Genomic DNA, 114,439 nt, shown 5'->3' on the forward strand with positions numbered 1-114,439 from the left:
CCTTTGTAGCCATACAAGGTGTCCAACCTCTATGGATCGTTCACACGAAGTTCTTGAACCGATCAACCTTCCACGAGAGTGCTAGCTCATGTAGACAGCTTTTGATGGCAGATCTGATTTGATCTTCATCTTCAATCACCTCAAACTCTTTCAATATCGAAGATAGATTAGAGAAGGTGCTGGATGGTAGATGAAAAATCAGAGAAGAACTCTTTTCTCTCTTATATTTTTTTTCACTCAAAAATTTTAGAACAGTTCTAGGTCTCTCACCCAAAGAGGAGATGGATCTCCTCTAATGCTCATGCCAAGGAGATAGAAGCCCCCCTCAAAACTCATGCCCCATAAGAATGTTTCCCCTCTCCCTCTCAGCTCTCTCATGGTGAAAAATTAGAGAAAATTAGCACACAAAAGATCGCATCTTTTTTATGGTTGCCAAACTAAAGGAATAGGGATGAGATAAGGACTTGTTTGATTCAAATTCAAACTCCCTTTAAATTTCAAATTAAACGCCATTTGATCCCATCCAAATCTAGATGAAAGAGGAGGCTGAACAAGCCTTTGGCATGAGAAAAAATTTTGGAAAACTTCCTTTTGTTGCACATTTTAAGCACCCTTCACAAGGGGCTGGTGCGTGGGAGGATAGGGATCAACATGGGTTTTGAAATTCAAACAACTTTGAATTCAAAACAAAACTAATCTAATCCTATCACTAATGGGTGACAACATGGGGTATTGGCTAATGGTTTTCTCACACATAAATCTAATTTATGCATGAAAATTGGTGTGAGGAGAAGGTGAGGCACAAGGGAGGAAGTCCAATAACATTGGACTCTAGGGTTTAGTCAATCAAGTCCTTAATTAGGTTTCATCCAAACTCAATCCAATTAAATCCAAATAAATCATGATGAACCTAATCCAATTAGGCTTCTATAGTCTCAATTAATCTTGATCAAATCAAAGAATTAACTGAGCCATAGTCCTGATTAAATCAGGATTAATTCTCCCTTAGCGATTAGGTCATCACATAATCTAATCGGGTAAGACCTAATTGAATCCAATTCAATTAGACTTGATCCAGACTTTAATATTCAATCAAATTGAACTAATTAGCAATCTAATTGTTGATCAATCTTTTTGAATTTTACTAACACTTAGCGAATAATGTTATTGCAACTATTGCATAGAGTTAATCATCAATTGTATTGATGATTTTTTTCTCGAACAATTCTCAAATATCGATCTGCCATTTGATCGAAGAGAAACTTCTAATATGTGTGGCCTCATAGGTTCGAACTTAAATTAATAGAACAAAATTAGATTCCTATACCAATCAGAATAACCATCTAGCAATAGTATCCGACATCTGGATTAGCTGAATGTATGCAAAGCAACACTCAGAACCTACCGACATATGGTTACTGTATAATTCATCCCTTTGATCCTTGATGCAAGGATGACTTAGAGTTTAGACTGTCAACTCCTAACAGTATATCCATTATGTATTTTAACCTAATAAATCCTGTAACTCCTCACAATGATTGCCCTGACCAAGGTCTTACTAAATTGAAATACAAAGCATTATCTCCAATCTCTTGGAGTGGTCAATTCCATCTTGATTCACGTACTGACTTCATAAGTACTTGATCCAAAAACCTTCCGATCCTAAATTAAAAATTCAGGTAGTCTGGTACCAAAGCATAGTTAGTTGCTTGCAAGTCACTATAGTGATCTAAAGTCGGAGGGATACTTATACCTATATCCCTTCGAAGTTACTCTTGATAGTAGAGTACTCCGAAGTTTATCACGTTCAGTGAAATGTACTTCTATATTTCACCACATGCCATACCAATATCTCCAAGCTCCTTAGATAAGAGGACAACCAACTTATATAGCACATAACGACCTACACTTAATATATCTATCTGTTAGGATTTGATGCCTCGAGATTCAGCCTACATTGAGCCTACAGCAAGGTTTGGGGTGAAAAATGGAGTCCAACGAGACTAAGATCACCTGAAACGAAACTCGGATGGAGGAGATACGAGCTTTTGAAGTCGGCACGAGATTCGAGGTGGCGGAGGACCGTCGGCGACCGGCGGTGGGCGGCGGCGCGCGGGATGCGCGACCCACGCCAGCGGGCGGCCCAGGCGGGCGCGCGGCCCAGGTGGGCGCACGGCCCAGGCGCGCGCAGGCCTGTGCGCGGGAGCAGACCGGCCCAGGTGGCCTGCTGGCCCTGTTCTCCGGTCCACCGTGGACCGGGTGGTCCACGGCTGGGCTTGTGGACTGCGTGGACGTTTTCCACGTATTTCTCGCGGTCCACGGTACTATTCTATGGACTGGAGCATGATCTAAGGATGTGGGTGGCTCCCGATCTTGATCCGACGGTCCAGGGGTTATCTGGCTTTGTTTAGAACTTCTAATCCTTCTCTAATCAAGTTTTAAGCCCTTTAAATAGGGCTGATCGGTAATAGAGAGGGTAGTGGTTCGGTTTTTCATGCCGTACGAAGCCCGTACGGAACCCAAGAGAAGAGAGAGGCAGAAGCGCTGAGAGAGAAGGAGCAGGAGGCTCCTGGACAGCGGTCGCCAGGCACTTCAGGGGTTCAGGGGGGTCTTCAAGAGAGAGAGAGCTTTTGTGAGGAGAACTTCAGGTGAGAGAGAATTGGGTGTACAAAGATTGAGGGTGAGGTCTCCTCTTGTAAAATTTCTTTTTCATAGTGAAGTTTGCATGCCCCGTGGAGGCGAGCCCTTTTGTGGCTGATCCACGTATTTTGATTATTTTTTCTTTTCTTTTGTTTCTTCTTTCTTCCTGCTGCATCGTGTGGTACTGAAAAGATCTTGGAAGGTGGTGTCCTGGCCAGACATCAACCCAACAAGTGGTATCAGAGCAAGGCGGTACAAGAACGCAGATTGCAGCGATGGTGAGCAAGACTGAAGATGGAGAAGACAGGAACAATCAAGATGGAGATCAACAAGTTTGATGGTAAGAGCAATTTCTCCTTGTGGCAGACAAGGGTGAAGGACGTGCTCATCCATCAGGAGTTGATCGATGCTCTCTTGTGCGATGAGAAGCCGACCACCATGGAGGTACGGGATTGGAAGCAGCTACAGATGCAGGCGGTGAATACCATCCGCATGTACCTGACGGATGAGGTGGTGATCCATGTGCTGATCGAGACTTCCCTGACGGTGCTGTGGTCGAAGCTCGAGGAGTTGTATATGGCGAAGTCTCTCACCAACACTCTTTTTCTCTGGAGGCAGTTTTACCAACTACGGATGACTGAGGGACAAAGCGTGCAGGAGCATTTGAGCCACTTCCAGAAGATCCTCACCGACCTTCTCAGTGTTGGTAGGAATGTCGAGGAGAAGACCAGGGCGCTGGTTTTGCTGGCGTCGCTTCCTCCTTCGTACGAGACCTTGGTGACTGCTCTTCTAGTGGGGAAGAGCACTATCAAGATGGACGAGGTCACCGCGGTGATACTCCAGAATGAGGTTCTCAGGAGGGAGAACCCAACTTCGAGCTCAGGTGGCGGTAGCTCAGCTTTGGTGGCTTCTGGAAAAGCAGGAGGCGGTAGACGGAGTGACAGGAGATCGCAACGAGGGCGGTCTAAGTCCAGGAGGGACTTGAGCAAAATCAGGTATTACTGGTGTGAGGAGTTGGGGCATCTAGCCAGAGATTGCCCTCAACTTAAAAATTGGACGGTGGCTGCTGTAGTGATGGCCGGCAGCGATTTAGATGGAGATGTCCTGGAGATATCTGACGAGGTATCTACTTCTTCCCAGCAGTGGATATTAGATTCTGCATGCCCCTATCATGTGTGTTGCAGAGAGGAGCAGTTTGACTCCCTAGAGAACAGTGAGGGCATTGCATATCTGCCGGATGGATCGAGCTATGCGATCAGAGGCATTGGGATGGTCAGCTGGAGGACAGATAACGATGCAGTGAGGAGATTGGGGGAGGTCCGATACATACCCGATTTCAGACGAAATCTTATCTCACTTAGCAGACTGGATTCGAGAGGCTACAGGACGGTAGCTGGTGGAGGAATCCTAAGGGTATTACGCGGCGATAGGATTGTGCTGGAGGGGAAGAAAGGGAGCAGAGGACATTATTACCTGGTAGGGAGCCCAGTGTGAGGTGGAGTTTCGGGAGCCAGATGGAGTCCAGAGTGAGGTGGAGCTTCAGGAGGTGGATCAGGCACGAGACAGGAGACTCGGGAGGACGAGAGGCGACATCGCAAGGTGAGATTCCTATTGCCGCAGGATGATGCCCCGAGCAGGTCTCAGGTCAGGAGGAGCATAGCATATGACGGAGATGGGATCGAGCAGCCTGGCTCGACTCCCATGTTTGCCCATCCATGATCAGCAGGCGATTACCCCAGGGCATGGGGGCGAGCAGATCCAGAAGCTCTCAGAGTTTGGAAGAAGCCGAATATCGAGTCGAGGTGGAGATTGTTAGGATTTGATACCTCGAGATTCAGCCTATATTGAGCCTACAGCGAGGTTCGCGGGGAAAAATGGAGTCCAACGAGACCTAGATCACCTGAAACGGAGCTCGAATGGAGGAGATACGAGCTTTTAAAGTCGGCACGAGATTCGAGGTGGTGGAGGACCGACGGCGGGCGGCAGCGGTGCGGCCACAGGCGGCGGCGTGCGAGACGTGCGACCCAGGCCCGCGCGGGATGCACGACCCGTGCGGGCGAGCGGCCCAGGCGCGCGCAGGCCTGTGCGCAGGAGCGGGCCGGCCCAAGTGGCCTGCTGGCCCTGTTCTCCGATCCACCGTGGATCGAGCCATCCACGGCTGGGCCTGTGGACCGCGTGGGCATTTTTCATGTATTTCTCGCGGTCCACGATACTATTCCATGGATCGAAGCACGATTTGAGGGCGTGGGTGGCTCCCGGTCTTGATCCGATGGTCCAGAGGTTATCTGGCTTTGTTTAGGACTCCTAATCCTTCTCTAATCAAGTTTTAAGCCCTTTAAATAGGGCTGATCGGTAACAGAGAGGGTAGTGGTTTGGTTTTTCATACCGTACGAAGCCCGTACGGAACCCAAGAGAAGAGAGAGGTGGAAGCGCTGAGAGAGGAGCAGGAGGCTCCTGGACAGCGGTCGCCAGACACTTCAGGGGTTCAGGGGGGTCTTCAAGAGAGAGAGAGCTTTTGTGAGGGGAACTTTAGGTGAGAGAGAATTGGGTGTACAAGGGTTGAGGGTGAGGTCTCCTCTTGTAAATTTTTTTTTTCATAGTGAAGTTTGCTTGCCCCGTGGAGGCGAGCCCTTTTGTGGCTGATCCACATATTTTGATTATTTTTTCTTTTATTTTATTTCTTCTTTCTTCCTGTTGCATCGCGTGGTACTGAAAAGATCTTGAGAGGTGGTGTCCTGGCCAGACATCAACCCAACACTATCGTCTTAGTAATAGCATATTATTTGGTCACAAATTTATTTAAGGACTAATGATAAATTCTCCTTTATTGATTTAAAATAGTCCTAAGGACTTTCATCATAACACAGAAGTTCAATATAGAAGATGTACAAGCTTATGATGAAAATTATTAAATAAATATTTTATTAATAATTAATTCATATACAATTACATCAATTAGCACAACTGTCAACAAACTGATGATTAACTTTGAGATACAATTTTTAACACTTCATTAGTATGTTTTCAAGATAATTTCAGAATAAGCTGAATCAATCAATTACCTTTTTTTTGTGCATCCTATTGTACTGTTGATTTGCCACTGATTTTTGCTTTGTACTGCTACTATGCCTCAGATTCAGTCTGAGATGAGTGATGCAGAAAATCATTTAGGTAGTATACAATATACATATAAATTAAAAACAGACAAAAACATACTTGCATTGTCTCGTGGGAGTTATGGACTCGTACACTGCCCCTTCTATTACTTGCACCTGGTCTTTTCTTTCCATGGGTGTTGAAAGGAGTTGTACTTGGACCTTTGCATGCTCTTTTATTATGGCCAACCATGTGACACTTAGAGTAAGTCACTGTTCCCCTTTTCTTAGATAGCCTACATGGATTCTTAGGTTCATCCAAGTCTCTTCTTCTCTGCTTTTTGGATCTACCCGGGGATCTTCTAAGTGGTGGTGCTTCTGGTGGTTCATACCCAGACTTTGACCATAGTCTTGGTCCATTAACTGGCTCTATGGCATAGTCATATATCTTCTTATAAGTTTTTATTCTAAATCAATGTGCCATATAATCTTCTACAACTTGCCTAGTAAACTATATGACTGTCACTGCATGGAGCTATGGGATTCCTCTAAGCTGCCATGCCCTACAGCTACATATTCTTTTGATTGGATCTCCAGTCTAACTATCAACCCCTTGCCTTACTTCATAACCACTCTTTCTATTGTTGTTAAGGTATAATATCTACTATCCACCTTGGCTTTCTTTACCTTTGCTTGAATGTTAGGACATATGGGTCCACTGAAGTTCTTCAGCTCTTTTCTTTTCTGTCTTAACCTGATCATAATAAGGATCTTGATCTCTTCCAACATTGTGATAATAGGCCTGTCTTGGCTCTTCAAAATATATGAGTTAAAATATTCTATCATGTTATTTTGTACCACATCACTACATACTCTCTCTGTGAAGAAAGCACTAGCCCATGTTTAAGGAGGAGCATCCTTATTATTTATGACATCTTTGTAAGCCTCCTCACTTAGACTCTTCAAGTATTCCAATGCAATCTCATGCTCTTGTGTTGTGTAGGCAAGTGCTACCTCCCATAATGTATTTTTAAGAATCTTTCCTTTGTGCTTTTTCTGAAAATTACTCGGTATGTGCCTCATACAAAATTTGTGCTCAACCCCTCCCAAAACCTGCTGAAAGTATGGTACCAGACCCTACATTGTAAGACAAAAAAAACATGCAAAATAAGTTTGTGTAATTGTAATAAAAAAATATAAAAAAATAAAAAATTATTTGCTTAACATCACCTTCTATTGGTCTGACATGAAAATCTAACTTTTGTCTTGTACAAAGCCAATGTCCATTTGGAGCAAATTTAAAAACCACTCCCATGGCTCTTTTATTTCTGCTTCTACTACTACTCAAGCTATAGAAAATATCCCTTCATTGGCATCTCTCCCAACTGTTGCCGGTAGATGTCCTTAGCAAACTGATTTAAGAAAATAGCCATATAAACAAATTATGGACGTATAACCAGCAAGAAATCATTTCTTGCATGCATCAAAGCATACATAAAACCTTTGAAAAATAAGTTTCACCTCAACTTGTGGCCTCCATACATGGATAACAACTGTGTTGTTAGGCTTTGACCTCTTCAATTCTTAAGTATAGTCATACAGTCTTGTATATTGTACTTTATAAGATCCTTAAATTTTCTCAAGTGCTCTCTTTTTTGCCCTATAGCATTGGTATATTGATATATTAGCAATTAAATTTTTCTGCACGTCATCCTGTAACTCTTTGGTTTTAAAATCAGGATTGATCTTAAACTTATCTAAGTAGTGCCTAGCAAGCCATGAGGATTTTATCTTATAGCTCCTACTGCATTTGCCTTTAGGATAATGGTACTTAACTTGGAATGACTTTTCTGTACTCATCCATGAAGCAGATATCCTCCACGGGCAACCATCAGCACATGCAACTTGAATGTAATGGCTGGCATTTCTTTTGAATCTAATGTTATATCCATTCAATATTCCATATGTCCTCACAGTATCTTTAAACTTCTTATGATTATCAAACTTCATTCCATTTAAAAATTTTGGATCCTTCAAATCTGTTCTAATATTGAACTCTTTAAATTTTCCATCACTTCTCCTAACACCATCACCATCAAAATCAGCATAATCAAATTGAGGCATTTTAATTTTCTTCTACTATGTCTTTCAAGAATTGATTGGATGGACTTTAGTCTTTGGACATGTCCATCTCTGTCTCAAAATTATTTTTAAAGTCAGTACTATTACCACCTTCTATCACATTCACATTTATAAATTCACTATCACAGTCAGCATTGCTATTACCATCACTATCAGAATCATTATTACTATCATTATCAACACTCGTGCAAGCATTACTGGTACTATCTACATTTTGAGCATCATTCTCACTAGCACCCACATTCTCACCCTTTCTAAATTTACTTGCAAATTTTGCATTATCAAGGGCATCAAGTATATCTAAGTGATGTTCAATATAGATATGTACTATACTGCCATGATTCATCTGATTAAATATCTCAAAAACTTATTGGTCATCATATAAAAGTCTAAAGCTATTCTTGAAATCTTTTCCTAATACCCCATAGTGCACTTTTTCTACATTACTACAATCCAACTTATTTAATTTATCAATAATACCAATATATGATACTTTATCTACATCAATATCCTTTACCTCTATCATTGACCCACCAACATAATTAAATGTAGAATGGTTGACAAATGAGCCACCATGATGAATAACAACTGTAATAACTGTATCCATGCCACAAAAGAATAAAAATTTCATGTAAATATAAGACACTAATTTATTTCATGTAAATAATCCAATGTAGATATTAGAGGTCTGCTGAAATATTATATAATGGGGCTTTTGCATGCGAAAACAAACATCAGGATTCATGTAGCAGACCAGAAACATACATGTGGGGTCCTATAGCAGATTGAAAACAGACATTATGGATCCTCTAGCATGTGAAAGCAGACATTATGCTTCCCAAAGTAGAGACTAGGGGACCACAATTACGACTTAGGAAAAAAAATAAAAGATAAACATATCATACGAAAATCTTATAGAACAAATAAAATATAAATCCACAAATGTAAAGATTGAAGAAAAAATTATAAAGCCCCCTAACCATAAACCCTTTTTATAAAAAATTCGTACCTCTCAAATTGCAGTAGAACTTTCGATTTAGCTATCCCGACAACCCTTTTCTTTACAGTGATGGTGGTATTCCAAAGGAGACCAAGAAGATGGCTGATTTAGCCAACCAAGTTGCTGGATGAAGACGCAGTCAGTACTGGAGAAGAATACTTGGGATGGAAGGAAGAAGAATAGCCATCCGAAGTTTTTCTCTGCTGTCCGAAGTTTTCAATTGAAAAAAATTATTAAATTACCACGTATGACTGTTTAGTGGGTCACATGCAGTCACATGATGGTCATGGACAAATAGTGTTGAGTTTCGTCGGTGCGTGTTCTTGATTTTAATCAATTTTATCATGTTATTAATCAAATTATCAATGACAAAACTTAGATCACTCGATTGCTAGTGCCCTTAAACTTCATTATATAAAAATATATTTTTTTCTTTTAAAAATAAATTCATCACTTTAGCGGGCATCTCTCATTAGGAAGTTAATGTGTGACAGAGTACATTTCCCAGACTCAAAAGTCATTCCTTCTAATCCACAGCAGCTTAATCTCAAATATTCCTCCAAGATCAGGAAGGAGGAGTGAAAATTCTGAACTTTTGATCACAAGTGTTGCTTCCTTTCAGCATTACAGTGTCTTTCAATTCATTCGACCATCTACAACCATTTCAATCAATGGTCTCAAAAGAAATCCATTTTGGTTTGAGAATCATACTTGATTCTCCAACGAACCCCATTTTTTCGGTGCTTGTGGATGAATCTCTTGAGAGAGTTGATCTTTCAGAGCTGGCCCCGGCCATGCTTGATGTTGGATATATACATCAAGTTAGGGATGGTCCCAATCTCTAATGTACCAAGGACTACAGTACACCATTAGGACCATTTACATGCACATTGCTGATATGAGTTCTCACAAATACAGACTGGATTGAAGGGTGTCTACAAAATTACCTTAAATTAGTTCCGGAGACCTGCCTCTCCTTATTCTTGATCATATAATTATCGGTCTATTTTGTTACACATATATTGTTGATAAAGTTTGTTTTGGATGGTTCAACCAGATACTCAACATTGACATTGTTTGCATTCAGCTTGTAACGCTTGTGCACGTCTCCGCGGTTCACATGACATTGGCCAAAAAAAGCCTGCCATGCCATTTGCCTCACATGACATGCCATAAGATATCCCACTTTTGAGAAATCTCTCAACTTTCTAAATCAGGTTATATAGGAGGATTCCACTGCTATGCGGGTTGATAGCCTCTCTTGCTTTCTCTTGTTGAAGTTCCCAAGGGACGCAATTGATGAAGAGAAAGGAAAAACGATGAAATAAAAGCTAGAAAGCAGAAAAGGCTTGTAGGCCTCTCAGAGGCACTTGACAGCCATGGAAACCAATACAACTACATGGGAAACTTTTTTTTTCCACTCCTTGGGTGCCCCTAGTAGCCACCTTTGCTTTTCGGCTCCCAAGGGAAGCTTCCCCTTCACTAACACCACTTGCCAAAAACAAATAAATTAAAAATAAAAAAAAAAAAAAAAAGTTACCTTCTACTCTGTCCATCCAAGGAGAAATTATTGCCTGGACCGCCCTCAGGTAGACCAGCGCACATCTCAGAGACGTGTACGGTAGATACCGCGCAATCAAAACATTGTGAAATTTAAGGATGAATGTGGCGTGTTAATAATCATCGGATTTGGATGGTCTACCTGCAAGAAAATTGGATATAGATAGAGGAGAAAATAACAATGTAGAAAACAAGACAGGGATTTTGTACAATGACACTGTACAAGAACTTTAAAAAGGGATGTAGTGCAGCTTGGTAGCGCGTTTGTTTTGGGTACAAAATGTCACGGGTTCAAATCCTGTCATCCCTACCTATTACTTCTCTTATGGGCAGTAACGAGGGATTAATTAAGATCGATTGAAATTGGACATAATCTTTCATTTTTGCTTGCTATACGTATGCAAGATATGTTTGGGGGTAAAAAAACCTTTTCTTTACACTACAGTCGTATCTCCTGTAATAAGAAAGCGCTCTTAGTTCAGTTCGGTAGAACGCGGGTCTCCAAAACCCGATGTCGTAGGTTCAAATCCTGCAGAGCGTGATTCCATTTATCTTATGTCGAATCACAATAAAAAAACTTTTCCAGGCAATAAATTTTCCCATACTTCAATGGATGCAATGATCTTCCCCTTTTTTTTTTTTTTTTCTTTTTTCAAATACTAATGTCCGAGCTTGTCCAAGAAATTTTTTTATTATTTATTTTTAATCTCCTCCTCTAACTTATTTTTAAAACTACCGTCTATGCATAAAATCACCACTTTCAGTGATGATTTCACAGCCAGCTCAGCCCACCTCAAGCCCAGCTGGGCACATAAAGTGGACAAAATTGAAACCGCCATTTGGACATGCGAATTCACTGAAATTGCTATTTAAGCCCGTGATTTCACTGAAATCGATGGCCCAACTGGCAATGTCAGTGAAATCGTAGCTTCGGTCCATGAGTTCATGCCCAGCCCCCATTTCCCTTTTCTCCTTCGTGATTTCACGTGCTGGATGCACATCGAGGGGCTGCGAGGGCAGCACGGATAGCCGACAAGCGGTGTGGGTGGCCAAGGGGCTTTGCGGGGGGCTGTGGAGGGTGGGGTGCGGGGGATCGAGGGGATGGGTGAGGGCAGCGATGCAGGCGGGTGAGCACAGCGATGGAGGCGGCTGCAAAGGATGTAGGGTGCGGGTTCACTGAGGGGCCAAGGGGTGGTACAGAGGGTGGCACAGACGGTCGGGGGGCCGGAGGGTGGTGCCGGAGAGACGACAGGCAGGGTGCTGCAGGGGGTAGGGTGCGCGAAGCAGGGGGTGTGACTTGCGGAGAAAAGAAAAAAATAATAAAAATAATAATATTAAATAATATTAAATATTAAATAATAATAATAATAATAAATTATTAAAAAATATTTAAAAATACAAAATTTTTTGTAATAAAAATAGATTTTTAAAATAATGATAAAATATTATTTTTAAAAAATAATAAAATTTTATTTTTAAAATTATCTAACCAAAAGAGAAATTAAAACACTAATTAAAGATCCATTCTCGGCCAACCCCCCTCCGGTGCCACCCGCAGGAGTGACTTTTTATTTAGGTAAGATATTGAAAGCTGCTAGTTAATTTATATATTTAATTTATATTTTGATATTTTATTATAATCATTAACATATGAATTAAAATAATAAAATTATGTATATTCCATTTTTCATAACAAAGTGATATAAATATAAATTTTCATTCAAAAAAATATAATCATAATAATAAGTATTAAAAAATAATAAAAATAATAATAAATTATTAAAAATATTTAAAAATAAAAAATTTTATGTAATAAAAAATAAATTTTTAAAATAATAATAAAATATTATTTTTATCAGTGGCACGCCGGCGGTCCCTCTCCACCCCCGTTGATAATGGATGTTGTTACCATTGGTGAGAAGTTGATGCCACATAGGAGAGATATAAGTACACCAGACATCTCAATCCATGATGAGTCTTCTTCTGCAGCTACAATATAAATCAGAAAGTTGACTCGAAATCGTAGTTGCCACTGCAAGATATTTTATTATTAATCAAATAATAATATTATACTATTAAGTAAATAATAATATTTTATTATTAATCAAGTAATAATATTTTATTATTATTGATTTATTTTTTTACAATATTTTTCTCTTTTAATTTATATTTATTGATTTTTAGTGAAAAATATATTTTAAAATAATATTATTAATCAAATAATAATAATAATAATTTATTATTAATCATAATAATATTATTATATTAAAATAATTAAAATAATAAAAAATAAAAATAAGCATTAAAAATAATAATAATAAATTATTAAAAAATTTTAAAATAGAAGGATATTTTAATAAAAATATATTTTTAAAATAATGATAAAAATTTAAATAATAATTTTAAAAGATAATTTTAAAAAATATGTGAAAGGAAGGAAAAATGAAGATTTTTAAAAAATAATAAAGTTTTATTTTTAAATTGTCTAACCAAAAGAGTGCAAGAGGAGAAGGAAAAAAAAATTAAGTATTATTTTAAAAATAAATTATTTTAAAAAATAATTGTTAAAAAATTATTTTAAAAATTATTTTTAAGAATAATTTTTTAAAGAATAATTTTTTAAAATTAATAATTTATTATTATTTTAAAAATCTATTTTGAAATAAAAGAGAAGGAAAAAAAGTAGATTTTTAAAATAATAATAAAATATTACTTTTAAAAATAATATTGAAAAATGCTTAAAAAATAAGAAATAATAAAATAATAATAAAATAAAATATTTAAAAATATTTAAAAATAAATTATTTTATGTAATGAAAAAAATTAAGTTTTTAAAATAATGATAAAATAAATTTTAAAAATAATTATTCATTTTTAAAATAAATTAATATTTTATCATCATCATCATCATCATCATCATATCATTATTTTTATTTTTTCTCCTCGTTTCCCCTCCCTTCCTCCCAACAACACCCCCCCCCCCCCCCCCCCCCCAACACACAACAAAAGAAACCGGCGGTGGGTTCTCCATCGGCCCTCCGTTTACCCAAAAAAAAAAAAAAAAAAACACCTTGGTGCCATCGTTTGAAAAATAAGATGGAAAGGGGGGACTTTTAAAAATAAAAAATAAATAAATAATAATAAAAAAAACTGCGTGCAACTGGACTGTTCTACGTAACGCAGGACAAACAAAACCTATAAATTAACCAAGCTTCAAAGTTGGCGACGACATTTCTTACCAAAAAAAATAAAAAGGTTGGTGACGATATGACAGATGGAAAGCTTACATTAATCATCAAATGGCCACGCGCCTCTGGCAGCTAGCGTAACATACATTGCATCAAAAAAAAGAAGTCATAAAATTGTGACAAAAGGACACACGAAGTGCTTTCATTCTAGTTCCGGTGGCTAAACTCCTATTGTACTGCTTATTGTAGGAAGTACAACTACAAGGAGATGATGTGTGTGGGGACGCTGGTCACCACTACGAGCTGCTCCAAAGGAGCCAAGATACATGCATTCATGATACCTATCGAGGATGATTTAATTTTGAAATTATTAACATAAGCATGAATGCTAATAGATCGAGCTATTTGTCTGCTACTAAGCAAACACAACTTCATTAATTACCAGGAAAACGAACATGGCTTCATTTTCTGACAACAGTAACAACAAACAATGGTAAGAAAAAAAAAAAGACAGATTTTAAGTCGATGTGAGGCTAGTTGTCTAAATGAGTCAAATCCTACGTCCACCCCCAACAAAAAAAAAAAAAAAATCCAAATTCATGCAACCTCTAGCTCGCCAAAAAAAAAAAAAAAAAAAAACATCAGAGACTCAATATATTGCTTACTGTTGAGTTTGCTTTGAGATTAATCATCTTTATAGTTTTAATGATATAAAGTTCTATTCAGCTCTACTCACATGGAGTACCGAAAATCATGGGGAAGAAGAGGGATTTTTCCACTTTACCTGGGAGAATATGGAAGGGAGTCCTTACGATGATAAATGATGTGATGCGTGGTTAGATAAATTTATAACTGGCATAATAGAATCGGTTTCAAATTTATAGTGATTCTAGATTTTGATTCATTTTCTGAATGGTTTCGATTAAGATTGCATCCAAATTTTATATTTGATTTGAAAGAGGGTTTGAAATATGGCCAACGAATTGAGTATGGATTTTCGAAATAAGCTAGGTCAAATTTAACCTAGCCAGTTTGGTTCAATTTTGCCAACTCCGTACCATAGCTAGATAGATAATGAATCTTAATTTTTAGACATTAAATTTATAAGGCAATCTTTACATCAGGTTCTGGCTAGTTTGGTTCAACGTGGACGGTAATTTGAGGAATATGACGGAGGAAGAGATACTTCTGAAAATAAAAAAATAATAATAATAATAATAATAATCTGCATGCAACTGGACTGTAACGCAGGACAAACAAAACCTGTAAATTAACCGAGCTTCAAAGTTGGTGGCGACATTTCTTACCAAAAAAAAAAAAAAAGTTGGTCACGATATGACGGATGGAAAGCTTACATTAATCAACAAATGGCCACACGCCTCTGGCAGCTAGTATTACATACATTTCATCAAAAATAAAATCATAAAATTGTGACAAAAAGGACACATGCAGTGCTTTCATTCAAGTTCCGGTGGCTAAACTGCTGCTGGACTGCTTGTTGTAGGAAGTACAAGGAAATGATGTGTGTGGGGACGCTGGTCACCAGTACGAGAGCTGCTCCAAAGGAGCCAAGATGCATGCATTCATGATACCTATCGAGGACTATTTAATTTTGAAATTATTAACGTTAGCATGAATGCTGATAGATCAAGCTATTTGTCTGCGTACTAAGCAAACACAACTTCATTAATTACCAGGAAAACGAGCATGGCTTCATTTTCTAACAACAGTAACAACGAACAACACCGAGGGAAAAAAAAAAAAATTTAGGTTGCATTCGGTTCAATCAGATAATTTTAAAAAATAATATAAATTATTATTATTATATTATTAATAATATTATTACTGTATTTGATATATATAGATAATATTACAATAAAATTATTGAAAATTTTGGTAGACATATTTGATATAACAGTCAATTACTGATAATATGAAATTAAATTCTCAAAATATCTCTAATAATTTCGTCCAACGTACTTCTTATTTCTTGAAGAGAAATAACGAAATTGATATAGGTATAGTAGTAGTGCGAAAAAATAGCAGATCGAGAGATGTGGAGAACCACGGATACTGAGAGGTTGGAGAGGAGACAGGTGCGTGTGGAGCCATGGAGATGTGGGGATGGACGTGCAGGAGCCACGGAGGGATGGTGGAGGACAAAGACGAGAGAGCTGCAGATAAGTAAAGGAAGATGGAGGAGCCACAGGCCAGGAGCGCACGTGCAGGGAGGTGGGGGGGACGAGGATGGAGGGTTGGACAATGAGTTTTGTGTGATTTTTTTGAGAAATAATTTTATTTAAAATTTTTATTATAATATTATCAAAAAAATAATAATCTGAATAACTATCTTTCTCAAGTCAATATAGATTACCATCCAAAAAGTATATCAAATACAGTAATTCAAATTATCATATTAAATTGTTAGCAATCTAAATAGATTGTCAGCTATTAAATGCAACCTTAAGTCGATGTGAGGCTAGTTATCTAAATGAGTCAAATATATCTATGTAAAAAAAAAAAAATCCAAATCCACGCAACCTTTAACCCTCAAAAAAAAAAAAAAAAAAAAAAAAAAAAAAAAAAAAAAAAAAGGTAGAACATCAGGCTCAGTATATTGCTTACTGTTGAGTTTGTTTTGAGCTTGATCATCCTTACAATTTTAAAGACACAAAGCTCTGTTCAGCTCTCCTCACATGGAGTGCCAAAAATGATGGGGAAGGAGGAGGATTTTTTCACTTTACATGAGAGAATATGGAAGGGAGTCCTTACAATTCCTTATTAAATGATGATAAATGGCATGACACATGGTTGGATAAATTTATGACTGGCATAATCGAATTGGTTTCAAATTCATAGTGATTCTAGATTTTGATTCATTTTCTAAATGGCTCTGATTAAGGTTGCACCCAAATTTTATATTTGATTTGCAAGCGGGTTTGAAATATGGCCAACAAATTGAGTATGGACTTTCAAAATGAGCTAGGTCAAATCTAACCTAGCTAATTTGGTTCAATTTTGCCAACTCCATACCTCTAGCTAGATGGACAATGAATCTTAATTCTTGGACATTAAATTTGTAAGACAATCTTTATATCAGGTTCTAGTTTGGATAAGCATACCACATCCACCCACACACTTGCTTTTCATATCTTTTAAATCTAACATCATCTTTGGAATTTTTATATTAAATATAGGGTTAACATCTTGTCCTCTCAAACTTATGTCTCACTTCAAACATTACTTGGATGGTAATTAACTCGGGAAAGGAAGCCAAGAGAACCAAACCATCACGAGGCATGCACTAATAGTCTAAGGATACAAGCACTCATAGTTTATCAAATTGGAGAGCAAGCTTTAGTCAAACAATTCTATCAAGTTTTCCTCTAGAATACGTCATCTTTCCAATAAGCATGAGCAATTCATCACAATCTAATAATATTGATATAGCTTCATAGCTTATGATGGTAAGAAAGGAAATTACTTCGGAGCTCTCATTATACGCACATAAAAAGTTACATCAAATCCAAAATTGCTGATTTGGCAATTATTATCAACAAACTTGTTTAATAACAAATTTGCAAGTTGCATCAATCTTCCATTCCTACATGGCAAGGGAATGATTCGTGCACTCGTAACAAAAGCCTGGTAGAATTACTTGATAAGAAATGCAATGGGAGAATCCAATGCTAAGCTTGCCAATGGTTTTCTTTCAACTGTTCATAACCTTAATAGTGTAAAATTCTGACCATCACATTACATATATAACACAATTATGATTGGTTGCATATCTCTAGATTCACCACTGATCGTTGATTTTAAATGAAAAAGAGAGCTCTGCAAAGATTTTTTTTTTTTTCTTCGGCAATTAAAATTCTTCCATGTAATTAGAAATTCCCATGAATGATAACCCCTGTTTAGTTTGATGATTTTTCTTCTATAATCAAATAAATGATGCTGGGGAACCGGTTTAACTAAAGCGACGAGTAAGGAACAAGTTATCGTCATCCGAGGGGCACGTGCTAGTTTCTCCTTGCCTTTAAAAGCGGTTAGCCTACCGCTACGCCAAACGCACAAGAGTCGGTCTCAGCGGCCACACACACACACAGAGAGAGAGAGAGAGAGAGAGAATGGAAGGGTTGAGAGGTCCCTTCGATTACTCTGAAGAGCCCCCTCGCCACCCATGCCTCAGAATCAATGCCAAGGTGAGTCTTTAATCATGAGCTCTCTCTCTCTTCACTTTTTTAACTTCTGGTGATTTATAAGACTTTTTTGAAGTGTATTTGTTGGATTAAATCTTCTTAAGGGAGGAGCACGCAAGCGATTTATAAGATTTTGAAAGATTCCAATTGTTTTTTAAAACAATGAGGTATTTTAGAAGTGGTAGTTGATTACGATAACAAAATTATCAGCTGAATGAACTATAAGATTGCACTCTTTTATTTACAGATAGATATCTCTCTCCTTTCTCAAATAGTGAGATGAACTTAGACTATTAACAAATGTCACCTTAGGTGGATATGTTTGATTTCCAGGGTGTTATGGATTTTATGGTTCAAGAAGATGGCTTCTATAGGAATATCATTGCAAAGCTAACAAGAAAAATAACCAATGCTAAATTAAACAAACAACCCTCAAGAACACTTGATGTTTTGGTAAAGCTAACAATAGATTATGAGCAGTGCTAAATTAATGAATAGCTTTCACAAACATCATTGAACAGGATTTAGGCCCCACTTTGGATTTCTACCTTTCTATGGATTGTTTGTGAGAGTTAAATTATATATCTTCCTTAAATTATATATGTGCATGTAATGCAAGCTAGATATTTTCTCAAGGTATCTTATAGCATGATACTAATCAGACCATTCGATGATCTGATGATTGTGTTTAGTTTTGGGCCGAGAAGCAGCCAATTTGAGGCTTGTTGCTGGAGGAAAGATAGGACATGGCATTAAGCTGGATGATGACTAAAAAATTTTGTCCATGTAGCTATGGTTGTAAAAAGTGAGCTAAAAGGTGGTTGTAAAGAGCCATAGGGTTCAAAAGATCCAGTTCATGGTGTTGTTGGGATTGACTCGTCTTTGTGGAATGGTTTATGATTACAATGACCAAGCAATCAAGTCCAACTCATTGGCATACCTGTTCTGACATTGATTGTCTTTCTTCATTGCATAACTGAGAGTCAGATCAGTTGTAGCTTGAGTAAATTGACTCAACTGTGAAATCTAAGTTGGCATTTAAAAATCAAGTTGTTTTTTTCTTCTTAAAAAACAACCATAAGCTTTTACATCATGTAAGAAGATAAGACAGTCGAAAAAGAGAGCAAAATGATAAGAAACAAAATGATATTATTGCAGAATTGGATGTTTTGAGAAGCTCATATCAAGTTGTGTTAATTTGGAGTCAAAACTTCTATCTCGATCAAAGCCTATCTTCTACTTGTACCTTCATCTCTAGCTAAAAACAAGTTTCTCAAATAGATCAAACCTAATGCTTGCAAAATCATGATACTGCGAAATGGTTGTCTAAAAAGAAGATCGACCTCTTCGAAATCCATCACTCTTACCTTAAATAACGAGGGATGATAATGCCTGAGCTAAAGTTCGATCATAGATAAAACTTCGTTTTATTCATAAGTCCATTACATATTCTTTGGTTGGTCTTAACTTGAGTTGCATTTCTCAAGTTGTATTAGTAGCCTATTATAAACATGCAAGTTATATACAAGTTGCTGACTTTCTATAAATACTTAATATTAATTCAAGCTATTTTAAATCTAGCTCAAATACAATGTAAATTGGGTATATTTGGCTCAATCCAGTATTAGTCATTAAATTTTTAGTTGGTCCAGATCCACCACTAAGCTAGTGAGCCAATCCAACCACGAGCAGACATATCTAAATTACTCTTTATTCCTTTGGTTTCTTTTTTGTTTATATTTGTGCGTGTTAGTTCGTTGTTGGATCGATCCACTACTAGGTGGTGGATCTGTCTCGCCTCTGGGCGTGCTACAGGGGAACCTTTTGTTACCATGGTTGGGGTCCGCAGCAGCACACTCATCCAACACAACTCAGTGCCAAAGAGAATAACGCCCCTGTCGCCATCCTTCCATCGCCGCCGGCGAATCAACGGCCATCCACCATTACTTCCTCGATCTATCACCAATTCAGGGTTAGGGTTTCGGATGAGGCCAAGAAATGAGGGCCATTTTCTCCTACCTTAATTTATTAGGGTTTTCAATTGTGGATATACCTAGAACCAATCTTTGATCCGATTGATTCCAAAGTTTGGATCTTTTATTGTTGATCTTCTATTCTCCGTTTATAATACAGGAGCCCTTCAATGCCGAGCCACCGCGCGCTACTCTCATCTCCTCATACGTCACCCCTGTCGACTTCTTCCTCAAGAGAAATCATGGGCCGATTCCAGTGGTTGACGACATCAACAGGTCATAATTTCGTCCCATTTCATTCTTAAACTCTAGTCAAAATCGAATTTTTAATCCTAAAAACCTTAGAATTTGGGTCTATTTGTTGGAGCAGTTGCTACAATCAAATTTTTATCATAAAAGGCTAACAACTTTCGTCTATTTGTTGCAGTTACTATGTTTCCATCGGTGGTCTTGTGGAAAAGCCGATGCAGATGTCGCTGGCTGATATCAAGTTAGTAATAGATGAGTTGAGTTTACAGGAAGTTTTGTTGCTTCTTGTTTGAAGAAATAATTAAATTTATTGCATGTAATTTGTAGGAAACTACCGAAGTACGATGTGACTGCCACTTTGCAGGTACCATGTTTTGGTGGCGAGAATTCGGTTTACTTGTATGTAAATTTGGACGGGTTAGTGCTCTAACGGATTTCAATGAGTCCAGTGTGCAGGTAATAGGAGGACAGCAATGAGTAAAACAAGGACTGTGCGGGGCGTTGGTTGGGACGTCTGTGCTCTTGGGAATGGTTTGTATACTTTAATGAGTTCTGTGTTCTGGTTTAAATTATTGAAACATGTCTTTCATGCAAACTAATTGCTACTTAAATACTGATTTACGTGAAAGCATGGACCTTGTTGAGGAATAAAGTGCAGTCTCTTTTAAATCTTATCAACTTTTGCTGGCTCAGCTAGAAATGCATCTAAATTTGATGTAATGAATTCAACTATACTAGAAGCTAGTGTTGTTATTAAGGTTTCTTCTTATTTATGAAATAAAACCAGTCTATTAGAAAAAGTTGACATAGGGCATCATGTTACCAAGATACCTCATCTCTATTTCTTAGAACATTTCCCTTTGGTAAACATGCCTTTTCGCTTTAGTCTCTAGTCATGTACATTTTCTCTAATCTCATTAGTCAGTAATATATCAACGAAAGGTTCTGAATGTTAATAATTTGACCCAAAGTAAGTAGGTTAAATGTAGCATGTAAACCAAGTCCATGATGGGGCATGCAGAGAGTGCTGAAAGTAGGATTTGGTCATGATTTGACTTAAAAAAAAAAAAACAAGGACAAAAATTTGGTCAAAAGATGCATGTGAAGCAAGTCCATGAGTAAAGGAATTCAGGATATTATAATAGCTAAGGTTGTGTACAGATGCCCTGCTACCATGTTTATGTGGTATTCTACATTTCAATTGGAATTGGAACATGAAACATTGCATTTGACTGCAGTGGCAGAAAAGGGAGATATTGGGGGGACTGGAGAGGTCATGAATACAACTCCAACTTAAAAATCTTGTAGTATCTGCTCTAAGGTGCCACTCCAATTGTCTACCCTAATCCTGGTCAATTATAGACCAAAAAACAATATTCAAGTAACTTGAAAATGTTTTTATTTTTTTAACAAAAAAAAACTTTTTTGATATTTCTTGAATACCAGACTCATTCGGCTTGGCTTCTGCTTATCAACTAATTCAAATTGTGGTTTTGTTTAATATTTTTTAACAAAATCTTTATTACCTGTTCAGCAATCTGGGGAGGAGCCAAGTTATCAGATGTCCTTGAGCTCGTGGTGTATTAAAACACACTGCCATCACATCATTGGGAGGAAAGCATGTTGAATTCATTAGTGTTGACAAGTGTCCGGTAAGTTTGCAATTTCTGTTTCCAATAGAGCTGATATTATATGAAGAGTTCAGATTTTGATGCATAGATGTTCTGTTTCTTTCCTTTTCCCTTTTCTTTTTGTTTGTTTGTTTGGTTGTGTGCATATGTGTTTGTCTAGTGTGCATGGAAGTGTTCTTCTCATTAATTCTCTATCTACAATCATCAGGAGGAAAATGGCGGCCCTTATAAGGCATCAATACCCTTGGTTCAGGCAACAAATCCTGCGGCAGATGTCTTACTTGCATATGAAATGAATGGAGAGGTAACCAGAATAAGGCTTGGCACTGGCCTCAAATGAGTTCTGTAAACTGTTGCAACTTGCAATTTTGCACATCAAGATGCAATTTGGTTTGTTTCTGAAGCACATTTCATTTGTTTGTATCCTTTGGATAGGTTTGATTTGGAAATTACATGCCTGTTTTAAAAAAAATAAAAAAAAAAATAAAAAAAATAAAAAACAAAGAAAGAAGGTTACATTGTTTGGTATGCCAAACTGACAGTACTTATTTTTGCTTTGGGCATCTGCAATATAATTACATGCAACTCATAAAGTAGTTCATTATGCTAAACCTGTATAATGGTGGACAATGTAACTTACAAAGCAGATGGTTTTATTTTTAAGAAAAAATTGGAAAATTAATTACAAAAATTAAACATAATTTTCTTAACTCTTGGGTATTGATGCCGTTAAAGAAACTTTTATTTTCACTGTTCAGGATCTTCCTCTATAAGTTGCTTTTCTGATGCTCTCTGACAATTGTTTTTGCAAGTTATTGAACAATTTTAAACCTCAGTGGAACTGTAAGCTCTTTTTCCCCCCCAATATATATAGAATGGTAATTCTAATCAAAGGCAGCTGTGGTGCCTCCATGTTAAGGTACTCGAACGTGACCATGGATATCCTCTACGTGTGATTGTTCCTGGTGTTATTGGTGCACGCTCTGTTAAATGGTTGGATCGCATCAACATAATTGAGGAAGAATGCCAGGTTAGCAAATCTCTGGATTCATTCATAATTTTGTCCACTTCACCCAATGACTAATCATCTATTCCTGAATAAAGGGATTCTTTATGCAAAAGGACTACAAAATGTTTCCACCTACTGTTGATTGGGATAATATTGATTGGTCAACCAGGAAGCCACAAATGGATTTTCCTGTGCAGGTATCTTTACTGTTGTTATGGATGTAAGTTACAGTTTTGATCAATAGTTCCTTTATGGTTTATGTTTATGTAAATTTGTACTATAGCATCTGAAAGATGTGGACTACATAGACATATTACACAATTTATTCTTATTATATACATACATTAGCAAGGTTTTACAACCTAGCAGGACCAGGGGTGTCCCAACCATCCCATTCCATTCTTATGAGAAAACAGGACTAGGACGAGGTTGGGACTCCAAAACTCATCCATATAGGGAGAGAAAAAAAGGAAAGAAAGAAAAGAAGATAAAAGGTCAAAAGTGAAAGAAGAAGAAGAAAATAAAAGAAATGGAGGAAGAAGGAAAGAAAGGAAGGAAAGAAGGAAAAATGAAAGAGAAAGAAGAAAAAGGAAAAAAAGAAAGAAAGGGATAAGAAAAAGAAAAAGGAAAAGAAAGAAAGAAAGGTAGACAAAAGAGAAAGAAAAGAAGGAAGAAAAAAAAGAAAGAAAGAAAGAAAAGAAGGGGAGAAAATAGAGGATATCTACCGAGATGCATGATCGGACCAGCTATTAGATGGGATAGTGGGATGTCCTATTTCCTAGAGATACTGGGATGCCTCCATCTCACGAGATTTAAAACCTTGTATATTAAAAGCATGTACGCATGCATACTAATCCTTTTTTGTTATTTGAGTGTTAGCTGGATTCCGATTTAAGGTCACCCCATTTTGCCTATTGATGTGCTGGAGTTTAGCAAGAAACATCAAATGCCTCATTATGGACACAGATTGAAGCTATGTGCAAAACTTGTTCGATGAGAAGAATATATGTGCCGTGCAATGAACAATCTAAGTAATATCAACGGAATGTTTCTTAACTGATGGTAGTTTCCTTTTATGTTCTCTTTTTGATGAATTTAGGTGCCAAGGGAAACAAGCCTTTTTTTGCAAATCAGTCCTCTTCTCTAACCTCACATGCTTCTTGTTATAAAGGCAACATCAATATGACTTTAAATGCAGGAGCTGATTGCAAGTTCATTCTTTTAGGATTAGAAATGTAGAAAATGAGAAACCACTAGGAAAAACAAGGATCTCTCATTCTTTGAATTCTAATGAAGTAATTCAAGGTGCTAGATCCTTCTATTTTCAGGGATATGCAGCTCATGAATTTCATGGCGCCTATAGAGTCAAGTTTCTTTCTTTCTTTTCTAGAGTCATGTTATTATCATCGAAGATATACTTGTTAGCAAGGTTTGCCGTACCGGTTGGTGCCATGCCATACTGGGCATATCGTACCTTGTAGGTACTGAACTAGTATGTGGTACCATACCATACCAATACTTGGTACGTCAAACCTTACCATACCATACCATACGCGTACTGACATTGTAATAGGATGGTATTAGTGTAGGGTCCAGTACCAAAATTGTGAGCCTTGCTTGTTAGATTATAGTTCATGGTGAGGCATTATATGACCCTCTAATTTAGATGAAGCAAGATTTCTTATCGATGGGATGGTTCAATTTGATGACATTGTAGGTTGTCTTAGTTCTTGAGTCTCAGTTCTTTTTAGAGGAGCAAAGAACTGAGGTAGCTTTAAGCATATAAATGCTTAAGATCTAGAGGGCATCACTCTAAACATCATCAATTGATCCAGAGCATGTGGGTGTGGTTAATGAAGGTTGATCAAAGTAATGAAAGGAGCTGAAAGTTTTCAAGATACCTCCAAGATGGAAGACCGCATAATCCTGATTGCCCTAACATTATCATTTCAGGTGGTGTTTCCAGGAAAATCATATCCCTGGCTTCTTCTTTTTTTTTTTTTTTTGCAGTATCTATTTGGAGTCTTAATGCAAAAGAGAGTGGAGACACACCCCTGAAGTGCTGAAGCAGCAGATTGGTACCAGGAGTATTTGAGTTATATAATTAAATTAATAAAATCATTCTTCTTCAATACTGAATAAGGTTGCCTACAGCAAAGTCATCTGTGCCTTATCAATAGGGTCATGATGAGTTCAATGGCTATCAACAAATTTAAAATATAACTCTTCAGAAAATACCTACCCAAGACTGAAGGGTTGAGCTTTTCTTTTTTCAGAATAAAAAATAATAATAGAAAACTACGGATAAGCTACTATAGATGAGTTAAGTTCGTCGATCAACTTGATACCAAATTGAAAATCTGACAACATATTTTTACTCAAATAATTGCGGAGCTCTAGAATTAGCTATTATTACGTCCTCCCAGTGGATGAAAACATGTGTGTTTTGCTTTATCACATATTGATCATGTAATATTCTTGAGAATTGTTCATTTAATTTCTTTTCTCCAAAAATTTTTGTGCTCTGGCAGTGTGCTATTTGTTCATTGGAAGATGTTGACATAGTTAAGCGAGGAGAGGTTGGTAAAACTTCACCAGCTGTATCTGCTCATGTTTTAGCAAGCAAGATGAGATTAACCTTGATGATTGTTGTTTAATCTGTCTATGTAATCCAGGTCACTCTTGGTGGATATGCTTTGTCTGGAGGGGGGCGTGGCATTGAGAGAGTGGACATATCTGTTGATGGAGGCAAGACCTGGGTGGAAGCTTTTAGATATCAGAAGAGCAATGTTCCATATATATCCACTGATATAAGCAGTGATAAATGGGCTTGGGTTTTCTTCAAGGCTGTTGTTGACATACCAGGAGATGCTGAGATTATTGCTAAAGCGGTATGCAGTTCCTGCCATCTTCTTGGTAGCATGGACTTACTAAATTTGGAGATTATCTTTTCTGGCATGGTCTTGATTATATGTTCTCCTGGTTGTAATGTAGTACAAGTCATATGTCGAAGTCCTTTCGAGGGTTGTTTATTCTGGTAGTACTTTCCGATTTCTGGTGGAAGTTGGTGAAAGACACTGCAGCATGATTTTAGGGCACTGAATCAAAAATTATCATTGGCTAATAATCTTTTTTGAACTCTTTCTGTTACATGACGGTATGCCAAATTAACATGCTAAAAAAACTTTTAATAGTTAAACTACGTGAATTGTGATATACGGACAATTCTCTCTTTTGGATGTGCACATTGAAATTTCTATATGTTTTGACACCTGCTGTCAGCATGGCTGCTTAAATACATCTCATTAACCCATCTAAGGCATCAAACCTATGCCATCTTTTGGTGTGAGACCAGACCAAACACGAGCAGGTGGGATAACATCAAAGGAGCACCGTGAATAGCACATTTCTTGTTACATAGCATTTTCTGTGTGTTTGTGTTGTCCATGGATATATGTACTTCGATACTTTATTCATTAGTTTTGCTGTCCAAGTTATTACACTTTGGATCCAACCAGCATCCACAAAGGGTATATGCTTAGTTTGTTTGGTGGGCTAGTGGTGTAGCATAGAAATGGTATTGGTATGTCACGTCTAATGAAAATACCAACAGGTTATGATTTGTAACATCTGTTCCAGAAGGTGTCTTGTGATGACCATAGCTGATACTGTCTTATGGATTGAATGATAATAACTCTGTCAGAAGGATCTACCCATGCAATTACTGATAAGCAAACATATTTAGCTTAGTTGGTAATTATCAGTTTCAGCCTTTCAGGCCATAGGTTTTTTTTTCTATTGTTGTTTCAGGAAAATCCCTATTAATTGATTTTCTTTTTTTGTATTTGATAAATGTTATTATCAGTAAGCCGAAGTTATGATGCTAGCCCAGTTTCTCCCTCTTATTTCATTTTAAAGCTAACATCATATTATCGGTGTATTGACTAATGTATGTTTTGAGAATTGCATTAATATGTACTGTTGGCTTTATTCTTGTTAAGTTTTGATGCAATTAAGCCCAGTACTTGTATTTCACTGCAAAAATATGTTATTATGTTTACAACAATGTATCCTTTATATCCTCAATGCTTCTGACCACATGAATGTACAGCTCCTGCTGTCATATTAATTGTTTATCGTGCATACTTATGGTTAACCATGTAGAACGGAGAATATGCTAATTTATCCATGATAGTAAATCTCTGCTTCATTATGTAGTACAACACTGATTTTTATGGATGATCCTCTCCTCCATAAAGCTGGTTTATTATATGTTTTAGAACATTAGTATAAATATTTTGGAATTGCTGCTTAGCAGTAACCTCTTTGATGGAAGTTTTTTTTCCAATGACCAAGTCATGCGAACCTCGACTTTTCTTTATCATTGCCCAGTAATACAAACCTTCAGATATCAGGAAAACATTGGCATAAATATCCTTCTGCTCATGCTAGATGATGCTGATATTCTTCATTTATCTCTGGTTAGGTTGATTCATCTGCAAATGTCCACCTGAAAAGGTAGAGCTCATATGGAACCTGAGAGGGATACTCAACACATCATGGCACTGTGTTTGTGTTCAAGCTGTCCCATGATTCACCATCTCCAGTTTATAAAGTCGACAAACCGGAGTGTCGAGGACAATTAACTAAGTGATTTTGTCTCCTATCAATCTTTTGTAATGTGATATAAGAACAAAGATGTCATGCTTGATGTACTTTTTAACTTGTATCAGGTCTTGTTCTGGAGAAGTAACCATATAAAATATGTTTACCACCACCATCTTAGATGTGTGGGTCTGTCTTCTGGGAGTTAAAGCCCTCTTGGCTTCAATTGTTCCTGGTTGACTTTATGAAAACTCTCATGGATCTCTTATTGCTCGACATAACTTCAATATTTTTCAAAATTGCTAATACAGTTTCACCCTAGAATTCTGATATTCTCCATCCTAGAGTACTAATCAGCTGGTTGGTTTTCTTCATTCATGTTAAAGATTATTATTCCCAGATTGGAAACAGATACTAAACGGCCTTAAGGAGGAAAAAACAGAGATTGGCTGCTGAGTGTTTATGGTAGAAAATATTGAAGTGGCCAGTGCTTCAAAGGAACCACGTTGGAAGAAGGCATAGTGAGTAGTTGTGTTAAGTTGAAATGCCTGTGTCAGATGGTAGGCCATTTCATTAACTGTGAAAAGAGTAGAGTGACAGCCGTCCGCCCTAAGGGCTTCTGGTTAGGTCTGTGAAGCATTTTGTTGAACCCTTTTGGCCTTTTCATAGGAACTAATTTCATTAAATATTATCTGATTTTTTTTTTATAAACTTATTTTATATTTATTCTTAAGATAAAAGTAATTTGGAGAAAATATATTATATTTTAACTATAAAAACAAAATATAACTGAAATAATTATTTTAAAGAATATAAACGGATGTGTTAAAAAACCTTCATGTTGAAAAACGTTCATGCCCTCCTTTGGTCCCCTAAACTATCTCTTTGTAAACAACTCCAGTTTGGCTTAGAATTAAATAACTTGGCTTGACATCTATTTGATTGCAAGATAAACTGAGCTTAAAGGAGCTTTGTTCACTAAACGTCGGTTTATTTAAACCCCTATGGTATACTTTAAAAAATGCTAGCTAGTGTCAAAAGGTTATGAAGCCAATATGGCTAGAACTCGCAAGCTATGCTTGCCAACTCAAAGATATTTTTAACAAGATCTAAAACCTGATACTAAATCTAAAAAACTAGCTTTATAAATGGTAAAATAAGATATATTTGCCTGCAAATATTCTCAACTAAAAATATGTTTCTTCATTTTATTGGCATCAAGTAAAAAAAATTCTAATAAACAAAAGAATAAAAATAATGGATAGTTGGATACCAAAATAAACAAAAGGAAAAAGGAATGAAGAATGATTAGTCACTTCAATTTTTTTGTGAAAACAAGGTTATGCACTCAAAGACAGAGCACATGGTCCATATATCCCATATTGTCGCAAATCCATTTGCATGTAATACTTTTGTGCCTCCTTTGGCATTTTACATGGCAAGTTTCTCCCATTATCTCATATTCTACTAGGAAGGTACTTGAACTAAATACTCCTATCTTATTTGGAGTTTTTATAATCTCCTATGATACATATTTTGCATTGTAGAAAGCTGTATAGTTCTAACTATTTATCGTATTATCTATGTTGGAGACATACGTTGCTCATCTCTAACGTACATGATGTTTGACATGGAGCGCGATTAGCTATCCATCTTCAAGATGGATGACATGGTATTCAATGTTGTCAGCCCTTTCGGCGCAAAGCATGTGCAGTAGAGAATCCAAACTAAATTTGTTTGGTAGTTAAAACGTTTTTCTCCTTTTGAGCAGACCATATGAAGGGTCAAAAGGCTTATCTGCTTGCCTTTTGACCATCATGAATGGCCGAGAAGAAAGGAGGCACTATCATTGCTGCTTCCCACACTACTGTTAACATAAAATCTAGTGCACAACATCCTCCGGAGAACAGCCGAAATCCAGCAAGAGCTCTTGTTTTTACGGTGTCTGATCTGATGGGACCCATCATCAAACAAAATGGCTTCTCTCTCTCTCTCTCTCTCTCTCTATATATATATATATATATATATATATATACACACACACACATGAGGTTGACTAAGTTCTGCTCGGCCGAATCTCAACTCCTATCCGATTGTATCCCCCTCCGTTGAATCGACACGTATCTCAATATTTTTTTTTATAAATTAATGAAGGAGTTTGAAGAATATTAGCTGAACTGGCATGTTAAAAAAAAAATAACATTTAATGAAATACGATGTGATGTCATCGTCTCCTCCACTGCCATCTTCTGGTAACCTCCCCCACCTGTCTCCTCTCTTCTTCTCTCTCTCTCCCCCATCGATGTCCGTCGTCTTTCTATATCCCCCCCGCACCTCCTCTCTTCTTCTCTCTCTCCCCCCATCCATGGCCGCCGTCTTCCGATAACCCCCCCCAGCCGTGCCTCCTCTCTTCTTCTCTCTCTCCCATGGTCACCATCTCATCTCCTCCCAAACCGAGTTCCCCATCCCGCGGCTGTCATCTTCTCTCATCCCAAACCCTCTACCGACCATTAGTAAATATTTTGTATGAATTACACTCAAAAATTTATATTCTCATTATTGTTTCTTATTGTTTGTATTTATATTGAGAGGATAAACACAAACTGCAAATAACCTAGGATAGGATAAATACAATCATGGATAAAATAAACACTAAGTACTCCAGAATAATAAACAGAAACTCTGAATAATAAACACAAACTCTATTAGAATAAACACAAACTCTGAGGCGATAAACACAAACTGTTCATGAAACAGAGGACCAACGTCCTCTTCTTTCTCCTCCTTCATTCATGGCTTCTTAATTCACAGAATAGGATTAATAAATCAACAAAATTTAAGCCTAAAATCAGAGAGCTTGACGAAAGAACCTGAAATGAAGCATGAAGGCACCTTCATCGCATGTAGGCACCTACATAGGAATTGTAGGTGCCTACAGTTCCTATGTATGCGCCTACATGTGAATTGTAGGTGCCTACATGAAATTGTAGGCACTTTTGGGAATTGTAGGCACTTACAGATGCCTGAAAGCATCCTCATGCAAGCTTCAATTTTGTTGATTTATTAGTCCTATTTTATGAACGAAGAAGAAAGAAGAAAAGGACGCGAATCCTCTGTTCTATGGAAAAAAAATCTTCAGGAAGATGCTTTCATGTATGATTGTAGACGCCTACATCTTGATTGTAGGCGCCTACAATCAAGATATAGGCACCTACAATCATGCATGAAGGTGCATTCCTGAAGGTTTCTTTTTTCTCTAACCCACGTCCTCTTCTTCCTCCATCAGTCACGGAACAAGAGTTAATAAATCAACAAAATTTAAACCTAAAATAGGAAAGATTATCGAATGCCTACAATCAAGATGTAGGCGCCTAGAATCATGCATGAAGGCACCTTCCTGAAGATTTTTTTCCTCCGACCCGCATCCTCTTCTTCCTCTTTCTTCATTTACGGAACAAGGGTTAATAAATCAATAAAATTTAAATCTAAAATCGGAGAGATTGTCGAAGAAATCTGAAACGAAGGCGCCTGCATGCTCCATGTAGGCGCCTGGAGCATATAGGTGCCTACATGCTCCATATAAATGCCTTCATTTCTGCTTTCTTTTTTTACGAGAATCCAATTTACTTTAGGTCGCCCATGCACAGCTCTGAAAACTGTCCGAAATCCATCATGGTGAATAGATGACAATAAATGATAGCAGTTTGCAGGCAAGAAAGCTCCTTCATAACAGCAGACAGCTCCGAGCCGATAAACATAAACTGCAAATAATAAAGTACCGATAAGTAAAAATTTTCAAGATAAATAATATATTTATACTGGTCTACCATCGTAGACCTCACAAAAAATTTCATTAGAGTCACAATGCGGAAGCTTCGGATCAAATCATAATTCGGACCTTTGTATAGATAAACAAAAACTGTGAATAATAAACGCAGACTCCATGTCGATAAACAGAAATTTCTCAAGATAAACACAAAATCGGAGTTCAAAAGTTGAGTGATCTAATGGTCCACCCAAGATAAAACATAAGAGAGAAGATGATAAAGACTAAGTCCTATTCCAAATAAACATAAACTATCGGAAGATAAACACAAATTTTAAATAATAAATAGAAACTGTGAATAATAAATACAAACTTCGAATAATAAATATAAATTACAAATAATAAACACAAACTGTGAATAATAAATATAAATTTTGAATAATAAACAGAAATTATGAATAATAAACATAAACTCTATGCCGATAAACAAAAATTTCTCAGAATAAATACAAACTCATCGAGTGGTCCTAAGATCCACCATGACAAACAACAAGAGAGGATAAACACTAAGTCCTGTATAAATAAATACAAACTATCGAAAGATAAACACAAACTCCAAATAATAAATACAAACTTCAATCGAAATCTAATCGAAGTTTATGTTTATTATTCGCAGTTTCTGTTTATTATTTGATATTTTTATTTATTTTTTGATAGTTTGTATTTATTTGGATAGAATTTAGTATTTATCATCTCTCTTGTATTTTATCCTAAGTGGACCATTGGATCACTCAACTTTTAAACCTCAAATTTGTATTTATCCTGAGAAGTTTTTATTTATCTATACAGAGTTTGTGTTTATTATTCAGAGTTCCTGTTTATTATTTAGAGTTTGTATTTATTCTCCGATAGTTTATGTTTATTTCTGCGGTATTTAGTGTTTATTCTCCTTTCTTGTTATTTATCGTTTGTTTATCATGAGTGGACCCTAGAATCACTCAATTTTTGAATCTCGAGTTTGTATTTATTTATGGGCACAGAGCTTGCGTTTATTATTCATAGTTTTTATTTATCCGCATAGAATTTGTGTTCATTTATAGTCTATTTATATTTATTATTCGTAGTTTTTATTTATATTTATTTACTAGAAATTGAGAGAAAGGAACGACGGTTGCTAATGATCTGAGCGATCCGTGGCATCCGAATCCGATCTCGTGAAGGCGCCGATGAAGGTGCCTTCATGGTGAATAAAGGCACCTTCGTCAACCATGAAGGTGCCTCTAGCATAAGAGTTCAGTTGCATTATGTCACAGTCGCATCTCTCTTTTTTTTTTTTTTAACATGCCAAGTCAGCTAATAGGCGAGAGAAATACTATTAAGGATTCATACAAAATATTTACTAATGGCCGGTGGGGGATTTGGGAGGAGAGGAGATGACGGCTGCAGGATGGAAAACTCGACTTGGGAGAAAATGAGATGGTGACTGCAGGAGAGAGAAGAAGAGAGGAGGCGTGGGTGGGGGGGTTTACCGAAAGATGGCAGCCGTGAGTGGGGGGAGAGAGAGAAGAAGAGAGGAGGCACGGGTGGGGGAGGGGGTTACTGGAAGACGGCGGTCGTGAGTGGGGGGAGAGAGAGAAGAAGAGAGGAGGTGGATGGGAGGGTTACCGAAAAATGACAGTAGAAGAGATGATGACGGTCGTATGCGCTGGCCTTACATCGCATCGCATACCATTGAATGCTACTTTTTTTTTTAACATACCAGTTCAGCTAACACCCTTCGAACTTCTCCATTAGTTTATAAAAAAAAGCTCTAACATATACACCGATCCAATAAAAAAGAATTTGATCGGTTGGCAGTTGGGATCTGTTCGGGCAGAATCTAGCATATATATATATATATATACTCTTGTTGGGGTAAACCGACCGACCTCCGACTTTGATCACCGTGACTCCGACTGCACATCGACTGAACAAGCGGTTTCGACTTTATCAACCGACTGAGCGAACAGCACCGACTTACTGTCGGCTGACCGACTAATGATTCGACTACTACGATCGACAGCGAACGACCTAAACCGTCGTCATAATAGAATTACTAGCGGACGATCGCTCATAAATTTTACCGACATATAGTCGATTCTACCGACATATGATCTGCTAATCTGCTCAACATATCATAACCGTCACAAATGGTTATCAACTACGTGTCACAGCTATTAAGGAGAATTAATGTCTCACTAATTATATATATATGGTCTGATAATTTAGCACCATAAAAAACAAAATCACATACTCGATGATTATATCAAAATTATTTATAAAAAAATAAATAAATAATACTGATAAATTATTTCGAGATCGAACACTGTTATTTTTTATATTTAAAAATTATTATTTATTAATTTTTTTTTTGACTTAAAGACCGAAAAACTTCTATCAGATATCAATCCATCGACGCTGTCTTGTATATGCTCGTTATCCGCGACAGATGATGAAAAGTTGGCTGCAGCAACTCTTTTATCTCTCTTAGTAACGTGGAGCTGTGGGCCTCCACCTATAAAATATTCAGATTTGGAGTGGTGGCAGAGGGCTTTGACTGAGCCAAAACTTGTCGGTGGAACGTGTCACCTGCTTGGTGCTCTGTGACATTGGCACATGCTCACGTGAGGTTAAATCAGAAGACTTCGGTCATTTTTGGAGAGCTGTAAGGGAGTGCGGTACTCATGTACTCTGGGATTTTGCGTTGAGGTGATGCTGTCTCTCTGGAATGAATCACATGAGCAGCCGTCGGTGTTTTGTTTCTTTTTGGTCCAAACTGAAAAGTAACAGTCGGTGTTTTTTTTTTTTCTTCGGTGTTTGAATGAAAGAACCTCTCTCGGTAGAAATGCTAGTTGGACACCAAAACAAATCACTCCAGTATTAAGGGCAGCAATCTATGATCTAATCTTTCAATTCAATAGAAAAATTAATTTTTGTTGATAGATTTAGATTTGATATAAATAAATTTAGATAAAAGAAAATTAACTTATCTAAATCTATTTATTAAATCGATTGGATTCAAATTTAAATCTTTAATCTATCTAATTTGTTTCGAATCATTTAATAATTGGATCAAATCATAATCTGTTCCATTTAATTTGTTTAAACATGCTAAACTTATTTTTAACCTATTTAATTTGATTCATTTAATCTATTTAATCCATTAAATATATCAATTTTGGATTGATAAATTTTTATTTGATCTATATCTGACTCATCCGTCCAATTGCTAACCTTATCTAGTGTATGTATGTATATATTATATATATATATATATCTATGTATGTATATATATGTGTATATATGTATATGTGTGTATGTGTGTGTATGTATGTATGTGTATTTATATATGTATGTATGTATGTATGAGTGTGTGTATGTATATATGTATATGTGTGTATGTATATATGTATATATGTATATGTACGTATGATGCATGCTATATGATGATTCAGTAATCTTTGAAATTTTTGACAGCCTAACTAACTTGCAAAAAAGTAGTAGATGGTTTGATGTTATCCACAGACCACATTGCCTCTATCTAGCTATGGTTGCAATCAACTTTTAGCTATAATGTCATCATATGACAATTTTCTCCCACCAAACAAACCGAGTCCATATTCACCTGTCCTGTAGGAGAAGTAATATCCAAGTAACAGTGGCAATTAGACCAGGTCATACTGGATATAAATCAGACTGGATATATGATAAATTTAAAATCTCTCAATCTATATCTTATTTATTTATTAAATAGATCAAAAATCTAAATCAAAAGTTAACTATTTTATTAAATCACTAATCTAATCCATTTTATAATGAGTTGAATCCAGTTAAATGTATTAAACGGTTAGCATTGCAATCCCTCCAAGTGGAGAGAAAAATAGTTGCAATACTACATTTAACTACTCATTAGTGCCGTCAAAATTTTGTAAATTACTATGCTTCAAGACCAGCTGGCTTACTATCTTTATAGCCTGACTGGCCCTGCTCAAAGGGCCTTGCTGAAGACTATTGGAAACAGAGATGCTTCTGTGGCCTTGTTTTGTATAAATGAAGTACTTCATCTTTTCAACAAAAAACACAAAAAGGGAATCGCAAAGGGAATCGTATTACGTTGGAAGGAACGCGCCCTCCCCATGGACCCCCCATGTCACTGGTGGGGCCCGATTCCTCATCAGCCGGCTACCAACCGCCTGTATGGTGGGCCCGCCTTCCTCAGCGCTAATCATAGAGCCGTGTTGACCAATTGTCCCTCATGATTACATCCAGCGGAACCATCCCCGCTCTCGTCCCGAGCCGTGAGATCAAGATCAGACTGCTCTCATAAACCACAGATCATGGGACGTCCGATTGCGTCGTGACGTGTAGGGGTATTTTAGTCTTTTGACGATTTTTGAAAAAGGAAAGACGTGCAGGTCTCGTGCCGTGGCCTCGTCGCGGAAAGCCGGGAAGAAAACGACACGACTCGGTTCTTCTCTCGGTTGCTATAAATTTCGCTCCCTACTCGCTCGCTTTATTCTTCTTTCCTTCTTCGGGAGTCTTTTGGCGCGAGAGAGAGAGATGGGGGCGGAGAGGAACAATGGGAATTGTACGGCGATGCGGTCGCTGCCACCGGTCTCGATCTCGAGGTGTTCCCATTACTCCTCTGTGACCTCAGGTTTGTCTTTTTTTGGATTTTTTTTTGATGTTTAACGTTCTTTTTGTTATGGATTGATGGAATGAGTAGATTCTTGTTATCTTCTACTTTAGATCGGTATTTTTTGTGATTAGATTTGGTGGTTGACGAGAAAAACAAGCTTTTTTTTTTTTTTGTGTTTTTCTCACAAGAAGTTATCATTATTGGTCGGTTATTGGGATTTTGTCTGTGGTTTAGGGCATTGGTTTCGATTGGAATCTGAAGTCTCCATTTTTCCCACTATTTTTCATAGCTTCGTTTACTTTTTTTTTTCCTCTAATATTTGCTGTTTTTAAGTTGGAATCGCACAGTGTCCAATCTATTGGTGTTTTTCTCTTGAATACGGAATTTTTTCCTTTAACTTTTTCAGTGGTGGAAAAGATTGCGTATAGAAGCGAGGGTGATGATATTGCAGCTTGAATTTTCGGTAATGTAATTGTTTTTGGGCATGGTTATTGCTTACCTTTTATGGTCCTTTAGAAAATCGGATTCTTTATTTTTTTCCTAATTTAACCTTTTAAGGAAGGGATTAAATTAATCACCGTACTGGTCGATGTCTCACCGAATCCGGCAGGTTTGGTGCGAGATTTAACATTGTATGCTTTGAGGCTTATATAAGGTTTTTAATTAATTGGGAAAGTTAGGTGGGGAAATAAAAGCAAGAATCTCTGGCAGTGTCACAGTGTGTCTAATTATATACTATTTCTTTGAACGTGGGGAGCATGACTAAAAAGGTATTGTATTTTGTGTTTCCTTTTCTCTCATATCGTCCTAATCTGTTTGGAAATTTTCGACTTTGCCCTAGCTCTACAGCTTTTAGTTCAACGTTACAGGGATTTATAGGTCACTGGTGAGTTCTAGTTATTTATTGTACTCATTACAAATGTGTTGTGCTAGTCATTTTGCTATAACCCTTACCAAACTGGCAATTCTACTCTTTGAAAATTAGCAGAACGTGGACTAGTTGCTGGACTGTCAGAAAATCTTGATTGTTATTAATAATATAAGGAAACTAAATAGGTTGATTTTATGCACTTGTGCAACAGTGCATTGCTGCATTATTAGGCCAACAGAGTACTATGTCAACTTGGTGAGTCCGCTGTGTTCTTTTGTAGCATAATTTGTATTCAAGGAGGATGATTTTATGGTATGGAGTGTTGGGGAGATAGTTGAACTCGTGGTTTTGGGGAGATGTTTCAGTTACTTGAGTTTAAAGAACATGCATTCTTGTTGACTTTTGGATTTTTCCCTCCTTGAGTGCCTCAAAAACTGTCAAAGAAACCATCTAGTATGCCTTTGCAGTACTCAAGATGATTTGAAGCTTGAAAGATAGTGTGCTTGAGAGGCTTCCTGATTTAGTCAATGATTGTGAATTGTGATTTTGTTTTGGTGTTATTACCCATGTACAGATGATTCTTCAACATGTGGATCACCAAGATGGATTGGAAGGGGTCTTTCTTGTGTTTGCATGAAGCGAAAGGGAATATATGAGCGCATCTGTGTCAATCTTTCACCTTTACAGGCAAGTTTGATTTATGAATTTTATGTTCCTGGAATTAATTTCAGGTTTTTTCGAGTGTTTTTCATCTCTGAAACAAGTAGAAGGAAACCTGCTCACTAGATTTTTTTTTTTTGGTAAAAACTAGATATCTTTGATACTATCATGTCATCGAGTTTTCTATTGGTTGTATTAATTGAAATCACATATTTCTACTATTAGTCCTTTTACGAGTGTTTAAGTTTTAGATGCCAATGAATGGCTTTGGGGACTTCTAGATGCATAATTTGCTATTGAAGTAATTCATATTAATGATCAATTGAAGGACCAGTATCTGTGGACCCTTTGTTTTTCCTCTTATAGAAAAGATATAGCCATACAATAGCTATTTTCTTTGCACTCCCTTTTGATAAAGATGTATCTATCTTGCCAGTGTAGCCTAAGATGCTGTTCACTGAATCAGAGAGATGCAAGAAAATGGACAGAAATTTGGGAACCTGAGAATGGGAGAGAAGGTGAAAGGATATCATGGGATCCAATAGGAAGAGATGAACTTAAAGTTCAATTAAACTTAGAATTAATTACGCTCTGAACTTCTATTTTTGATATATGTCCTAAATTACTCCTGAACAAATTTTAAGTGCAAATTAATGTAAAACTATTCTAATGTGAATCAGATTTCTTTAGACACAGGTATATTTCTTGAGTCAACTTCTGGGATCTATGATGATGTGCTCAAATGCACGTGCGCACGCACAGAGAGAGAGAGAGAGAGAGAGAGAGAGCTCATTATTTGAATATCGTGTGGCTTGTAGTTTTCTTTTGAATGTTGGATTCTGCAGCTTAAAACTTATTAAGTTATGCTTTCGTCATCTGATCATTGCACACCTATATCATAAACTGATATTTCCTCCTCAAAAGTTGTTTTTGGATGTGAACATTGCTGCTCCGGTTTTTTCTTAGTTGTCCCCAGTTGTTCCTTGAGAAGTTTGAAATTAAAGTCATTGAACAACCTCATTTTTTTTATGCAATATTATTTATGTTACAAATATTTAGATACCTAAAGCGTGTTGTTTCTAACAGCTTTTGACACTACCCACATCCATTAGTTAATTGTTGAGGTTTTGCAGGAAGAAAGACTTCAAAGATTGAAGCATCGCATGAACATTTACTTTGATCCCTCTAGGAGAGATCATCAGGTGACTTTGCTTATCTAGTTTGATATGTATATCTAGAATACATGTATCGTGGATCTAAGAATTAACAATAACAAATGCTTAGCAAATTAGTTAATGCACCTTTCAATGTTCTCATAGAGCTAAAGATGGAAGGGGTATTTTTGCTTGCTGCTAGCTTTAAAGCAGTCACATCTAAGGATAACATTTGGGGTCAAGGTGTTGAAGATTTTTCTTTCTTTAAATTTTTATGACACTAGACACAAGGAAGATTTGTTATCCTAATTGCATGTTTATATTTTTTTTAAAAAGAGTGTGCATAATCTTTTTTATGCACTGTTTTTGTGTTTAGTCCCTAGCCATTTATGGATTGTTTCTCTAGATTATAAGTTTGTAATACTCAAATATTTTTTCAGTCTTGAGGTTAATATTTGATAGTATGGATTATAACATGATATAAATTGTAAAAAATTAATTTTGACTTCATGACCAGATCTTTGTCAGACTTAATTCTTTAGTTCATGCATTGAAATATCGGTAGCTTATCCTTTATGCGTATCTACTCGTGCAGACCATTTGGAGCACTTTTCTTGATTTTGCTCTTGGATCAGCTGATGTTGCTACATGCCACTTGCAGCTGCCCTTCTGTCTAGGTAGTTCATATAGGATTTGAGCAGTGTTTGCTTCCTAGGTTGAGGCCAATCTCATTAATTGGAGAGTAGACTGGGGGACTATATGTTGGGAAATATGTCCCAAAAGCCAATCGTCAAGCTGTTGACGGTTGAGCAATCAAGTATTGTAATTGATTTGTTAATAAATAAAATATATTTTACATTTTCATCATAAGCATTCATCTTCTAATGAACTCCGTTGTTATGATGAAGTCTTTAGGACTATTTAGATTCGATAAAGAGAGGATTTATCGATTAGTCCTTAAAACTGTTCACGACCAAATGATAGGCTGTTAATAAGGACGACAGCTTCTATCGAGCATAGGTCGCTGTAGGCCATATGGGTTGATTGTCCTCTTAACCAAGGAGTGTGGAGATATTGGTATGGCATTCTGCTGTCGAGAATGTCTCTGATGGGATATAGGTATAAGTATCCCTTAGACCTGAGATCACCTCAGTGACTTGCAAGTAACTCACTATGCTTTGGTACTGGATTAACTGAATTTCTAATTCAGTGACGGAAGACTTCTGGACATAGTCAAGTACTTGCGAAGTCAGAGTGTGATCGAGATGGGATTGACCACTCCAAGAGTTGGAAAGAATGAGTCACCGTATTTCAATTTAACAAAATCTTGGCCAGGATAATCCATCAGATGGATTTGATATTTTGAAATACAATGTGGACAACCTGATCAGAGTTGACAGTTGAACTCTGAGGTGTCCTATGATCATTTTGATCAAGGGGATGAATTATATGAAAATTATATCCGCATGGGTTCTAAGGATGTTGTTCTACACATTCGACCTATCCGGTCGTCGGGTACCATTGCTAGATGGTCACTTCGATTAGTACAAAAATTTGTTCCTGTGCTACCACTTAGGTTCGGACCTATGAGGTCACACACATTAGAGTTCACGATCCGATCGGATGATTGATCAATGATTAAGAATCGTTCTAGGGTTAAATGATCAATACGATTGACATTTAACCTAGTGCAAGTGTTGCAGGAGGATCGATTAGCAATTTGATTGCTAATTGGCTTAATTTGATTAAGCCAATGGGCTGAGATTAAGTCTAATTGAATATGATTTAATTAGATTTGGTTTGGGCTTGATTGGATCAAGTCCAATTGGTTTATTGGATAAGTCAAGTGCAAGAAAAAAACTAGTCCTAGTTCAATTAGGACTTGGATCAACCTAATTTCTAATTTGATTAAAAAATTAAATCATATTTAAATCTAATTTAATCTGATTAAATTAGGTTCTTAATTGGGTTAAGATCTATTTTAATTGGGTTGATCTAATTTTGATTTGATTTGGTTTGAGAAATCAAATTAAAATAAATCATAAGATAGAATCCTAGTAAGACTAGGATTCCACCTTGCACCACATAAGCCCCTCCCATGCCCTCTCTCTTATTCCACGCCAATCCCCTCTTATTTTTTGCGACAAAAGCCCTCTCCTAGGTCTTCTCACGTCCAAAAGATTTCCTCTCTTCTTTCATATATGGAAAGTGGTTGTGGATCAAATCAAAGTAGGAATAAGTTTGGATTTCAAATTCTATGAGATAGAGTTTTAGAAATCCAAAATTCTTTCTTTTTTGCACTGAATTTATCCAGATTTTTTTTGAAATTTTCATGGCTCTTAGGGCACACATTGTGCACCCTTTGCTGATGGTCTATGCACGAAAATAAGGAGGAGGCGTCCAAGAGTTGGGTGCCTCTTATCTTGCCATGTTTAGATAAGCCTTGACTAGGTATTTGACCTAGACAAGGACTCTATCATATCTCTCTCTATAAAACGAGTTTCTTCATGAAATTTTCGTAGAACACAGAGATTTGAGACCTTTGGGGCATTCAAAAATCAGAGAGAAAGACTTTTGGGTTGTGGAGATATAATAGACACAAGACAGGATATCTAGGAGAGAGTAAAGAGAAGAAGAAGAGGGTCTTCTTCTAGGGTTGTTAGTTTCATCTCTTCCCTTCCTCCATCTTGAGTTTTCTGAGAGCGTCTCAGATCTAAAACTCCTCCTACTTCTCATCTTTGGAAGAGCCCAAATCAAGAAGAAGGAGGCACATGATCAACCATCGAAGAAGGATCAGCGCAGTACTAGCATACTGTGCTGATTTTCTGAAGCAGGACTTCTGGTCGAGATTCGTGGGCTCGTGTGGACGACTCCTAGAGACCGGACGCGTGTGCGGTTTGCAACATCATCCTCAAGTCCGGATCAGCAAGGTTAGAACATCTAACTTGCAAGGTAATAGATCTGATCTATTGTTTAATACATACATTAGATGTAGTATAGAAACATGTTGATATGATCAACATGTAGTTCATGCTCTATATATTTTAATTTCTGATTTAATGCTATGTAATAATCATGTAATAGAATCTTAGATCTAGGGATTCTCTGATTTTAGAAAATAAATTTTGATTTATTTTAGTCTTCCGCTGTCTGATCTTGAAAAAATTTCAAGATCTAACCCTGAAACCCTAGATCTGGTTCCTTCACTATAGTCCCGATTTGGAGTTTAGGCTGTAATATGGGTACTGTAGGTATTTATAATCGGATGGTATTTTGGAGTCTTTGTATTATATAAAGTAGAAAATTATATGAACAAGACAGATTCTGTGCTGGCTTCCTTTCTTTTTCTCTCTTTAAAAATGAATCCTCGAGAAAAAACATTTGGAAATCAAACAGGCAGTACTTAAATTTTGACATTTTGTAACTTGTTAGATATTGCCTTTATTCCTCAGAACCCTATGAAACTTATCTGTTGCTGACAGGAAGCTCTCAGAGCTCTATGGTATGCCACATACCCAGATCAAGAACTCCATGGTCTGATATCTGACCAGTGGAAGGAAATGGGATGGCAGGGGAGAGACCCATCAACCGACTTCAGGTAGCTTGTGAGATTTTAATTGCACACAACCCTTCTGTTGATGCTGTTTATCTCCTTGTCAATGTTATTTTTCCTGCAATCAATTATGCATTTTGAGCAGGGGGGCTGGATTTATTTCATTGGAGAACCTGCTTTTCTTTGCAAAGACATTTTCTGTAAGATCATGTCATTAATTTCCATTAGTTCTTTGTTATATGGTGAAAATCTTTTTTTAAATATTTTTCACCAATATCTGTTTTTTTGTAGTTAAATAAGATCTTGCCTAAAAGGTTTCATTGGTTACTTTAACTGACCTGTTTTATTCTGCAGACTTCTTTTCAGAGGCTGCTGAATAAGCAAGGTGGGAAGAGAGCTACTTGGGAGTACCCATTTGCAGTAGCCGGTGTGAACATTACATTTATGATAATGCAAATGCTTGATCTGCAGTCTAGTAAGTATTTCACTCCCACAATGCATATATTCTTAGACTATTCCATGGCTGGTTGTGATTTAGTATGTGGCTATATTGCTGGAAGACATGCAAATAAGTTCATTGTCTGAAGCCAAAGTGATGAAAAACCTTAATTATGACAGCAGATGTCATGATGTGCTGCTAGTAACACTTCTCTTGTTCCTGAAACTGTTAAATAATTAATTGTCAGACCCAACACAATTTAGACAGAAGGGTATAGAGGCATGTACATCTCCAAATGTACATGCATGTATGTATCTTTGCCTCTTGTATTTTTCCTTATGTCGACATAAAGTTCACGATATGTAATGAGGAATCCTTGAAGAGGTCTGCAGGAAAATGTATACCTCATTTAAAAATGTTGCAAAAGAGAACCCTCCAGTTCCCCTAGATTCTTTCTTATCATCCTCATCAAGATCATTACATGGCTTTGCATGTTGATACATGTGTTTTTTGATTATTTGAAGAAATAATTCTTACTTTTAACCAGAGATTTTCTATGCAAGACTGGAAATTTTTAAATGTAAAATTAGCAGTATTATGGTCAGATAGTAATCAAAAAACAATTTTAACCGATATGAGCATGAGAAAAGTGGAAGCTTCATTGTTTTTGCATTTTCTATTTGTCCAAGAAAGAGATAAAAACAAAATTATGCGGAGATGGGCCAGAATCCACTCTTCATCTCTCTCTCTCCCTCCCTCTCTCTCTCTCTCACGAGTGCATGCACACACACACACATACATGTACATAGAAGAAAGAATATTCTTTTCTTTCTCTTTCTCAACTGGACTAATTATTTACTGCTCTTTTATTTGTAAAACTTGCATCCACTTTTTTTATCTTTCATGCAACACGTTACACAAACGTGGACAAAAATAAAATGTGAAGAGTGATGAATGTACTTAAGATGTAGTTAGTAAAAGTATCTTCAAATGCCTATATAATGTCAATAACATGGGGCTGAGAAGAGGTCATAGCTTTTGTGTGTAAGCAATGTTCCTTGGTAAGTTGAAGTGTAGGGCAACTAAGCAAGATGCATGGTAAGTTTCTTGATGCATGCTTGCCTATTCTAACAGTATTTGGTTCACTAACAGATTAAGTTAACAGGATTATGATGTAAAACAACAGAGTAGGGATAGTGAAATAAATAGTCACAAAGAAGAGTATGAAACCTGGAAAATTCGCATCAGATGGATAGCAAAATTTGAGCATTAGTGGGCAAAGAGGGTAAGAAGAGTGTCAGACACCATTTGGAGAGTATTAATGGGGGTGATTAAGGTAATGAATGATTTATTTGCTAGACATTAGTCATATGGGAGCTCAATAAGCAGTCTTGAATCAACCGGTCATATATGGTTTGTGTTGTTGATATCAAAGTGAATTATGGTGAGATAGTTACAACCACCCAATTAACTATCACTATAGGTTAAAGATAAAATTTATTGAGTTGTGGAGGACCCTTACAATATATATCTTGATCTGTGTCAACCACCAGAAAACCACAATTATTATCTTGAAGATGACAGAATGAAACTAAAAATAATCAACAAAGAGCTCAAGATGGATTGTTTAAAAAAAAAAAATGACAGATGAAATAACTAGGCCCAGATTGTGTATAAATTGATATCTTAGAAGCTTTAAAACTTAAAATATGTATAAGGGAATCTATAGACGAAGGTGGAATGAATTAATAGGCAGATGCAAGAAAAATATTAGACTACCTTGGGTTCTGTTGAATATTTGGCAGCCATGCAAAAGAGACATGGTACGAAGAGTGGCTTCAACAGGCCATAGGATCTCTAATTATGATGCTCAGGAAATTGGTATTATCCTTCCAGTGTTAGTTTCAGTCATTGGTTGTGTAGAGGGCCATATGGGTAATCCATGACTATCCTCAAGTGGCTTTCAAGGAGAGAGTGCAAAGTTAGTTTTGTTGAATTAGTCTGAACTTTGCAGTCAGCAACTGGTTAATCAGCCTTACAATCTTGCAATTTTTTCATGAAGATGAGTTGTTCGGGGGTCTTGGAATGGTTGAAATTTCATGGTGTTTTCCTCACTTGTCAGGATTAATGGACCTTCTCATGGAATATTGATAAATTTACTGTGACAGGATTCATACTGTATGAGGCAACCATGACATAATAAAGGGCAAATGTGTAGAACCACTCGTAAACCTCATAATATATATTTCTTTTTTGGGTACAAGATAATATATATTCATTGAAGAACGGAAAATTACACTAGTAGACAGTAGAACCAGATTTAGTGCAAGGTAATAAATAACGAGTGAGGCTCTAGGATGTATTCCAATGTTTGTACGATGAAACTAAGCTATTACACTGAACACCTATGATGATAGATTTATCCTGGAAGTATTGATAGTTATACAGAGGGAGAGAAAGTCCGAGAAACATGAATACATCCAATTTAAACTTACCCTTTTTTACATATTTCAAATGTGATAGTTAAGGGTCTATGAGGGCAATCGATTGGGCGCTTGCTAATTTAGAATGATATATCTGCAGCAAAGCCAAGGACTTTTGTTAGAGCTGTTTTCATCCAAATGCTGTCAGGTGAGATACATTCAATGCCACTCCTTTTGTAGTTTTATATGAAAGATTGTACTTAAAAGGAAGGTAGGTATGATTTAAGTTGCTTGCCTTGTCTTCTGGTGTGTTTTCAGAGGACGAGTGGGCGTTTGACTTGCTTTATTGTGTGGCTTTCTTGGTTATGGACAAGCAGTGGCTGGAAAAGAATGCTTCCTACATGGAATTCAACGTACGTAATTGCTCTCCTCGGCAGAAGCCTCTTGATACCAATGTCCATTGGTTGTTACATATGTATGCATACATGCATGCATATGTGCGTGTGTTTGTGGATGTATTTTGTTGAATGGTTGAAATTTATATGTTCATAGGAAGTTTTGAGATCAACTCGTGCACAGCTGGAGAGAGAACTTCTGTTGGATGATGTTATGCGGATAGAAGACATGCCATCATACAGCCTTCTTTGCTAGCAGTGTGGCTAGTGGAAGACTCAATAATCAAATGTATAGTCTCAACTTTTCTCGCTTTTGTTTCCTCTTTCTCATGCTTCCAAAAAAATTTTGATGACCTTTACCTCTTTATACTAACAGCACAGTTTACATTTTGAGCATTCAAGCTTGGCTGCAAGTAATTGGGTTGGTTTCCCTATATTAAGCTACACATTGAAGAGCAGCTAATATTAAGATGAACCTAAGTTCATCTTTAATCTTTAATATGTGCATCCAACATATTTCTTCCATAATATTATGATTTCAGCTGGGGATAGATCTGAGCAGAGATGCTTAGATGGCATGGTAAGTATTTTGTGAATTCAGATTAGAAGTGGTTTTATTTTTTTTTAATTTTTAATTTTTATTTTTATTTTTGATGTAATTGAGTTAGAGAAAATCTAACTCAGATTATTATTATTAATATATTTAGGTACAGATAGAAATGATTACATATAGTTGTAATGTGGAGTTGGGAATATGTTCTCATACAAAGTCTGGACTTTTCAGTTAACAGAGATACAGGCTCTGTAAATTTGCAATTTCATGCACTGTAATGTTGGGGCCCTACAGAGTAACTGGTCTTTTAGACAGTACCCGCTCGGATATTTGCAATTTCTGTTTTTTTTCCTGACATCAATTATCTGGGTTTTGGAGCTGTTTCTGTCTTATCCTTGACCACCTTGTGAACCACTTCATTGTCTCATTCCTTTCTATGTTCGATCCTTGCAAACACTGGCTTAGCATCTGCCATTATCTGACCGTCATTCATCCCACCCCATTTGGTATCACTCCAGGTCTCTGCTTCAAACTGATCATTAGGAAACCTAAGTTGCATGTATATTCTCAAACATAGGCTTGGAGTGATTGGACGTGAAGCAATTGCTATGATCCTCATTGCCTCCAATATAATTACAAGGTCCTGATTTCGTGTCATAGACTATCCTCTGTTAGCATTCTGGGCTGGGGACGGTTTTGCAATATATTTTTGATTGAACTTTTGATTTGCTGAATTTGTGTTGAGTCTTTGTCCTCTAGATTTTCTGTCCAGAAGATGAAGAGCCTACCAATTTGCTGAACCACTGCACTCGACAGATAAGTGTGGAATTCAAACCATCTTTTGTTTCATTTCTTCTAAATACACCAAAAACCAGCTGCAACAGAATATCTAAGCCTTTGTTAAGCGAGTGCATGGGTTCTTCTAATCTCCAGACACTCCATAGCATTATTTGTGATTGTGGAAATACCTTGAGGTGAAGATGATCCAGTATTGTCGACCATATCTTCCTTGAAAAAACACATTGCAGAAATAAATGGTCACTTGTCTCTGGTGTTAAATCACATAAGAGACAGATTGTCATTCCTTGCCAACCTCGTTTGACAAGGTTAGATTTAGTTAAGTATTTTATCTTGATAACTTAGGAATAAGAAATATTTCACCTTCTCCGATATTTGAATTTTTCAGACTATAGTGCTAATGAGTGGCTGTATTCCGCCATCTAGAAGAAACTGGTAACATCGCTTTGTTGAGAATTTTTTCTAAGTAAACCATCTCTATTCTAAAGTGTCGAAAGAGGTGGAGAGCTCAACTGCTGCCAATTTGCGGCTTAAAATCTGATGATCTGAATAGTTGATTAGTACCGTAGGAATAATCCAATTTCCATTGTTCGAGTATTGGCTGTAAACCTCTGCAACTGAGTTCTCTTTATTTGGAGATAAAATGTATAACCAGGGGAATCTATCGTTGATTGGCTGGTCAAGCAGCCATGTATTTTCCCAGAACAAAATTTGAGAACCATTTCCAACTCAAAATTTCACCATAGTCTGGAATAGCCCCTTGGTCTTTGGTACTTGTTTCCAGAAGTGGCTTGTTTACCTCTGCAACACCATTTGAGGATGTGCATGCTTTTGTGGGTATTAGAAGCTAGATTATGACAGTAAGGTGATCTCCCCTCATCTGAATTTGAGCATTCTTTTATTTTACTCTACACCCCTCCTCCCCCCCCTCTCCCTTTTTTTTTTTTTTTTTTTTTTTCGGGTGTTCTTTCTTTTTGTTTTCCAAAGAATGAAAAAATTGGGTTTTTTTTTTTGGGGGGTAAGAGAAATGAGAGTTGGAGGAGTGCAATGTGACGCAACTACGTCCCTGGGCATGACCATAGGGCCTCAACTTATGTTGAAGAATGTTCAATTCGGAGCCAAATTTAAGTGAATAGGCTTATGCTGAAGAATGTTCAATTCAGAGCTAAATTTAAGTGAATAGGCGGCCTCCTCCCCACCATATGGGCCAATCCAACGGATGAGTACGTCATCTCAGCGTCATCTCAGCACCATCGAGAGTCAGAGAATCAATTCGCATCCTAGCTTTAATTGAAGCCCAGCATCCATCGTAACTTAAATCTGGATCGCTTGATTGAAAGTAAGTGGTTCATTCCACTAGGTTGCCACTGCAGTGGCAAGAAAAAGTTGTGTTACAAAGATGAAGTTTGCCCATGATTGAGGCAATAGCAATGCCTTATTGAATTCAAGTTGAATTGCTTCCTTAGCTTGATCCCAATGAAGATGGTCTCTGCTTGATTTCCTACAATTTTTGGGAAGATCACGGCAATTGGTGAGTGAGAACTGATGTTAATGTTTTCTCTCCCTTCAATATTATCTTCCCCTCTCTCAACCTTTCCTGGTGGAGGCTCCATTATGTTGTTAATTGTGATAAGCCTATTTTAATGGAATATAGTTCTGGTTGGTTTTTATTATAGGATCATATTCAGCATGAGTATGGCGGATGCATCTTAGTTTCATTTCATAAGAGGGGGTATTAAAGTTGCTATTCTTGATCTCTAAACCAATTAAGTCTGGGTTGAAGGTGATGTTTTAATTGTTAATTTGCTGCGGTGTGCATTAATAGAAGAGTCTACTAATTTCTCGTTACTAAAAAGATAGTGAATATTTTTTTTTTTTTAACAAAAGGAGAGATTTTTGTTTAAAAAAAAAAAAAAGAAGAGACATTAATTGATCTATTATATAAGGGAATGGATGGTCAGTATATGTTTTGCATGAGTAGAGAGAGTGTGTGTGTATGTATGTGTGTATGTATGTATGGGTAGATTTGGATAAGATCGATCGTATTTGGATTCAGATCTGGTCAGATCAAAATTAAATAATGAGAATCCTACATCGATGATTCAAACCGTTGGATGTGATCTATTATCTTAAAATTACTTGCACACTAAAAATCATATAATTTGAAAACTCCTATCCTATGCATCAAGTGTCAAAAGATACATCTAATTTAATTTTATTTAGGTTGTCCAATTTTTAACTACTTGAGGTATAGGCTAGAGATTTTTAAATCACATGATTTTTTTGTGTAAACAGTTTTGACATATTCAATGATTTGGATTATTGATGTAGGATCCCTATTATAGAATTTTGACCAATTAGATCTGAATTTAAATTTGATCTACCTAATTCTAATATGACTATATATATATATATATATATATATATATATATATATATATATATATATATATATATATATATATATTCTATTTTTGATAACAAATAGTGTATAAACATCACTATAATCTCATAAAAACAACTTTCTGGACATTTACCCTAATCAAAGAGGATATATTCTATTTTTGATAACAAATAGTGTATAAACATCACTATAATCTCATAAAAACAACTTTCGGACATTTACCCGAATCAAAGAGGCATGATCAGTGAAAAACTATGATTCCAAACTGCTTTATGGGCCTTCACAGTTGCATAAGTTGCTAAGAAATCAGCAATTTACTTTTGCTTTCGGCATAATCTGGTGACAAGAGAAACTAGGGACTATAGCACAAAAAGTCATAGTTTGAAGTGCCGGATGCTCAGAAGAATCATGACTGCTTATTCAGGATGCTATAGTCTTCGAGTCTCCTTGCAAGATGATACTGTTACTCAAAATTTATTACAGCAGTTTTCGAGCCATACCAAGTTTGGGATATTAAAGAAAGGAAAGAACATTAAAGAAAGATCAGTTCTTAACTTTTGTACCACGGGAAGAAGGTAGACCTTCCATCAGATTTGGGCCAAATGGTGCTTGGTTGATACACAGGATCTAGTTCACGAATCTTTAGGGTTTTAGCGCAGTCCTATAGGAATATTCAAACAGACCCTAATATTATTGTCTATACTGGGTGAAAGAATTTGCTTCCCAACACTTAGCTTTGATTCATTCCCCTAACACACACACACACACACACACACATACACCCAAAAAAAAAAAAAAAGAAAAAAAGGGGAGGGGGGAGAAGAGGAAGTTTGCAGCCATGAAACTATGCTTCTAGGCTTGCAAGCGGATCATAAAATTATTTGTGGATATGAAACCTTGCTTTAAATCCTCTTTCGATCTGAAACTAATCTAAAAATAGTCCAAGTTAATGCCACTTTGAAAATTATAACCTATTTCAAATTCATTGGATATGGATTCCTCAGTAACTAAATCGAAACCTAAATTAACCCAATTTTAATATGTTATATTTGCAAGACCCTCCTTAAATTTCTTTTATGAGAACCGTCTTGAATTCAAGGAAAGCAATTTGCGTATTATGTTATAATAAAATCTATATTATTGATTACTAATATACTTTGCTGACGGGAATTTACAACAAATTGTCAATCAATTTTATCCATGATAAATGGGGGTGCCACTCAGATGAGTTGGTAAAGTCTTGTCTGTCCTACCATCTTTCTGCGGTGGCAACTGGCAGGCCTTGCACTTGGCCTAGTTTCCTAAAGGGGGAGAAAAAAGTCATTCACTACAGCCTGTCGGTAATATTTACGTATTATTTAATCATTATTTTCTTGCATAACTAAATCTGTTGTATAATTAAATAATTAATGAATTTATGTTTGTTGCAGTTTGTTTGCATTTCTCCATTCAATGCAAAAATCCTGGTGAATCAACAAATGATGCATCCAATTCCACATGGCAGTAGCCAGTAGCTGATTGGTGAAATACACAGTGATGACCTTTGGCATCTTCCTTTTGATTACACCAAACACATATTAAAGGCACAATATCCAACTTGCCTATAGGCACAGATATTATTCTTCAGGTGTTTTTTCCAAAAATGCTATCAAAGATGACTTGTTAGATTATTGGGCTGATATGGAAGTCGGTGATTGGTGCAATACATAAATGTATTGGTGGTATGTCTGTCTATTGCTTAGCCAATCATCAAGGCGACGACCTGCTGAAGATCTCTAGTATTTTTTTATTAAAAAATAAAGAAGAGAAAAACCATCAACTACTTTCTGACTTCTCCATGCTAACGATGGCAACATGTTAGGTAGGCTACTGTCCATATCCATTCCATACTTATCTCAGGTAAGTGGGATAGGTAGAGTCTCCAAATAAGAGAAGTAGAATTAGAAATGTTGGATAGAAGATATAGCAATCTGGACGGAATCTATCTTAGAAGGTCCATTTCAACGACCGTTTATAAAATTATTTTTTTAGTGCAATAATTGTCTTGAAAAAAAAATATTTATAAAGAGATATATATTTAGATTAGATCCGAGATGGATTTTACGATCATCCGCATCCATTCTGAACCTACCATGAGTTGGATACAATTTGGCCCCATTTGGAGCGGACCGGGTCGGAACGAGTTCCTATTCCTGGTTGCCTCCCCAAGTGGCCATGCCAACGAGACCCAACCCCCTCTTCAAATTCTCCCGCCATTCTCTCCACTCAGCGACCATTCCGTCCAAAGCAATGAAACCCCCACCCCTCTCCCTCCTCGCCGACCGCTGCTCCTCCATGAAGCAGCTCCTCCAAGTCCACGCCCAGATGGTCGTCTCCGGCCGGATCCACGACAACTACGCCGCCAGCCGCCTCCTCGCCTTCGCCGCCCTCTCCCCCTCCGGCGACCTCCACCACGCCCTCGCCCTCTTCGCCCACACCCCCGACCCCAACTCCTTCATGTGGAACACCCTCATCCGCGCCCTCGCCGATCCCCCTCCCCCTCCGACGCCATCGATCTCTACATCAGGATGAAAACGCTCGGCTTGCCGCCGGGCAAGCACACCTTTCCTTTTGTCCTCAAAGCCTGCGTCGGCATCCATTCTCTCTCCATCTCCCAGCAGATCCAAGCACATGTCTTGAAGCATGGATTGGATTCGGATTTGTATGTCGTCAATGGACTGGTGCGTTGTTATGCGACATGCGAATTCGTGCATGATGCCCGCCGGTTGTTTGATGAAGTTCCTGAGAGAAACTGGATAATTTGGACAACGATGATCAGCGGGTATGTTCAGAATTTCCGCTCCAATGAAGCTTTGGTCCTCTTCGATCAGATGATTCGGACAGGTGTCGAACCATGTGATGCCACTCTGGCATCGGTGCTGTCGGCCTGTGGGCGATCAGGTGGGCTGGACTTGGGGAAGAGATTCATTTGTATATAAAGGAGAAGGGATTGAGATGGGAGTGATTCTTGGGACGGCATTGGTGGATATGTATGCCAAGAATGGTGCGATCTCGATTGCACTTGAATTGTTTAGGGAAATGCCAGAGAAGAACACTGCAACATGGAATGCGATGATTTGTGGATTGGCTTACCATGGTCATGTCAATGACGCTCTTGAACTGTTCTGGGAGCTGGAAAGGGCAGTGGTCCATCCCAATGATATTACATTTGTGGGTGTCCTGTCAGCTTGCTGTCATGCTGGATTACTTGAAGTGGGTCGACAGATTTTTGATTCGATGAAGAAGGATTATGGGATTGAGCCGAAAGTAGAGCACTATGGGTGTATGGTTGATCTTCTGGGGCGGAGTGGGAAGTTGGTGGAGGCAGAGAAATTGATTAAGGGGATGAAATGGCGAGCAGACATTGTGGTCTTGGGAGCTCTGCTAACAGCCTGTAAGAATTATGGGAATATCGAGATTGCAGAGAGGGTGGTGCAGGAGATAATCAAATTGGAACCTGATAACCATGGGGTGTTCGTTGTTCTATCCAATATGTATGCGGAGGTGGGGAGATGGCAAGATGTAGTGAGGTTGAGAAAAGTGATGAGGGATGGAGGATTGAAGAAGATTCCTGGATGGAGTTGTGTGGATGGTGATCGGTAGGCAAATGATTCGTATGCCAACTTGATTGCCTTTGCCAAAGTTGGAAAAATTGTGCAGACTATTGCTTGCATGGCACAAGAATGCCTGAGGTATAAGCTGGTAATTGTCATAATTTATGCACATCGCGAAGATAAAACAAGGGCTCTACTTCATCATTGAAAGTTAGCCTACAAAATGTGAGGAGTTGTTATTTTGGATTGATCTTTGTGTGGTCTTGTCCTGGAGTATTTGGTTTCAGGAACCTTTGACAAGGCAACTGAGATGGGTGCTATGCAGCCCTCACAGAAAAGATGCAAATAAGTTTCTTTCGTGTGCCGAGGATTTGATTTTTCTTCAATGAATAGAATCAGAAGTAAGAGGAAAGCAAAAATGTGTGAATCAATCAAATCAAGGAAATTTTGAAGCGTATTGAGTTAATCAGTGGTTTTATGTGAATTGGATTACTGAATGCCGCAATTCGTGCATTTGTTCACTGTATTAATGTGAGTAGCTTATACATTTTAGTCAATTTGTGAAACAAAGAAAACTAAGCATGAATAACTGACTTCATTTGTAAGACTGAAGCATTATTGTCTTCTGAACTTCTATGTTGAATCGTATTTATTTGACCAATCCGGTTTATATTCTATCTTGTCAGTTTCTCTTGGCTGGTCTTTCTAAATTTTGAATTTGTATCATTGTTCATGTTACAATTGGTATCAATATGTAGATTTTCTCAGGTCTATAGGTTCTTTTAGGGTAAACAACAATCTAATGACAGAGCAAGGACACAAAGGATTTTCTTCGAGTCTAAATATATGTCATTGGAAGGGCAAGATTGAAGAGAAGTGAAGCAAAAGCTCCAAACATGGGTGAAATAATGCAGCTAGATTTTGGAGTATAATAATAATAATAATAATGATGATAACCGTAATGATAATGATAGTTATAGATAGTAATAGTAGTAATAATATAAAGAGAGATGAAGACAACTTCAGTTTTCGAAATCTGTATACAAATTGTTGCCTGCTTCAGAAAGAGAAAAAGAAACAAACTATCCAGAATGTAGATAGAAATGAATCGATTTAAGGTGACTATGCTTAGACTTGATGAACTGGGATGGGGTAATTTTCGGGAACCAGTTTACATGCCAACATATTGCAATCACGAAAGGTTTCTTCTGTTACAGCAAATTGGAGAACAGAGTATGTTATTTCAGTCTAACTGTGATTCCTGGACCTGGTAAAATACACATGGGGATTCAATCAGAAGAATATCCCCCACCCATGGTTACTGCAACAATTCTAAATTCCAAGTTGTTCTCGTATTTCAGTATTACATCCATAATTCAATAATACTCTGATGAATTTAGATCTTAAGGTTCGGTGTACTGGTTAGGATATTGAACCAGTCCTATGTTTGGAGTTAAGGAACTTTCAACAAAAAGGGCTCCAAGAAAAACAGAAAGAAAAGAAAAAAAGATGTAAGAGCCACTATAGAAATATCTAGTGATCTGAGCGCAGCCATTATATGAAAAAAGAACCTATTACATCTGGGTTAAAACTAGAGGAGTCAATGGGTCGGGTTGGTCTGGTTGAACCGGGTTTGGTGAAACAGTGAAACAACTATGATTAGCAACAGTCTGACAGGAGTTTAATGGGAATATGGCATTTGGAAACTTGAGCAGGCAGGAGATGCTTATGTTGAACTTGAGTAGTATGGTTCCTTTAATACCAGGGTGTGCTTTTTGCCCTTCCTTTAAAGCCCTCAAAAAATTTTAATTTGGTTTAAATTGAATTTTGAGTTGAATTCACAGATGCGGGTGCAGCTACTGTTATTGCATTGTTCTTCAACAAATTGGATTAGTTTATGCTGTTTTGATAGTTATGATAATATGTGCTAGGGGCAGCTTGTTTTGTACCTGAGACAGGGGATCTGGTTCCTGTTATCAGGAAGTGTAACTAGCATTATACATATTAATTTTCATATATGATTTATTTTTGATGGATTGCTTTTGTATCAGTATGGTACTTTTTGAGGGTGAGACTATTAGAAGGAAAAGATTGCTAAAGCATTTTTATTCCTTGATTTTGGGTGTGTGTGATGCAACTCATGAATGGATATAATTTTATTTTCTATATGTAAAAACTCACTTAAAGAATCTTTTTTCTTAGTTGTCAATCAGTTATCAGCCAAAGCGACAAGTTTTAAAACCCAGATACTTAGCTGTAACCATCCTTTTTTGTTCTTAAGTTTGTCCTAGCTGTCCTCCACTTCATGTACCAACAAGGATTCTCCCTTGAAGCCAGGCTGAGCCTAGCATTCTATCTCACAGCGAGAGCATGGGAAGGAACCTAAAGCAAATGCACTCAACCATATTTTGTTAAAAGGGCTCGGAGAAATTTTTCCTGAGTTATTTTAGTGCGCAGGTTTTTGAATCAATCACCATAGAATGTCTGGTTTGTTAGTTAGATCAGCAATAAACTCAATATGACATGCACCAACTTAGTAAATAATTAATAAAGAATCTTCCATGAAGTACTTGCTCACTTCTCATGATTACCCATGTAAAACATATAAATTTTGAATTAACTTTTTATTTGAACTAAATTTTAGTCAATAATTATTGCCTATTCAATTATGATTGAATTTTATTCTAATTTCTAATCTAAGTGAGGCATGTTGTAATAATATTAATTTAAAAAAATTGTGGTGTAATTTTTTTAAATTTAACTGAAATTAAGCATCAAGATCTTCTAGTGGGCATATAATTAATTCAAAGAGAATGAATGCACATGAGGATTTGTGCAAGTATATATTTAATTATATATTAATTGAAAGATCATGGATATTTACATAGATTAATAAATTCAAATAATACTTTCTAACTAATCTTTTTGGATTGGATCTTGAGCTATTTGGAATAGAATCAGAGTGGAGTTAGCCCATGACTTATATGGGCTAAAGGATACTGTAGCATAGATACTTTTAGGGCTAGCCATAAGCTAACCATCGTAATAAGATTGGATTTGATGAAGATTTGAACTTTTAGTCTAACAGTAATGCAAGGTTTAAACAAGAGAAACATGTGAGAACTCATATAAGAACGTATCTAATCCCACAATTATAAAAGATCTTTAGTATTTATACAAGATTAAGTAACCAAACACTTCTGACTTAGCTATTGGGTGAGATCCTAATTGTTGTAGTAGCTCTATAAGTATCCATGAATAAATATATATGGACATCTTTAATAAAAATTTCAATAATCTTCAAAAGACTGATTAAGGCATTATTTTTTACCAATTCTCTTTTACCATTCTACACTATCTGGTTATTACATTAAAATAGAAGGAGAATGTGATAAAGAATGTCATGCTTCACTTATTGTCAATGAAATAAGAAAAGGTTTTCCACCCCGCCACAAATCTTCATCAAATCGAGGAAATGTGGTGAAGATGATGGAAGACCTTAGTCCAAGTGTAAAGAAAAAAATTACAATACTTTTCCCAAAAGGGAAAATAGTCATCTCAAGATAGACTTTGAGAGGAGGTAAGAATGGCTCTGGAAATACGAGGACTTGAACAAAAGCAAGCATAGCTGGCAATTTCAATTAGGATAGCAATTTTCTCACAACCTCCAAAGATGCGGGTACTTCTGATAATGCTTTAATTTTAGATTTGAATGATTTGTATCATCCTTGCTACAAGAGGAATTGGTTTAATCTATTTGTCACAATAGAATGTATAAATTAAGGGTGTGTTTGGTTATACTTTTTGATTTTTGATTTTTTAAAAATATTTTTTATTTTTTTATTTTTGTTATTGAGTAAAAGTAAAAAAGTAAAAAGTTTGTTGGATAACTACGTTGCTATAAAGTAAAAAGCAACGTTTGGAGACGGCAGGTGAATAGTTCGATGAGAAAAAAAAGTTCAAAAAGAAAGGAAAAAAAGGGTGGGGAGATGACGAGCTCGACGAGGGAGAAGGATTCGGACTCTTTATTTTTTATTTTGACGTTTTAGACATGCGGAAGTAAAAAAAGCAAAAAAGTAAGTTTTGGAAAGCAAAAATTTTTTGCTTTGCATATAAAATAATTATTTTGATTTTTTTAATTATTTTAATTTTAATTTTTAATTTTTTATGATGTTATTAAATATTATTTTTTGATTTTTATTTTTTAAAAATTAAAAAATAAAAAAATATTTTTTTAATAGCTAACCAAACGCACCTTAAGATTCTAACAATGGCTGGAATAAAACAAATGTCCATCTTAATTTTGAACTAATTTTTCAAATAATCCAACACACCCTCCGGTGCCTTTTTCTAAAACCTCCAGGCAAATGATTCATCAATATTCAAGAAATCAATTTTGACAGCATGCTTCCTGAATTCAAAGACTAACCTACCAAGTGCGCCAATCATTCCTTATGTTTAGTTGATAATATTATTTTTGTCTATTTTACAGGTACTAATATTTGAAAGTTTTTTTTTGGACAACCATGCCTTCTATAACAATATTTGTTGTGTGCTACCGTTCTTATACGTTGATTTGTTCTTGCTCCACCAGAAGTTCAAATTTAAATATTATATAATATAACTATTATGCATGCAGTCTATTATTCCAAACATTAGTGTTGCTGTTGAAATCGATCGAAGTCGAAAGATGGATATCTGATTCTCATGCAGGGATATTGGTACTAGAATAACCTATAAGATAAGTTCTAAAATCGAAGATTGTGGCTCCGGCGAGGACCTTTCGATGCTCAAATCAGAAAAGCAGAGAACAAAAGAGCAGCAACGAGTTCTCTGAGAAAAATTTGATTTGACTTACCTAGATCTTCGGGACTCTAGTTGTTTATATAGAAGGATGTTGGACAGCTGGATTGTTAGCTGTGAGATCACACGATTCTAAGATTACCGGACCGTTGGACATGCCAAACTACAAGAGATAATTCAGCCCTTAATCGCTCCCGCAAGATCAGGGGTGTTGCCCAGCTATGCAACCCAAGAGGGGGGGGGTGAATTGGGTTTCTAAAAATTTTAAGCTTAACTAATGACTTATGAAAGATGTTTGTCAATAGCTAAATGAATGAGGAGAATGACTTTAGTTCAAGATTAATTGCCTAAAGCAAGAATGCAAGGAAATAATGAAAAGTTAAAGAGAGGCAATTATGCACACCACAAACACAAGGATTTATAGTGGTTCGGTGCCAACCTTGCACCTACATCCACTCCCCAAGCTCCTACTTGGAAATTTCAATCCACTATACTTGTATTCAACCCGAATACAAACGTCGGAAACTCCGACACTAGCTATCCCAAGCTAGTCCACTTGTTTTCCGGGTACAAGCCAACCCAATACACTCCGATTTCAGGTTCGGATCAACCTTCCCTTATTTTGGAACCCCTCCAAAACAAAAACAATCACTCAAAAAGAGTAAAACAATTTATAGCATAAATAAGTACAGGAAAAGCTCCTTTAATGAGCGAATATAACTTTAAATACACTTTACTCAAGAGAAGAAGCCCCCTTTTGGATTTTCTCAAAGTGGATGGAGAATTGATTGAGCGCTTGAGGAGTTGGTGAGCTTGGATTGATGGCTTCTTGAAGGCTTTAAATGAGCTCTTGATTAGGGCTGAAAAATTGGCTTGAGAAACCCTTTCTCTTTTGAATGCTCTTGAATGCTCTCTTGAATGCTCTTCTTTTTCTTTTTAATCTCTTGCTTTCTCTTCTTGATGTTTCCCACCTTTTGAATCCTTTTATAGCTTTAAGAAATAGAGGAAAACATTCTAGACTGAAAAAGAGCCGTTAGACCATATTAAATGAGCATTAAAAGCACTTAAAACGGGTTAAAAACTAGCCGTTGCGGAGAAATCCCATCACAGGGGTCGACTCATGAGTCGACTCATGCCTCAGGGGTCGACTCATGAGTCGACCTCTGTTGAAGCAACCAGAAAATAGGTTTCTGTAACTTTTGGCCTAAAACCGCAAGAGTCGACTCATGAGTCGACTCATGCCTTGAGAGTCGACTCATGAGTCGACTCACAGGCCGTGCCAAGTCAAAAATTTAGCGTGCCAAACTGCTCATTGTGCCATGAGCTGACTCATGGGTCGACTCATGGATTTCAAACATGCATAACTTCAAAAATACAAGTCCAAAAATAATGAAATTTTCGTCAATAGATCACAAATCTTTTGTTCTACCAAATGATACTATTAAATTAGGGTTTTGATAAAATTATGATTTTGCCCCTGAAGAGCACAAAGACTTTTTCAAATAAAAAATATTGGTACCCCTTCAATCTGCTTTGTAATCATCAAAATCAATCTAGGAGCAACAATCTTCCCCTTTTTGATGATGACAAAATACTTGAACAAAAGCATTTATGTGAATCATGAATTTCAAAAGGATGCATTATAGGTGCATATGCTTGAAAAGAATATTGATTCTTTTGGCATGTGATACAAATGGTCATATGCATAAATAGTTTGCCCATTTGCTTAAAGATTTGAAAATTTGCTCATTGGATTATGTGATTTCGGTGTTAGAGCAGAAAATTTATTTTTGTTATCAGAGCAAGCTGTATCTTGAAAATTTGCTCATTCTCATTTGATTATTTAGTTTTAGTATTAGAGCAAAAATAATTAAGTGTGCCAATGCATGTCTAAGAGTTAATTTGTAAAGTATATTAGAGCATGTTAAATTTAAGATGTATCAGAGCAAGTAAGAATATCAAAGCATATTTAAAGAAGTAATTTTAAAGGTTGCTCATTTGCATTGTACTTAGCAATTTACTCATTGTATTTTTAAGTCATGTAATAATTTTACTTTTGATATTGTTCTTTAAATTCTCTCCAATTCATTCATTTTATTTCAAATAATTTATAATTTTGCTTTTGATATATTTCTTTTTCTTTAATTTCTCATAATTTATAATTTTACTTTTGATGGGTTTTTGCTTTTGATGGGTTGCTTTTTCTTTAATTTCTCTCCCTTTTTGACATCATCAAACATTGTTAACTCCCCCTCTTTTTCTGAATATGTTTTCTCTTTAATACTTCTAGTACTAATCATTGATGTTTGCTCCCCCTTAATACAGCAATCATTAACAGCAATCATCAACAAAGAGAAGATATTTCCACAAGGAGAATATATATAACCAAAAAGATGATTGACATCATTACAAAAAGTAGATATATAGGTAAAAGATGATTAAAACCATAATTGTTTCAATACAAATTTCATAACATAAAAGTCAGCTAGCTATTGTCATTACATGGTCCCAAAATACAGATCCTAGAAAGAACAAGAGACTAACACCTAGGATCTAGTAAAGATCATGACTAGAAGGATCGGAGTCATCAGATATAGGGTGAGGAGATGATGGATCTCGACCAGAAGAACGTCCTCTACCCCGTCTGCCTCTGGCACGAGCAGATGAGCAAGATGAACTAGGAGGCTGAGAACGTTGAGAGGCCAAGGACTGGACTGAAAGAGTGAGTCTGATGGAATCAAGAACGTTTAGTGCTCTGGAAACAGACTGAAGTAGAGCAGTGAACTGAGTAGAAGCATGCTCACTCGAGCCTCTGATCTCTCTCCTCAATAACTCATAGCCACCCTCCAATGCACCTCTGAGCCTGCCAGCCTCTGCAGTAAGGTCTGTGACCTCAATAGTGGACTCCTGTGGCTGAGGATGGGCCAAAGCTAGGACTTGCCCCTGCAAGTCAAGAACTCTCCCAGTCAGTCTCCAAACAGTGTCCTCTAGCTGCTGAATCCAAATAGACTGATCTGAGATCAACTGAAACACAGTGGAGATATGGAGAATCAGGGTCTGATCAGATGAATCTAATGAAGTGGACCCTGGTGCAAATGTAGTAGTGCTCCACTGTCGAGATAGTAAGGAAGCCACACCTGAGATATCTGCTCGATCTGATCATCAGCCAATCTGAACTCTGAAGGAGGTGCGCTGCTCTCTGGCTGATGTACTGGTGTGTGCCTCCTGGTGAACTCTGAAGGGCCAGCCTTTGGGTCTGGAATGAACTGGATATCTGGTGATGCTGCCCTGAAGTCATGGATAGGAGATGATGGACCTTTTTCTTCAGCTCTGTCTTCTACTCTGTCCTCAGCTCTCTCCTCAGAACCCTTGATCCAACCACCATCAATTTTTGTAAATCCCATGCGGTGCAGAGTGTGTTGGTTGATGGTGTCTACATGAGAAAGCTTAGCAGATGCCTCCCCCTCAAAGCTGACTCCAAACCTCCTAAAAACTCGAGTAAGGGCCATACCAAAAGGCAGATGTGCCTTGGATCTGTTCAGTGTCTCTCTCATGGCCTCAATCATTAATGCAGGGAGGTTCAGGGGGGTTTGAGTGATCACATGAAACATAATACAAATATCTCTGCTAGAAAGTAGATCATGCCTACCACTCCTAGGGAAGAAGAGCTTTGTCACCAATTGATGTAAGATCCTCATCTCAATAGACAAAATTTTGGCTTCCAATTTATTCAAACTCCCCGTGTAGGTTCCCCCTAGAATTACACTGATCCCCTCTTCCTTTACTGGGAGTTCCATGTAAGAATAACCCTCACAGGGCAAATGAAGTATTTCTCCCAAAATGATAGGATCCAGAAAAATATCAACTCCCTTAACTGTCGAAGTCACTGTTCCATTCCCATAATGCAGATTCTGATAAAATTCTCTAACTAGGTCTACAAAAGTGACTTCCTTAAGAGAGCAGTAGAAACCCCAATCCTGGTTTTTAATCTTTGTTCCAAAGGTGAAACCCTCTTTTTCAAAGAATCTAAAATCTACATTCTTTCCGGTTTCAACCTTCCTATCAGATAGAGGGATCTTACTGGGGCTAAGGGAAGACTGAGAGGGACCTTGAGCTGACACAGAAGCCGGAGTGGGAGCAGTGGAGGACTGAGCAGCTTGCCTTTTTCTGCGGACATTTTCTTTTAGCTCACGGACCGACTTTCTTCTCTGAGGGAGCTTCATCTTCGGAGCCATTCTCACCACAGCAGCAGGCAGAGAGACTTGGAGGATCAAGTGGATGAGTGGAAGAAGGGCTACAAAAGGATGGAGAGGGATTTTGGCGGAGAGAAGAGGTGGTTTTGAGAAGAACGGTGGAGGCTAGGGCACGCTCTAACCGTTTCAATCAAAGGGGAAAGATGCGAAAATCTTCTTTCCCAGGCGGTGATTTGTGATGGAGAGGAGAAGGGAGAACAATCTTGAGCTAGATCCTTGGTTTTGGAGAGAATGAGGATGAGGATGTCGGTTCTTGGAAGGAGGAAGACGAAGAGATGAGTCGGCTCATGAACAGGCTTCCAATTAAAAAGAAAGAGCCCGTGGGAAGTTGGCAGTAATTACAAGTTTGCCAAGGGGTCGACCCTAGGGGGTCGACTCATGAAACTCAGAAATTCAGAAAAAATATGAATAAATTCTGGAAAAATTTAAAATTTTAGGAGAAGAAATTTTGCTCAGTGACAAGTTGTGAGAGTGATAATCTTGAGCATTTAGGACCAAGAGAGATGATGGAAATTGAGCTCAAAGAATTTTTGACATTAAATCTTTGGAATTGGAGAAAAATTTAGGCATATGGATCAAGAATTCCTAGATTTCTTCTAATTTCACAGAATCTGTCCTCACTAAGGGCCTTTGTAAAGATATCAGCTAATTAATTTTCAGTGCAAACATATTCAAGAATTATATTTTTGTTTTGAACATGTTCTCTTATAAAATGATGTCTAATTTCAATATGTTTGGACCTTGAGTGATGAATTAGATTTTTAGATAGATTTATGGCACTTGTGTTGTCACATCTTATTGGTGTTTCATTAAGTTTGATTCCAAAGTCTTCGAGTTGTTGCTTAATCCACAAGATTTGAGCACAACAACTTTCGGCTGCAATGTATTCGGCCTCAGCCGTAGACAGTGCTACCGAATTTTGTTTCTTGCTAAACCAGGAGATTAGGTTAACTCCAAAAAATTGGCAAGTTCCACTTGTGCTTTTTCTATCTAATCTACATCCAGCAAAATCAGCATCTGAATATCCTAATAAATCAATTAGTGAGTCCTTAGAGTACCATAACCCTAGAGTTTGAGTACCATTCAAGTATCTAAGGATTCTTTTAACAGCATTCAAATGAGATTCTTTAGGATTAGATTGATATCTAGCACACAAACAAATACTAAACATGATATCAGGCCTACTTGCAGTTAAATATAATAGAGAGCCAATCATACCTCTATAGTATTTTAAGTCTACACATTTACTTTCATCATCCTTGTCAAGCTTACATGAGGGGCTCATGGGTGTGCCAATTGATTTGGAGTTCTCCATTCCAAATCTTTTGAGTAGTTCCTTGGTGTACTTGCTTTGGGTGATAGAGATTCCCTCTTTTGTTTGTTTGATTTGGAGTCCGAGGAAGAAGGTAAGTTCTCCCATCATGCTCATCTCGAACTCCCCCTGCATGAGCTTAGCAAAGTCTTGACAAAGAGATTCATTAGTAGACCCAAAAATTATGTCATCAACATAAATTTGTATTACTAATATATCATTTTGATTTCTTTTAATAAAGAGGGTTGTATCTACATTACCTCTTGAAAAATCATTATTTAGTAAAAATTTGCTTAGCCTATCATACCAAGCTCTAGGTGCTTGTTTTAATCCATATAAAGCTTTATTTAATTTAAAAACATGATTAGGAAAAGCATGATTTTCAAATCCTGGGGGTTGTTCTACATAGACTTCTTCAGCAATATATCCATTTAAAAATGCACTTTTGACATCCATTTGAAATAATTTGAATTTCATAAAGCAAGCATATGCAAGTAGAAGTCTAATGGCTTTAATCTAGCAACAGGTGCAAAGGTCTCATCAAAATCAATTCCTTCTTCTTGATTATATCCTTTAGCAACCAATCTTGCTTTATTTCTAATTACATTACCATGCTCATCTAATTTGTTTCTAAAGACCCATTTTGTGCCAATTATTGAATAATTTTTAGGTCTTGATACTAAAGTCCAAACATTATTTCTTTCAAATTGATTAAGTTCCTCTTGCATTGCATTAATCCAATTGTGATCATTTTCAGCTTCTTCAAAAGTTTTTGGTTCAAGATGAGATACAAAAGCACAATGATTAAATACATCTCTAAGTGAAGAACGAGTTTTTACCCATGCATAGGATCACCAATAATTAACTCCTTAGGGTGATTGTGAACATACCTCCATTCCTTGGGTAGGTCATTTGTACCTTGAGGTTGTTCTTGAATTTTTTCACCTCTCTCATCATGTTTGTCTTCTTGTTCCTCGTCCTCTTGTGTTGTTGAATCTTTCAGAGTGATCTCCTTCATACCTTCTATTAGAGGATCTGCATCATCAACACCCTCATTCTTCCTTGAAGGAAGATCGTTAGATTCATCAAAAACAACATGTATGGACTCCTCAACTACTAAAGTTCTTTTGTTAAAAACTCTAAAAGCTTTACTAGTGGAGGAGTAACCTAGAAAGATTGCTTCATCTGATTTTGCATCAAATTTACCAAGTCTTTCTTTACCATTATTTAATATAAAATATCGACAACCAAAAATATGAAAATATACAATATTTGGTTTTCTTCCTTTCCAAAGTTCATAGGAGATTTTCTTTAAAATTTGTCTAATCAAAGCACGATTTAAAATGTAACATGCTGTGTTAATTGCTTCCGCCTAAAAATATCTTGAAAGGTTGCTTTCACAAAGCATGGTACGGGCCATTTCTTCTAAGGTTCTGTTTTTCCTTTCAACTACCCCATTTTGTTGGGGTGTCCTAGGAGCAGAGAAGTTATGGCCAATTCTATTTTCATCACAAAAGTTTTCAAAGTCTTGATTTTCAAATTCAGTTCCATGATCACTTCGAATATTTTGAATTGAAAATCCTTTTTCATTAGTGACTTTTCGGTAAAATTTAGTGAAAATATGAAAAGTTTCATCTTTGTGTGCTAAAAAGAAAACCCAAGTAAAATGAGAGTAATCATCTATAATTACAAAACCATATCGTTTTTCTCTTAGACTAGTTGTTCTAGTTGGTCCAAATAAGTCCATATGCAAAAGCTCTAAAGGTCTAGAAGTTGAAACAATATTTTTGAATTTAAATGAAACTCTTGTTTGTTTACCTAATTGGCATGCATCACAAATTCTATCCTTTTCAAAATTCAGTTTTGGCAAACCAAGAACTAATTCTTTCTTAATTAATTTTGAAAAAGAATGCATGCTAATGTGTGCAAGTCTACGATGCCAAAGCCAACTAGTCTCATTAACTTTAGCATTCAAGGATACTAGGCATTGCATGTCTATTTTGGCTAAATCATTTAAATCTACCATATAAACATTGCCATGTCTATGTCCAATAAATTTAATGCCATCGTTAATAGGACTAGTTACAATGCAAACAGATGATTCAAAAATAACTTTATACCCTTTATCACAAAATTGACTAATGCTTAGTAAATTATGCTTTAAACCACTAACTAGCAAAATATTTTCAATGTATTTGGAGGGAGTGATACCAATGTTACCTATCCCGATGATCTTTCCTTTGCCATTATCTCCAAAGGTGACCATCCCTCCATCCTTAGCATCAAGCGTGATGAATTGTGATTCATCACCAGTCATGTGTCTCGAGCATCCACTGTCAAGATACCATTTTCTGTTTCCTCCTTGGGATGCTAGACACACCTGCAAGCAAAAGTCAAATTTTTGTTTTAGGTACCCAAGCTTTCTTGGGTCCTTTTTGGTTAGTCAAAATGGTTCCTTTTGGAACCCATATTTTCTTTATAGTTGAGTTTGCAGATTTGTCAAAGAAGCAAGTGTATGACTTATGTCCTACTCTACCACATTTGAAACAAGTAATATTGGTAGACTTGTTACTTAAAGAATTTACATAAATATTTTTCAGATATTTTTGTTTCTTCAAGGGGTTATAGCCAAGTCCAGCCTTATCATATACGGCTTTTTGATTATCAAGAATCATATTGAGTTTGTTCGAACTTAAGGTGAACTTATCTACTATTGGTTTCAGCTTGGCAATTTCATTCTTTAAGCTTTGATTTTCTTGAAGCAAGGTGGATTTTTCAATTGAAAAGTTTTCAGCTTGTTTCAATAAGGATTGATTTTTCAATTTTAGCTCTTTGTTTTTGATCCCTAGTTTCTTTAATTCATCAACTAAATCATTGAATGCTTCATGCAATTCTTCAAATGTAAAGTCACTAGGGATTTCAGAAATTACCTCATTTTCGTGTGCCATAAGGCACAGGTTGGCTTGTTCGGTTGAGATTTCCTCATCAGAGCTTGAGTCATCACTCGCACTCCATGTGGCCATCATGGCCTTCTTCTTGAACTTCTTGGGACCTTTCTTCAGTTGTGGACATTCGGATTTGAAGTGTCCCGGCTTCTTGCACTCGTAGCAGATAAGGGGTTGGTCTTTCTCTTTTTCTTTGCTTTGTTCTCCTTTTGTGAATGGCCTCTTCCTCATCCCCTGTTTCCTTTTTCTCAAAAATTTCTTGAATCTTCGGGTGATGAGAGCCATCTCTTCATCCTGTTCTTCATCTTCAGTGTCATCAGTTTCTTCATCAGGATGAGCTGTGGATTTGAGGGCAATGGTTCTTTTCTTTTGACTTCTTCCTCTTGATGTTGCTTCATGCTTAGCTCATGAGTCATCAAAGATCCAAGAAGCTCTTCTAGAGGTAGAGTGTTCAAGTCCTTTGCTTCTTGGATGGCAGTCACCTTGGCTTCCCAAGTTCTTGGCAATGACCTGAGAATCTTTCTTACAAGCTCACTGTTAGTATAGGACTTATCAAGACTCTTTAAACCATTAATGATATCAGTAAAATGAGTAAACATTACAGTTATGGACTCATCATGCTCCATTTTAAACAATTCATATTTATACACAAGCATGTTTATTTTAGACTCTTTTACTTGATTGGTTCCCTCATGGGTTACTTCTAACCTATCCCATATTTCTTTAGCAGATGAACAAGTAGAAATGCGATTAAATTCGTTTGCATCAAGAGCACAATAAAGTACATTCATTGCTTTAGCATTTAATTGGGCCATCTTCTTATCAACCTCATCCCATTCTTTCTCGGATTTGGTTGATTCCTCACCATCTATAATTTTAGTGGGTGTGTGAGGACCGTTCACTATGATACTCCACATATCATAGTCGAGTGCTTATATGAATATTTTCATCCGAGCTTTCCAATAGGTGTAATTAGACCCATTGAAAAGTGGAGGTCGGTTGGTGGATTGCCCCTCGGCTAGAGAAGTACCGACGTGGGTTGCCATAGATCTTTGGCTTTTTGATTGTTTAGATCAAAGACGGACTAGAGCACCGGGCTCTGATACCACTTGTTGCCCAGCTATGCAACCCAAGAGGGGGGGGTGAATTGGGTTTCTAAAAATTTTAAGCTTAACTAATGACTTATGAAAGATGTTTGTCAATAGCTAAATGAATGAGGAGAATGACTTTAGTTCAAGATTAATTGCCTAAAGCAAGAATGCAAAGAAATAATGAAAAGTTAAAGAGAGGCAATTATGCACACCATAAACACAAGGATTTATAGTGGTTCGGTGCCAACCTTGCACCTACATCCACTCCCCAAGCTCCTACTTGGGAATTCCAATCCACTATATTTGTATTCAATCCGAATACAAACGTCGGAAACTCCGACACTAGCTATCCCAAGCTAGTCCACTTGTTTCTCGGGTACAAGCCAACTCAATACACTCCGATTTCAGGTTCGGATCAACCTTTCCTTATTTTGGAACCCCTCCAAAATAAAAACAATCACTCAAAAAGAGTAAAATAATTTATAGCACAAATAAGTACAGGAAAAGCTCCTTTAATGAGCGAATATAACTTTAAATACACTTTACTCAAGAGAAGAAGCCCCCTTTTGGATTTTCTCAAAGTGGATGGAGAATTGATTGAGCGCTTGAGGAGTTGGTGAGCTTGGATTGATGGCTTCTTGAAGGCTTTAAATGAGCTCTTGATTAGGGCTGAAAAATTGGTTTGAAAAACCCTTTCTCTTTTGAATGCTCTTGAATGCTCTCTTGAATGCTCTTCTTTTTCTTTTTAATCTCTTGCTTTCTCTTCTTGATGTTTCCCACCTTTTGAATCTTTTTATAGCTTTAAGAAATAGAGAAAAATATTTTAGGCTGAAAAAGAGCCGTTAGACCACATTAAATGAGCATTAAAAACACTTAAAATGGGTTAAAAACTAGCCGTTGCGGAGAAATTCCATCATAGGGGTCGACTCATGAGTCGACCTCTGTTGAAGCAACCAGAAAATAGGTTTCTGTAACTTTTGGCCTAAAATCGCAGGAGTCGACTCATGAGTCGACTCATGCCTTGAGAGTCGACTCATGAGTCGACTCACAGGCCGTGCCAAGCCAAAAATTCAGCGTGCCAAACTGCTCATTGTGCCATGAGCTGACTCATGGGTCGACTTATGGATTTCAAACATGCATAACTTCAAAAATACAAGTTCAAAAATAATAAAATTTTCGTCAATAGATCATAAATCTTTTGTTCTACCAAATGATACTATTAAATTAGGGTTTTGGTAAAATTACGATTTTGCCCCTGAAGAGCACAAAGACTTTTTCAAATAAAAAATATTGGTACCCCTTCAATCTGCTTTGTAATCATCAAAATCAATCTAGGAGCAACAAGGGGAGACGGTTACACCATATCCTATCTATTCGGGATGGATTGCTGTCACGCTCATTAAAGAGATAAATCGACTGAGGTGACGAGGACAGTTCATACACAGGTTAGACCTCACGGACGCTCAGCATGGAGATGAACTCTTCAGCTCATACAGTGGTCAGCAGTCGTATTGATGATCTGAGAATTTGAAATATCTTGTGACATAGCGTTGATCCGAGGCACTCACAGTAACCACCATAACACTATCCTTCTACTTCTGAGTCTGAGAATCAGGCGAAATAAGTACTCCAAAAGTATCTTGGATTTAATGCCATGCACTTCCGCCTTCACACCTGTCTTTTGTATTTAAAGCGCATGACATCATCCTAATATGACTGATACCGACGAGCATAACTGATGGGATCACTTAGACGACGGTCCATTCAAGGTTTTAATTAGTTTGCGGTGGCTTTTCATTTTTTTTTCCTCCTTCAAATTTGCATTTTGAAGGCATAAGTAGCCATAGATCTTCTTTTGTGTTGATTATTCATCACGATTTCTTTGAGCAAGATGGATTCACAGTGCATGAAGAGACAAGCAAATTTTGACTCGTAAGAGATAGGTCGTGGTTTCGATTACTAAAATGAAATCCACGATCGGGGAAGAAGAACATGCCGCTCCTGTCATTGAGCCCACATCCCTACCATTGGAAGTCGTGACACAGGATTCTACAGAAGAAGTTTCGGTTGATGGAGTGCCGATGGAAACAGCACCAAAAATGAGCATCAAGGGATGCTTTGAAAAAGATCCGACTGAGATAGTACGGATGGAGAAGGTGGTCGACAATCCGAAGAAGAATCCAATGATGACGATGGAAACTGGAGAATCTCTAGAGATGGCGACTCCTGCTGGGTGCTTTCTTGCATCCACTTCTCATGCAGGACCCTCAGATCTGACGTCTCATGCTCCATCCACAGGAGAGAACCTCCAATTCGTGGTGGAGTACCTGAGGAACCTCCTACCGTCAGTCGAGAGATTATTCCTCAAAGAATAAAGAAGGAAAAAATGATCTGCCGATGCTTTAAGATCCCTTGTACATGTGGGTCAATGTTTGGTGAGTCTCACCAGTTCCAACCTCGATGTTTCGACGATGGAGAAGGAGGAGATCGACTTGCTGAAGTACCGATTAGAACATCTAGAGATGGATAATACTGAGCTGGCCAAGGAGCTCAGCTTTACAAAGGAGGCTCTTCAGGAGGCCCAGGAGTCGATTCTCTGTCGGGATGAAAAGCTGCGGTAGATCGAAAGATAGATTGAGATCCTTAAACGACAGAAATCTAGGACCGACAGGAAGGTTGAAGATCTCGAAGGGTGGATTAGCACCCTCGAGAGACAAAGATCTGAGGCTGAGAGAGACTGTCGTTGGATCCGTGATGACTTGGAGTATCTGAGGAGGACACTTGAAGTGGGAAGAAGTTCTCCTTATTTTGAAACTCACTCCTGAAGGAGCCCCAGTGGTGGTTCGTCCAAGAGGATCAGAACCTCCGAAGGGACGAACCATGGAGAGAGAGCTCCTCGAAGAGACAGACGCTCCGCTTCCAAGGGAGTTCAGGCCTCCCCAAAGCCACTCTCGAAAATCCAAGAGATCGGATCGAAGGTGGAGCACCTGAAGAAGAGGTTGGAAGAGAGAAAGATAAATCTTAAGCTTCTCTGGGGTAAATTTATAGATTAGGGGATTTTACTCAAATACACTGAAAGCAGGAGAAAGCAACTGAAGAAGGAAGGAGTTAAGATCATAGCCTAAGCTTGCAAGGCGACATTCTTCGCAGGCTTCAAGAAGTGCAAGTCTATTGTCCAGGTGCACCTTCCTCCTAACTTCATCAAGCATCTTCAAATCAATTGTCTGAACGAGGACTTATAGGTGGTGTCATCGGATAACTGATCGAGGTTTATGATGACATCCCACTTTTCGGATGAGGTAGACAAGATCGACGCAGCCGTCCAGACCGAAGGCATCGTCAGTGCTGAGGAATACTATCCCACGGACGACTGCTCCAATAATCCCCCTGAGGAGTGATTTATGCCCTCTTCTTCTTTTATTCTCTGTGATCCGAGACCCTTGAACTTGTAATAGAATCTCCATAGGAACCGATGTATTCTACTTCTTTTGATGAATATGAATCATGCTTTTAAATATGTGAATCAAAGTTTTTAACATATACTCGACCCCTGGCTATAACTACAAAACTTGATTAGAGTAATAGCCCAGGCAAATACTTAGCCTGTGTTGCACTTCAAGCAAGGCACAAGCCGAGTTGAAGTTAAGGCAAAAATTCGAGCTGGCTCTTATTGTGATTAGGATTGCAAGTGTAGTAGAGATTATAATTCTCATTCTGATTCGAGGCAAATTTTCATACCTGTCGTATAAATTTTGAAAAGACTGAAATTCGAATTACATCCGTGTGAGAGGAATTGGCACATGTCTGCATACATTCCTTCGAAAGTAGCATAAAGTGTGATTCACCTATCATTGGCATTAACTATCATATCGGTGGCAGCAATCACGTCCATTCGCAGTCTTCACGTGTCATGCATATGCTAGTCTTCTGTCGATGCACATCTCCTGCAATTAATACACTGATGGGAGGCAGCTTTTAAAGGTCCCATTCAAATCTGAGATTATTTAAAATCTCCAGACAGAACGAGATGCAGACCTTGCAAAGTTCTGGTTATCTTCTTCTTCTACTGCGAGTTCCTGTATTCATCTTTTCACAGCTTTCCTGCATAAGAGAGAGAGATGGCCACCATGGAGCTTGACTTTGTGCTGCTGGGCTTCAAATCAAAGTTTACAGAGTGGGACATAACCGTGCTACATGAGCAATAGCAAATACCTATACCTCTCGCATTCCAACTTGAAGTCCCGAGACCGAGTGATCGAGTCTGCTATCCGCCTTCAGGACGTATGGGCTTCTATAAGGAGTGCTTCCGAGCCGAGCTGAGGCTTCCTCTCCACCTCTTTTTTGTGATGTTCCTCCAATACTTTGAAATATCACCATATACGGTGGTGCCGAATGCATGATGATATATCTGTAGTTTCATCGCGGTATGCATGCTAGCTGGGGTTGTGCCAAATATCACATTCTTTCATTTTCTCTTCAGCCTCAAGTGGCACCCAGACTCGCACGAGTGGTGGTAGTGACTCCGCGAATGAAGGACAGCTTTCACCTAATATTTTCGAGTATGCCTTCCATTGTGCACGGTTGAAAGTCAAGATTTCTCTTCATCTCACAGACGTCAGGTGAAGACTGAAATTTTACCACCTGGGACGAACCTCGAGAGGCTACACTAAAGGAACCTTTGACGAACAAGAGCCTGGAGCAAGAGATGGCAGCTCTATGAGGCTTCAGGATTTCAGAGTTGAAAGAGCTGCTGTCGGCTCAGACACTATTTAATACCGATATCAGTCAAGGTGCTCCTCAAGGTACGCGAGTTAACTATTCTGACCTTAATTTTCTGGCTCTGTTCATCTTACAATTTGATCACCATGATCGCAGAGCTGGATGCTGAGAAGAGCTGGAGCCTGCCAAAGAAGGAGAGAAAAATCTTACGAAAAAGAGGTGCCAAGCCCGCCACCGGACAGAGTCTCTGGGTCAGAGTCGGAGATTCTACACAACCAACTTTGAAGGTCAGAGAGTCTGAACTTTCTCATCCGGAAGACCCTGAGATTATGCTGGTGAAAAGCAGCTTGCCCACCACTCAGCCATCGCAGGCTATTGGGTGGGCCGTGCAGACCAAAGCCTGAAGGAGGTGATTCTGAACCTGCCTGCTCCTCTCAGCTCACCGACCCGACCAGCTTCACCCACTATTGAATCCTCCTAGGATGAGGCATCAGCTGAGGTTGTCGATGCATCTGGAACTGCGTCAGTCGGGCTGGAGCTTGAGGTCTCAGCACTGAGAGATCCCACGCTGGTGAGCGAGCTACTCTCTAGACTGCTCCTCCCTGCCGATGCGAACGAGCTGCTAAACATCCCTCGGAGGGAGATGAGGAGAGGAGCCATAGATTACCTCATCCGGATATGTTGGGGCTTTCCCATTTAGCACTTATTGTATACTCATTTATCACTTATAAATTTTTCTTCACTTACCAGCTCACCCATTACTTGAACGGGTACATTGAAAGCTCCCATGAGCTGGCCAAAGAGGTGAAATAGTCTGGGCTCGAAGTTGAGATGCTTAAATGAGCAAAAGAGAAGGCCAAGAAGGAGGTTGGAGAAGTCTCTATGAAAGTTAAGGCCATCAAGAGGAGAGCCAAAGATGCTGAAGCGGCATTGAGGAAGGCTGTTGAGGAGAATTCTCAGCTGTTGGACAAGGTAGTGGAGTTCGAAGCTCAGGCGAAGAGGAACGTGGCCGTTAGCGAGGAGAACTCTTACCTGTAAAAGGAAATAAGAGAGCTGAAGGCCCGACTGGGGGTTGAGGAGAAGCAAATAGTCGAGACTGCTTCTAAGGCTATGGAGGACTTTCGGACCTCAAAAAAATATGAGAAAGAAAGAGCTGAATATTTCGTCGATGTCTATGATGTCAGAAGATAGTTTATCCGAGCCCGAGTTGCCGCCAAATATCCAGATCTGGACTTGAATTTCTTAGATAAAATCTGGGATCCTACCATGGTGGATGTCTCAGCGGCTGGTGCCTCAGCTTCAGGCACCATCTTGTAATTTTTATTTTTTTTTTCGTGTTTTGGTCCTTTCAGGGTCATTGTAAGAAAATTTTGAAAGGAATAAAATGAGTAGAATCTTTTTTGTTATACTTCTGTTATGTGAATTTACTCATGCCGATCTGAGATAATTTAATTGAACGATAATCTCATTCTGCTCTCTTAAATACGAATGATTATGGGGAATAGCAATCGATGACTCACCCGATAAGGCCACGTCTGAGAGACGGCACAGGGCCTATGAAGATGCATCATGTGGGCACTTTCCACTTTGCGAAGCATCACAGGGATTTATTCCTACTCCAGAGAAAGCACATCATTAACTGCTTGGCCATTAACTCCTGAAAAATATCGATTAACGATTGATGTGGCAGCTAGAGCTTATAAATAGAAAATCAGAGAGCAAAGAGATCTCTACTTCTCCTTCTATGGTAAGAAGTCCCTTTCTTCACCTACTGTCATGTCGTTGCCTTCGAATCTGCCACCCGTAGAGCTAATTAAGCAATGGGTGAGAGAGTGGAATGCCTTTGCAAGGGATGCCCGCCAAAGGTATTTAGCCTATGAAAGGGAGAGAGCTAGGCAGGCTGGTACATCCTCTTCTCATGGGGCCTCCCCTCCTTTGTCTCCTGCGATCAAGTTCCCCCTTCAGCTTGAGTACATCCTGCCTGTAATTCAGGAGCACTGCATTGTAGAGTTCTGGGATTCTACGATGTTTAGGAGAAAAATGCTCGACGTCGTCGCCACCGCCTTCATCCAGGACTTTGATGATTATAAGGCCCGTTTGCTAAAAATAATATCGTATCTAGAACTTCATGGCATACAGGCTGGCAATACCAATGAAGAGGTGGAGATCTCGATGGATGAAGATTGAATAAGCTCACTTAGACAGTGAGGAGACGAAGTCCTCGATAGATGAAGATCGAACCAGCTCACCTGGCCAATCCGATGCTCCGTCAATTGCAGCGGGACGTCCCTCTTCATCTTCTTCTCTTATTTTCTTCTCCCTCTTATCCTATGCTTCTCTTCTTTCTCTTTCCTTATTTTCTTCTCTTGTTCGCAAGATAGTGCCTGGAGCAACCGTCCTCTCTTTGTAAAGTGTTCGAAACACCAACTTTTTCTTTATAAAGTGCTTGGAGCACCGACTTTTTCTTTGTAAAGACTTTAATGAATAAAAAGAAATGCTTTGTTTCGGAAGTCTTTGCTTTGTTTCCAACTTTAAATTTGTATTTGTGAATTTTATGAATTTTGCTCGACTCGTAGAGAACAACACAAGTAGATGCTCAGATCAATGTGAGGAAATGCTCATTGCTCAGATCGACACAAGTAAGGATCCAAATAGCTCAGATCAGCATGAGAAAATACTCAATACTCAGCTCAAGTAAGGTTCTAGATAGCTCAGCTTTAGCATAAATATATTTAGGACAACTTCAATTATAGTGAACAGATTTAGAGTAGTTTAGAATAACTTGAATATAGTTTGACCGTCCATAGATCTGAGGCATCATAATAATCACCTCAACACTACCCTCTTAGTCCTGAGTCTGAGAGAATGCCTCAGATGGAAGGAGTACTATTGAAATAATACCTCTGGCCATATGTTGTCCGTCTTGTTACTATTCTTCTAAAGAGGCAGTGTATGTCGGCGGCGATCTTGTGCCTATGGTATCCAGGGCTCTTCAGTAGCGTTCTGAGGATCTGATTAGTTATCTCTTACGAACGACATTGTGTGCCTGCGGCGATCTTGTGCTTACGGCATCTAGCACATCTCGTCTTCGCACAAGAGGCAGTGTGTGCCAGCGGCGAGCTTGTGCCTATGGCATCTTGCACTTTTGATGGCATTCTGAGGGTTTGATTAGTTATCCCACACGAGCGATGTTGTGTGCCTGCGGCGATCTTGTGCCTACGGTATCTAATATATCTCGTCTTCTTGTGAAAGGCAGTGTGTGCTAGCGGCGAGCTTGTGCCTATGGTATCTTGCATTCTCGGAGGTATTCTGAGGGTCTAATTAGTTATTCCTCACGAGCGGCATTGTGTGCCTGCGACGATCTTGTGCCTATGGCATCTAGTACATCTCGTCTTCACACGAGAGACAGTGTATGCCAGCGGCGAGCTTGTGCCTACGATATCTTGCACTCTCAATAGCGTTCTGAGGATTTGATTAGTTATCCCTCACAAACGGCGTTGTGTACCTACAGTGATCTTATGCCTACGGTATCTAGCACATCTCATCTTCGCACAAGAGACAGTGTGTGCCAGTGACGAGCTTGTGTCTATGGCATCTTGCACTCTCGATGGTATTCTGAGGATCAGATTAGTTATCCCTCCGAAGATTTTCTAAAAGATCTTCCTTCGCTTTTCATGCGACTCAGACTTTTCAGGAGTCTGATAAGTTAGCCCCGCTTCAGAGTCGCCAAGGTCTTCTCGAGAGTCTGATAAGTTAGCTCTCACATTAGTTGACCATAGTTATAGTTCAGGATCTTAAGTAGAAAGAGGAGACAACTCCTGAAAGACTTGGGCATCCATCGTGAATTGATGGCCCTACAAATTTTATTTTTATAGAAAGTATTGTTACATCATTGGTAATATATGTGGAGGTTCATCGAGTTCCATGATCTGAAAATTGGAGTCCCGTCGAACTATTTTAGCCTATAAGTTTCTGAACATACCACTTCATCCACTCAGTAAGGACCTTTTCAGTTGGACGATAGCTTTTCCTGCTCGGTAGGCTGTGAGACTTCAGCTTACTGCAGTACCAGATCACCAGCTTGAAATTTTTTTGGCTTAATCCGGGAGTTGTAATATTTGGCCTCCAGTTGATGGTAGGCAGCCATTCTGACAGCAGTGTGTTTCCTATTTTTCTCGATCAGATCAAGATTGGCACGAAGCCACACCGAATTTGTGTCCTCATTATATTCTTCGACCTTAAGAGAGGGAAGTCCAAACTCCATGAGAATAACTGCCTCGGTCCCAAAAGCCAAGTTGAAGGGTGTTTCACCAGTTGGAAGCCTCTGAGTGGTCCAAGGCAGCTTGGCTCTTGACAAATATGTCATCAACATACATCTCCATATTGCGTCCAAGCTGATCTCTGAAGATTTTGTCCACCAACCGCTGATAGGTGGCCTCTACATTTTTCAGATCAAGGGGCATTACCCTATAACAATAGAGTCCATGGTCAGTAATAAAAGCTGTTTTCTCCTCATCCTCAGGTGCCATACGGATTTAGTTGCAGCCCGTGAAAGCATCCATGAAGCTGAGGAGCTTATGCCCCGAGGTGGCATCCACCAATTGGTTGATCCGAGGTAAAAAATAGCTATCTCTAAGACAGGCTTTATTGAGATCGACAAAATCGATATACATACGCCATTTTCCATTTGCCTTCTTGACCAACATAACATTTGCTAGCCAATTCAGGTACATGACCTCCCAAATGAAACTGATTTTGAGCGGCTTATCGACTTCCTCAGCTATGGCCTTTTAATGCTCTAGGGCAAAACTCCACTTTTTTTTTTGCTTTATCGACTGACAGGTTGGGTCCACCCTTAGGTGATGGGATCTTACCTTAGAATCGATGTTGGGCATGTCTGCAGTAGATCAAGCGAAAAGATCCATATTTTCCTGCAAAAGATTAATTAGCCGGTATTTGGTTACCTCATCTAGATGTGAGCTGATTTTCACCATCCAGCTCGAATTCTCCTTCCTCAGTAGGACGTCTAAAAGGCAGAGGGAGAGGATTCTTCACACCCAGAGACTCCCTTGACCCAGATGACCCCCCAGTAATCATGTGGTTTTCTCTTCGGATGGGTCGCTTTTCTTCCACCACTTGCCCTTTGACCTGCTACCACTCCTGCCGTGCTGGTGCTTGCTGTGGCCGAGGTAGAGGCAGAGGCTGCTGAGGCAAAAGGGATGGTTGCTGAACTCTCGAAGTTCAACATTGAGGGACCACTCTCTGAACAAAATGATTCAGCCGCTCCTACTTGATAAGCCTCTCGATCTCGTCGTGAAGCTGGTGGCAGTCTTCAGTATCGTGATCATGGTCACGATGGTAAAAGCAGTATTTATTCAGATCTCGATGGTGTTCTGGTCTTGTTCTCATCAATTGAGGCTCAGGTAACTCAAGCCCTACTTGTAACAACACCTCTTTTTGAGGAACAGTCAGGGACGTGTAGTTATTATACTTTTCAGAAGCTGATGGTTGCCGAATCCTTCTCGAAGGACTCTGGGATCGATGATTTCGACCTCCATTATTCCACCTCTGGGGCGAGAACCAAAAGCACTGGTGGCTTTTCTCCTCTCACCTTCGATGGCACTCCTTACTGGATCTTGCCACGGCTGAACTAACAGGAGTATCATCAACAAAGGTCTCTTCCATACGAGCATATTTTTTTGTACGGACAAGCATATCTAAAAGATCTCAGGGATAAATCTTACTTAATGACTTTTTTAAGTCGTTCTTCAGCAGACCACTCATCATCACGGCCATTGCGGCCGACTGGTCCAGATTTTAGACCTCCAGGGTTGCCACATTGAATCTATTCATAAAAGAGTGGATCGACTCGCCTTCCTTTTGCTTGATGGTATGGAGGTAGTCGGACCGCTACTGTAATCATTGGTTGCTGATGAAATAGTTAATAAAAGATCGGTATAAGTCTTCAAAGGAATGGATAGACATCGACCTCAAACTCTAGTACCACTGTCGAGCGGCCCCTTTAAGGGTTGGAGGGAATGCTCAATAAAGGATTGCATCTGATGCTCCCTGAAGGAGCATGGCTGCCTTAAAGATCTCTACATGATCGATGGAGTCGGTGGTCTCGTCGTAGACCTCCAACTGAGACAGTTTGAAGTGTAGGGAGAGTGGTTCCTGCACAATCCTCAGGGCGAAGGGTGGCTGGCTGTTATACCCTTCGTAGGGCAGTGCCAAGAAGCCATTATTGTTGAGGATCTTTTTTATTTTCTGGCCCAACTGCTAGTTGAGCTCCTAGAACCATTTTTCAAAATCAACTTCATGGACGGTACCAACCTTGGAGCATAGGGGAGATCGACATCCGGGGGTTGAGTCATGGCCCGACTATGGGCTTGGAGATCGCCACCTGGCCAGTTGCTGGGCCCTAGGGCGACTTTGATGAGTCAACCTCCTCTCCGGACTTCAAAGAGGCACTTGCAGCTCTGATTGAGGTGGTGGCTACGGGGCTGCAGTCAAAGCAGAATTCTATGGGAGCGCCGCTGTAGAAGGCACAGATGGCACCATCAAGGAAACTATATGACGCACTGCTGTAGGAGGTGCAGGGACAACCTGAGGAGGCTGTGACACCGTCTGAAAGGGTGCGAGAAAAGTCTGGACTGCTTGGATTACGGTCGTCAGATGTTGAACTTGTTGGAAGAGCTGACCGAATTGGTCAGCTGTGACTGGCACCGACTGGACTGGTGGAGGGACGATCGGTTGAATCGACGGAGGGATTTTCGACGTCAGCGGTTGAACTTGATTGTCAGCCTGGCTGACCTCCTGTCAGAAAGCGACGGTATTGGAAAGCCGAAAAGATATCCGTTTTTGAGTCATGAATGCAAATGTAGATCCTTCCTCTATCTATTACTGCTGAAATCGATCGAAGTCGAAAGATGGACGCTTGGTCCTCGTGCAGGAATGCTGGCGCTGGAGTGACTTACAAGATAAGTCTCAAAATCGGAAGTTGTGGCTCCGATGAGAACCCTCCATCGCTCCAGTCAGAAAAGCAAAGAGTAAAAGAGCAGCAATGGATTCTCTGAAAGAAATTTGATTGGACTGATCTGGGTCCTCGGGGCTCCGATTGTTTATACAAAAGGATGTCGGACAGTTAGGTTGTTAACTGTGAGATCGTACGATTCCGAGATTGTCGGATCGTTGGACATGCCAAACTGGATGAAATAATTCAGTCCTTAATTGCTCCCACGAAATTAAGGGAGACGTTTACGCCAGATCCTATCTGTTGGTGCAAAAATCCGCTTGCACCGGAGAAGCTGGAGTCGGGGAAGCCGCGGTCGCCGCCGGGACCTGCAAAGGAAGTCTAAACCGGAGGTGGGGTTGCTCTGACAAGACCCTCCGACGCTCAAGTCAGTTCTCTGCCTCAACAAGAATGGAGTGCTCGAATGGAGAATTTAGCAGAGTTTTGAGATAAGAAAATGAGCTTAAAGAATAACGTATCTGGGTCCCCCTTTTATAGGCGGAGGAGGCAACGGATTGATGGCGACGTTTGTAGCCGTCTGGTAGTGGGCCGCCCATGGTCAGGGGAATTGATTGCGAAGGATAGTGGAGTAGACATGTGGCCATCACCGGGCTCGCCACGTGGAATCTGTTACGAGGGGTGGAGCAGCGTCCGTTGTCGTGACTTGCCAGCGGATGGGAGAATCGCCCGGTATCTGTCGCAGGAGGTGGAGCAGGTTCGTGGCCGTTATGGTGGCCTGCCAGGGGGTAGTGGAGCTGTGCGGAATCCGCCGCAGGAAGTGGAGCAGAGCTGCGATGGTTACTGCGGCCTGTCAGGGAATGGTGGAGCTGCGCGGAATCTGCCACAGGAAGTGGAGCTATGCGGAATCCACCGCAGGAAGTGGAGCAGAGCTGCGATGGTTACTGCGGCCTGTCAGGGAATGATGGAGCCGCACGGAATCCGCCACAGGAAGTGGAGCAGGATCGCGGCCGTTATGGTGGCCTGCTAGTGGGCGCGGATCTGTTGATTGAAGCTCGGCAGCGATCGGAGCCCGGCCTCTGCGGAGGTCCGAGAGAGGTCCTCCTGGCGGCTGGGGTCGTGGGTGGAGTCTGACTTCCGTGGGAGTCCGGACGGAACCCTCTCGGAGCCGAAGTTGCGGGCGGAACCCGGCTCTCGTAGGAGTCCGGGCGGAGTCCTCTGCAACCAAAGTTAAAGGCAAAGTCCGACTCTCGTAGGAGTCCGGACGGAGCTTACCAGCAGTTGATACTGAGAGCGGGGCCTGGCTCCCATAGGAGTCCGGGCAGAGCTTACCAGCAGTTAATACAGAGAGCGGAGCCCGGCTCCCGTAGGAGTCCGGGCGGAGCTGTGCTGTAGTTGATGTCGGCGGCGGAGCCCGGCTCCCGTAGGAGTTCGGGCGGAGCTGTGCTGCAGTTGATGTCGGAGGCGGAGCCCGGCTCCCGTAGGAGTCCGGGTGGAGCTGTTCTGATGTCGGCGGCGGAGCCCGGCTCCCGTAGGAGTCCGGGCGGAGTTGTGCTGTTGTCGATGTCGGTGGTGGAGCCCGACTCCCGTAGGAGTCCGGGCGGAGCTGTGCTGTTATCGATGTCGAAGGCGGAGCCCGGCTCCCGTAGGAGTCCGGGCGGAGTCCTCTGCAATCAAAGTTAAAGGTGAAGTCCGACTCTCGTAGGAGTCCTGACGGAGCTTACCCGCAGTTGATACTGAGAGTGGGGCCTGGCTCCCGTAGGAGTCCGGGCGAAGCCGTGCCGCAGTTGATGTTGGAGGCGGAGCCCGACTCCCGTAGGAGTCCGGGTGGAGCTGTTCTGATGTCGGCGGCGGAGCCCGGCTCCCGTAGGAGTCCGGGCGGAGCTGTGCTGTTGTCGATGTCGGTGGTGGAGCCCGGCTCCCGTAGGAGTTCGGGCGGAGCTGTGCTGTTGTCGATGTCGAAGGCGGAGCCCGGCTCCCGTAGGAGTCCGGGCGGAGTCCTCTGCAATCAAAGTTAAAGGTGAAGTCCGGCTCTCGTAGGAGTCCGGACGGAGCTTACCAGCAGTTGATACTGAGAGCGGGGCCTGGCTCCCGTAGGAGTCCGGGCGGAGCCGTGCTGCAGTTGATGTCGGCGGTGGAGCCCGGCTCCTGTAGGAGTCCGGGCAGAGTTGTGCTGTTGTCGATGTCGGTGGTGGAGCCCGGCTCCCGTAGGAGTCCGGGCGGAGCTGTGCTGTTGTCGATGTCGAAGGTGGAGCCCGGCTCCCGTAGGAGTCCGGACGGAGTCCTCTGCAATCAAAGTTAAAGGTGAAGTCCGACTCTCGTAGGAGTCCGGACGGAGCTTACCCGCAGTTGATACTGAGAGCGGGGCCTGGCTCCCGTAGGAGTTCGGGCGAAGCCGTGCTGCAGTTGATGTCGGAGGCGGAGCCCGACTCCCGTAGGAGTCCGGGTGGAGCTGTTCTGATGTCGGCGGCGGAGCCCAGCTCCCGTAGGAGTCCGGGCGGAGCTGTGCTGTTGTCGATGTCGGTGGTGGAGTCCGGCTCCCGTAGGAGTTCGGGCGGAGCTGTGCTGTTGTCGATGTCGAAGGCGGAGCCCGGCTCCCGTAGGAGTCCGGGCGGAGTCCTCTGCAATCAAAGTTAAAGGTGAAGTCCGGCTCTCGTAGGAGTCCAGACGGAGCTTACCAGCAGTTGATACTGAGAGCGGGGCCTGGCTCCCGTAGGAGTCCGAGCGGAGCCGTGCTGCAGTTGATGTCGGCAGTGGAGCCCGGCTCCCGTAGGAGTCCGGGCGGAGCTGTGCTGTTGTCGATGTCGGTGGTGGAGCCCGGCTCCCGTAGGAGTCTGGGCGGAGCTGTGCTGTTGTCGATGTCGAAGGCGGAGCCCGGCTCCCATAGGAGTCCGTGCGGAGTCCTCTGCAATCAAAGTTAAAGGTGAAGTCCGGCTCTCGTAGGAGTCCGGACGGAGCTTACCAGCAGTTGATACTGAGAGCGGGGCCTGGCTCCGTAGGAGTCCGGGCGGAGCCGTGCTGCAGTTGATGTCGGAGGCGGAGCCCGGCTCCCGTAGGAGTCCGGGCGGAGCTGTTCTGATATCGGCGGCAGAGCCCGGCTCCCGTAGGAGTCCGGGCAGAGCTGTGCGATTGTTGATGTCGGTGGTGGAGCCCGGCTCCCGTAGGAGTCCGGGCGGAGCTGTGCCGTTGTCAGCTCGGTGGCCACTCGCCCTGCGAGCCACCGATTTCCTCCTCCTCCCCGCGGCGGGCGCCTCCGTAGGGCGAACCCCCAGAGCGGGAGCCTCAGTCGGTGGGCTCGTCGAGGAAGCCCGGGGGGCCACTGGCTCGGCATCTGAAGGAATGTCGATGGCCGGGGCCGCCTGGACGGGCGCAGCCAAGCTCGTCTCCTCCGCCCTGGCCCTCTTCGTCGATCCGGAGGCCGCCGCGCCCTTTCTCTTCTGGACTCTCATGCCCCTGGCGAGCATCCGCGTTGCTTCGGCGTCCATTGCTAAAAAAAAAAAAAAAAAAGGAGAAGAAAGAAGAAAAAAGGAAAAAGAAGCGACACCAATCAGTCAAGAGTCAAAAAAAAAAAAAAAGAAAGAAAAAAGAAGTAAAGAGAAGAAGAAGATGAAGGCAAGAAAAGAAAAGATAAGACAAGTACTCGCTGGATCCTGGGGGCTCAGGCCGATGTTGAAAAGAAGCTGCTCCCTCAGAAGATTAGGAAGAGAAGGAGCGGGATAAGTTAGAAGCTTCTGGGCGGCTTGGAGGTCGTCCTCCCCTAGACTGGGAGCCCGACGGACGGAATCCCTCAGAGAACCCCAAGGGGGCAGGCCCAGCTCCAAGGTCGGACAGTGGACGAAGAGGTATTTCCCCTTCCAATTGTGAATCGAAGAAGGGGCGCCCTTCAGCAACCCCTTCTTACCAAACTGGAGGGAGAAGTACCACCAGTCCTTCGCCGAAGGATGGCATTTGAAGGTATAAAAATGCCTAAACAAGGAGAGGGACGGCTGAACCTCGGCTATGTGACAGAGGGAGAGAAACCCTATCAAAAACCTAAAGGAATTCGGGGCCACGAAAGCGAGAGAAATGTCCAAGAAGCGGAAGAAGGCAGCGACGAAGTCAGGAAGCGGAAGCCAAAGTCCGGCACGGAACGCTTCCTGATACAAACAGAAGCGATCGGGAGGGGGAGTGCAGGCCCGGTCAGAGGGACCAGGTAGCTCCAGGTCGTACTCCGGAGGAACTCCATACCGAACCCTTATCAGAAGGAGTTCATCCGGAGTCGACGAACATGGAATAGCGCCCGGCACGAAAACCGGGCGAGGCCCAGCCCCGAGCGCGTGTTCGTCCGCAGAGTCAGGAACCTGGGGGTTTGAAGCAGAAGAACTCTCAGAGCTGCCGGGAGTAGAAGAGCCAGAGGACATTTTGAGTTTCGAAGAGGGGATCTAAAGGACCCTAAAAAGACAGACCGAAAGGAGAACGAGACGCCGAAGGCTAACTCGGAGGGAGGCACAAAAGTAATGAAGAGAGGAGAAGCCCCTAGGCGGTGAGAGGAAGGTTAGCACTAACCTATATTGCTCTGAGGGATCTGGGGGACGAGAAACAGGAAGCGCCTACGGCTCGAGAAGACGCTCACTAAAGCAGGACTCTCGAAGAGAGGACAGACACCAGCAAAAACTCAGGAATGGAGTAGAACGCATAAAGGGGGGAGGACGGGTTTAAATAGACCCTGGGATCTGGCGCCATAATGATCGCGAATCCCCCAGGCCAGTCCGCATCCAACACGTGTCCCACTCCCCCTGACAGACGGCTAAAAGCGGCTGACGGTTGGCAGGATCATAATTGCGCCGTACCTAGGCCAGTGTACCTACGGGATTTTCGAAGCGTCCCCTCGTATCGCTCCGATTCGAAAAGACTCCGGCACGCGCTCATTTAATGCCAAAATATCTGGAGGCGGCAGTGCGCAGGATTCGAAGGGACGGTTCCGGCTGTGCCCATCTCTCTCTCTGTACTTCCTTCATTTGAAATTCAAAATCAGAAGTAGGGAGACTGGTGTTGGGTATAAAATACCCACAGTCGAAACCCTCGACGGCATCGACAACGGCACAGCTCCGCCCGGACTCCTACGGGAGCCGGGCTCCACCACCGACATCAACAACCGCACAGCTCCGCCCGGACTCCTACGGGAGCCGAGCTCCGCCGCCGACATCAGAACAGCTCCGCCCGGACTCCTACGGGAGCCGGGCTCCGCCTCCGACATCAACTGCAGCACGGCTCCACCCGGACTCCTACGGGAGCCAGGCCCCGCTCTCAGTATCAACTGCTGGTAAGCTCCGTCCGGACTCCTACGAGAGTCGGACTTCACCTTTAACTTTGATTGCAGAGGACTCCGCCCGGACTCCTACGGGAGTCGGGCTCCGCCTTCGACATCGACAACAGCACAGCTCCGCCCAGACTCCTACGGGAGCCGGGCTCCACCACCGACATCGACAACAGCACAGCTCCGCCCGGACTCCTACGGGAGCCGGGCTCCACCGCCGACATCAACTGCAGCACGGCTCCGCCCGGACTCCTACGGGAGCCAGGCCCCGCTTTCAGTATCAACTGCTGGTAAGCTCCGTCCGGACTCCTACGAGAGCCGGACTTCACCTTTAACTTTGATTGCAGAGGACTCCGCCTGGACTCCTACGGGAGCCGGGCTCCGCCTTCGACATCGACAACAGCACAGCTCCGCCCGAACTCCTACGGGAGCCGGGCTCCACCACCGACATCGACAACAGCACAGCTCCGCCCGAACTCCTACGGGAGCCGGGCTCCGCCGCCGACATCAGAACAGCTCCACCCGGACTCCTACGGGAGCCGGGCTCCGCCTCCGACATAACTGCGGCACGGCTCCGCCCGGACTCCTACGGGAGCCAGGCCCCGCTCTCAGTATCAACTGCGGGTAAGCTCCGTCCGGACTCCTACGAGAGCCGGACTTCACCTTTAACTTTGATTGCAGAGGACTCCGCCCGGACTCCTACGGGAGCCGGGCTCCGCCTTCGACATCGACAACAGCACAGCTCCGCCCGGACTCCTACGGGAGCCGGACTCCACCACCGACATCGACAACAGCACAGCTCCGCCCGGACTCCTACGGGAGCCGGGCTCCGCCGCCGACATCAGAACAGCTCCACCCGGACTCCTACGGGAGCCGGGCTCCGCCTCCGACATCAACTGCAGCACAGCTCCACCCGGACTCCTACGGGAGCCGGGCTCCGCCGCCGACATCAACTACAGCACAGCTCCGCCCGAACTCCTACGGGAGCCGGGCTCCGCTCTCTGTATTAACTGCTGGTAAGCTCCGCCCGGACTCCTACGGGAGCCAGGCCCCGCTCTCAGTATCAACTGCTGGTAAGCTCCGTCCGGACTCTTACGAGAGCCGGACTTCGCCTTTAACTTTGGTTGCAGAGGACTCCGCCCGGACTCCTACGAGAGCCGGGTTCCGCCCGCAACTTCGGCTCTGAGAGGGTTCCGCCCGGACTCCCTCGGAAGTCAGACTCCACCCACGACCCCAGCCGCCAGGAGGACCTCTCCCGGACCTCCGCAGAGGCCGGGCTCCGATCGCTGCCGAGTTTCAATCAACAGATCCGCGCCCCCTAGCAGGCCACCATAACGGCCGCGATCCTGCTCCACTTCCTGTGGCGGATTCCGCGCGGCTCCATCATTCCCTGATAGGCCGCAGTAACCATCGCAGCTCTGCTCCACTTCCTGCGGCGGATTCCGCACAGCTCCACTTCCTGTGGCGGATTCTGCACAGCTCCACCATTCCCTGACAGGCCGCAGTAACCATCGCAGCTCTGCTCCACTTCCTGCGGCGGATTCCGCACAGCTCCACTACCCCCTGGCAGGCCACCATAACGGCCATGAACCTGCTCCACCTCCTGCGACGGATACCGGGCGATTCTCCCATCCGCTGGCAAGTCACGACAACGGACGCTGCTCCACCCCTCGTAACAGATTCCACGTGGCGAGCCGCGGTGATGGCCACATGTCTACTCCACTATCCTTCGCAATCAATTCCCCTGACCATGGGCGGCCCACTATCAGACGGCTACAAACGTCGCCATCAATCCGTTGCCTCCTTCGCCTATAAAAGGGGGCTCAGATACGTTATTCTTTAAGCTCATTTTCTTATCTCAAAACTCTGCTAAATTCTTCGTTCGAGCACTCCATTTTTGTTGAGGCAGAGAACTGACTTGAGCGTCGGAGGGTCTTGCCGGAGCAACCCCACCTCCGGTTTAGACTTCCTTTGCAGGTCCCGGCGGCGACCGCGGCTTTCCCGACTCCAGCTTCTCCGGCGCAAGCGGATTTTTGCACCAACACTATCTATTCGGGATGGACAGTTGTCGCACATATTGAAGAAATAAGTCGACTGAAGTGACGAGGGCAGCCCATACACAGATTAGACCTCGCGGATGCTTCAGCTCAACATGAAAATGGACTACTCAGCTCATACGGTAATCAATGATCGTGTTAATGATCCGAGAACTTGAAATGTCTTGTGATGTAGCATTGATTCAAGGCATTCACCGTAACCATCGTAATAATTAGATTATGAAAAATTTTGAAAATTGCTTTGTTGATCCTTCCAAATGACCTACAAATATTGAGATAATTTTTCAATTATTTTTTTCTTTTTTTTAGTCCATAATTAAGCTTTTATTTTTTCTTAGTAAAAAAATTTTATCACAAGTGGCAAATTTATATAGTTACACTAAAATTTATTTTTTTATGGGTATTTGATTTGCTAGCACAATACCCACAAGTATCCAAATTTGTATTCTCTTTATTCACCTTTAAAAGTTCATAATGACTTGGAGACACCGCTCACGCCAATTACACCGAAGCGATGGCTCCGCACGATCTCCGCCGTCCGTTTAAGCGTCCGGCCATCTCCGACCAGCAGCGCCGCCGCGAGTTGGCGCTCCTCCGCCAGGCCCAGCAGCGCTCCGATTCCCACAACCGCGCCCGCCAGCTCGCCTCCTCCCTCCTCTCCCTCCCCGCCGCCGACCAACCCCCTTCTTCTCCCGAACCGATCCTCGAAGACCAGCCCATCCAAATTGAACCTGCCTCACCGGAGCCCGAACCGGAGCCGCCGGAGGCGGCTCCGACGAGGGACTTGAACGTGGTCCAGGCATCCAAACTTAGGGGATTGGAGGCCCGCCGGTGGTTTGCTCGCCAGCTTATGCTTCCCGAGTGGATGATCGACGTTCCCCCTTACCTCGATCGCGACTGGTTCGTTTAAGCACCCCCTGTCTATCTTTTATTGAGAGATTTCAACTTGATTGTGTTTGGTTAGAGTAGATATGTCTGCCTTCGTTATTTATACTGGGTATCGCTGTCTGAGCCATCAATTTTAAATTTTTGAGTGAGAAAATTGAGTATTATTAGGGTTTGTTTCTCATGTTATCCTAGTGATTTTATGACTGATGCGAAGTTGGAATCATTAAGTTGAAAGATAAAATGTAAAAGAAAAATATCAACAGATTCTATCAGTGGAGACAGTATTGCTGGCTTATTTCTGAAAAAGCTCGTCTTTTTGACGCAAAAAGATTCGATTTTTGTCAAATTAGGCACATTGCGATGAAGAACCAGTGTCTGTACCAGTAATATAACCAATATGCATTCGTTCAAAGGCCAAAGAGCTAGTAGTTCCCATCGAGCAATCATGTAGGTTTCCTTAGAAAATTTATGCATAAGTTAAGTCACATAAGGACCTAGAACACGTAAAAGTAATACTAGAGATTTGTGCATTTTGTTGTCACATTATGGAAAAAAAGGCATGGCATTGGTAAAAATATGACAACAAATGATACCTTTACATTTTAACACGGATTAATCTTTGTGGAATAGTGTTAGATGTAGGATAGGGTGGAGGTATAGAGCATGAATCCATTTGGTATGAATTCACCACCATTTGTAGGATATACCAGCTACTAATTTTTGGTAGTTATCTGTGTTGTGCAATATTCCCATATTGGATAGGTTAAGGACTCGAGTCGTGCTTGTATACTCATGGTTCATCCAGCTACTAGGTTAAGATTTTGGGTTGGATTTTAACATTCTGTGCATCTAATTTATTCCTTTTAAATTGGTTAAGGACTCTAGTCGTGCTTATATACTCATGGGTTCATCCACCTACTAGCTTTGGATTTTGACATTTTCTACATCTAATTCATTCCTTTTTAAATTGGTTAGAATACAGTCATAAACTTCTCACCAGCTTTGCTGTGGAAGATTCCAAATTTATCACAGCATATGTTATTATTGACCTCTAATGTGGATTATCAGAACATGATTTGTGGTTGTTGCTGTATAATCATTCTCAAAACTTGATTTCATATTAATTTTTAATCATATTTATCATTTTGTATGTGCCCCAGCAAGTTTATGAACTAGCGAATATCCTTTGCTACCTTTGTTGTCCACTTAATTAGAGGCTTTCTGTCATAAAGTGTTTTTCTTCCTCATTTCCTACCATATGCTGGCACTCTTGTTAATTCTCTGGTGATGTAAAACACAAAACTGATTGCTGCATCTGACTTATTCATCTTGTAGACAGTAGAAAAGCATATGGTTAAATATTAAATCCAATTTGAAACTCAATCATGAATCTATTTCTTGTGCCACTTTGCTGATGTGATTAACAGTCTCTCTCAATTAAGAGTGCCAAGTTTTTTGCATATGGCCAATATCTGATTAATATCAATCTAGTATACTCTTATACTGAACACAGTGGGCTGATAGTATTTCAATCTTCTGCATTGTTGAAAATGACCAAAGTGATATACCAGCTAATTTCTCCAGGCTTTCATTGCTTTCAAGTGGCACCTCATCTGTAGGGGGAGGGAAGAATTTGTTAGTTGATTTCTCCCCTTTAGTTGTGTAAAAGCCAACTCTTTCCTACTAAGCTACCATTGTACACACATGGATGGACAATGTTACAGACTTGGAGCATATTCATTTGTTGTTCACATGTAGTAGTCATGCTGTTTGTGAATACTTAATTCTCTCCTCTGTGACTTTCAGCCATATTTTCAGTTCATTTATAATGAAAAATATGGTGTATTTTTACAATAATTCTATATTTATATAGGTATGTATTTGCAAGGCCTGCTGGTATGCGGTGTTTTGTGGTTTCTTCTAATGGTACAACAGTGAGCAGGCTCCGGAATGGTTCTGTTCTGCATCAATTTCCATCTTTGTTGCCTAGTGGTGCTAGGAGAAAAGACTTGTCAGGTCCTGCACATTCATATTGTATCCTAGATTGCATATTTCATGAGGTGGGTAAGCAGTATTTCTTATTAATTTTGTATTATCTTTCAATTGGCAATCATTTTTGATGTATCTTCAGATGAAGTTTACATTTAGGTGATGAATTGCAGCCTGATCAAACATACTATGTGATTGACATGGTTTGTTGGCGAGGATACTCATTGTATGATTGCACTGCGGAGTTCAGGTTTTTCTGGTTGAATTCTAAGCTTGCGGAAACTGGAGCTTGCGGTCCTCCAGCAGCATATCATAAGTACAGATTTAGTGTAATCCCAATTTATGATTGTGATCAGATGGGTCTACAGGCAGCATATGCAGGCGTTGTGCCTCATGTCAAAGATGGGCTCCTATTTTACAACAAGTAAGATCCTAGTTGCTATCTATAATCCATAGAGTGGGTGAGTGGGTGAGCATTGTTGACCAGCTGTATTGCACCATGGAACTTAAGGTTATGAATAATGTACCCTGGTAGCCAACCACATCAGTTTCCTTGTTACCAGCCCTCTTCATTCATCTTTAAAAATAACAGAAATTAAAGCGCTGATTCCATCAATAGATATATAAAACTGTAAGGATATCTTAAACTTTCTCCAGTAAATTTGGCTGATGTGTCTTTGAAATCTTATTATATTTATGTTCTTTTCTCCTTGTTCCTTTACTACAATTTGAATTTAGGAAGACCAATCATTCTGCTTAAGTTTCTCATCTTAATATGGATTATATTTTACTGCACATCGACATATGGTGGTTGTTGTTCTTGCTGAAACATGATGCTCAACATGGAAATAACTCAGTTTTCCTAAAAGTAATAAAAAATTCAAAGAATCCTATTCAGTCTTAACTACAATCTGCATTTTGTGTTATAAATTCTAAGTGGCATTTTCATCTCTATAACTATTACATCAATCAGATATCTATCCTGTTTTCGTTCCTTTTTTATATTCTGTCCTCTTTTTTTTTCAGACATGCTCATTATCAAACCGGCAATACACCTTTGGCACTAGTTTGGAAGGATGAATTCTCTAGCCAGTATTTTCTTGATACAGACGGTACAGGACAAGTTCCAGCTCAGCAGCAGGTACATATTTGATGTATGCTCGACCTAGAATTATGTGATGTATGTTGTTGTTAGGCTGAATTCATGTAAAAACTCTTAACATAGATGGCTCTCTGCAGTATTTTATCTTCTTTTATCATGCTATAGTGAAGTAGGTATAGTTTGCAATGCTACATGTTAAATTTGACTACTATACCAAAGCTGCTGGCGAAGGCTTTTCTTCTCACCCACTTTCCCAGCGGGTACCCCACAACCTATGGTATGTCAAGTCCCCATGGAGCCCTCCATGTGGACCCAGCACTTTGAGCCAATCCCATGCTTGGAAGGAGAGGTGCCACTTTGCTTTTCTTCACCAGAAAGCAGTGCCTGATTTTTCTCAGTCACTACATGGATCTCACTGCCTCATCCATATTGCTATGTCTTTGGAGTGCCAAGTCAAGGTGACAGTATGGGCCTATTATCCAAGCCAATGCTGTGCATGAGAATCATCCATATAGCTATGTCTTTGGAGTGCCAAGTCAAGGTGACGATGTGGGCTCATTATCTAAGCCAATCCTGTGCATGAAGACCTCACCACTTAATCTCCACTCATGTTGTGGCTTGGAAAACAAGCATTTGCGAATACTTGGTAGAGCAAGGGCAATTGGGTGAGATAGTTATCTATGGAAATTCTTGCTTCTGCCGGAAATTTTCTGATACCAAAGCTTCAATTGCTGAAGTCCACAATTAATGGACCATCATGAAACTTTATTCTGCTAAGGAAGATTATTTAAATAATTATTTGCTCCTCTAATTGTTTTCCAGTAAAACAAAGTTATACTTCAATTATCATGAAATTTCTAATTTTAAAAAGATTATTTCATGTAGACAAACAGTGGAAAGGACAAATAGCTGCAATTAATTAAAAGCACTTTTGTGCACATACGTATATTCATATGAATGTACATATGCCTTTCTAAAAGACCTAAAAAACAGAGAGATTCATGGGTCTTTTACTGCTCCAAGATAAAATCATTAAGAAAGAGTTTCTTTTTATGTCGATCTTTTTATTTTATTTATCATGTTAAATTGGAAAGTTTTAATTTAGTTTAAAAGGATGTGCATGGATCACATACATACTCATGCATCCCTTGGGTGTTATGAATGAGGCAACCTTCCTACACATGGTGTTTGGAGAGGCTAATGCAACTCATATCTTGTGTAGGTTTCTTTTGCTCGCATAGACATCTACATCTATTATTGACATATTTAATTATTATTATTTTTTAAAGTGTGTGCTGTGAGAAGAGCAAAAAAAAACCATCTTTGTAAAACATAATTCTCATGATTATAGGATTCATTAGCTTGCCCAGAAATTTGGAGATTGAAGTAGTGGTACCCTGATGTGATCATAATAATAAGAGGTGTATGATGATAATTTAATGATTATCATATGGAGTTTGAGGCTTTTGTTATGTTAATCTATAATTAGTGCCTAAGGAAAACTTATCATTTATTCCAGTATCATATCTATTATTTCATGAGGAAATGTGGATATATTTGTTATAACCACAAATAATGGTTATCCTGGTGACCTTTGTAACAGGATAATGGCATTATGGAAATATTGATCTTAAGAGAAAATATTTCATGATTAGAGGTTGTTGTATGATCATGCACATAATTGGCTATGAACAATTAGATGACTCTAATCCCATTAGCCAATTTCATTTGGAAATAGTGGTTTTTTTTGCCAATAGAATTTTTACTTTTCTATTTTGTACAAGCAATTTAGCACTAAAGCTATGCACAATTCATTCAAGTAGTATTATTAGAATCATGATTGCAGTGGTGTCTAAAGTGATGAATTGAACATAAAATGTATTTGATTTCTTCAAGGGAAACAATTTTTCATGCATTAATCTCACTAAAATAATAGAATTCTTGGAATTACAGTATAGTTGCCATCAGATTTTATTTTAAAAATTATGTGAAATGGTTAGCATTAAGCACATATGATGCAAGTCAACAGCATTTCAATACAAAAGTGTATTTGTAAATCTGTAACTGTGGCATATACAAATAGATCAACTCATTTACCAGGAAGAGATTTATTCTGATTTTTGTTATGCATCCAATCAGGTTTTTGGCTTGAGTCTGGATCAAATAAATGAGTCAACACTAAGCTGCACATGTAACACATATGCCAAGCAAGGAGTCTTGTCAAAAGAAGGCTCTGTAACTATACTGTTTGCTGCACATTAATAGAGAGGCAGCTTATAACCATATCAGGGAAAAATATGACTATGGAATTGTGACATAATTCTGTTTTTATCCTGTAAGAGAATTATTGTTTATGACCTTCATTTGTCTCTTATTTGTTGTGCCTTCGTTTTCAACAAATCGTCTAAGTCAAATAGAAACGATGGTCTTATACCATTTGCTCATATTTGCATCATCTAACTTAGTGATGTTTGAGGTATTGGTATTAAAATGAAATTTCCTTCAAGAATTATGTTGTAGCCTGAGATTGCTAATGAAGACAATCCCATTCCATTAGGGGCTTGTTTGTTGCCTCTGAATTTTTTGAAACGGATAATGATTAAACATGATACTCTTAAAACATTTTTTGTGAAAAGCAGGAGTCCTTTTTTTAATTTTATTTAATTTTTAAAACTCATTTCAGATATTATGACTTACCAGCATTAGCAGAACAGGTTTTATAGAAAGTTACCAACAGATGTTTTTGTAAAATTCATTTATTTGGGTTTTATATTAACTCATTTTACCAAAACGTTTTAACCAACCAACTGTTAAGGTTATGTGATTTTTATTCCTGTGTTCTGCTTTACCATTTCAACAGGCTTATTTAAGTCCCGCAAATTTGGTTCATGTTTATCAAAGAAGAGTCTCAACCACATCAAAAAGCATAATTCACATCCTTCAGTACCCAACAGTCTCATCAAATAAAAAGACCATCTTATTCTCAGCTGATTACAAGTTTTATTATGGATTTATAGTTTTATAGGTCTTTCTGAAGACAAAATGTCGAGAAAATTAATACTTAAAGCTGGGATTATTGGAGTAAAAAATATTTCCTAGGGAAAGGGGAAGACAGAATAGTGGGTGAATGTGAGTTCAAAGGGGCATATACAAGAAGTGGAACAAATGAACAGGAGAAAAAAGGGTGGAGGAGAGTGGGAAAAAAAGTCAGACTTCAATTTGATCCTGAACTGTCATAGAGCTCATCAAATTATTATTTCTTACTCCCAGAAGTAACAACATTTTTTCCTTAAATCTCCGAATTTGTCATCCCTTGATATCTATTTATGTGTAGATATATTTTTCGATTCCTCTTGAGCAGCTGAGCTTAACTATTTAAGAACCATCATAAATTAATTCATGGACGTTATATACTGTTTTCCATATAAGATGTTTGGACCTTCCAAACTTTTACCTCATATAGTTCCATGACATTCTTTGAAACATGAGCTTTCACAGTCAGCCTTCCACCACTAAAATTCTTACTGCATTTATCCCTTACCTTCACTCTGTTTGGAATATCCATAAAAAAGTTTGGTACTTGAACATTTTACTCTTGGTTACTTTCTTGTTTTATTGAATTTCTATCACAATTTACATCCAAAAATGTAATGCTTGTGCTATGTATAACAGCTTTCTCTGTGGTGACATGGTCTTTAAATGGTGTCCATTCCTTAATGAGAAATATACATACATACATACATACATATGTGTGTGTGTGTGTGTATCACAATTTTGACTTAGAAGTTGATAAACGTTAGCCATTTCTAATCAGTTACTAGCTTCTGCTAGCTTACACATTTCATTATCCATCATCTTTTGAGAAGCTATCATTGAATACCCTAGAATTTCAAAGCATATAAAGAATGCTAACAAGGAACCTATGTAAGTGCACGCTTGTAAATCAATGACTTTTTTTAAATTATTATCAGAATGTAGTGTGTAAAATGCCTCTTAAGGAAAGTATGCTGGACTTTAGTTTCTTTTTGTAGTAGATGGCTGGCAAAATTTTGCAACATTTACATGTTCTAACTAGTATATCATCATTCATGAATCCCCTTGATGAGTTGATCAGGTTGTCTTGGAGCTACAAGATGATGGAAAATTAACTACATCTGATGACCCTCCTGTTGTGTTTGGTTGCATGGATGGAGAGTTTCTTCAGAAGGTAATGTTCAAATAGCTTCTAGTTCACTTTCTAATATAAGATATACTACTGGTTCAATCACAAGGGTAATATTTTGAGGGGCTCTTAAATTTGATCATCACACTATGCATCATGACCTGAACCTGTCCACACAAGCCAATCATATGACATGACTGCATATTCCACAATGCTGAGTCCCATGACATATGCAAAACCAAAAAAAAAAAAAAAAGAAAAACTCTAAATCCATCATAACACAACAGAATAACCATATTCGTAAGGAGCATTGCCAAATCAGAATGTACCAAACCTCCAATAGTTTAACAAACAAAGTTCTAACTCTGACAGTTTTCAGTCATTTTACCTGACCACAGAATATTAAAACTACCAAAATGAGACTTATCCACATTGAATGATAGGCCTTATCTCTACCACTCCCAAATTCATACTTTGCTAGCCTCCATGCTTGAATATTTGTAAAATAGGAAAAAAAAATAATGAGAATGACAGCCTAGTAAATATCCCACACACAGTCCCACTATTTGATTTAGGATAAAGAATAATAATCTTCACAAAAATATCCAAGTCATACTGTATAAAATGTAAAATTGAATTGCAATTTCAACCAGATTAAGATAAGGGATCATATAATCAAAATAATGAGCGCGATAGCCTAGTAATATCTCATAGAGTCCCATAAATAATATAGGATAATGACTAAGTGCAAGAATAATTTTCACAAAAATATCCAAGTGATATTGTATTAAGTATAAAATTGATCGCAATTTCAACCATAGTAAGATAAAGGATTATATAATTTCGTGAAGTTCCAAACCAAACAATTCTCACAACCCATAATATAAAAGAAAACTTTGATAATGAGCCCTGGTCATGCTTGTGCCCTGTGACTGGTAGCGATCACATGTCAGGCTTCCAGCCCATGATAATGCACCAATCTTATGTCATGCTTACTCCTCATGATTGGGCATCAATCGTATGTCATGTTCCGAGCTTGTGATGGGGCACCAATTTCATGTCATGCTTATGCCCCATGACTTAGCACCAATCTCATGAGACTAATTATCAAATGCATGCGCATGCCACCAAAACTCCCAATGTAACCATAATCAACTGTTGATTTTATATAGATGGAATTCATAACTGAATTAAAATATTAACTTCAAACATGAGAGTTACAATGTCATTCCATAGCAATAAGGCTCACTATAAAAATCATGAAGACATTCTCATCATGAAAATCATGTTTCATACGATAAAGTTATATATACAAGGTATCAATGCCTTTATAAAGAAAAATGGAATCATGTGAGGATACTTACCTCCTTGGCTCCTAACCAAACACACCACAAACTCCTCAAACACTTCAGTAATTGACCTATGTCTAGGTAGTTGAGGATTAAAATGCTAGCTATCTGTTTGTCGCCCCTCTCCTCTCTTTTATACATGATTAATCCTAGATTTTTCCCATTGCAACACCTATGTCAATAGTGGCTAATCCAAAGGAAAAAAATTCATTTCTCCATGTGGGAGAATCCTAAAATCACCAAAATTTTCAGTTGGTAACTACACTCATCCCACTTCTAAAGTACAAAATCTATGTGGTGCAACAATTGTCAGGTTTTCATCATCTGTCCTGTTCTGTGAACAGCTGCAAACATCTCACCTGTTTCTATACTTCCCTTTTGAATTAATGCTTAAACTTTTACAGATTCAAAGCAAAATATAGTTAAGACAGTCTTACCAAAAATTATACCAAATTACTAAGTCTATAGGGTTTGATCAAGTTTAAATTCATTGTTCTTTTCTGCCCATGCTTACATAATGAGGCCATTTCAATGATTTATTTGAGCACTCAAAGACATTGAAAATTTCTCTAATTTTAAAGGTTAATGACTCAAGAGTTAACAACATGTTAAAATCTCGTATTTAAATTCTCATCTGACTTTAAGCTGTAATTTTCTGGTTGAATAAGGGTAGAACCTGTCTGCCATGAGATCAACATCAAAGCACTTAAAACCCCTCATCTCTCTTAATCCACTGCTAGCCAGTGTTTCAAAAGATTCAGAAATTAAATCCTAGGCTGAACCTTCCAAAGATCTAATCCTATGTTCCCCAAAAAATTCAATTTGGAGAAGAGAATTACCTTTTTAGTCTATGAGTTTCAATTGCTTGGCCTCCACTTCTTATTCTTCAAACTGCTGCCCTATATCACGACTGAGAGAGGCAGCTGGTTGGTATGGGAATGAGATGGAGGGGGGTAGAGAGAGGGTGCTTTTTTTTTTTTCTTTGGTTGGGGAGTTGGGTTTGTGGGGGGGGGCGGTTGTAGAAAAGTTTGCAAGGGTTGCGGCAGCCCTCACTTGCTCACAAAGAGGAGGGTTGAAGAGAGGACACGATCAGCACTTGTGTGCCCAATTAGAAGAGTGGGGTGGCATAGGTGGCTCAAGTTTACGAGGGTCCTAGTGTTACATTGTCACTAGAATATGTTATGTTTCTTTATTTTTGGATTGGGTGCCTACACATGTTGTTTGATACTAGAATATGACCGTTCTCCTTAACATTGCTGTATGTAGGGGTGTGAATGAGACAGGTTTGACCAAGCTAGGCCTAGCTCAAGCTTTGCTCATTTTGTAATTGCGCCAAGGATTTAATTCTAAGCAGTCGTTTGCAGCTTCTTTTAAAGACGGTGAAAGTTAGAGATTCCCCGAGTCTTTCATATGCATGTGCTGAACTAATTCTTATAGTTTTATCTTAATCCAATGGTTGAGAGACATCCATTCTTAAGTAAATTTTATTAATGTTTAACAAATACTAATTGCAATAGTATTGATACATGCTAACTATTTTTTATTTGGACCTTAATCAAGCCAAGCTCAGGTTGTTTACTAACTGAGCAAGCCAAACCGGAGAGTGTAACAGAAGCTGCTCATGAGCAGCTTGCTCAGTTGACAGCCCCAGCCATATCTAGTCTTAATGGGTGGGTGTTGGCTTCTGGATGAAGATTTCTCGTACTGGTGATGTATATCATCTTGACCAACAGAGTTTGCACACTAAGTACAACCTCAATATGGATGGTGGATTAACTCTCCACGTCAATGTTTTCTTTTTCTTTTTTCTCTTTATTGGATAAGCACGTATTTTGACAGAAGTTCAATCCAGTTTCCTTGCTTTCCATGGTTAAATTTGTTTCTTCTGTATCTTCAATGGACTCTTAATTTCATTCACCAAAAGTAAAAGTTCTCCATGTTTTGGTTGAGATATGCATCATTTCAAACATCTTTCTTCATATGCTTCTGATGATTTTTAACTAGCGTCAACAAATTTATTTTTAACGTAGCTTTTTTGCCGTGAACTTCATTTGTAAGAAACTGTTGCATGTGTCTTTCTTCTGAGATATTGAATCTTATGTTATTCTATGTTGCAGTCAAATTTACGGCCAGGAAATCTTCTCCGGTTTGCTATTGGAGATGAAAGTGCGAGACTACATGATGGGAGGCTAGAGATACTTGATTTGCAATTTGTAGCGAAGGTTAATCCTCGGTCACGAGCTTTTGCAGATAGCTACTCTAAGGTAAGGAAAAAGCATGCTTTAAGTTCAACAAAGTTGCTGTTTGAAATGCTGATGGTAATCTGACTAAACATGAGAACACTTCTTAATCAGAGATGCACCTAGATGTTGAGGTGTTTGGATGCTCCAATATGTCATGCAAGGATTTCAAATCGCAGCATCCAATGAATATTTAAACTAGCTTGCTTGGGCAGGGATATTAGGGCACAGAAATCTGAGCCAAATTCTTCCAACTGCTTATACATGAATTCATTTTAAGACATGATTTATCCAAATCCTATTACTTTTAGGATGAGAGGTTCCAGGTTTCAGTCCATATCCCTTGATTTTACTGTTTCTGTTTCTATTTTCCCTTGATCTTTGCTGCCTCAACATTATTCTGCTGTAAGAATTATCAGATATGCTATCCTGGAATTGCATTTTATGGTAGCTTTGCATCCTTGAAAGAAACCTAGGAGTGTGCCATATCCAAAAATCTCTTGAGGTATTCAATGCAGGTTCCTCTTTGTTTTCCTTTTATTTTTTTCAGTACTAGTAAAAAGATTTGGTTAACATGTAGAATGAAATAAGGGGAGTACCAGAGTAGGACCCTTCAACCTTAACAAGGTGACATTGAGGAGAAATTGTGACACTTTTGGATAAATAATAATAGTGAAGGCACAAGACTAGCACAGATCCCTTGGTGAATCATGCTTGAAGCAGAGGTGACTTCTGCGATCAGGATCTAGAAGTTTCAAGTCCCCTAGAAATTTAAAATACTATATCTCTCATGAAAGACCATCCTATTTCTCTCCATCCATATGTTTCATGTATCACTGTTATAGTCTGTCTCGACCTTCCATGTTTATCACTTGTTGGATTTTTTGTTACCTCAATTAGAATCTGAAAAATATATGCATATTGATAGTGTGGTGGATTCGAGACTTGTATGTTTCCTAGATGGAATGTATGCTCTTTCTCCCGAATCCTTATGTTTGTGTGTCATGAAATATTTGTTCTGCAGAATATTTTAAAAATTAATAGACAACTGCAGTGAGAATACAAGCTTCAAGAACTCTTCTGGCTTTGGTGAATTAGAGCTCACTACTTACAGCTTCTAGAAGAAACTGCCCCAACAAATGAAAGCATCTTAATTTCCTTTTGGTGGAGAGAAAAGTCAGAGAGATTGGTTTTAAAGGCAATGTTGTATTGTTTACTCTTGATGATTCACTGTCATCTTTATGATTTGCAGGTTTTCTTCCAGTATGCAGCCCGACACTCGCCTCTTCGAATCGAGGATCTGATTGCATCCATCCAGCCGAATCTTGGCGACAACAGCAAAACTACAGATGTTGACATGGATGACTAAGAAGCTGAAAACCAATGAATTTTATGATAACAGCTTTTTGAAGACAGGTGGTAGCTTCGTATCATTCTTGGTCGTTGTCTCCAGACTCTGGCAGTTCCATTAAATGACAAGTTTAACCAGCATTCAGTGAAACTATTTTAAGAGTCTTGTGGGTACCAATCATATGATGGTAGATACACACACACACACACACATACATACATCATTCAATGTGAGATCTCCTCAAGATCTACTTGTGGCAAATGTTTCTCCTTGGAATTGGTTGACTGCAACTTGTATTGATGCTGTTGAAAGGGCTTTGGTGATGTCTATGAACAAGAATTCAGATTCCAGCGGGACGTCCCGCAGAATGCTGAGATGGGGTACCACCCATGTATCGAGACAGCATCATCCTGGTAGTGTCGTAGTGTCCGAATTGAGACATCTTAGGATATCCTCTATCCGAAATGTCGGGATAGGGGCAGGACGGTGGCGCGTTCCGTTCCATAGAAAAATCGAAATAGCTCTGTCTTATGGGATTTAAAGCCTTACCCATGAAGGTTCTATTTGAATGATGGCAATCCAAAAAATTCTTAGCTATTATTACCTCTTTTATTATATAATTGTGTTTACATAGATAGACAAAAAGAGATTGGTCAAAGATATTGTGCACATAGGATTGTTATGTCTTAGTTGAAATTTGTAACTCTTGGGTGAGTTGCTGATCTTTGCGGTTGATGTTCTATGCTGCCTAACTAAAGAAAGCTGAATGTGTTACATATGTTACATTTTCCTCGGTACTCTGCTTGATAGAAATTTAAGCTTGCGACTACTTGGTGCAAATTTGGACGGCTCTAGCTGCCTAGTGTTTACAACTTATTAAAAGTTGTGCTGGCCTGGTGAAGTTCTATGGTTGCAAGTTTTTAGGATTAAGCCAACGTCGGTGTTGTTTATTCTATTTAAAAAATCTCCATTTTAGAATCGTACATGAGTTTTTTATCTTGTTAATTTATCTCTCTCTCTCTCTTTTTTTTTTTCTTTTTTGATAAGTTAGGCTAGCTTGGTGAAGTTATTGTCTCCTAATTTATTTCTTGAGATGAAACTTGTATGAGTGGTTTGGCAATCTATGTACATAGGAGGGAGATTAGTAGGTAGAAGTATTCCACCACATCATCTATGGGCAAAGTCAATAAGAAATCCACATGTAAATCATTCTAGTTAGTTCCCATTAAATACTAATCGTGGTGGTGGTGGAGGAACAATGGTGTGGTGGAGACGGTGATGGTGGTGTTAGGAACAACCGCAATGTCTTGGAGGCAGTATGGCAGCAATGGTAGTGTTAGGAGCCCGATGACCCAGATAGAGCAAGTTGTTTGGGTTTCTTGGTTGTGGTTCAGCTGTTTGATTGCAGATCGAACCAATAAGCTGTATCACTATCTTCTGATTTTAAATTGTTAGGAAAATGAAGTTATTTCTCTTTTAACATCAGATGAATTCATCTGTTGACTGACAATGGATTGTTCATTAAGTTATTCCTTCTTTGGTGAACAAGCAAGTTTATCAACTTTTTCCTTCCGAGACTACATTTTTATTTTTGTTGGGGTGAAGGTTTGACGTAGATTACCACCCGTTCATTAGTAACAACAAATGCACTTCAACCCAAGGAGGAGGATGTTTATCCAGCACTGGCATACCTAAAAAGTAAATCCGAGCCCTACCCAACAGGGGAGCACAATATGGTTGTGATAAGTAAATCTCTCATATATAAATTTATCAGCCATGAAAGAAAGTAAAACATTTTTGTAATCAATCCCCTCTCCCTACTCCCAACAAAAACATTAATATTATATTGCTCGGCAACGGTAAGCATTTTTGTTAGAGGTGGCCCGAAGTTTGGATGGATTGGGTCTGTACCATGTTGAGACACTGGTAGGCACAGAGAAGTGCGAAAAACTGAAGCTGAGCAAAACATGTCAAAATCTCCCACTAAAATTTGAGCCATTGACCTAAAAGACGACATGTATAAGCTAGCTAGGAAGGAGTGGACGAAAGGTCTCCACCATCCCATGAAGCTTGGAACACTCAAGCACTTATGGCAGGGTGGGGCCATGCAAAAATTGTTACTTCAACATATCTGTATCCCAAGCACCAATGTAACTATTCCATCTATATGATAATAAATTCATGAGGGGAGCATCTTACTCCCTTGTTTCTCCCAAATAATAATAATAATAATAATAATAATAATAATAATAATAATAATAATAATAATAATAATAATAATAATAATAATAATAATAATAATAATAGTGATGCAGGTGTAACAACGTCAATATGTAAAATTGATATAATTTGGATCAATTCAATCCCCTAACCCAAGACCGTTGGAGAACTTGAATAAGATTTTCGGATACATACCCATGTCGGGACGGTCAAACTCATTGTGGTTATTTGAGTTCACTTGATCATGACCTGATGATCAAACTCATTGTGGTTATTTGAGTTCACTCGATCGTTGTGCCGACCCAATTCAGCTAACCATGTGTTGGTGTTGGCTCTAGATTCTCCTATATTTGTAACATCTTTAATGTTTACTAACAAGGAATGTGATACAGCACATGAAAACTTGACTATGGTTTTTGTATAAAACAAAAGTGGCTGACCAGCTCATAATTTCACTCTATTTGAACCTAGCATGGTGGATTTGCTTTCTGGATGGGCAATTCAATTGACATTTGGGAAACACTGCAAATTGCTTCATGCATGAAGATTTAATACTTTATCTCGAACCACCAAGCATAGCCCTTTGCTCAGTTTCATAATACAGTAGGAACTGCAGGCATGCAAAATAGGAGAAGAAATTTAACAACATACAACTCCACCAAGACCTTTAGAGGGTAGCGGTGTTAATCTTTGAGTTCAAGAGTTTTGCAGGGTAGCTTGTTTTAACACTATCTACAGTGAAGTTTCTTTCTAATGATGGACTAGTAGCACCTATGCATTCTAGGGCACTTCCATTGTTTTGCTAGTTCCTTTTATTCTAGGGCCCCTATGCATTCTAGGGTAGCATATACTAATTGGGGATAATGTATCAGAGAAATTATTTGTTGCTTCTTTGTTAACTGGAGTTTAATGTTGCAAGCAATAATAAGTTTTAAAATAAAACCTTGCATGTTTCTTTTCATGTTGTAAAACAAATGGCCCTGGTTGGGTCTAATCAGGTCATAACCGAATTAGGTATGGATTGACCTGGGCCCATTTGCTACCCTACAAGTGACTATATTCACCATTAAATTTCGTGTCAAATTCATTCCTTTTGGTTTAGTTGGACCAAAATAAATCAATCTAATCCCTATTTCTATTTTACCCTTATTCCACCATGCAGATCTATCAGCCTCATTGCACATTTTATTCCCTTCTTGCTTGTTTCTGTTGTTGGGTTTCTCTAGATTCTTTCCACAGCCTATATGCATTCTATTTTTGTTTCTTTTGGCCTTAGCAAGTGCAAAACCATTACTTAAATCGGACTTGTTAATTTCCATACTCATAGTAAACCTACTGATGGCATAGGCATAGTTACGGTCGCGACTGAGTTGGTCAGATCAGGATGGGTATAATATTCGTAGGATCAAAAGTCTAATCCATTTGTCTTTGAGTTAGATCAAACTAGGTACAATAGTAATTTTATCAATCCATCAGATTTTTCAGATCAAATTAGGTCTATCATTACTCTGAACACAAACCATAATAAATATATATAAATTGATTGTCTAATTAAGTAATAAATACATTATACAATGGTCTAACAGTATGCGACATGTGAACGTACCAAAAATAGATCTAATATAAGATTTAATTGATAGCCATATATAATTATATTTATTGAGATTGTTGGGATATACCAACTGATCCCTGTGCGCTGACTTACCTTCAGATCGGTCCGATCAACGTCCGACTCTACCGACCGGACCGACGGACGACCCCAACGGATGACCCCAACAATGACTGTCGACAACGGCTGCCGACAATATTCGACCAAAGGTATGCCGGTCGAGCAGACCCATACTGTTTCTGACCAGCCGAGCGGCCGAACCAAAATCACCGACTCACTGTCGGGGGTGGCGGCCGACGTCCGACTTCTACAAGGCACCAGATCAGCCGACGGTGTTCTCGAATCATCACCCGACATTCCGACAGCCGAATACCGACATATAGTCGACCAACTGCCCAAACACCGTACAACCGTTATGGGCAGTTGTCCTGTCAAGGACATGCGGTATGGCCGTCCTGGGGCATTGTCCTGCCAAGGACATAGATTAATCCCAGTGACTTGACAGCCCACGGCGATTCTTGACAGCCCACGGTGATTTGACAACTTCCCAGTTGTCTGCACCATTAATGGCGGGACCATACCGCGTTCTACTATAAAACGGGGTAAGGCAACAGTATTGGTAAGTTTAAGTCTGAGGCGAGCTTTCTCAAGCTCTCTGAGGCGCTTCTAAGCTCTTGAGCTCTCTCTCTCTCTCTCCCACTGAGCCCTTGATTTTTCACTGTTGCCTAGTCTCCTCTCTGACTTGACCGTCGGAGGGTCCCCGCCGGAGGTATCTCCGGTCAGTGAGGACTTTTCTTGCAGGTGTGCGTTCCCGACGATCGAGCGATGGGGGGATTGGCCGCAACAGATTTGGCACGCCAGGAAGGGGGGCTCGACAGAGGTAAGACAGCGAGCTCCATAAAGCTTGAAAAATCTCTCGACATGACGAAAATCAGAGCTCAGTGATCGAGAGCTATCGGATCGGCAAGGCGCTCTTCCCACTGGAAAGAGGCCCCTCCTTTGCCTTCCATGGCAGAATCCAGCTCTCCGCATTCGGTGGTGACCACGAAGGCACAGATCACGGCGATCGTGTGGCAAATGATCGTTCTGACGGATGCGGTCAAAAACCTCCAACAGCGACCGACTCAGTTGTTGCAACCGCCGGCGGAACAACCAGCGGCGTACCCTATGCCGTCCAGAAGCAGCCGCCGATGCCTGCATCAACTTCCGTCTCCTCCTCAAGAGCAGCCGTCTCAGCACTCCCACTGAGGAGTGAGGCGGCCACGGCGCGACACTCACCGATCTCGGCGTCCTTCTCCTTCCCAACTGGAGCGGGCGAGGAAGGAGAAGTGGCCGCGGACACCGTCCGCCTCACTCTCAAATTCGTCGGGAGGTTCGACCCCTGGGGTTTCTCAACGCCGACGGTTGGACGACTACGAATGTAAATTCGAAGAAATCAACCGTCGGCTTGCCCAGCTCCAGGCGGATGGTCAGAAGTCTTCGAATGACGTCGACTTTCAGACCACCCAATCTCTCTCCTGATTTATCCTCGACAAACCGATCCCTAGTCGGTTCAAGATGCCTCATGTGGAGCCTTACGACGGCTCCACCGATCCAGTTGACCATCTGGAGAGCTACAAGGCTCTCATGACAATTCAGGGGGCAACCGATGCCCTCCTCTGCATCGGCTTCCCCACCACGCTCCGTAAAGCTGCCAGGACCTGGTACTCTGGCCTTCACTCAGGGAGTATCCACTCTTTCGGGCAGCTCGAGCATTCTTTTATGGTCCATTTCAGTACCAGCCGGAAACCGCCACGAACCTCGGACAGTCTTTTCTCCCTTAAATAGGAAGAAAACGAGATGCTCCGATACTTTGTGGCCCGATTCAACGCGGCCACATTTGAGGTCTGGGACCTCAATGAAGACATGGCTATCTCGGCCATGAAGAGGGGGCTAAAGGGGTCCCGATTTACATATTTCTTGGATAAGACCCTCCTCCGGACGTATGCCGAATTGCTGGAGCGCGCGTACAAATATATGTGCGCGGACGAAGGAACTTCCAATCGGCGCCTGACCGAAGGCACGGGCCAGAAGGAGAAGCGGAAGAAAAATCGGGCTCCTGCTGAACCTAGCGGGCCCCCGACTGATAAACGGGTATCGCCCCGACGACAGAGTCCGAGATCGCCCCGACGTCGGAGTCCGAGACCGACGCATCGTAGGTATGACTCCTACATCCCTCTCTCCGTTCCTCGTGCGCAGATCCTGATGGAGATCAAAAGAGAGAAATATCTGTGACGGCCCCCGCCTCTGAAGGCAAAAGGCCTCAATCGGAGAAAATACTGCCGATTCCATCGGGGCCACGGTCATAACACCGGGCAATGCATCCAAATCAAGGATGAAATAGAGGCCCTCATATGACGAGGGTATCTCAAAAAGTAACGACTCGATCGCTGACTCTACGTTGAATCTACGTCTCGATCGTCGAATCTACGTCACGATCGCCGACTCTACGGCTCGATCACCGACTCTACGTCGAATTTATGTCTCGATCATCGAATCTACGTCTCGATCACCGGTTCTACGGCTCGATCGCCGGCTCTACGCCGAATCTACGTCTCGATCATCGAATCTACGTCTCGATCGCCGACTCTACGGCTCGATCGTCGACTCTACGCTGAATCTATGTCTCGATCGTCGAATCTACGTCTCGATCGCCGACCTATGGCTCGATCGCTGACTCTACATCGAATCTACGTCTCTATCATCGAATCTATGTCTCGATCACCGACTCTACGGCTCGACCGCTGAATCTGCGTTGAATCTACGGCTAGATCGTCAAATCTACGTCTCAATCATCGAAGCTACAGCTCGATCGTCGACAACACATCGGACTCTTACGAGAACCATCCTGTCTACACTAACGGAAAGCCAGTGCTGGTGATGAAATCTCTCTAAGTTGAAGCCGCGCTCCTTCCACAGTCGACTCTCGAACAACGCGGCTGGCTAACTTGCCGACTCAGCTTCGACTAAGAAGGGCAAAATGCCAAGACGACCGCAGTTGCGCCCACAACATACCGACTTGGTCACGACCGGTCGAAGGACATTCGGCTTGCCACCGTTTATCATGCACGACGACGTACCCGCCCGACCAAGGTCTGGGCAACGGGTATTCGACTTGCGACATATCGATTTGGTCACGACCGGTCGAAGGATATTCGACTTGCCATCGTTTATCATGCACCGTGACGTACCCGCCCGACTAAGGTCTGGACAATGGGTATTCGATTTGCGACATACCGACTTGGTCACGCCCGATCAAAGGATATTCGGCTTGCCATCGTTTATCATGCACCGTGATGTACCCGCTCGACCAAGGTCTGGGCAACAGGTATTCGACTTGCGACATACCGACTTGGTCACGATCGATCGAAGGATATTCGGCTTGCCATCGTTTATCATGCACCACGACGTACCCGTCCGACCAAGGTCTGGACAACGGGTATTCGACTTGCGACATACCGACCTGATCACGACCGGTCGAAGGATATTCGGCTTGCCACCGTTTATCATATGTCCCGACGTGCATGCCCGACTAAGGACCGGATAACGGATATTCGACTTATCATCGTTATCCTATCCGAATACGTCAGACACCACTCGACTATCAGACTCTACGGAATGATCATGCCAACGAACTACGTTCGGTGATTGGCTGACACTCAGCCTAACGTACACGCCCGACCAAGGTCTGGGCGGTGGACACTCGACCTACAATCGGTGCGGCTCTCAACCATCGGATCCTACGCTATCTGTATGACGATCGGGATGCCGGCCTGCGATCGGGGCTTGTACTGCCTTAGCATGGCGCACGCCACTGACTATCTTGATCAACTACGCTGGATCCTACCGAACATCCTAACGAGATATGTCGGAGCTATGACCTATACACTCGGGGATGTCTCGGCAAGGGGCATGACATGATGGAAAACCACTCCTTCTACCCGAGGCCATCGCCCATGTGAAAGCCAACACGGCATCGGACTCAGGAGTGGGGGGGGCAACTGTTGGGATATACCGACTGACCCCTGTGCGCCGACTTACCCTCGGATCGGTCCGACCGACATCCGACTCTACCGACCGGACCGACGGACGATTCTGATGGACGACCCTAACGGACGACCCCGACAATGACTGCCGACAATGACTGCTGATAATATCCGATCGAAGGTATGTCGGCCGAGCAGACCCATACTGTTCCTGACCGGCCGAGCGGCCGAACCAAAATCACCGACTCACTGTCGGGGGTGGCGGCCGACGTCCGACTTCTACAAGGCACCAGATCAGCCGATGGTGTTCTCGAGTCATCACCCGATGTCCCGACAGTCGAATACCGACATATAGTCGGCCAACTGCCCAAACGCCATACAACTGCTATGTGCAGTTGTCCTGTCAAGGATATGCGGTATGGCCACTCTAGGACATTGTCTTGCCAAGAACATAGATTAATCCCAGTGACTTGATAGTCCATGGCGATTTGACAATTCTCCAGTTGTCTGCACCATTAATGGCGGGACCATACTGCGTTCTACTATAAAACAGGATAAGGCAACAGTATTGGTAAGTTCTAAGTCTGAGGCGGGCTTTTTCAAGCTCTCTGAGACGCCTCTAAGCTCTTGAGCTCTCTCTCTCTCTCCTCCACTGAGCCTCTGATTTTTCACTGTTGCCTAGTCTCCTCTCTGACTTGACTGTCGGAGGGTCCCTACTGGAGGCATCTCCGGTCAGTGAGGATTTTTCTTGCAGGTGTGCGTTCCCGGCGATCAAGCGACGGGAGGATTGGCCGCAACAAAGTCATATCTTTGACTAACTAGTTACAAAATAAAAATTAGTTTCTTATATTTAACAGGGAATCTAAAGTATAAATTATTATCTAGGATAGGTTTGGGTTTGTGATTCTGATTGGAAATTTAGCAATCCAAATTCAATCCATAGTCAACATGGGCTATGTTTTTGAATTGACTCCTGATCTAGATAACTTTGGTTTGGGTTTGACTTGATTAATTTCAGACCTATTCCAGTTTAGAAGCAGATCCGTCAAATCCACTTGCAGCCCTAGAAATAATATAGAGAACATGCATGGGCACAGGCAGGAAACAAAACGGAAGAAACCAATCATCCATGATTAACTTATTAGAAGAAATTAAATTGAAGCCATTCACCATAGGAGCTTTTGAGAAAGTGTCTACTTGCATGGAAATAATTTTTGTATGCATTTTTAGTAACAAATTTTCTTTTTAATTTGATTGAAGAGCTTCTCTATTATCTTTTCAAGATAATATATATAAATGTAGGAAAAACATGAAGGAATATGTGCATATGGAAATGGAATATTATTTGAAAAAATGAACTGCTAAAAATGTGGTATGCACACACAAATTGGTAAATCCCCTTAGTGATATCATAAATGTTTATCTTCTTAAGGTCCAAAATTCTAACTTCTTTTTATTTTGATGGAAATATTAGTGTAAACATATAAATTTCTCTTATTGTTATAGACAGAAAGAAAATAACTCTGCCAAAGAGTGATATGCCTCTTTTATTTTTACATTTTTAGATTTTTTTTTTGTTTCCATATATGTTATAAACATTTCTTGAATATTTCTAGTCTCTTGTCTGGGACAATTTTAATTATTATGTTTTCTTTCTTTTGCCTTTACAATGCCTAGTCTTGTATGAATAATACCTTTGTTTCATGCATTTGTTGTTTTTATCTCTTCATGTATTTTTCATGTTAAAATATCAGTTTTTATTTGCACAAAAAGCAACTCTTCTATGTAAGTGTAACATTCTCATTTCTTTATATAATAAGATCAATAATAAACATAATATTAAATCCAAATATATTTATCCTCTAAATTGAGTTTCAATTTCCTTATTTTATAAATTTTAGACATTTTTTTATTGAATTTGGTATGTTGGAGGAGACTGATTAAAGATTTTTATAATTTTAGAAATATTTTTTTTCAAAAAAACTTCTCTGATATCCATTCAGATTCTATCTCAATGGTGGTGATCCAGAAAATTCTTAGGCATTGTCACTTTTTTTATATAATTTTGTTTCTGTACTGATAGACAGTAGATGACTTGTTAAAGATATAGCGCATAGAGGATTGTCATTTCTTAGTTGAAATTTGTAACTCCTGGGTAAGTTATTGATCTTTACTGTTGATGTTCAAAACTTTGTGTACAAGTAGCTGCTTATTTGTTCTAATTTTGGTAATTATTAGTCACAGACTTCTCTTTCCTGATACTTTGCTTAATAGAAATTTGTGCTTGCTGCTATTTGGTACAAATTTTGATTGCTACGTCTGGCTAGCATAAAGTTCATCTTTATTAGCTAAAGATTGTGACTATGCCTGTAAGTTTTAAAGTTAATTAATTAATTTATTTATTTTTGTAAGTTGAGCTAGCTTGATGAAGTTTACTTTTCCTAATTTATTTCTTTGGGTAGGGCCGGTACGAGTGGTTTAACATCATGCATATGTGGAAAGGACTTTTTGTTGGGGTTAGAGTCAACAGTTCACCCAGCAGAGAAAGGAACGACCAGAGTGAAAAAAAAGAGAAAAGAGGAAAAATGGTTGGAAGATAAAGGTCCGCCAACCTGCAAAATAGAACTTGCTTCGTCCAATTGGTTATCTCAACCTTACGGGAATATAATACGATCCTCTATATTATCTAATCTAAGAGAATAACCATATGAAATTTACATATTAGCTATGCAATTTTTTTTTTATAAAATGAAGATTGACTCTTTGACTTTTCCGTTTAATGGCCGGTGACTAAGGCCATTATAAATCATACTATAAAATCTGATTTTAAGTGCTTCATCTACATAGAAACATTGGCCATTCTAGCAGATTTTTGCAAGCTGCCCTCTAGCCAAAGACATTCACATGCCGATTGAAGCGAGAAAGATCCACAACTTGAACCCATGCTGCATGTCATGGAGGTGAAGAGGGTGGCAGTGGTAGAGATCATGGAGGTAGCATGGTGACAGTGATGATGGTTGTGGTAATGCTATAGTTAGATTGAGATCACTCGGATGGAGGATAAAGAATAGTTATGGCTAGATGGAGAAAGGGCTAGCATACTTTGAAAAATAGTATCATTTGTACCATCAAAATATATGTATCGGATCCATCCATTGTGTTGCGATAATCAAATCTGCTCTTTCCGATTCGAGATCGACCATTTGCTCCACATCTATATAAGAAGAGCCAAGAGATCCCAAAAGAAGAGACTCTGAAGGGAAGAAATTTTCACGAAACAGCTTTCATGAGTATTATCATGGCCGAATCTGTATCATTATGGCCGAACCAGCATCATCATGGCTGAACCAGTATCTTGATGGCCGAACCAGTATCATCATGGCCGAACCAGTATCATCATGGTCGAACCGGCATCATCATGACCGAAGCAGCATTTTCATGACCGAACCAACATCATCATGGCTAACTGTTTAATCTACAATCACGATACCACAATTATGGATAACAACCATATACCAAAACTGTTAGTGGGCATAAACTGCCCACAACTCCATAATTATGGTCCGATAATAAGGGTAACTATCCTTTAGTACCACAAAAAGTGAGACTCCATATACTCAATCATCACATCCAATCACCTATAAAGGAAAGGTAACGGAACAGGCAATGAAAGAGAAATAATTTTGGACACAAATGCTGCCACATTCTATTTTCAAATCTACTATTCATCACTCTCCATTGACTTAGGTATCAGAGGATCTCCATCGGACACAACTCCGGCTAGTGAATTTGTTTTGCAGGTCGCTCTTCACCAGACTCAGGCACACTCGGAGATTGACTGTAATAGATTGGCGTGCTAGGTAGGGGGGAGAAAATCCAACCATCATGCTAAAAATGAGAGCCTAGAACACTTTCACTGGTTCCGTCGGGCAACCTTCCCATCAGGAAGATTTCCCACCTTCACTGGTAGAGCCTAGATCCTCATGTCTGGTCATCACCGCAGATGCTCAGCAATTTGCTGTCTTAGTGCAGCAGGTAAAGACACTGATGGAGGTAGTTCACAGCCTCCAGCAAATACAGCAACAATCAAAGGAGCCCCCATCGACCTCGATCGCTCCTTCGAATCGACGTCGCCGATCATCGGCTACCCCATCTCGACACAGCCAACAATCGATAGCAGCGCAATCTCAACGACAGTCTTATCAGCAGAATGGGCCACACCACTTAGCCCATCACTCTCAATGCGTCGATCGCCATTTATTTTCCCCCACAAAGTTGATAAGGGGAAACGATGACGTTCTCTTTCCCTCTCATCCAACGAAGGTTCTACTCCTGGGTGCCTTCTCCGAGAGGGTTCCCAGTGCGTGGATGCAAGTGGAAGCTCCAAGAGTTAGATCGCCAAATTGAAAAATTACAAAATGACAAAGCGACAAGACTTTGAGGGGTAGACGATTTGAAAAGCTTCTCTGAACGACGAATCGATCATGACTACGATTCAGAAAGCTCTTCCAAATGATGACTATGTTCCTCTACAATGAAATGACTTACGACAATATTTCGATTCAACGGAACAATATAATGGAATGATTTACAACAATATTTCGATTCAACAGAACAATATATGACTATGTTCCTCTACAACGGAACAACTTACGACAATATTTCGATTCAATAGAACAATGTACAACAATGTTTCGATTCAACAGAACAATATATGATAATGTTCCTCTACGATGGAGCGACTGTCTCTCGAACGTGGAATGCCGACAATCTATGAATATCTTCAGTAAAATTATCCTTATAACATATTCGAAATGATATGTTCAGTTTTCAACAGACTCACAACTGAATATTCAGCTATCTACAAATATGATGTCTGACCGACGATCCATCGGCTAATCTACATACCAATTCGATTACGGTCGGTCGAAAGATATGCTGACTCGACTCCGATCAATCGAAAAATATGTCGATTCGAATCCAATTTTTTGAAAGATACATGAGCTCCGACTCAAAATGATTCGATGACAAATACGAGCTCCAGTTCAAGCTCCAAAGAGCCAAAGCAGAAAAATATCGATCTCCTGATCGAGATGAGTCCCTAGAGGACCAAAATACCGACTCCAATCGGTCAAAAAAATTCCAACTCCGATCGATCGAAAAATATATCGACTCCGATCGATCGAATCTACATACCAACTCCGATCGATCGAATCTACATATCAATTTCGATCGGTTGAATTTACATATCGACTTCGATCAGTCAAAAAAATGCTGACTCTGATCGATCAAAGGATATATAACTCCCATCGTCTAACATATCAGGTCACCTTAGACTTGGGAGTGGAGAGCAATTGTTGGAATAATTTAATCTGCTCCCTTCAATTCGAGATCGGCCACTTGCTCCATACCTATATAAGAAGAGCCAAGAGATCCCAAAAGGAAAGTCTCTAACGGAAAGAAACTTTCATGATTCAGCTTTCATGAGCATCATCATGGCTGAACCAGCACCTTCGTGATCGAACCAACATCTTCATGGCCGAATCAAAATCTTCATGATCGAACCAGCATCTTCATGGCTGAACCAGCATCATCATAGTCAACTGCGTAATGGCCGACTATCGAATGGCCGATGGTCAACTACCGAATGGCCAACTGCCGAATTTACAATCACGATGCCACATTCATGGGTAACAACCATATACCATGACCATTAGTGGGCATAAACTAGCTACTAACTGCATGATTATGGTCCGATAATAGGGGTAACTATCCTTTGGTACCACAAAAAATGGGACTCCATATGCTCAACCATCACATCCAATCACTCATAAAGGGGAGGTAAAAGAACAGACAATGGAAGAGAAATAATTCTGAGTACAAACTTTGCCACATTCTACTTTCAAATATATGGTCCACCACTTCCCGTTGACTTGGGCATCAGAGGATCTTTACTGGACACAACTCGGCCAGTGAACTTGTTTTGCAGATCGCTCTTCACCGGACTCAGGCGCACTCAGACATTGGCCGCAACATATTGCACTATTCTTTCAAAATACCAAAATTAAAACCCAAACCTCTGATTATCAAGCAGAGTGGTGATTAATTATAAAACTTAGTCAAAGACAACATCACCATATCTTTCTGTTAACCAAATAACAAATAGCTTATATGTTGATGGCCTTTGTCCATCACATTCCATGTTTCTAATTTCTCATGAAGTATTGACTGCAGTCTTAGGCACTAACTGATACCAAGATGGATAAGACCTTGCTCATCCATATATACTAGCTTATAACCCCATGCATGGAACGAGATGCAATTTTTTCATAAAAAAAATTTAGTTTATTGATTTATTAATATTTATTCTATACATATTTTAAAAATAATTAAAATAATAGAAAAATATTTTATGCATAGTATGGATTATAAGTTTTTTTCTAAATTTGAGGTTCCCCATGGGCCTCTTGCGGCTAGCTTCTCTCGAAATCCTCATTCTCTTCTCGTATTAGCATTCATTCTTCTCTGCTTTGCTCCTTACCTCTGAAACTTGCTCTTTTTTCTCTCTTTTCACTATCATGGTGGAGCTCAAGAGGCTCTCAAAGAGCTGGGATTTCATCCAGACCGAGCATATTGGCATCTACTTGCACATCCATGGCCTAAGCCTTGACTCTGCTTTGGAGGCTCACGCCGTCTCCGAGGGCATGGTCGGTCAAGAGTCCGCATGCAAGGTTCAATCAAAAATCCCCTACTTGAGAAAGCTAGAGTTTTGTATTAGGTATTTCTTTTTTTTTTTTTTTCCATTCTCAGGGGTCTCAATCAGGTGGGAGGCTTGGATCGACCAAAATAAAGATTTTTTCTGAGGACACATGGTGGATGGAAACTTTACCAACACAAATACCTTCATTTTAATATAATAGTGCATCTCAAAATCTAGATATAGAAAATTGTAATACGAGCATATATCATCATTTCCCTTAAGAAAAGATACAAACTTGTTTGCATATTGCTTCAAAAGAATATATAATAGGAAGTCGGTTTAAATAAGGATCATAAAATTATGCATGGGCTACATGTTTTGAGATAATCCGGATCTCCGCCACCCCATGGAGCTCCAAGAGGAACTGGCGACAATGGCCACAAGGAGCCGAGGAGACAGTGATGCATGCGATCCCGACTTCGCCATGGACGATGGCGTTGGTGATTAGGAATTGCTCAAAGTGGATGGAGTGGAGCGACAGCCTAGGGAACTCCACATTCAGCCCAATGTACATCTTGCCACTCATCCCCAGTCTGAAAGCCCCCATCGAAAAGTTTGAGCTTGGATTCCTCTCTCTAATGCTTCCTCTCTCTCCACTATTCCTCCATCTTCTCTAGGATTAAAGTTTTCTCGTTGCGGTTCGATCCTACAGCTCACGGACACGCTAGCTTGCTCGACCTTTCCATTCTCCTGTGTTGATTCACCAACGATGGAACG

The 114,439-nt window shown here is 39.9% G+C and overlaps 3 protein-coding genes, 1 non-coding gene and 1 pseudogene across 7 annotated transcripts; all 5 read left to right on the forward strand.

Moving 5' to 3' along the window:
* The first annotated feature begins 10,904 nt into the window (after window positions 1-10,904).
* TRNAW-CCA (transfer RNA tryptophan (anticodon CCA)) lies at window positions 10,905-10,978 on the forward strand. Its single transcript has one exon. It is a non-coding gene; the product is annotated as a tRNA-Trp (tRNA).
* Window positions 10,979-17,698: 6,720 nt separating this feature from the next.
* Window positions 17,699-27,469, forward strand: LOC105034206 (sulfite oxidase). Its single transcript, XM_010909260.2, is given in 14 exon segments — window positions 17,699-17,830; window positions 19,961-20,076; window positions 20,228-20,290; window positions 20,377-20,413; window positions 20,499-20,580; window positions 21,584-21,622; window positions 21,625-21,701; window positions 21,889-21,984; window positions 22,600-22,710; window positions 22,785-22,886; window positions 25,221-25,268; window positions 25,365-25,580; window positions 27,176-27,194; window positions 27,197-27,469. Coding segments are annotated over 14 exon segments (1,167 nt in total). The 5' UTR covers window positions 17,699-17,755; the 3' UTR covers window positions 27,283-27,469.
* An 8,129-nt stretch (window positions 27,470-35,598) lies between these two features.
* Window positions 35,599-50,758, forward strand: LOC105034204 (uncharacterized). 4 transcript variants are annotated; one of them, XM_073243219.1, is made up of 10 exons: window positions 35,599-35,756; window positions 37,184-37,300; window positions 38,407-38,471; window positions 41,906-42,021; window positions 42,122-42,176; window positions 42,331-42,451; window positions 44,999-45,046; window positions 45,157-45,251; window positions 45,391-45,522; window positions 50,213-50,758. In XM_073243219.1, exons 1-9 carry the CDS (start codon window positions 35,660-35,662, stop codon window positions 45,487-45,489), a joined length of 813 nt encoding a protein of 270 aa, XP_073099320.1. In that variant the 5' UTR covers window positions 35,599-35,659; the 3' UTR covers window positions 45,490-45,522; window positions 50,213-50,758. The 4 variants fall into 4 exon arrangements, with proteins under 4 accessions (XP_073099320.1, XP_073099321.1, XP_073099319.1 ...); XM_073243220.1 differs by lacking the exon at window positions 50,213-50,758 and adding an exon at window positions 45,610-48,049; XM_073243221.1 differs by lacking the exon at window positions 50,213-50,758 and adding an exon at window positions 36,145-36,201 and having other exon boundaries at window positions 35,631-35,756; window positions 45,391-48,049.
* A 135-nt stretch (window positions 50,759-50,893) lies between these two features.
* LOC105034205 (pentatricopeptide repeat-containing protein At5g56310-like) lies at window positions 50,894-53,215 on the forward strand (annotated as a pseudogene).
* Window positions 53,216-86,492: 33,277 nt separating this feature from the next.
* Window positions 86,493-99,384, forward strand: LOC105034202 (uncharacterized). The gene is made up of 7 exons (XM_010909258.4): window positions 86,493-86,927; window positions 88,789-88,975; window positions 89,078-89,328; window positions 89,931-90,045; window positions 94,121-94,213; window positions 97,635-97,781; window positions 99,010-99,384. The coding sequence occupies exons 1-7, from the start codon at window positions 86,542-86,544 to the stop codon at window positions 99,124-99,126; spliced, it is 1,296 nt and encodes a 431-aa protein (XP_010907560.1). The 5' UTR covers window positions 86,493-86,541; the 3' UTR covers window positions 99,127-99,384.
* Window positions 99,385-114,439: the final 15,055 nt, after the last annotated feature.

Source organism: Elaeis guineensis, chromosome 9 (genome assembly GCF_000442705.2).
Source record: "Elaeis guineensis isolate ETL-2024a chromosome 9, EG11, whole genome shotgun sequence".
Lineage (NCBI taxonomy): Eukaryota > Viridiplantae > Streptophyta > Magnoliopsida > Arecales > Arecaceae > Elaeis > Elaeis guineensis.

What these genes read in the sequence shown, in the direction of transcription:
- LOC105034204 (XM_073243219.1), top strand. Translation starts at nt 35,660, where the DNA reads ATGGGGGCGGAGAGGAACAATGGGAATTGTACGGCGATGCGGTCGCTG. An exon ending in TTACTCCTCTGTGACCTCAG is followed by an intron (nt 35,757 to 37,183) that starts GTTTGTCTTTTT and finishes ACCCATGTACAG; the next exon opens with ATGATTCTTCAACATGTGGA. An exon ending in AATGCTTGATCTGCAGTCTA is followed by an intron (nt 42,452 to 44,998) that starts GTAAGTATTTCA and finishes ATATATCTGCAG; the next exon opens with CAAAGCCAAGGACTTTTGTT.
- LOC105034202 (XM_010909258.4), top strand. Translation starts at nt 86,542, where the DNA reads ATGGCTCCGCACGATCTCCGCCGTCCGTTTAAGCGTCCGGCCATCTCC. An exon ending in GGGCTCCTATTTTACAACAA is followed by an intron (nt 89,329 to 89,930) that starts GTAAGATCCTAG and finishes TTTTTTTTTCAG; the next exon opens with ACATGCTCATTATCAAACCG. An exon ending in TTGCAGATAGCTACTCTAAG is followed by an intron (nt 97,782 to 99,009) that starts GTAAGGAAAAAG and finishes TATGATTTGCAG; the next exon opens with GTTTTCTTCCAGTATGCAGC.